At 42.8% G+C, this 144,179-nt stretch overlaps 2 long non-coding RNA genes across 2 annotated transcripts; one reads left to right on the top strand and one right to left on the bottom strand.

The window, feature by feature from the left end:
- Positions 1 to 29,185: 29,185 nt before the first annotated feature.
- Positions 29,186 to 97,639, bottom strand: LOC127483686 (uncharacterized). The gene is made up of 3 exons (XR_011380921.1): positions 97,399 to 97,639; positions 46,259 to 46,376; positions 29,186 to 31,492 (listed from the first exon to the last, which is right to left on the bottom strand). It is a non-coding gene; the product is annotated as an uncharacterized lncRNA (long non-coding RNA).
- LOC103351100 (uncharacterized) lies at positions 53,686 to 66,275 on the top strand. Its single transcript, XR_518890.4, has 3 exons — positions 53,686 to 53,837; positions 63,002 to 63,120; positions 65,250 to 66,275. It is a non-coding gene; the product is annotated as an uncharacterized lncRNA (long non-coding RNA).
- Positions 97,640 to 144,179: the final 46,540 nt, after the last annotated feature.

The raw sequence follows: 144,179 nt of genomic DNA, 5'->3' as shown, positions 1-144,179 counted from the left end.
CTGGTAAGTAAATCTTGGGTTTACATAGAACCTTTTGTCAAGGATTTTCACGTGGTTATGTCACCTGATTTTTGCAGCACATCTGTGGGTTGAAGTGCATCCTCTTGCCTTGCTGAAGTTCTAATGTCCAGGACCTCAAATGTGACCTTGTTGGAGATTACGGTCTTTATAGAGGTAATCAAATTAAAGTCATTAGCATGGCCCCAACCCAATATAACAAATGTCCATATAAAAATTGGAAAATTTGGACTAAGATACACACATAGAGGGAAGTGATTAATTTGTCCTCCATTTCTATAATTTTGTTACATCAAGCATGCTATAAATATAGAATCATACAACTTGCAACCTTTGGGGACTTGCTTTCTTCACTCAGCGTAATTTTCTGGAGATTCATCCAAGTAGTTGTGCATCCCAGTAGTTCATTCTTTTCATTGCAAAGTAATATTCCATAGTGTAGGTTGCTTAACCTTCACCCACTAAAGCATATTGATGTTTCCAGTTTCTGGCTATTAATAACAAGGCTGCTATGAATATTTATGTACAGGTTTTTATATAAATGTAGGTTTTCATTTCTATGTGATAAATGCCCAAGAGTAAAATCAATCGGTGCATGATATTTGCATGTCTAGTTTTTTTTTAAGCAAATTCCCAACTCTTCTTCAGAGTGGCTACACCATCTTACATTCCCACCAGCAATGGACAAGTAAGCCAGTTTCTCCTTAGCCTCCTCAGCATTTTAGTGTTGTCACTATTTTTTATTTTAGCCATTCAGAAAGTATGTAGTATATCTCCTGTGGCTTGAACTGGCATTGTTTCGCCATCTGTATGTCTTCTTCAGTGAAATGCTTCATCATATCTTTTGCCCGCTTCCTAATTGGATTGTTTTTGCTGTTGATTTTGAGATTTTTAAAAACACATTTTGGATACTATTCCTTTATCAGATGTGGTTTGCAAATATTTTCTCCCAGTTTATAGCATTTCCTTTCATTGTCCTAAAAAAAAAAAAAAGGTCTAAATCTAAAAACATGTACAAGACTTGTATGCTGAAAACAAAGTTCTTAAACAGAGAAAATTTCTAAATTTTGATGGAGCCCAATATATTAGTTTTTCCCTTTATGGATTGGGCATTTGGTATCAGCTGTTAGAAATCCTGGGCTTGGATCCAGATCCTAAAGATTTTCTCCTATGTTCATTTCTAAGTTTTATAATTTTACATTTTATGGGTAAGTCTGTGATCCATTTTAAACTAATTTTGTATAAGGTATAAGGTCTAGGTTGGGCCTGTGCCGCGGCTCAATAGGCTAATCCTCCACCTAGCGGCACCGGCACACCTGGTTCTAGTCCTGGTCAGGGCGCTGGATTCTGTCCCGGTTGCCCCTCTTCCAGGCCAGCTCTCTGCTGTGGCCAGGGAGTGCAGTGGAGGATGGCCCAGGTCCTTGGGCCCTGCACCCCATGGGAGACCAGGAGAAGCACCTGGCTCCTGCCTTCGGATCAGCGCGGTGTGCCAGCCGCAGCGCGCCGGCCGCGGCGGCCATTGGAGGGTGAACTAAGGGCAAAAGGAAGACCTTTCTCTCTGTCTCTCTCTCTCTCACTGTCCACTCTGCCTGTCAAAAAAAAAAAAAAAAAAAAAGGTCTGGGTTGAGGGGTGGTTTTCCATTGCTTGGTGTTTTGGGGCCTTAGGATGTCCAGTACCCCAGTACTTACTTGCTGAAAATACTATCCTTACATTGAATTATACTACCATTGAATGGCACCTTGGCATTCTTGCATGTGGTTCTTTCTGGGTTGCATACTGTATTCTGTTGATCCATGTTTCTATACCTCCACCAATACCACATCTTAATTATTGTAACTATGTAAGTCTTAAAATTGTGTAGACTGATTCCTCCCACTTTGTCTTTTCTAAAACTATATTAGCTATTCTAATTTTAAAATTTTTATGTAATTCTTAGAATAATACTCCATACATCTACAAAAATTATTACATTTTGGTAGGCATTGTTAAATGTGTACATAATTAAGGAAGTATGGACATACTATGTGTTGAGTCTTCTATTCTGTGAACATGACCTGTCTCTCCCTTTATTTATATCTTCTTTGGTATTTCTTTTTCTCTTTCCAAATGAGTTTTTAATATTGGTTATTTCATGATTCAGGATCTCAGGAAAAGGTACTCAGATACTCTTTTGCTATTCTGAGAGAAGGGCAGAGCAGAAGGGCCAGTTCAGATCTTCCAGGGAAACATGCCTCTGTCCTGTGGTCAGCACCAGCTGACACAGAAGGATCTGTACACCCGCCAGCGCCATGTGCTCATGGAGACTTTACTGTCTCACAGTGGTAGAATTCCAGGTTGTTATGCCAGCAGTTCCTGGGCAAGCAGCTGTCAAAGGGGCGGCAATTCAGTCATCCCTCAGTTTTGGTCTGCTGTGGTGCTGATCCCTAAAAGTGCCCCTGAAGCTGCCTGAAGCTTGGTACAACCCCCAACCTTCTTTGACATCTTTCACAAAATTTTGTAGTTTTTAGCACAAAAATCGTGCACATGTTTTTAGATTTGTACCTAAATTTTTTATTGTAATTAATATTTTATTTTTAATGTTGATCTCTATACATTTGCTGTTACTGTTATTAAAATACATTTCATTTTTGAATGCCTATTTTGTATCTCACAATTTAGCAAAATTCACACATTAGTTTTAGGATTTTTGGCGGGGATGGACTCCTTGAAAATTTTAATAGGTAACTATGTCAATTACCAATAGAAGCAATTTTGTATGGTTTTGTTTGTATTTTGTCCTTTTTTTTTGCTTTATAACAATGACTATAACAACTAGTACAATGTTGAATAAAAGTTATGAATGCTGACATCTTTGCTTCATTATGATCTTTGGGAAAGAAATCATTTAGACTTTCACCATTAAAAACAATGTACAATATATGTTTTTGTACATGTTCTTTATTTTGTTGAGGAAATTCTCCTCTATTCCTATTTTTCTGGGAGGTTTTCTTTTTTATCATAAGTAATGTTGAATTTTGTGAAAATCTTCTTTTGCACCAGTTGACATTATCATGTATTTTTTCTTCTGTAATATTTTTATAATACATTACACTGATTGATTTTTCTAGTATTGAACCAAACTTGCATTCCTGGAGTAAACACTACTGGGACATGGAATATAATTATTGTTACATAACATTCAGGTCTATTTTCTAAAATTGTATTAAGAATTTTCGCATCCATATTCAAGAAAGATATTGCTTTGTTGTCGCTCCCCGTCTTCGTGGAGGAACGACACAGGACCCTGCGCTGTTCTTTCGTCTGCTCGGCCCTCCCCGGGTTTGCTGCTGGTTCTTCCCGGGTTGGCTACTGACCCTTCCACCTCCGTGGAAGGGCGGTTCCCCCTGCCAGCTTCCCCACTTCCACAGGGGAGCGGCACACCGCCAGCCGGCTCTCTCGGGGGCTGCACAGGTGTTCCCTCAGATGTTCCTCTTAGATGTTCCTCGTGCATGTTGTCTCTCTCCTCCTTTATAATCCTCTTCCACCAATCCCAACTCTGCTACCCACACGCCGAGTACGCTGCTCTCCTCCAATCAGGAGCAGGTCCTACAGTTTATTGGTTGAACTGGAGGCAGCTGTGTAGAAGCTGTTTCTCCCTTCTCAGCGTCATATTGTGGGAGAGCAGATGCATAGAATAAGTCTTAATTCCAGTAACTTAGTCTAGTCCGAGTTGCTCCCCACACTTTGTAGTTTGCCTTTTCTGGAACTGTATTTGGTTTTGTTATCAGGATAACACAGGCTGCATAAAATGAATTAAGTATTATCTCCTCTCTTATTTTTTGGAAGAGATTGTATAAAACTCATGTTTATTCTTCTTTAAACGTTTGATAACATTCTCCAGTGGAACCATGGGGCCCTAGAGATTTCCTTTTTGGGGTAATTTTAATATTATGAATTCAATTTCCTTAATTTCTTAGGGCTATTCAAATTATATGGGTGAATTATGGTAGTGTTAACTTTTCTTAGAATAGGTTAATTTGTCAAATATTGTGTGTAGAGTTGGCTATAGTATTTTATTATCTTTTTTACAGGATTTTTAAATTTATTTGAAAGGCAGAGTTTATAGGGAGGGGGAGAAACACAGAGAGGGAGGGAGGGGGGAGAGAGAGAGAGAATGAATCTTCCATCTGCCAATGGCCACAATGGCAGGGGCTGGCTGGGCCAGGCTAAAGCCAGGAGCAAGAAGCTTCTTCTGGGTCTCCCAACATGAGTGCGGGGCCCAAGCACTTGGACCATCCTCTACGGCTCTCCCAGGCACATTAGCAGGGAGTTGGATCAGAAGTGGAGCAGTTAGGACTCCAACTGGTGCTCATATGGGATGCTGGCATTGCAGGTGGTGGCTTAACTCACTATGCCACAACACCAGCCCTTTACTTTTCAATTGTGTTAACCTAAGCACTCTGGCCTCAGAATCAGCCCTTAAGGCATTCAGATTCTGCTAGAAAGCCCATGAGAGTTTCTCAGGCATGGAAAGCCAAAACACTCTGGCAAAATAAATAAATAAATAAATAAATAAATAAATAAATAAATCCCTAAATGACAGCTCTCTGTGAGTGAGATCCCAGTGGAAAGAATGGGTCATCAAAGAAGGAGGTACCTTTCTCTGAAGGGAGAAGAGAACTTCCACTTTGATTATGGCCTTGTCTAAATAACGTCAGAGTTTGTGAATTCAAGAGGCTTCCATAGCCTTGGCAGCTCATGACAAGAGCCTCAGGTGATGATTGACAACCTAAATAAGAGTGTCAATTGTTAAATCAACAACAGGAATCACTGTACACTTGCTCCCCATGTAGGATCTCTGTCCTTAATGTGTTGTAGTATACAAATTACAGTAAAACTACTACTCAAACAGTGCTTTATACGTTGTGTATCTGTGTGGGTGCAAACTGTTGATCTTCTGTTTATAAAGATAATTGAAAATGAATCTTGATGAAGAATGGGATGGGAGAGGGAGCAGGAGATGGGAGGGTTGCGGGTGGTAAGGAGGTTATGGGGGGAAAACCACTATAATCCAAAAGTTGTACTTTTGAAATTTATATTCATTAAATAAAAGTTAAAAAAATAATTGTGTTAATTTAGTGCTATACATTTCCCCCTCAACACTGCTTTAACTGTATCCCACAAATTGCAACATGTTGCATTTTCATTTTAATTTTGTTCAATATACTTTTTGCAATTTATCTTAACACATCTTCTTTGACCTTAGAAGTGTGTTGGTTAGCATCCAAGGGTTTGGTGATTTTTCTGTTATGTTGCTGTTACTGATTTCACGTTTAATTCTATTGTGGTCAGAGAACATATGATTCTTAATTTTAACACTTAAAATTTTAATTTTAGTTCTTAAAAACTTTATTGTTGAATGATAAACATTGATTAGATCCTGTCAGTGATGGAGTTGTTGCATTTTGCTATATTCTTCCTAATTGTGTGCCTAGTTGTTCTATTAATTGTTGAGAGAATGGTGTTGAAGTATTCAACTATAATTTTGAATTTGTTGATTTCTTCTTTCTGTTCCATCATTTTATAGCCCTATGCTTAATGTACACATACCACTATATGTTCTTGGTGGATTCATGCTTTCATTATTATGTGGTGTCCCACTCTGTGTCTCATAAGTTTCTTTGTTCTGATGTCAACCTTATTTGATATTAAAATAATCACCTCTGCTTTCTTTTGATTAATGGTTGCCTGATACATCTTCCCCATACCTTTTCCTTCAATCTGCCTATATTTTACATGAGCTTCTTATAGATAGTTTGGTCATGTTTTTTAATGCAAACTTTAAAAAAAAAAGATTAGTAAATAGGGGCTGACACTGTGGTGCAGCTGGTTAAGCTCCCACCTGTGATGCTAGCATCCAATAGGAGCAATAGTTCAAATCCTGGCTGCTCCACTTCCAATCCAGCTCCAAGCTAATGCACCTGGGAAAGCAGTGGAAGATGGTTCAAGTGCTTGGGCCTCTGCACCCCTGTTCCTGGGTCCTGGCCTAGCTCCTGACATTATGGCCACTTGGGAGACTGAACCAGCAGATGGAACATCCCTCTTTCTCTTTCTCTTCCTCTGTCTTTCCTTTTCTCTCTAATTCTGCTGCCTTTAAAGAAAAAAGACCATTTACATTTAATATAATGATTGATATGTGAGAGTACTTCAAAATTTCATGGAAATGAAATTAAAGGGTAAGTTCATCTTGGTACCAGAAGTTTTGAAATCCATTCATATTTTTTCATAATGTGTATTTTCTGTGACCTTTTAAGAGCTTTCATATTAAGGTTTAATTATTCTTACTTATGGACTGATATCTCATTTTTTTCTGTTTCCATTTATGTTTTACTTTTTCTGTTTTGTAGCTTTCTTTGATAATTTTTAAGAATTCCTCTTAGAGTTATCTCTAGCAGTTTTAAATTTAAAATTTAAGATTTTAGTTTTATTTTCAGAGAAGGAAAGAGACAGAGAGACTGAGAGAGATCTTCCACCTGCTGATTCACTCCCCAAATGCCCACAACAGCTGGGGCTGGGCTAGGGCCAAAGCCAGGAGCCAGGAACTCAATCTGTGTCTCCTGGATGGGTGACAGAGACCCAACATCTGTTGTTCCCTGGGATGTGAATTAGCAGGAAGCTGTATTGCAATTGAAGCCGGAACTTGAACCAGGCACTCCAGCAGGGGATGCCAACATCCCGAGTGGTAAGTTAACTGCTGTGCCATATGCCTGCCCCTAAAGTGTGTTTTTGATAGCTTTTTCAGTGGCTGCTTTCTGTGTATTTCATACATACTTGTGTGCCACATATGGACATTTCAATCAACAACAGATCACACGTATGATGGTGGCCCCATAAGATTATACTAAAGCTGAAAAATTCTTTTTATATAGCTAAGGTCGTAGCTGTTAGTAATGCTGGAGTGTAACACATTACTCAAGTGTTTGTGATGCTGCTGCTATAACCATCCTACTGTGCTTCCAGTCATATCAGGGTCTGGCATACTCAGGCACAATTAGGTATTACACCTAACACATCCTAATGATAAGAAACTTCTATTACTGGTGTACCTATTTACTACACTATATTTTTATATTATTTTAGAGTGTACTCTTTCTACTTATAAAAAAAAGTTAGCTGTCAAACATCCTCGGGCAGGACCTTCAGGCGGTGTCCAGAGGAGGCATTGTTATCACAGGAGTCGACAGCTCCATGTATGCTTTCAGCTCTGAAGATCTTCCAGTGGAACGAGGTGGAGGTGGAAGACAGTGCTATTGATACTCCCACCCCTGCGTATGCCTGGGCCAATGCCTGGGTCTGTGTCTTAGTTTCTAAGAAAAACAAGTTTAATAAGTGAAAAAAAATTAGATAGAAAAAAGTTTAGAGAATAAGGATATCACGAAAGAAAATATTTTGGTACAGCTGCACAATGTGTTTGGGTTTGAACTAAGTGTTATTACAAAGAAGCCCAAAAGTTTTAAAAAATTAAAAAGTTTATAAAGTAAAAAAAGTTACTGTAAGCTAAAGTTAATTTATTACTGAAGAAAGAATTTTTCTTATAAATGTAGTTTAGTCTAAGTGTACAGTGTTTATAAAGTCTACAGTGGTGTGTAGAAGTGTGCTGGACCTTCATAGTTGCTCACCCCGCACTCATTGACTTCTAGCAACTTCTAGCTCTGCAGGCTTCATTCATGGCAAATGCCCTACACAGGTGTACCATTCTTATCTCTCATAAAGTATTCTTACTGTGCCTTTTCTGTGATTCAAACAGAAATACTTATCATTGTGTTATAGTTGCCTACAATGTTCATTACAGTAGCATGTTGTACAGGTTTGGAGCATAGGGGCAACAGGTCATCCAGTACAGCCCAGCTGTGTAGTAGGCTATCCTTCTAAGTACACTCTTTAATGTTTGCACAACAACAAAATCACCTAATGATGCATTTCCCAGAACATATCCTCTTGTTAAGCAACACATGTCTGAATATGTAATTTATTATAATCTTTTGGTGTCATTGTTTTTGTCAGATTGAGTGAAGTATAGATAGCTTACTTTTCCTAACAACCTTCACTTTTCCCTGATTATAGAATAGACTGAGAATCCCTCATCTGAAAATCCAAAATCTAAAATGTTTCAAGCACCAAGATAACACTAGCGGAGGTGGAAAATTCTACACCTGACCCATGGGACAGGTCACAATCCAAATACAGATGCACAACACAGTCTACCAGGCATGAAAAGACCCTCCAGCCTTCTTCACCTGTGTTACACCTTTTTGGCAAATATCCAGATTCTCCTACACAGACACATCCACAAACAGTAATAAATGGCACTTGTGTAGGCTGGACATGCCAACATTAGGATCCCCAAGGGACTCCACATGAGACCAAGACCTGTTTGCAATGCTCACTCTAGTTCTTGCCTGTCTTCTGTTCTGTGGTGTAAATATGGGACAGAAAATGTCCAAAAGGTCTACAGATACTGTTATGGGTAACAGTAATAGGAGGAAGCATTTATGTTCACAGAAGAGAAAGTCAAACTGTGGGAGAAACTGGACAGCAATGCATGAAACATCTTACAGAAAACGATGATATTGGAGTGACCACCATCCATGGCCTGAAGAAACACAAGGGTAAATGATTGAAGTTCACACTGAAAGTGAGGAACAGAGATTAATGAAAAAACACTGCACAAAACTAGAAATGAAGATCCAAATCATGCATTGAAAAGGTGGATCCCTCAACGTCACAGTGAACCCTTGACAGTTGATGGTACATCAGTCACAGAGCCAGCAAAGCTCTATCATGGTAAACTGAAAATGCAGAGAACTGTGAGTATTCAACAGGCTGGGTAAGGAAAACTTAAAGCACACAGCATCGGATTTTCAAAGATCAATAGTAATAGAGCATCTGCTGATCACAAGCATCTGAGAAATTCACAGAACAAGTTTTCTAAAGTCACTGGTGATGAAAATCTGATGTTAGAACAAGCATCAAGAATCTGGAAAATATCCACTTGAATGGGAAAAAAATGATCAATAAATTCCAACACTGACATGAAAAAGTTATCCCAGCTCACAACTCCACGTTTTTTTCTTCAAAGACAGAAACTTGCGAGAGTAACATAGCAATAAAGCTGAGACCGGTGACCTGGACCAACCCTTACACCCAAGAAACTTGAGTGCTTGGTAACGCAAATGACTTGCTTGAGATCTCACAGACAGAACCCAGAATAAAATTTCAGGGACCCTCCTAACAGGTCTACCAGGGGCCCCCAAATGTGGCTATACAGCAGTATCACTTTAGAACCTTAGAAAAATGCAAATTTGTGATTTTTTCTCTATATTTCCCAAGTCAGAATCCCAGCAGAACACAGTAGTGTGTGTGTGTGTGTGTGTGTGTGTGTGTGTGTGTGGTCTTAGTGTTACTATGCAGCCATCCCACAAAGACAGTGTCTAAGAACCAACACCATGATAAAGGTGCCCTATGCAAGTCAGAGTTTTGCTTTTGCCTCCTTTCATACTGTAGGTCACAGGTTCTCCAACTGGGGTGTGCGACAGAAACACAAAAGGCTTGTGAAGATACGACTTGCTCCATCTCATCCCCAGAATGTCTCTTTCAGAAGGTGCTGTGAGAGACGGGAATCCGCATTTCTAACAAGTGTGCAGGTGACCTGGGTCTGGGGCGCACTCTTTGAAAACGGCTGCTTTCATGTAAATAGGCCTGACTCACATGGCCCTTCCTGCCAGATCCTGAACAGGAGGCCTACGCTTGTGCTGCCCACCATGCAATCACTAGCCACACTGGCTACGTAAATTGTAATTAAGTTAATGAAAATTAAATAAGATTTACAATTACGTACATTAGCCAGGGCAGCCACTTTGCATGTGTTCAGCAGTCGTGTGTGGTCAGTAGCGCTCCTGCTGGACAGCAGACTCAGAACATTTCTATGAACACAGAAATTTCCATCGCACAGCTCAAGTCCAGTCACCCCTGTTCCTTTCTTCAGAAACTGAGAGAAGCCTTTCCATTTAGATCAGCCTTGCTTAGACACGAGATTTCAGGCGACAAAGCAGTTCGATGAGTTTACTCACAGGGCATGATTTTTTTTTTTTTTTTTTTTATGTTCGCTGAGGTGTGGCATTTGGCACAGCACTTGCGATGTTGCTAGGATTGCCCACATCTCATATTGGAGTACCTGCGTTTGAGGCCCCACTTCTGATTCCAGCTTCCTGCTAATGCACACTCTGGGAGGTGGCGGATGATGGCTCACGTACTTGGGTACTTGAAGCCCACAGGAGGCTCAGAATGAATTCCAGGATTCTGGCTTTGCCTTGGTCCAGCCTTGGCTGTGGCAGGCATTTTTGGAGTGAACCACGAGGTAGAAGATCTTTGTCTTGTCTGTCTCCGTAACCCTGTACCTCCACCCCAATTCAAATAAAATGAAAATAAATTTTTAAAATTATAATTTTTGGAGCACCCACTATGCAAAGCTACTAGGCTGCATGAAACGTGAGCCACAAAGGTGAATGAAACAGCATCTTCTTTACCTTCAAGTCAGCCTACGAACAAATTATAAGAAAAGTTGCACGTTTTATACCTGTGGAGATTTACTAGAAAACTCTGCCCATCAATGCCATTATTAAGACAGCCACATATGTAGAGGGCAAAGCTGCCACCTGCAGTGCCGGCACCCCATATGGGCGCAGGTTTGAGTCCCCACTGCTCCATTTTCAATCCAGCTCTCTGCTATGGCCTGGGAGGGCAGTGGAGGATGGCCCAAGCCCTTGGGCCCTTGAACCTGCATGGGGGATCCAGAAGAATCTCCTGGCTCCTGGCTTCGAATGGGCACAGCTCCACCATCTGGGGAGTGAACCAGAGAATGGAAGACTTACTTTTCTCTCTCTCTCTCTCTCTCTCTCTCTCTCTCTCTGCTTCTGCCTCTGCCTCTCTGTAACTCTGCCTTTCAAATAAATAAATTAGTCTTTAAAAAAAAGACAGCCATATGATTCCCAGTCAACTGGAAATGGTTCCAGTCCCAAGCAGAGGGACTGATTATTCCCACAAAATATTGCTCATAGTGGTTAGCATCAACCAAGTGCTCACCATGTGCCTGTGACGGTGCTAAGCCTTTGACGTGAGGAGTTTATTCCTGCCCACAAAGCTGTGAGATTGTGAGATGGGGATTGTTACGACCCGATTCTTTTTTTTTTTTTTTTTTTGACAGGCAGAGTTAGACAGTGAGAGAGAGAGACAGAGAGAAAGAAAGGTCTTCCTTCCATTGGTTCACCCCCCAGATGGCCGCTACAGCCAGCGCACTGTGCTTATCTGAAGCCAGGAGCCAAGTGCTTCTTCCTGGTCTCCCATGCAGGTGCAGGGCTCAAGCACTTGGGCCATCCTCCACTGCAGAGAGCTGGACTGGAAGAGGAGCAACCGGGACAGAATCCGGCACCCCAACCGGGACTAGAACCCAGGGTGCTGGTGCCGCAGGCAGAGATTAACCAAGTGAGCCGTGGCGCCAGCCACGACCTGATTCTATAGATGAGCTCACTGGGATACCAAGAGGGAAACAGCTTGCCCAGAGAGAGTCCCGGGGCAGGTGCCAGTGGTGTGTGGTCTGCCTCCACAGCCCCTGCTCCTAAACACGAAGCTATGGGTTGGATGGCACTCAAACCCTGTAAGGTATTTTGAGCACCTCTTCTGAAACATGACCACCGTATAAGTCTCACAGGGAGAAGCAGAAAATAAAGCAAGGAAGGTCTACATGTTTACTGTCTGTTCTGAGGAGACTTTGAAATGTCCTGACGTTCCTTTGTCAACTTTGCAAAAGCCTTCCCAGTTTCCTCTTAATCAGTCACTCTTTCATGCAGCAACATTCTCTTGATTAGCCTTAGCGTTAGGGATGTGCGGGAGATTAGACAGGCGCACTCCCACGGTGCTCCTACCTCTCTACTTTCTTCTGTCTTAACTGGCTTGGACTTGCTGTCATTCAAAACTAATTACATAAAGGCTAATTTTCAGAATTGGCAGCTCATAAGTAATTTTAGAAAAGTAAAGTTTCACTCCCTCCCCCTTACACCATCCCAATATTCTATGTCAGGGCTTCATATTACAAAACTGCATGCAAGGGTATCCTTGGTTGTGGTCATAGAAACTCAGGGGAGGCAGGCATCAAAGGAACATAAAGACATTAAATCTCTTTCTCACAGACACACACAACAATTTCCTTTGCGAATGCCAAGAGAAGTACTGTAATGAGCTGGATAATTTGAGTACCAAATTCCTGCCCTTGAAGAAAGCGATGGATGGAACATTTTTGTCTGCAAAACGACCACAAGATCAAATGCCCTAGATAACTCCTCTTCAGTTCCCTTGGTCAGGATGTTTTGCCTTTTGAATTGGAAGCCCGAGTTGAGACAGGGTCCACTGGGCCTGGTTAGCCATTGTGATGAGAGACATCTACGGCGGCTGCTAGCAGCTAAGCAAGGCTCACAGCAGCCGGAAGTTTGGGCCAGTTCTCTGCCTGGAACTCTACTTTCCCAGCATGCTGGAGGCGGGCAGGTTCTGGAAGGTGGACCCACACTGATGAACACATGGAGAGAAACCCCAAAGGCAGTGTCTGTGTCTTACTTTCTACAGGAAAATGGTCTGGCGAGCCACCTGCAACTGGTCCTTGGCTCAGCGTGCTCCTTCCTGATAGGTTAAGACATGGGTGGGCCGACGCCGTGGCTCACTTGGCTGATCCTCTGCCTGCGGCGCCAGCACCCCAGGTTCTAGTCCCGGTTGGGGCACCGGGTACTAGTCCCGGTGGCTCCTCTTCCAGACTAGCTCTCTGCTGTGGCCTGGGAAGGCAGTGGAGGATGGCCCAGGTCCTTCTCTCTCTCTCTGTCTCTCTGTCTCACTGTCTAACTCTGCCTGGCAGAAAAAAAGAAAAGAAAAGAAAAAAAAAAGACATGGGTGATGGTGTGGCAAAGTGCAGTATTTCCAAACTCGCAACTTAGTTGTGGAACTGTTTGTTCCAATGACAACTGACCCTGGAATGGCAGATTTTTGACCTACCTGCCTCTGCTTCCCACACCTGTGTTAGAATTTAACTGATCTCAAAACTCACTCACATAGAGCCCAGGCAATGGTCACAGATACATAATGGTCCAAAATATAACATTCCAGATAGCCAACAAAACCGGTATCTTACAGGCGCCATCAGTAAGGGGGACAGCCACGAGTACGACTCCAGGGTTACTATCCGCCTTGATTTCAGTGCTTCGCAACATGGAAACTCTTCAAAAACCTTCCCCTTCCAGCACACACAGAATCGAATGGGAAAAGAGAGTCCAAGGGCTGGAGCGTTGGCACTGTTCAGAATAGTAAGAGAGGGGCCGGTGCTGTGACAAAGCGGGTGAGGCCGCTTCCTGCAGTGCCGGCATCCCATGTGGGCACCGGTTCTAGTCCCGGCTGCTCCTCTTCCAATCCAACTCTCTGCTTTGGCCTGGGAAAGCAGTAGAAGATGGCCCAAGTGCTTGGGCCCCTGCACCCACGTGGGAGACCCAGAAGAAGCTCCAGACTACCAGTTTCGGATCTGTCCAGTTCCAGCCGTTGCGGCCATTTGGGGAACGAACCCAGCGGATGGAAGGCCTCTCTCTCTATCTCTCTGCCTCTCTGTAGCTCTGCTTTTCAAATGAATAAATAAATATATCTTAAAAAAAAAAAAAAAGAATGGTGGGAGAGATGGCTGCAAGGATGAGCCCAGCCCACATGAATCAATGCTACAGACCATCCGATGCGGCGGGTGATTTCTGGAGCTGGTCCTCTGATCCTGTTCATGGTGGGGTTTTAGATGGTTTATTCACAGAGCACAAGTTTTCTATTACCTGGGGAGCAGGCTCCTGGTAGCTATGTACTGAAGCCCCTCTCCTCCTCCTGCTCTTCCCGGGTTTCCAGGGGACACACAGGCAGGGACGACTGCCGGGTCGCTGTATTTCCTGCAAAACAGACAAAAGATACAAGTTGGCTGGAAGTGAGGATTCCTCAATTCCATGTGTCACTCTGGGATTGTGCCCGTGGATGCAATGGACCAGAGCACAGGGCGCACCCATTGCCTCCCAGGCATATCCTGTTAGGCTGTGCCATGTGGCATCCAGACATTTCACATGGCCGCACCTGTGTGTGGGTGGAGAGCATTATTGCTCATGTCTGGACACTAGCCAGATGTTGACACGAACCTGCTCTTTGTCTCCTCACAGGCTAGCTGAGGGCAGTGGGAAAAGACAACAAGAAAAATGTTATAGAACCTGTCGGTTCTCATCATAGCCTTCACCCCAAAGAGTATCAGATGCATGTGTTTTTACAGGTTGTTTGTCTGTTTTCCCAAATAGTATTGGAAATTCTATTTCACAGTATAATTTTACCCATTCTGATTTTTCCAAACCAGATTTAGCAATCAAATTTCACAGTACATCAGAGGCATAAACAGCCGCAGTGAGCTTTATGCAAAGCATCAACTTTCTAGGGTCCAAATAATGCAGCTCTCCTTGGAGTTCTGTCAGTCTCAGTGGGAAGACAGGTGTCTTTTGCGTCATTTCTGCATTGATACTTAAACAAAAATGACATATGTCAAGGCTTAAGTCTGGCATCAGTGTGAAAGCTAATACTACCAACTTTTATTTCTGAAATAGTTGATGGATTTTATCTAACATCAGTTCACCAAACGGACTTCTTGAGCGTTTGAAATTAGCACCTTTCTTTTCTTCCATATCATCTAGTCAGCACTTTAAAAATAGAGAAAAGAGAGGAAGTACCAAGAGAGACAAGATTAAGTCCTTCACTTTAAATAAACGACGCAGCTTTATTACTTCCCATGGTTGTCTCTGTAATAACCTTGAAAGACCAGAAGCTTTTACGGATTCACATTGTACATGCCATATATTACCACCATGGCCATTTTGGTCTCTCAAATGATTGCAGAAAGATGAGTGTATTGATCGATCTCTTTCCTATTTTCAAATATGTCTAAATGAAAATGAGAAAACGCATCCTTTTAGTTAGGAGTAGATTAATGGAGATATCTCTATTCAGCCAAAGGCAGGGCAATGCTATAAAAGACCAGTGATCACATGGAGTGAGATGGTTATATGACTCCTCTATGGCTCTCAGAGGGTTTATGGTGGCCAGCTTCCCAGACTGGTGTGTGTCTCAGTCCACATCTGGTGGTAGTGAGTTTATTGAGAGTCTGGATTTCGTATGTATAAGGCTTCCATTACCTGTTTTAACTAGGTGTTAACTTGATAAAGAACTTCACTGATAGTTAGGATTGTCTTTTTCTCACTTTTACGAACTGCTAAAAATATTTCCAAGAGTCAAAATATGGGAGGTTTTTTTTTTTTTCTTTCTTTCCTTCCTTTACTTTTTAAATTACAGGGCCAGATTTTCTAGGTTCATGTTTTGCAATCTTCTTCAATTGTAATTAGATGTTTAACATATATTAAAACCCTTTAGCAGAAAGAGCAGAAGGCTTGTAATCATGAACCAAATTCTTTTTTACCATACAAGTTCAATTCCAGTTCCATTTCTGTCCTGAACAAACTGTGTTAACTTAAGCAAATCATTGAACTTGAGACAGGTTCCTTGTTTGTAAAGTTTGGATAATAAAAGTCTGCTCTGTCTCCCAAGATTTTTGAGAGGGTCAAGTGAGGTGATTTATGTGAACACCTTTTATAAAATGTTGCTGATATTACTAGACAGTCTCAAGCAACCCAGCCAAGCATTAGTTATTAATTACTATCTTTAGGGTTACTCTTGATACAAGATAGTCATAAACTAATTCTATTTTGCCATATATTTTACCCTGTAAGTTAATAATTTAGGTATCAGTTCGCTATCTCGTTCATATGATCAAACTCTGGTTCCAAGGCCATGAAATACCAGTTACTCAGTTTGACCACTAGAGGGAGCAAAGCCTTTTCGTTTCCTTTCCCTCAAAACAACAGTATTAATTCAGTTAGAGCCATTGGAATATGCTATGGCACTTTCTGAAGCAATAAGCAAATGTGTAGAACTACAAGTAAGATGTTGGTCCATGGTCTGTGTCTCTTTGGAAAATAGCTAAGAGGACATAAAATCTGTCCTTAGGTAATTAAAACTAAATTAAAAGAAATGCATATATATATATATATATATATATGCTTGTTAGTGCTCATACAAATATTTCCTAATTATGTCCACTGTGGAGACCTAGAAGTAATGACACCTCAAAAGCACCAAGCACACGTAGCACCCAGATGTTGGTTTCTAAATACCATTATCCAGTAAAAGAACCAGGACTCCTTGAAAGAGTTGATTCCAGGGCAGGAGCAGGAAAAATACAAGATGAACTTTAAATATCTTATAATTCCATGAAATATGTAGGACCCTAAAAATGACGCTGACATACTGAAAGAGCACAGGAGCCAACACAGGAAACAACTCCCAGTGGTCAAATCTGGTGCAATCTGAGCAATAAAATACTTGACAACAGTAATAAAGTAAAATAAATAATCCTCAATCCAGCCATATAAATAAATGAGTAAATAAAAAGAAAAGTGGCTCTTCTTGTGGCATAACTCAATTTAAAAATAGAGGAGGATTCACAGAAATAGAAAATCACAGTCCGGCGCCACGGCTCACTAGGCTAATCCTCCGCCTTGCGGCGCCGGCACACCGGGTTCTAGTCCCGGCCAGGGCACCGGATTCTGTCCCGGCTGCCCCTCTTCCAGGCCAGCTCTCTGCTGTGGCCCGGGAGTGCAGTGGAGGATGTCCCAAGTGCTTGGGCCCTGCACCCCATGGGAGACCAGGAGAAGCACCTGGCTCCTGCCTTCGGATCAGCACAGTGCGCTGGCCATGGCGGCCATTGGAGGGTGAACCAACGGCAAAGGAAGACCCTTCTCTCTGTCTCTCTCTGTCCACTCTGCCTGTAAAAAAAAAAAAATCACCATTGGGCAAACACCACAGTAACAGACAAGAACCATCAATGGTCACTAAAGTTAATGAGTGAAAAATCTTATAAGAAACAAGATATGTTGTGGCATAGCAGGTAAAGCAATGGCCTACAATGCCAGCATCCCAAATGGACGCTGGTTCACATCCCAATTGCTCCACTTCCAATCCAGCTTCCTGCTAATGGCCTGGAAAAAGCAGCAGAAGATGACCCAAGTGTCTGGGGCCCTGCCATCCACAGAGAAGATTCAGATGAACCTCTTGGTTCCTGGCCCGGCCCTAGCTGCTGCAGCCACCAGGGGAGTGAACCAGAAAATAGAAGATTCTCTCTTTCTCTCTCTTTCTCCCTCCCTCTCTGTAACTCCAACTTTAAAAATAAATGTTAAAAAGCAAAAGAAACAAAATATTTGCAAAATCTCAAAATATCTACCAATATAACCCACATTAATCATAAAAAGGAAAATAGTACCTTTTTAGTGGAAAAGTCTGGATATTATCTTAACCAACTATTCAAAGTTAACAACACCAGTTATAAAATATGTCCTGCTATCGTGTAGTGAGAACTCTGTATGGTTTTGCCCAACAAATAACCTACAGATAACCTTGGTGAGTATTGGGCGCAGCAGATAAGATGCCCAAGTCACGTATCAGAATACCTGTGTTTTATTCCCAGCTCTGGCTTCTTATTCTACCTTCCTGCCAGTGCAGACCCTGGAAGCCAGCAGGTACAGATCAAGTAGGGGAGTACCTGCCACCCAATGGGAGACCAAGATTGAGTTCTTAGTTCATGGCTCCCACCCTATCCCAGACTGGCTGTGGCAGGCACTTGGGAGGTGAACCAACAGATGGGAGCTTTGTCTTTCTATTTGTATCTCTGTCTTTCTGCCTCTCAAATAAGTTTTTAAAAAACAATATTTCTTAAAAATATTCATATTCTCAACCTAAATCTTCAGAAATCACAAAAGTAATCCAAATTGAAGGACACCATGAAAAATAACTGGGTAGTATTCTTCAAGGTGAGGTGAAAGACTAAGGAACTGTTACACATTTGAGATTAAAGAATCATGAACACTAAATGCAATGTCAAATTCTGGATGGAAAGATTGGCATTGTGGTATAGTAAATAAAGCCTCTACCTGTGACACTGGCATCCCATATGGGTAGCAGTCCATGTGCCTGCTGTACCACTTCTGATCCCTCTCCATACTAATAACCTGTGGAAGCAATGGAGGGTGGCCCAAGTGCTTGTGCCCCTGCCATCCATGTGGGAGACACAGAAGAAACTCCTGGCTCCTGGCTTCAGCCGGGCCCAGCCCCTGCCTTTGTGGCCATCTGGAGAGCGAACCAGCAGATGGAAGATCTAGCTCTCCTTCTCTCTCTGTGTCTCTCCCCCTCTCTATAATTCTGCCTTCCAAATAAATAAATAAATAAATAAATCTTTTTAAAAACTCCAGAATGAAACAGAAAAAGACAGTAGTGGGAAAACTGATGAAACATAAGTTATTTGCAGATTATTTGATTGGTTTGTATTAACCAGTATCAGATATTTATTTCCTCTTTTGATTACTATGCTGGGGTTATTAAGATGTTAGCATTAATGACAGCTGAGTGAAAGAAGGGTATACTTGAAGTCTTATTTCAGAATTAAAACTTTCAAAGCTGAATTGCACTTAAGAATTAGGAAACGCTTGAAGAGAACTCATCACAAGCTAGACATTGTTCAAAGTGCTTTATACACTTTACACCCTTTTTGAAGTGTGCTTCAAAAAGTGTGTGGAAAACAGAACTAAAAGAAAAGCTCATATTGGTGCATAACAGTTTTGAAATGCATGTGTATTTTTTCATAATACACATTTCCATGAACTTTGTCCAAGTTCCTCATGTATATGATCTCATTTAACACATGCAATAACTATATGAAAAAGTGCTTATATTATCTGTATTTTTTAGACAAAGAAATTGAGGCGAACAAGGATTAAGTCAATTGCTTGAGATCACATACCACTTAAGTGGTTGAACCAGAACTTGGCCATCAGCATCTGACTGCAGAGTCCTTGTTCTCAAAAGAGCATTGGACTACCCGTCATGTGAGCCTGTGTACACAGCTGTTTAGCAACAAACTATTTGCTGAGCATCTATAAAGTGAAGAATGGTGTGCTAAATCCAGTCTACAAAGATGAATAGGATAATTTCTACTTCTTAAATAGCTTGTAATTTGCAAAGACAGAATATGTTCTGCTCCTCAACATGGCACCGTTTACTAAGATCTATTATGTAGTTTGTATATACAATATTCTGTTTTCAAGGGTGAAAAAAAAAAGAATCTCAGAGATGTTTAATGATTGTTAAGCCACACAACCAGTTCAGTAGCAGAGCCAAGATTTAAATCAAGGTCTGTAATCATTTATTCAACAAATATTTATTGAGTTCCTCTTCATGCCAAGTAGTGTGCTGGGTGGTATGACTGCAGCAGAATAGTGGAGGACAAAGCAGTTGCCCTCATGGAGCACCCACGTCTGTATTCTTCCCACCAACTTTTTATTTTAAAGATTCATTCATTTATTATTCATTTATTTTGAAAGGCAGAGTTACAGAGAGGCAGAGGCAGAGGCAGAAGGAGAGAGGGAGGTCTCCCATCTGCTGGGTCACTCCCCAAATGGCTACAACAGCCAGAGCTGGGCCAGTCTGAAGCCAGGAGCCAGGAGCTTCTTCCAGATCTCCCATGTGGGTACAAGGGCGCAAAGACTTGGATTATCTTCTTATTTTTATTTTTTAAGATAGATTTTATTTCATAAATATAAATTTCATTGGTACAGCTTTAGGACTATTGTGTTTCTTCTCCCCATACTCCCCCTCCCAGCCCCACTCCTGTCCCAACTCCTACCCCCTCTCCCATTCATTCTTCACTAAGATTCATTTTTAATTATCTTTATATATAGAAGATCAACTCTATTATTTTTTTTTTTTGACAGGCAGAGTTAGACAGTTAGAGAGAGAGACAGAGAGAAAGGTCTTCCCTCCGCTAGTTCACTCCACGAATGGCCACTACGGCCGGCGTGCTGCGCCAATCCGAAGCCAGGAGCCAGGTGCTTCCTCCTGGTCTCCCATGCACGTGCAGGGCCCAAGCACTTGGGCCATCCTCCACTGCCTTCCCGGGCCACGGCAGAGAGCTGGACTGGAAGAGGAGTAACTGGGACAGAATCCAGCGCCCCAACCAGGACTAGAACCCCGGGTGCTGGTGCCACAGGCGCTGGCCAAAGACCAACTCTATATTAAGTAAGGATTTTAACAGTTTGCACCTACACAGACACACAAAGTATAAAGTATTGTTTGAAGACAAATTTTACCGTTACTTCTCATAGTACAACTCACTAAGGACAGAGGTCCTATATGGGGAGCAAGTGCACAGTGACTCCTGTTGTTGATTTAACAATTTGACACTTATTTATGATGTCAGTCATCACCCAAGGCTCTTGTCATGAGCTGCCAAGGCTATGGAAGCCTCTTGAGTCCACAAACTCTGACCTTATTTAGTCAAGGCCATAATCAAAGTGGAAGTTCTCTCCTCCCTTCAGAGAAAGGTACCTCCTTCTTTGATGGCCTATTCTTTCTGCTGGGATCTCGCTCACAGAGATCTTTCAATTAGGTCATTTTTGCTACAGTGTTTTGACTTTCCATGCCTTAAATGTTCTCATGGGCTTTTTAGCCAGATCAGAATTCCTTAAGGGCTGATTCTGAGGTCAGGGTACTATTTAGGGCATTTCTCATTCTATGAGTCTGCTATAATGCCCTGCTTCCTATTGTTGGATCATTCTCTCCTTTTTAATTCTATCTATTGCTATTAACAGACACTTGGTCTTATTTATGTGATCCCTTTGACACTTATTCCTATCCACATGATCAGTTACATACTTAAAATGATCACTTAGTAAGATGGTATTAGTACCACCCAGTTTAATGGGATTTGGAGTCCCATGGCAAGTTTTTAGCTTTACCCTTAGGTGTAAGTCCGTGGGAACATGTGCTGAACTGTACATCTCCTCTGTCTCTTATTCCCACTCTTATTTTTTACTGGGATCAATTTTCAATTGGATTTAAACTCCTAAGAATAATTGTGTGTTAATTAAAGAGTTCAACCAATGGTATTAAGTAAAAAAAGAAAATAGTAAAAAAAATAAAATAGTAAGGTGTTCCTCGACAGGACAAGGGCTGATCAAGTCATTGCTTCTCATAGTGTCAGTTTCACTTCTACAGAGTTCCTTTTAGGTGCTCAGTTAGTTGTTACAGATCAGGGAGAACAGATGATATTTATTGGAGCCATCTTCTACTGCTTTCCCAGGCCATAGCAGGGAGCTGGATTGGAAGTAGAGCAGCTGGGATTCGAACCGGTGCTCATATGGGATGCCATCACTGAAGGCGGTGGCTTTACCCACTGCACCACAGCACCTGGCCCCCACCAACTTTTAATAATGCAGCCAGTATCTTACAGTTCAAATCTGAACCTTAACTTCTGAAAACTTAGCTCCACCCACACACTTTTCTCACTGTTCTGTGTTTTCTAAGGTTAGGGTTATCCACAGAAACCAGTAGACAGTATACTCCTTATAATATAGCTTGGTGGCAACCATGCAGCTTTTCTTTCTTTTTTTTTTTTTTTTGAAACATTTATTTATTATTTGAGAGTAAAATTTATTTATTATTCATTGAGTTACAGAGAAAGACAGACAGTCCAGAGAGAGAGAGAGATCTTCCATCCACTGGTTCACTCCCCAGTTGGCCACAACAGCCAGGGATGGGCCAGGCCAAAGCCAGGAGACAGGAGCTTCTTCCAGGCCTCCCATGTGGGTGCTGGGGACCAAGTACTCGGGCCATCTTCTACTGCTTTCCCAGGTGTATTAGCAGGGAGCTGAATCAGAAGTGGAGCAGCTGAGACTCAAAAAACTCACGTCCATATGGGATGCTGGCACTGCAGGCCATGGCTTTACCCACTACGCCACAGTGTTGGCCCCAACCATACAGCTTTTCAAAGCAAAGACTCCTTCTTGCCAAAACCACACGTTGGGGTTGAGTGTAACCTGCTTACTCAGCATGCCTGGCTCACTCCCAATCCACTGACTCCCAATGGGCGATGTATGCACAAAGACTGAAGTTGACCCCGAGCATGAAGATTTGGGAGTAGCCAGAGGAGAGGGCAAGTCCAGCCCAGCATTTCAGATCCCATTCTCTGTTGTTTCTTTCGCACCTGTGGATTCTGTAAGTTGCCACATGTTGTTTTTCAATGTAAGCCTGAACAGTCCAGACAGCTCGGATGCTCACAGGTGTTAGCAAGTCTTGCAGTGTGTCAGGATCCATTCTTTGGCCCAAGCTCCAGAAGTATCCTATTATTGGAGTAGACGTTTTGCTTTTAAACTTCTTTTTTACAAGTACAAATAACTAGCAAATTCTCTTCAATACCTGCACTGAAGCCTTACATTGCACTCTGGAGCCACGTTGCCTGCTGTGAAATCCTACCTGGGACTCTGGGACTAAATGCTTTGCTCCTTGACCTTGGATCCCTGGTGCCTGGTACCTTGTGCTGCCTATACCTTGGCCTGCTGCCTATTGTTAGTGTGCAGTTTATACAGATGCTCCATCTACCTAACTCTCCCACTTCCTGTGGACCACCACTACCAGTCCATCACCAGTAAATATACTGCCATACCCTTCAAGCTCAAATGACTGAGAATAATGACGGTGAAGGAGAAAATAGTGTGGGAATGGTACAACAGCTAAATGCAACAAAGCAAGAAGGGCAAATTCAGAGTGGACTTCTAAATGTGAAGTTCTGATGGAAGCTCTGAGACTGAGTGAGTCCTTCAAGGGACTGTATCTGAAGCCTAGTCCTCAGTTTCTCTGTAAAGAACATGGAACCCCAGTCTATTGGGCCAGTCTAGGCTTGATGCTCCACAGACGTGCCCCTCAACTTGTTTGCAACAGAGTAGAATACAGGATACTCATTCTGATGGACTGTGGGTCTCTCCTTTACCTTTCTTAAAAAATTATGCATTTACTTACTTATGAGAGAGAGAGGGAGAGAAAGAGAGAGTGTTCAGTTTCCGCAAGCCTGCAATTGTTAGGGCTGGGCCAGGGCCAAAGCTAAGAACTGGGAAACACAATCCAGGTCTATTCTTTGGGTGGCAGGAACCCTACTACTTACACTATCCCTGTTGCCTTCTGGAGTCTGTATTAGCAAGAGGCTGGAGTCAGCAACTGGAGCTGGAAATAAAACCCAGGTGATACAGTATATGTCGCAGGCATCTTAACCCCCAAGTTCCTTGCCCACCCCCTGGCTTGACTTCTGTTCTGACTGCTCTATTATCGTGCCTTGATGATTGCTAAATAGTTGATACTTCTGGGTTTAACAAATAGGACATAACAACTGTAAAATCTCAAGGAAATGCTCCTTTAAATGTAGTTCTTCATGGTGAGACCATCTTTTTAATCTGACCATATTAAGAGACTGATGTCATGTGGTCCACAGGTATTTCCAAAACAAGAGGGAGAAGCAGAAATGATCAATTACGAAGAATTGCCTGTCTCTAAATTAAAATAATTTTTAAATTAAAAATAGAATGACTGAGTCCTGAAATAACTCCTACAAATTAGATGACCTTCAAATGTCCTCTTAAATCATGTAAATCATGAACCATTGAGTGTTTCCATAATGTTATTTTGACTGGGATACCAGAGAAACATACTTTTGAAGTGTAATCAAAAATTCCTATTTGATGGAAAATGTTGAGAAATCTGTGATTCTTCAATTAACCTAACACATTCTAAATTGGGCCAGAATATTACTTGAGGTCAGTCTTATGAAAATCAACTCATTCTTGCCCCCCTAGTAACAACATTTGTTAGGAAAGTACTTCTTTTTCTTAAAGATTTATTTTATTTTTTACTTGAAAGTCACAGTTACACAGAGAGAGAAGGAGAGGTAGAGAGAGAGAGAGAAAAGTCTTCCATCTGCTGGTTCATTTCCCAGATGGCCGCAATGGCCGGAGATGTGCTGATCTGAGGCTAGGAGCCAGGAGCTTCTTCCGGGTCTCCCACGCAGGTGCAGGGGCCAAAGGACTTGAGCCATCTCCTACTGCTTTCCCAGGCCATAGCAGAGGGCTGGATCAGAAGTGGAGCAGCCGGGTCTCAAACTGGCACTCATATGGGATGCCGGCACTGCAGGTGGTGGCTTTACCCACTACACCACAGCACCAGCCCAAGAAAGTACTTCTTACAGACTAAATACATAGAAAAAAAGTCATGATTCCCAATAGTTAGCTATAAGAAATATCAGAATTCCCTTCTCTTTTAAAACAATATTTTGGACTACATCTAAATTTCCTAGTCTTTCTTTTTTTTATAATATGCAATGGTTGTTGAATTTTACCAAATTCTTTTTCAGCAGCTATTAAAAGTATCAACTGTTACTATTTTAAAGCATTAATATAATAGATGCTTGAATTTCTGGGATAAAACCTACTTGGTCATGATGTATTATTCTTTTCACATTCTATCAAAAGTTTACTTGGGACTTTTTTCATTGTTCATATGCAAAGTTGTCTCTATGTTCTATTTTGTTTGATATTCATTTTGATATTATGACAGCAGCTCAATGTAAGTTAGCAGCAGTGTAAGTCTACGTTTTAATGGCATCAAACAATTAATTGACTTGGCAGAGACTGGCACTGTGGCACAGCAGAGTCAACAACCACTTACAATCCGCTGCATCCCATATCAGAGTGCTGGTTTGATTATTGGTCTCTTCACATCTGATCCAGCTCCCTGCTAATGCGCCGGGGAAGGTAGAGGAAGATGGCTCAAGTATTTGGGCTCCTGTCACCCATGTGGGTGACTTGGAGTTCCTGGGTCCTAGCTTTGACCTGGCCCAGACCTGGATGTGGCCTTTGCAGCCATTTGCGGAGTGAACCCCTGGGTAGAAGATTCTCTCTCTCTCTCTCTCTCTCTCTCTCTCTCTCTCATTCTCACTCCTGCTGTCTTTTTCTCCATCCCTCCCTCCCTCTCTTCCTCTCAAATAAATGAATATTTTTAAAAACATAAATGATTCAGCAGTCACATACTCTTTAAAAACTTTTCAGAAACTACCCTGAAAACTAAGTCTGTGAACACTGTGGGGCATGGGTCTAGCATTATTTCACTATCTTGTCAAACTGATTTTGGTATTCTTTTCTCATAGAAAATCATTCATCAAGACTTCAAAAACTTGAATGAAAATTATACATATTATCATCTGTTTTTTTTTTTTTTAAATTTTTGACAGGCAGAGTGGACAGTGAGAGAGAGAGAGACAGAGAGAAAGGTCTTCCTTTACCATCGGTTCACCCTCCAATGGCCGCCGCGGCCAGCGCGCTGCGGCCGGCGTACTGCGCTGATCCGATGGCAGGAGCCAGGTGCTTCTCCTGGTCTCCCATGGGGTGCAGGGCCCAAGGACTTGGGCCATCCTCCACTGCACTCCCTGGCCACAGCAGAGAGCTGGCCTGGAAGAGAGACAACCGGGACAGAATCCGGTGCCCCGACTGGGACTGGAACCTGGTGTGCCCGCACCGCAGGCAGAGGATTAGCCTATTGAGCCGCCGAGCCGGCCTATTATCTCTTTTAAAACAACCCTCTGAACCCCTCACTAGCAGTTCTACTTGTTGGTGGGTCCTTGTTATTGCTGCTGTTCATCAACACTGCACTATACTTACTGTAATATTCAGTATTTGCTGATGTTTTCCGTTAATTCTCATTTTATGTTTCCTTTTACCCAACAGTTGTCTAGGGTTTGAAAATTCGAAGATATATCTTTTTTCCATCCATCCTTTTATTGATTTCTGGTTTCACTGCACGGTGGTCAATAGTACCTGTGTTTTCCCTACTCCTGATTTGGATCCTTTCATGCTTCTTTTTGTTTTGTTTTGCCCTCCTCTTCTCCCTTCCTTCTTCTTCTTCTTTTGCCCTTCCTTCCATTTCTGTTTAAAGCTTTCTTTCTAATGGGATTTAGTGTTTTCTCCTTCATCCTTGGAGTTCCGACATCATCATCTCAGAACGTGTATTATTCTCTGTTCCAGAAGGCATCCTTGACTTGATCTTTCAAATTGCATCGTTCTTCAGCAAAACCCACACTAAGCTTTTTACTGAGTCTACGTTGGGTAACGTTTTAATGTTTCCAAATAATTGTATGGCTCTTCTCTGTTCTATAACTATAGCATATGCTCCAGTATCCTCAAAGTAATTATAATTATTTTCCTTTCAAGTTCTGTTCCCTGCATGGCAGAATTCTGGAGGGTCAACTGTTGTCATTTGGTTCTGTGCATATATTGGTTGTCCTCGAATGTCTGATGTCGACCATCTGTAGCCCTCGTAAAAGCTAGGTCTGCTGTGTCCATCCTGCTCTCCTCTCATCAGGCTAAAATCATCACCCTCAGCCAACCCAAAGCACGTAAATCACACTTCTAAAATATTGAATATTTCCTGAAGTTTGATGGGAACCAGAGAAGGGAGTTACATCACAGACTGAATAAAAAAAAAATTTTTTTTTGACAGATAGAGTTAGACAGTGAGAGAGAGAGACAGAGAGAAAGATCTTCCTTCTGTTGGTTCGCTTCCCAAATGGCTGCTACGGCTGGTGTGCTGTGCCAAGCCGAAGCCAGGAGCCAGGTGCTTCTCCTGGTCTCCTATGCAGGTGCAGGGCCCAAGCACTTTGGCCATCCTCCACTGCCCTCCCGGGCCATAGCAGAGAGCTGGACTGGACAGAGGAGCAACTGGGACAGAACCGATGCCCCAACCGGGACTAGAACCCAGGTGCAGGCTCCACAGGCGGAGGATTAGCCAAGTGGTTTCTTAAAAAGTCCTTATCCACATCCCCTAGTTTCTTTTTCCTAGTAGATGCCTATTCTGTGAACACACACACACACACACACACACACACCCCACAGACCTAGACCTCTCGGGTCACCCTGTACTCAGCTTTTCAGTTTTGCTTTACCCTGCTGTCAGGTCAGTTCTGGGAAGCACACCTTCACATTGAACAAGCTCAAAAATGTTCCCATTTAAGGAATTGTTTTTTCCAACGACCTAGCCAACCACTTGGAACAAGAAGAGAGCAAGGGGAGAACTGGAATGAAGGCAGAGTGTGAATGCTTTGTTACTGGAACTTCATATCAGGAACAGCCTTGTTGTTGATGTATAAAGCTGCTGACTCAGCGCTTGTTTCTCTAGGCTTGGCAAAAGGTACCCATACCTGTACAGGAGGTTTGTCTTCTAACTGCTAAGATTTCTTTCCATCTCTTCACTACTGTCTGAAAATTCAATTCCCATCTTCAAACACTATCCACACTTTAATTTTTCTGTCATTTCAAGGGGATTTTAGGAAGAGGGGGAAACTGTGAATTAAGCTTATCATCTTGATCTTTAAGTCTGAGTCCAAGTTTCTAGACAAGCTCATGTCAACTGATTTTACCTCTTTTCTTTTCTTTTTTTCTTATCTCATGCAAAGTGTTCACGTCATTCAAAGGATGTCACCTTTGCCTTCTCTCTTATTTGTACATTACCAAGAAAATGGATTCTCATCTGTGCCAACTATTCTTTTGGTGTGTTAATTTTTCATTAATCCTATCTGGTTCATTCTGTAAACATTTACTGAAGACTTAAGTGACATACACCTTGTTTAAATTAATATTCAGCTGCAAGAGACACAACTTATAATGAAACATATAGTTCCTCCGTTAGCAAACGAGAAAATCCCAAATAACACACAAACTTTGCTACTTGAACACCGTCATCGACACCTAAGGAAATTTTCATGGTAAAATTCTCCCAAAGCCTGTATCACATGAAAGTCACACCTCCGGCAAAATGAAAGGCTCTCACAGGTGATAGGATAGAACTAATTATGAAAACTTGATAGACACAAACAAAGTAGGATTGATTAACACATATTGACAAAAAGTTTCTCCCTGGACAAAGGAAAAAAATATAAATGCTACCTCAATCCTGAAAGGGACCCCAGAAGATAGGTTCCCAAGTGGGCCAGGCAGGAGTAAGATGGGCACATTCCTTTATCTTGGATCTGAATCAATTATCTCTGCACGAAGACAGTAACTGCCACAACAGCAACACTTGTCTCACCTGTGGGAAGCTACGGTTCTTAGACAGAGGAGTCTAAAATTCTGGGGACCCTTTGGGCTTTAGGAAATCTCTCTAAACTCTGAGTAGGGGTGGCCATTTCTGTTTGGTCAGAGGGCCGAAGGCTGAAGGCACTTGGAGGAGGTGCATGGTCAACAGAACTCCCTGGGTAGGAGGAAGGAGGGGCAGTGAAGACAGCTGTGGGGACTGCACCAGAGGAGGAGAAAATGTTTTGAAACCACAAGCATTCTGTTTAACATTTCAAAGACTTCCTTTATGGCAGCGGTATCCATCAGACATGAAGTGGAAGAGCTGAGCACTACAAGATTCAAGTTTCTTACAAATTCAGAATTGATGTCAAGAACAGGGATTCCCTGTCATCCAACATTTAACCTTATTTGACCTGTTCTTCCATATTTCACAAAGCATGAGGTTGGAACTACTATGCCACCATTTATCAAAACCTTAATTATTTTAAATGAATCCTGGCCAAAAAAAAAAAAAAAGGGCTAGGAAATACCAAAAATGTTTGGCCTGACAATGGAAATGGAAAATGTGAACAGCTAAATTTATTGAAATGCTATCCCCTAAAATGAAGTTTTTTTTATGTATTTTTACAAATATTTTGTTGAGACCCAAACAGGGTTGGGCCTGGGGACTTCAATAAGACTACCTTAGGCTCCTTAAATGACATGAGGAATAATGCGTCAATCCCGTGATAGATCCAGCAGGAGCCTCACTTCATCTGTGCGTGTGCAGGACTGGGCAGCTATAATCCCAAGGATTCAGGGCCCAATGTAAAGACTCCAGATGAAACAGAATACCTAGCACGGAAAGGCAACGCTGCTCCGAAGGAAATGATGAAGCGATGAGAGCTTTTCACACCTGAAGAAATCCAGGCATGGGCCCTTCACCCCTTTCCGGCGGGGGAAGGACTGAACCCAGAAAGCTTTAGTGCTCAAATTGAAAGTTTCTCTGCTTAAAAGTCATATAAAATTGTCAATTTACACAAAGAAGGCAATCTTTTTTTTTTCACTATTTCTAATATAGATGTTCCATAAAATGCAGGAAATTTTTAATTTAAAATTGTTGATCATTAGTATTTGGTTATACTTTAAAAAAAATACCAGTATGTTGATAATACCCCAAGGGCAGGGGATATTGAATCTTAGCTGACACAGGGGATAAGAATCAATCACTACTTAAATCTACCTTAACTTCAGAAAGCATTCAAAGTGTATGATGGCTTTGGTATTCCAATAATCTCTGACTTAAAATCCACCCCTTGACTTCTGTGACTGTAATTCATTCAAATCTTATTTGTATTTTGTTTTATTTTCAAATTTTATTTGTTCATTTACAGAGAGAGAGAGAGAGAAACTCCCATCCACTGCTTTTCTCCTCAAATGCCCACCATAGCAGGGGCTGGATCCACCTGAAGCCAGGAGCCCACAACTCCATGTGGGTCTCCCACATGGGTAGCAGGGAATAAAATACTGGAGCCATCACCTGCTGCCTCCCAAGATGTGCATTGGCAGGAAAACTGGAACTGGGACACAAACCCAGGCACTCCAAAAATCATGATTATGAAACTTCTCTCTTTAGCATAGACTTAGGCAAGGTTGATCCTGCCCAGACCTGCTGTTTATAGGGCTTTACAGGGCCTTGCCTTCACTCTTGTCCAGAAACACCCCCTGGACACTGGGCTTGTTTAAGCATCACTTCAGGAACCGGGCTTCCTGGAATTCTCTGCTTCAAATGACTCTGCTTGTAGATATAATCCCAGGCTCAGAATGGCCAAAGGGCAGCTGGATGCTGAAGACATGGACAGAATTGTGCTGTGTGGACTGCCACATCACAAATGTGCACTCAAAGAGCCTTGTGCATTGGGGGATAGAGAGTGAACCTCCAGCCAGCAGCCGCTTCTCCCTGTACCACCTTGTTCCAGTAGAGAACTCCACGAGCTTGAGAGCTGTAAATTCCAGCCTGACCATCCACATTGTTATGAAGTTAGATTTGTCCAGGGGGGAGGACAGAACATATTTTATCTGGCAGTGTGTTGGTTTGATTTATAACTGTGAACTATTTAGACACATGGTGTGTGGGCCCTGCAAATGGGAGGGGCGGAACTGGCTTTCAAAGCAGTGGGGGTGAGGCTGAGGGTGACATCCCCATTCTTCTCACCCTGGGGCTCTCCCTGTTCTCCATCAAAGGGCTGCTGTGGATTGGATGGATTGCAAAGAATGCTGGTTCTCTACAGGGCTCTCCCCACCAGAAAGAATGGTTTCCATTTGCAGAGTATGGCTACAGCATTCGTCCAGACTCCCTGTGTCAGCTGAAGGCAGCTGGCTATGTGTTTCAGCTTGTTTTCCTTGTGTGCTGGGCAAGTGTGCCAAGCCAAAGTTCAGCAGAGCCAGAGCTAGGCAAACCCTCCCAACCCTTGCTATACAGTATAATCGACATTTCTGTATGAAGCCAGTACATGCCTTTTCTGTAAGGCACAAAACTATGCTTGCAAGCTATGGCCTCAGGAATGGCAGAGCAATGGTGTTAGATATGAAATTACATTATAGAGGCCGGCGCTGTGGCATAGCAGGTAAAGCTGCCGCCTGCAGGTCCAGCATCCCATGTGGGCGCCGGGTCGAGTCCCAGCAGCTCCACTTCTGATCCAGCTCTCTGCTGTGGCCTGGGAAACCAATGGAAGACAGTCCAAGTCCTTGGGCTCCTTCACCTGCGTGGGAGACCTGGAGGAAGCTCCTGGCTCCTGGCTTCAGATTGACACAGCTCCGGCTGTTGCAGCCAGTTGGGGAATGAACCAGCGGATGGAAGACCTCTCTCTCTCTCTCTCTCTCTCTCTCTCTCTGATTTTCAAATAAATAAATAAATATTTAAAAATTAAATTATCACACTTTACCCAAGTGGTAGCAGCTTTGGCCTTATGCCTGAATAGGAAGCTTAGCCACTGACTATCCATGTAACTTATTCATGTTAACTAAGTTACTTAGCCCTCTTTGAATTTCTGTTTCCATCTCAAAATGGGAAACAGGAGAGGAAATGGAAAGGAGAATAAAGAAAAAAATGAGCATGGTAAACACTCAAAGTGTAGACTCATCTTTAGGCTCCATCACCCCATCTCTGAAGCTTATCTTCATACATAATGTTTGCCCCTCTGGCTAATAGCCAATGCTATGGGCCCATGTACCCCATTGTTCTCCCTCAAACTTGCCTCTGTAAGATTGGCAGTATTCCATGCCTAGGGCAGTTGACAACATGAGAGTGCTCAGTCCAGCCCAACAGCAAGCAACTTGATTCCAGTTGTTCATCAATTTCCTGCAAAAACAAACACAACAAAACCTCAGCCTTCAATATCTAGATGAAACCACACTTTCAAAGAAAAGTGCTCTTTTGGGACCCACTATCCATGAGAGAGTGAACACAAATGTGGACGAAGCTGAGAACTTCCTTCAAAATTCACAAGCCAACAAAAAGAGAAGATGGGTGTAAAAGTGCCCAGTAGTTCAGGGTGAAAGACCACACAGACTCCAGAACCAGACGGGCTGGGCAGTGTCACTGCACTGGATTCTGTCACTCAGCATGGTGCAATGCTTGGATATGGTTTGACTTGGTCGAAGATTTGTGTGTGAGAAGATGGGTCCCCAGGGTGGTGGGCTTTCAGCAGAGGTGGCGTTCAATGGGAGATCCTTAGATCATGGAGAGTATGCCCTTTGAAGGGATTGTGAGATCCCAGGCCCTTTGGCTTTCTGTCTGGCAATGTGATCTCGCCCTCTCACACACACCCCATCATCTGCCATGAGGCCTGCAGAGCTAAGTTAATGCCAGCATCATGCCCTTGACTTCCAGATCTGTGAGCTAAATAAACCTCTTTTCCTTTTAAAGTTACCCAGTCCCATGTATCTTATTATAGTAATGGGAAACAGACAGATAGAAGGAAACTTCAAAAAGTTCATTGGAAAATGCAATCAAAAGATAATTTTATTTTGGTGCCAAAAATTTTTGAAATCCCCTCATAGTTCTTCATAATATGTATTTTTCATGACAGTTTTGAAGACCTCTAACATGCATGGCTTTCAAATTTTTTTTTCACCAAAATGCATGCATCTTTTAATTCCATCTTTTTAAAAAAGGTTTATTCTATTTGAAAGGCAGACTTATTCAAAGAGAGGGAGAGAGAGAGAGAGAGAGGGAGAGAGAGGGAGAGAGAGAGAGGGAGAGAGATCTTCTACCTGCTGATTCACTCCCCAAATGGCCACAATGACCAAGGCTGGGTCAGGCCAAAGCCAGAACCCAGGGGCTTCTTCTGGGTCTCCCACATGGGTGCAGGGCCCAAGGACTTAGGCCGTTGTCCATAACTTTACCAAGCACATTAGCAGAGAGCTGCATCAGAAGTGGAGAAGTCAGGACTCAAACCTGTGAGCATATGGGATGCTGGCTTTGTAGGTGGTGGCTCAACCCACTACGCCACAGGATTGGCCCCTAATTTCATGTTTAAATGAATTTTTAGAAGTACCCCCATAAACTTAGTATGTGAATTTGGACAATTTCATGTCTCTGGATATTAATTTCACCCTCTGTAAAATGTGACAAAATCCAATTATATTGAAATGACCTAATATAAATCCATAGCGCAGTTTCTGGAAGTTAGTGAGTATTTTGAGGATAGCTGCTTTTATTATAACAATGTTAATGCTACTGATAACTAAAATTACACGGTGAATGGCAATAGTATGAACAAAATGTCACCTAATTGTGCAAGCTTAGTTGTATCTAGGGAAGGCAAAGGGAGGATGTGAGTGATCTGGGCCTTGAAGGGTGAGAACTTTGCCAAGTGGCAGAGAGACAGAAAATGGCACTGCAGGCAAGGGGGGCTCCGTGATGCAGCGCTGTGAGCTACTGTTGGATCCGTGCTCTCTGACTGTAGGAGAAGAGGCTGGAGAGGCCGATTGAGGACACAGCAGCCAGTAGGGCCACACTGAGAGGAGAGGATTCTAAGCTACCTGTACCGCTGTGCTGGCAGCTGTCTTGTAGAACAGAGGCCCCAGCTGTGCGGACTGAAGAGAAGGCCGAGCTTGCGCATGCTAAGCACAGACACTGGAGAAGATTTTGGGAAGTATTTTGTCATTCTAATCAATAGTAATGTCGCCTGTTGTCTCACAAAGCCATAACCCTTGAAAAAACAGTCTTTGGAGGCTCAGCTGGCTACAGAGTACCTGAAGCCAAGAAATTCAATTGTTAATCCTGATTCAAAGGACCCACTCATTTGTAAGAGAATAAATCTCTATGTGGCAAGTGTGTTGGGTGTAATGGTTAAGACTTTCCTTGGAAGACTTGGGGTAGCCACATGCCACATCAGAGCACCCAAGTTGTAGTCTCAACTCTGAACCCAATTCCAGCTGCCTGCTAATGTACATCCTGGGAGACAGCAGGTGATGGCTCAGGTAAATGTGTCCCTGTCACCCACATGGGCAACCTAGATTGAGTTCAGGGTTCCTGGCTTCAGCCCAGCCAAGCTCTGGTTGTTGCAGGCATTTGAGGGTAACACAATGGATGGTTAAATAGAGGTGTCTGTCACTTTTCTCTCTCTGTCTCTCCACCTTTCAAATAAATACAATGTGTAAAGGAAAAATTTTTAGAAGTCAAAGTAATTACTAAATGCTTAACATCAAAATAAATTTTTAAGCTCTCAATGGCTATCAAGACTTCTCAGCATATGTAAGCTTAAATATGTAATGTGCAAGAGCTTTTCAATAAATAAATGAAGAATTTTTCCTAAAAGGTCTTTGGTTGGGGGGGAGTTACATTTTTTTTCTTTTTCTTCTTTTTTTCCTATTTTGCAGCTGCAGCAGAAAAGTTTCTAAAAAAATAAAAAAAGAAAGAAAGAAAAGAAAAAGACACTGTGGCCAGCCAACTTCCTTTCCAAACATTTGGTCCTGAGTAGCTCCTGCAAAGAATAGTCAAGTGTAATAGACGTGGAGGAATGTGGCAATCCATTTGCTTTATTTCTGCAAAATTATTGCAGATTGCAGGTCTGGGGGAGGGGATGCGTGGGAGAAATTGGCTGCTCTGTTTCCTTTGGTGCAGGAATGAGTCTCCAGGGCATTCTACCTTTCTCTGCTGAGCAGTCCACCCAGGACCCTCCTTTTGCCCTGGAGCCTGCTGCTTGGAAGAAACACTCACGGCGTATTTCTGCCCTCGTGTGACAACAGCAGTCATGTATCATGGGCAGCAGGCCAGCAGCTCTTCACCTAGAACAAAAACAGGCCAGCCAGAGGTGGTCCTGCAATCACCGTTTTTTTTTTTTTTTTTTTTTTTTTTTTTTTTTTTTTTTTGGACAGGCAGAGTGGACAGTGAGAGAGAGAGACAGAGAGAGAAAGGTCTTCCTTTGCCGTTGGTTCACCCTCCAATGGCCGCCGCTGCAGCTGGCGCACCGCGCTGATCCGATGGCAGGAGCCAGGATCCAGGTGCTTTTCCTGGTCTCCCATGGGGTGCAGGGCCCAAGCACCTGGGCCATCCTCCACTGCACTCCCTGGCCATAGCAGAGAGCTGGCCTGGAAGAGGGGCAACCGGGACAGAATCCGGCGCCCTGACCGGGACTAGAACCCAGTGTGCCGGCACCGCAAGGTGGAGGATTAGCCTGTTGAGCCACGGCGCCGGCCAATCACCGTTATTTTTTAATCATTTTTTATGAGTGATTCAGAAATTAACCAGTAATGTGCTGAGAAAACATTGTACAAGCTACAAATAAAACGTGCAATGAAAGAACATGGATGACATAATATATACTGACGTAGAAGGATGTCCAAGACAGAATCTGAGACAAGGAAAGTACCAAAAAACAGGTATAGCATGATCCTGATTTTATGATTCATTGGAGAAACAAGGTGTCAATAAGTTTGGTTAGGCAGGGAAAGATGTCTGGAATGATAAATAGTATGTTATAGACCAACTTCTTAATTGTGTTTATTCTAGGAAAGAAGAAGGGAGAGGAAGAAAAGAGAGCGGCTGCTCTTTTTTTTATTCTTTTAATAATTAAAAAAGGAAAAACACAGAGGGCTGGTGTTGCAGCATAATGTGTTAAGCCACTGCCTACAACACTGTCATCCCATGTGGGCAGCAGTATGTGTCCCAGCTGCTGTGCTTCCAATCCAACACCCTGCTAATGGCTTGGGAAAGCAGTGGAGGATGACCCAAGTACTTGGGCCCCTGTACACACATGGGCGACCCGAATGAAATGCGTGGCTCCTGGCTTCAGCCTAGCACAACCCCAGCCATTGCAGTAATCTTAGATGAACCATTGGATGGAAGATCTCTCTCTCTCTCTCTCTCTCTCTCTAATCCTGCCTTTCAGGTGATAGATAAATCTTCTTAAAAAATAAAAAGGAAAAATTCAAGGTGTAAAAATTAATAAATTTCATGATATTTTCATCTAATTTGGGGAGAATCTCTATTTAGTATCTTTAAGCTTATATAAGTTTTCATGGTATCACCCTCCTTAGCCAATAGTCGTATCATTCCACATATTTAATTAGAGCACTTGCCTTGTAATTGCCTTTTGTGCCCAGAACACAAGAAAGAGATTTGAGCTATTTCAGATTGTATTTCTCAGGTCCTTTCATGCTTTGCCAAGTTTGCTTTTCTGAGGCAATGATTTTTCAGTTGGCATTTTTAGTGGATCAACCTGCTCCTAGGGCCTGATGCTTCAAGATCTCTGCAGGCTTACAAAGTCATGCCTGGGTGGGTGGGGGTGCAGATGGTTGGCACAGCAGTTAACATGCCACTTGGGTACCTCCATCCTATATTACAGTGCCTGGTGCAAGTCTCAGCTCTGCTCTCCGTTCTAACTTCCCGGTCTTTCGCACCCTGGAAGGCAGTGGTGATGGGGACTTCTCCCACCAGTGTGGGATCCTGGCTCCCAGCTTTAACTTGGTCCAGCTCTAGCTGTTCAAGTATCTGGGGAGTGAATGGAAGATGGAAGATTTCTATCTTTCTCTGCTTTTCAAATGAATAAATGAACAATTACTGTTTTTCCTTGTGTACTAGACAACTCGTAGTTAGGCGTGGGGTCTGGGCTGGCGTAGTTTTAGTTAGTCCCTTTCAAAATCTCTAGAACCAATCATGAAGTGGTTCACAGATCTGGTATCACTCAAATCTGTACCACCCAGGCATGCGAATAGTAATCTTGAGATATTTTGGTTCTTTCTTTGCAGCCAGTTCTCACTAGTTGCAAGAAGAAAAAACAAAAAAGAAATTGTCCTAATCAGATGCAGCTATTTTGTAACAAATTACCATAAATTGGGTGGCTGAAACAACAAACATTTGTTGCTTACAGTTTGGGAGCCTGAGAAGTTCAGGATCAAGATGCCAACAGACTCCTGACTGAGGAGGAGTCACTTTTGCAGATGGCCACTTTCTTGCTAATTTGTACATAGGGGGTGGAGGTGGGAGGGGGTAGGGAGAAGGAGAGAGAGAGAGAGAACATCTCTCTCATGCAGCCTCTTATAAGGGTAGAAATCTCATTCCTGAGAGCCCCACCCTGAAGACTGAATGACTCCTAAACCTGAGGTATTTCCTGCAAAGAAAGAGGTTATTTAGCTCACAGTTTTGGAGGATGAAAGTCTAAGCAGCATAGCTCAGGCCCTCCCAAAGGCCCTGTGGCAGATCGTGTGCCAACCAGGAAGAAAGAGAGATATCAGAGAGTAACGCTTCAGAGGGCAGGGCCTTCAGTGACTTAAGACCCTCCCACTAGACCCCACCTCTTAAAAGTTCCCACCCCCCAACATCACCCTAGTAAAGAACAAGCTTCCAATACCTGCACCCCCTTGGAGACAAAGCACATGTAAAGCACTCGCATGTTGATTAAGACTTCGGCATAGGAATATTAAGGGCACACAAACATTCACCACCTAGCAGACATTCATTGGAATGGTACAAGAGGAATAAAAATGAGCTGCCAGGCTTTGAACAGGAAAGAAAAAAGTGGAAGTGCACTGAGGATCTAGGTGCTAAATCACAAGGACTAATTCTTCAGGCATGAACTGGCTCCACCATTTGTCACCTTGTGTCAGTCCTGCTGGGATGGAGACCCTGAGCAGGCCAGCTGAGAGTACATGTGCACCCCATGGCTAAAGGAAGACCAAGGTGCTGTCCACAGATGGGAAAGAGGTGGGTTTGGGGCAGACAGACATAAGAAATGTCTCCCAAAGGGGCACAGTTTGTCAGTGACAGGTGTATCCCCAGTGAGGGGAAGAAGGAATCCCCCAAAGACTCATCACCCCTTCGGATACTAGTGTTCTCACCATCTGGAGCGTCGGCTTCTTCAGATAGGGCAGCCTTTAGAATTTAATGCCATGGTAAGGGTGTCTCCAGATATAATGACTTGTCTTCCCTTTGGTTAGCAATGATTTTATACCAGAGTTTCTCAGTCTCAGCGCTGTTGACACTGGGAGCTGCATACTGTGTTTTTTTGAGGAGCTGTCCTATGTACTGTTGGATATCTCGTTGCATCCTTGGGCTCTACCCATCAGCTGCTGGTAGCATTCCCATCCTTACACTGGTCTTTACAATAAACATATCTCCAGGCATTGTCAAGTGCCCCCTTAGGGAACAAAGTTGCCCCTTGTTGAAAACTGCTATTTAACACCAAGATAAGTGGTTCTGTCACACATTGCCAGCCTTGAGGACAAGGAGGTCACACAAAATGCAGAAAGGGCTACCCTGAATTTGTTCTGTCATCTCTTTCTGTGTGATCCTCATTCCTGGGCAATGCATGCCCTTTCCAAGCCTGGAAGATCTGTCTGCTACCGCTCCAGGCCATCTGACCACAAAAACAATCCACCTCCATTGAGATGACAGGCACCTCCACTATCAGAATTCCTGGGTTGTCCTTGAACAGAAGAGAAAGGAAATGACATAATGTAATCAGGGGCTTCAAAGAAACAAGGGTATTGAGACATGTACAGCATCTTTAGAGTCAGAATCTGTTGTGAGAAGTGTTTTTAAAGCCCTGCATCAAGCCTTGTTGCCTTCGTTTGAAGTCATGGATGAAATATGTAAAAGTCTCCTCCTCAAAGCCAAGGTAAAATATTTTCTTCTGTCAAAAGAATAAATCCTTTTTATGTTGAAAAGTATCTGGCACTTGGGGTTTAACAAACGTTTTGAGTTTATAGGGCAGAACCAAACAAAGCATTGGATGGCTGTCCATTGCCTTTGTTTATACCTAGCCATTGTCAAGGAATATTTGCAACAAGGTGTGAACTAGAAAACCCTGTCTACCTCCTCCTTGGTATGGTCTTTTTGATGCATTAAATAACTACAGATGTGACTTGCTTTTGCCTAGGGCTGGGAGTTAGATCAGGGTCAGGCTAAATCTCATCTCACTAGCTTGCACCCAGCTTTCCAGAATGTAACATTTCCCCTGTGGGTGCCCTAGACCCTTTCCATGGGCTCCCTTCCAAAGGTTTGATAAGACTAGTTGAGGGTAGAGCTTAATCCTCTAATTCCCCTGAAAGGATGTTTTCAGTTAGATTTTGTTTTACCCTCACTACATCATTTCCATATGGTCTGCAATAGACAAAAGGAATTTGTTTAAGATGGACAACATTTAAGACTCACTTGCGTAATGTGTGGCTCGCTAATATAATTGCCAGGCAGTGGGGCATTAGCCTTGCTGTTGGGGGAGGGCAGTGTGGAGCATTGCAAGGACTTTGGGTATAGCTTAGAAGTTGATTGACAGCCTTAAGCTTCCAAAGTAAATTTCTAAAACCCAAGTAATTTTTTCGCAGACATGTGAAACTTCAGAATTCCAATGGGAAAAGAAAGCTTTACTTTTAAAATAAACTCTTAAGTTTGAAAACAAAACCAGACAAGCAGTGTAGAAAGAACTGCTCTAAATTGAATTTCAAAGTGTGTCTTTTGGTCAGGGGCCTCCTCTGTACTCTCAGCCACAGCCCTAATTCTGGTCCTCATTTGTGCTGCTCTGATGACCTCATGGTTGGTCCCTCCCCGCCTATCAGTGTTGCTTTCTGTGATCCACTTTCTAAGTTGCTGCCAGTGTCTTCTCTATAAAAACCACTGTGGATCATGGCATCCTTCCACTCAACACCTCCGCTCTCACCACTGCACACGGTATACATTTTTTTATTTGTACAGAAAACAAAGCTCAAACTCCTAGCCACAGCATGCAAGGAACTCGAGAATCCAGTCCAAGTTATTTCTCCAGGTTTTTCCGTTTTTTTGTTTTTTTTTTGTTTTATTTTGTTTTGCCTAAAGTTCATGATAAACAAGATTAAGCATTCCAGGTACTGGGGACACACAGGGAAACTAATCCCTGCCCTGGAGCATGGGAAGGGAGAATTGTATGTAAGGATGCTCCCACTCAATGCCCAGGGTGGGATATACAGCTTCAGTGAACACCTGGTACTGACCATGAACATCCACCTTCCTTGGTCAGTTGAAACACACATGCTGAGAATCAAGTAAAAACAAGGCAAGGTCTGAATGAGATTTGCAGGTGGGCACAATCCCTCATCTCTGCAGTCAAATCCAGGGCAAAAAGTTAACTGATTGACAGACTTCTGGTAAAGAAACTCCTGAACTACACAAAACAATTTAATCAACCATATAGGATTTCTCAAGTTTAGATATCAATATAGATTTTATGGAGAAGACAATAAAGATTGCACTCTTTCAAACAACAATATCCTCTTCATCTACCTCAAATTGAATTATGATTATACATCTTGTGATTTGATTAAATTTATTTGGTAAGCACCAACAAAAGACTGGATAAGAAATTATGGAATACGTACTCTATACCATACTACACAGCGGTAAAAAAAAATGATACCCGGTCATTTGCAACAAAATAGAGGAATCTGGAAAACATGCTGAGTGAAATAAGCCAGTCCCAAAGGGACAAATATCATATGTTCTCCCTGATCTGTGACAACTAACTGAGCACCTAAAAGGAACTCTGTAGAAGTGAAACTGACACTATGAGAAGCAATGACTTGATCAGCCCTTGTCCTGACTGTTGAGGAACAACTTACCATTTTATTCTTTTTAGTTTTTTCTTTTTCTACTTAATACCATTGGTTGAACTCTTTAATTAACACACAGTTATTCTTAGGTGTTTAAAGTTAACTGAAAACTGATCCCTGTTAAATATAAGAGTGAGAATAAAAGAGGGAGGAGATGTACAGTTTGGCACATGCACACTCGGACTTACCCCTAATGGTAGAGCTAAAAACAGCCATGGCACTCCAAATCCCATTAAGTTGGCATGTATTAATGCCATCTTACTAGTCAAAATGATCAGTTTAAGTTCATAATTGATCATAAAGATAGGATTAAGAGTCAAAGGGATTACATAAATAAGACCAGGGTCCACTAATAATAATTGATAGAATTAAAAAGGAGAGAATGATCCAACACGGGAAGTGGGATACACAGTAGACTCATAGAATGGCAAATTCCCTAAACAGCACTCTGGCCTCAGAATCAGCCCTTAAGGCATTTGAATCTGCCCATGAGAGTTTCTCAGGCATGGAAAGCCAAGACACTCTGGCCAAAAAAAAAAAAAAATGACCTAAATGAAAGATCTCTATGAGTGAGATCCCAGTGGAAAGAAGGGGCCATCAAAGAAGGAGGTACCTTTCTCTGAAGGGAGGAGAGAACTTCCACTTTGAATATGGCCTTGTCTAAATAACGTCAGAGTTTGTGAATTCAAGAGGCTTCCATAGCCCTGGCAGCTCATGACAAGAGCCTAGGGTGATTACTGACGTCATAAATAAGAGTTCAATTGCTAAATCAACAACAGGAGTCACGGTCCACTTACTCCTCACGTAGGATCTCTGTCCTTAATGTGTTGTATGTGATAATTAATGGCAAAAATAGTCTTCAAGCAGTACTTTATACTTTGTGTAGTCTGTGTGGGTGCACTCTGTTGAAATCTTTACTTAGTGTATACTAAGTTGATCTTCTGTATATAATGATAATTAAAAATGAATCTTTTTTTTTTATGACATTTGGAGGACTTTCTCCCCTCATTCCAATTCTTTTTTTTTTTTTGAACTTTTATTTAATGAATATAAATTTCCAAAGTACAGCTTATGGATTACAATGGCTTCCCCCCCCCATAACTTCCCTCCCATCCACAACCCTCCCCTTTCATGCTCCCTCTCCCCTTCCATTCACATCAAGATTCATTTTCAATTCTCTTTATATACAGAAGATCAGTTTAGCATATATTAAGTAAAGATTTCAACAGTTTGCACCCACATAGAAACACAAAGTGAAAAATACTGTATGAGTACTAGTTATAGCATTAAATCACAATGTACAGCACATTAAGGACAGAGATCCTACATGAGGAGTAAGTGCACAGTGACTCCTGTTGTTGACTTAACAAATCGACACTCTTGTTTATGGCATCAGTAATCACCCTAGGCTCTTGTCATGAGTTGCCAAGGCCATGGAAGCCTTTTGAGTTCACCGACTCTGATCTTATTTAGACAAGGTCATAGTCAAAGTGGAAGTTCTCTCCTCCCTTCAGAGAAAGGTACCTCCTTCTTTGATGACCTGTTCTTTTCACTGGGATCTCACACACAGAGATCTTTCATTTAGGTCATTTTTTTTTTTTTGGCCAGAGTGTCTTGGCTTTCCATGCCTGAAATACTCTCATGGGCTTTTCAGCTGGATCCGCATGCCTTAAGGGCTGATTCTGAGGCCAGAGTGCTGTTTAGGACATCCGCCATTCTATGAGTCTGTTGTGTATCTCGCTTCCCATGTTGGATTGTTCTCTCCCTTTTTTATTCTATCAGTTAGTATTTGCAGACACTAATCTTGTTTATGTGATCCCTTTGACTCTTAGTCCTATCATTATGATCAATTGTGAATAGAAATTGATCACTGGGACTAGTGAGATGGCATTGGTACATGCCACCTTGATGGGATTGAATTGGAATCCCCTGGTATTTTTCTAACTCTACCGTTTGGGGCAAGTCAGCTTGAGCATGTCCCGAATTGCACATCTCTTCCCTCTCTTATTCCCACTCTTATATTTAACAGAGATCACTTTTCAGTTAAGCTTCAACACTTAAGAATAACTGTGTATTGATTACAGAATTCAACCAAAAGTATTAAGTAGAACAAACAAAAAAATACTAAGAGGGATAACGTTTTAAGTTGTTCATCAACAGTCAGGGCAAGGGCTGATCAAGTCACTGTTTCTCATAGTGTTCATTTCACTTTAACAGGTTTCCTTTTTGGTGCTCAGTTAGTTGTCACCGATCAGGGAGAACATATGATATTTGTCCCTTTGGGACTGGCTTATTTCACTCAGCATAATGTTTTCCAGATTCCTAACAGGGATCACTTTTCAGTTAAAATTTAAACACCTAAGAATAATTGTGTATTAATTACAGAGTTCAACCAATAGTACTAGAATAAAAAAATATTAAAATGGATAATGTATTACATTGTACATCAACAGTCAGGACAAGAGCTGATCAAGTCACTGTTTCTCATAGTGTCCACTTCACTTCAACAGGTTTCCCCTTTGGTGCTCAGTTAGTTGTCGCTGATCAGGGAGAACATATGATATTTGTCCCTTTGGGACTGGCTTAATTCACTCAGCATAATGTTTTCCAGATTCCTCCATCTTGTTGCAAATGACTGGGTTTCATTGTTTTTGACTGCTGTATAGTATTCTATAGAGTACATGTCCCATGATTTCTTTATCCAGTCTACTGTTGATGGGCATTTGGGTTGGTTCCAGGTCTTAGCTATTGTGAATTGAGCTGCAATAAACATTAATGTGCAGACAGCTTGTTTGTCTGCCAATTTCATTTCCTTTGGGTAAATTCCAAGGAGTGGTATGGCTGGGTTGAATGGTAGGGTTATATTCAGGTTTCTGAGGAATCTCCAGACTGACTTCCATAGTGGCTTAACCAGTTTGCATTCCCACCAACAGTGGGTTAGTGTCCCTTATTAAAAATGAATCTTAATGAAGAATGGGATGGGAGAGGGAGTAGAAGATGGGATGGTTTGTGGGTGGGAGGGTGGTTATGGGGGAAAAACCGCTATAATCCAAAAGCTGTACTTTCAAAAATTTTTTTATTAGATAAAAGTTTTCTTTAAAAAATTTTTTAAATTTATTTGATAAAGTGTGAGTTTTATTGGAAAAGGAATGCACTAAACATTCTTTAGATAAAGGTTCTTTATCCGATAAATGTTGCCCTAAAGTGGAGTGGGAAGGATGAAAAGCCCAATAGTTTTTGTTGAATTTGATGACCTGCATTTTGTTGAAGATGCTTATCTCTTTTTTTAAATGCAGAACATTAAGATAATAGGTGTTTCTTCTGCCCTTTAGACTCCTTCTACCTTAGTTGAGTGTATTTGAGCTGAAGGTTCAGCATTTAAGGTACACCTGCAGTCAATTCTTTTGAAGTGGGCAATGCTATGGTTTGATGCTGTTTGTCCCCAGAGGTTCCTGTGTTTGAAAGTTTGTCCCTTGTATGGAGGTGTTGAAAATGGTGAGCCTTTAAGAGGTAGAACCTAGTGACAGATCACTGAAGTTGCTGCCCTTGGATACAACTAAGGTAGCTCTCACAGAACCCTTTAACTATTGAGAGAGTAAGTTGTTACAGGAGCGAGCCTGACCCCTGACTCATTCTCTGGGTTCCTGGTTTGTAATGTAGTCACTCACTCTGGCACATGCTCCTGTTATTGTGGTACTACCCCATGGTCTCCTATCATGAGTACTTTACTAGAGGCAAGCCGATGCCAGTACCATGCCTTTGAACCTCCAGAACCGTGAGCCAAATAAACCTCTCTACTGCCTCCAGTCTTCCGTTATAGTAATGAAAAACAGGCAAAGTGAGACAACAATTATAATTCTCTATGTCTGGATTTTCACTTCTTATCTTTAATAATGTTCTTGACCTTAGCATTATATGGACAATAATAAGGTTCATCTCCATATCACTATATATATTTTGGAGAATTAGAAAGGTTCCCAAATCTGAGGGAGATGAGTTAGTATTACTGATTAAAGGCATGTAGTGTAAAAACAGGTTAGATTCAAACTTTGGCTTTGCTATTATGTGTGTCTCTCACCTATTTGCACCTCAGTTTAACTTGGCTGGTAAAAATGTGTTTATTAACATCTGCCTCAGAAAGTCATTCTGTAGATTATATCAGAAGATGACCTATAAAGAGAACTAAGTTAGAAATGATGTAAATCATGCAAATGGTACAGAAGTCTTCAACATGCTATCGCTGATTTCCATCAGCATTGTCATTTATCTAGGTCTCCACACTCCTTCAACATTCCTTATCACTCTGCCAACCTAACGCAAGGCTACTTACTCATTATCCTGTGGAATCATGAGATGTCTTGAGTACTTATGTAATAGGCACGCATGTCCCACTTCCTGTGGGGAGGTTGGGTTGTATAAAGGGGGCAGACTGGGAAAATATGAACACCCAAAAATCTGTTTAAAAAAAAAAAAGTCCATGGAATAGAAGTGGGAGGATCCTATTTCTTGGGACCATGAGATCTATAGCCATCCACAAATGGGTGTGGTGGCACAGTAGATTAAGACACAGCTTGAGACACCCACATCCCATACCAGAGTGCCAATTCAAGTCCCCACTACTTTGCTTCCAATCCAGCTTCCTGTTAATGCATCCTGGACAGCAGGAGATGATGGCTCAGTGCTTGGCCCTTTCACTCATGTTGGAGACCGAGGTGGAATTCTGGGCTCCTTGGCATCACCCTAGCTCAGCCCTGGCTGTTGTAGGCATTTGAGGAGTGAACTAGCAGATGAAAGATTCTCTCTCTCTCTCTCTCTCTCTCTCCCTCCCTCATAGATGAAAGTAAATAAGCTTTATTTTTTAAAGACACACAGCCATTGCTCAGTTCTGAAAACAAGAAACCTTGGGAGCCGGCGCCGTGGCTCAATAGGCTAATCCTCCACCTTGCGGCGCCGGCACACCGGGTTCTAGTCCCGGTTGGGGTGCCGGATTCTGTCCCGGTTGCCCCTCTTCCAGGCCAGCTCTCTGCTATGGCCAGGGAGTGCAGTGGAGGATGGCCCAGGTGCTTGGGCCCTGCACCCCATGGGAGACCAGGAAAAGCACCTGGATCCTGGCTCCTGCCTTCGGATCAGCACGGTGCGCCGGCTGCAGCGGCGGCCATTGGAGGGTGAACCAACGGCAAAGGAAGACCTTTCTCTCTCTGTCTCTCTCTCACTGTCCACTCTGCCTGTCAAAAATTAAAAAAAAAAAAAAAAAAAAAAAAAACAAGAAACCTTGGGAAATAAGTGAAAGAATTCACATTGAAGCAAGGGAAGCAAGGAAAGAGGAAGGAGTTTTTAAAATAAGAATGAGAATGAGCATTTGGGGGCCGGCACTGTGGCGCAGTGGGTTAAAGCCCTAGCCTGCACCACTGGCATCCCATATGGGCACTGGCTCGAGTCCTTGCTGCTCCTCTTCCAATCCAGCTCTCTGCTATGGCCTGGCCTGGGAAAGCAGTTGAAAACGGCCCAAGTCCTTGGGCCCCTGCACCCACATGGGAGATGTGGAAGAAGCTCCTGGTTCCTGGCTTCACAGTGCAGCTCTGGCCATTGCAGACATTTCGGAAATGAACCAGCAGATGGAAGACCTCTCTCTCTCTCTCCCTCTCTCTCTCTGGCTCTACCTTTCTCTGTAACTCTTTCAAATAAATAAAATAACTCTTAAAAAAAATAAGAATGAGTATTTAGAGGAAGACAAGATAATGCCAAAGGGGACCTCTGGGAGCTTCTATTGACCACTGCCTAACCAGAAATATCTCATATTTCTGTAAGTATTTTTCATCTCGCAATAGAAACATTGTATAGCCACCATAAGAGTGATCTATGACAAAACTGAGTGGTGTGATAATGTTACTTTCCAAGTGTTCCCATACTTTAAGTTTATTTTTACATTTTGGATTAACATATAACACTTGCACATTTTAAAGGATACAGTGCAACCTTTAAATATACATGCACAGCTTAAACCTACTATATTAGGCAACCCGCCTTTCCATTTCCTTACCTTTCCTTTGTATTTGGAGGCTGCCAGTTGCTCTGCTCCAGTTCTTTATAATTCATCATTGTGAGCCATAACTTCTATGCCAGGAACCCCTTCAGCAGTGTGATGAGGCCCAGAGATTCTGTATGAAAATAATAATATTCTTAAATATTTAAAATATGTAATATGAAAAAATCAATTATATTAAAGCACACCCATTAGAATTTTCTTTAAATCTGAAAAAATACAAATCTTAGCATAATTTATGCATCCTTAACACATGAAAAACAGAGGCACCTCAGATAATTACCATAATCTCCAAGAACTAGTGAGCATAAATGTTACTTAGAAATATTTACAAGGGGACTGGCATTGTGGTGTAGCGGGTAAAGCCACCAACTGCAGTGTCAGCATCCTATTTAGCTGCCAATTGGAGTGCTAGCTGCTCCACTTCTGATCCAGCTTCCCGCTAATGTGCCTGGGAAAGCAGTGGAGGATGGCCCAAATGCTTGGGCTCCTGCACCCATGCAGGAGACCTGGAAGAAGCTCCTGGCTCCTGGCTTCTGCCTGGCCCAGCCCCAGCCATTGTGGCCATTTGGCCCTCTCTCTCTCTGTAACTCTGCCTTTGAAATAAATAAAATAAATCTTTAGTATTTTGCCAAGAAGGTAGATTAGGGAGTGACATGATACACTAGACTAGTGAAAGAAAAGGGTGTAGGAAGTGCACTTTCAGGGCAGAATTGGAGAGAAAACCACACTGGAAACCCTACAGGAGCAGGAGGAACCCCGTGGGCCTGTATGGAAGTACAGCCGTACAGAAAGAACACGGGCACAGCCCATGATGGCAGTGGCTGGGAGGCGGAGTGGCGGCAGCTTTGAAATGGAGGTGAGACCCGACTGGAGCAACCCATGGCGATATAACCAGAGGGAGAGCACAGCGTGAGTCCGGACTGGACCTTGGGGACTAGCGGTTGCCCAGGACCCAGTGGGAGTAGAAGGGGCATGTTTGTCTTTCTCCAGCTTCCCCACAACAGCTCCTGCTGCCTGGCAGAGAAAGGGCAGGCACCATTTGGTATGGGCAGCAACTGTGCACACACAGTAACCGGCTGAGACAGGACGCCACCTTTACAGCAGTACTGGTGGCAGTGGTGGAGCAACATTCGGCCAGTGGCTCCTGTGTACCCGTGTGACCCAGTGATCCCAGCAGAGGAAACAATCCCCAGTCCCCACTGACTTCCAGCCTAGCTAGGAGGTGGCTGGGCAACCATGTAGGATGGTCAGGCATCTGCAGCCTCCCAGGATCAAGCCTAGACAGAGCTGTCTTGGGGAACATCAGCCTGTCTGTCTACTGGGCATGCTGGCAGGGCAAACAGAAACCTCAGCACTCAATGACTGTGGGAGCCTCGTGTGCTGAGACCGGGGGTCTCAGTGGTTATGTGAGCAGGTGCAGGGAGTAGCTGGGTCTCTGGGTGATCACCGTGAGTGGCTCCACATGCTCACTGTGCTCACAGTTAGGACTGCAGAGATCATCTGTGCAGTTTTTACAGTGGCACGGAACACACTGGGGGCTCGCACCCAGAGAACTGAGATCAACCATGCCCGATGTCAGTGTTACCCTGGATACTCACCCCACCCTGGAGCACTGACCAGAGCTCCCTGGCCACACCCACCACACACCTCTCAAAATTCACTGAGGGGCCAGCATTGAGGCATAGTGGGTGAAGCTGCCGCATGCAGTGCTGGCATCCCATATGGGCCCCGGTTTGTGTCCCAGCTACTCCACTTCCAATCCACCTTTCTGCTATGACCTGGAAAGCAGTGTAAGATGGCCCAGGACTTTGGGCCCCTGCACCCAAAAGGGAGACCTGGAAAAAGCTCCTGTCTCCTGGCTTTGGATCAGCGCAGCACCGGCTGTTGCAGCCAATTGGAGAGTGAACCAGCAGATGGAAGACTTCTCTCTCTCTCTTTCTCTCTTCCTTTCCTTCTCTCTTTGTGTAACTCTGACTTTCAAATAAATAAATAAATCTTTAAAAAATAAAGAAGAAATTCACTAAAAGTGCAGACATCCTGCTAAGCCACAGAGGCATAGCTCAAAGATAAAAGCCATCAGAGGACAAAAACAAAGAAACAAAAAAATCAACCCCACAAACACCTAAAAACACACGCAGAAATTTAAAAAACAAGAATAATGATAATACCATGACCCTCCCAAAGGAATACAACAACATTTCAATATTAGAATGTGAAGATGAAGAGACTGAGGAAATTCCAGAAAGGGAATTCAAAAAATTAACCATAGGACTACTCAAAAGCAATCAGAAGCAAATCCACAAACTAAAGAAAACCATGATATGAATGACAATTTCTCCCATGAAATTGAATTTTAAAGAGAAATCAAAAGGAAATATTAGAAATGAAGAATTCAATAGATCAAATGAAAAATGCAGTGGAAAGCCGTAACAGCAGACTTGGCGAGGCAGAAGAAAGAATATTGGAACTAGAAGACATCTCTGGAAATCTTACAGTCAAACCAAATAAATAAACAAATAACAACAAGCAAATAGAACACATGAAAACAGTGTTGGAGATATATGGGATACAATCAAATGACCCAACATATGGATTTTAGGAGTTCCTGAAGGTGTAGAAAGAGAGAATGGACTAGAAGGTCTATTTAGTGAAATAATTACAAAAAAATTCCCCAATTTGGAGAAAGAAAGCAATGTCCAAATAAGAAAAGACCTGCACCATGACACATTGTGGTCAAACTTTCCACAGTAAAACATAGAGAAAACATTCTAAAATGTGCATGAGAAAAATGCCAGATTACATTCAAAAGATCTCCAATTGGACTTACAGCTGACTTCTCATCAGAAACCCTACAAGCTAGAAGGGAATGGGGAGATGCAGTCCAAGTCTTGAAAGAAAAAATTGTTAAAGCAGAACACTGTATCCTGCAAACCTCCCTTTTATAGGTGAAGGTGAAATAAAACTTTCCACAACAAAAGGAAATTGAAAGAAGCAGTTGCCACTCTCCCAGTCTTAACAAAGATGCTTAAGGATGTGCTACACACAAAAATATAGCCATAATCGTGGAAGATTGTGAAATCAGAAAACACCCCAGCAAAAGTACAAAAGAAATTCAAAGCAAACAATAGGAATTATTTATGGAAAAAAGGGAGGGCCAAGTCGTTACTTATCAAAAGTCACCTTGAATGTAAATGGCCTCAACTTTCTAGTTAAAAGACTGGCTGAATGGATTAAAAAACAAGACCCATCTATTTGCTGCCTACAAGAAACACATCTCACCAACAAAGATACACACAGACTCACAGTGAAAAGATGGAAAAAGATATTCCTTGCTAATGGAAAGCGAAAAAGGGCAGGTGCTGCCATCCTAATATCAGACAAAACAGACTTTAACATAAAAGCTGTTAAAAGAGACAAAGAAGAGTGCTTTATAATGATTAAGGGATCAATTCAACAGGAAGATGTGACTATAATAAATGTATACATACCCAATTACAGGGCACCTGGCTATGTAAAGAAATGATAATGGATCTAAGGGGAGACATAGACTCCAATACAATAGTAATGGGCCAGTGTTGTGGGGAGAGGCAGGGAGAAGTGCTGTGACATTGTGGGTAAGGCTGCAACCTGCAGTGCCGGCATCCCAAATGGGTGCCGGTTTGAGTCCCAGCTGCCCACTTCCAATTTAACTCTCTGCTGTGGCCTGGGAAAGCAGTGGAAGATGGCCCAAGTCCTTGGGCCCCTGCACCCACGTGGGAGACCCAGAAGAAACTCTTGGCTCCTGGCTTCCAATCAGCACAGCTCCAGCCATTGTGGCCATCTGGGGAGTGAACCAGGGAAGACCTCTCTCTCTGCCTTTCCTTCTTTCTCTGTGTAACTCTGACTTTCAAATAAATAAATAAATCTTTAAAAAATAGTAATGGAGGGCTTGAACACTTACTTTCATCAATGGACAGATCAGTTAAACAGAAAATCAACAAAGAAATAACAGAGTTAATTGATACTATGGACCAAATGGACTTGACCGATATTGGAGGCCTCACAATCCCTGATTTCAAGACATATTACCAGGCAGTTATAATCAGAACAGCCTGGTACTGGCACAAAATCAGACTTATAGACCAATGGAACAAAATAGAAACTCCAGAAATCAAACCATGCAACATATCTTGGACAAAGGAGCTAAAATCAATCCCTGGACCAAGGACATCTCTTTACCAAATGGTGCTGGGGAACCTGGATCTCCATGTGCCAAAGTTTGTAGACCCCTATTTTACACCTTACACAAAAATTCACTCAAAATGGATTAAAGACCTCAATCTATGACCTGATACCATCAAATAACTACAGAACAGTGGGGAAACTCTGCAAGACATTTGGCATAGGCAGACTTCTTGGAAAAGACCTCAGAAGCACAGGCAATCAAAGCCAAAATTGACAAATGAGATTTTATCAAGCTGAGGACATTCTGCAATGCAAAAGCAACACCCGGCGGGGCCGGCTTCGTGGCTCACTTGGTTAATCCTCTACCTGCAGTGCCAGCATCCTATATGGGTGCCAGGTTCTGGTCCTGGTTGCTCCTCTTCCAGTCCAGCTCTCTGCTGTGGCCCGGGAGGGCAGTGGAGGATGGCCCAAGTGCTTGGGCCCTGCACCTGTGTGGAAGACCAGGAGGAAGCACCTGACTCCTAGCTTCGGATTGCCATAGCTCCAGCAGCAGCGGCCATTTGGGGGGTGAACTAACAGGAGGAAGACCTTTCTCTCTGTCTTTCTCTCTCACTGTCTAACTCTGTCAAATAAAAAAAAATAAAGTATGAAGTTCTCCTAATGCAAATGAACTCAGTACTGAATGATTTAAAAAAAAACACTCAGCAAAGTGAAGAGGCAACTGACAGAATGGGAGAACATTTTTGAAACTATGTAACTGATAAAAGGTTAACATCCAGAATTTATAAAATGCTCAAGAAATTCAACAACAAAACAAACAATCCAGTTAAGAAATGGGCAAAAGACTTGAACAGACATTCTTCAAGAAGGGAAATTCAAATGGCCAACAGACACTTGAGAAAATGCTCAGGACTGCTAGCCATCAGGGAAATGCAAATCAAAACCACAGTGAAGTTTCACCTCACTCCAGTTAGAATGGTTCACATACAGAAATCAACAAATGACAAATGCTGGTGAGGATGTGGGGGAAAAGGTACCCATGGCCACTGCTGGTGTGAATGTAAACTGATACTGTGGAAGACAGTATGGAGATAGCTCAGAAATCTGAATACAGACCTAACATATGATCCAGCCATCCAAGTCCTGGAAATTTACCCAAACAAAAGAAATCAGCATATGAAACTGTTTATCTGTACCCCCATGTTCACTGCAGCAAAATTCATAATAGCAAAGTAATGGAATCAACCCATATGCCCATCAACTGTGGTATATATACACTATGGAGTACTACTTAACTGTAAAAAAAAATGAAATCCTATCTTTTGCAACAAATGGATGCAACCAGAAACCATTATACTTAAATAAGCCAGTCCTGGGGGCCGGCGCCGTGGCTCACTTGGTTAATCCTCCACCTGTGGCACCGGCATCCCATATGGGTGCCAGTTCTAGTCCCAACTGCCCCTCTTCCAGTCCAGCTCTCTGCTGTGGCCTGGGAAGGCAGTGGAGGATGGCCCAAGTGCTTGGGCCCTGCACCTGCATGGGAGACCAGGAAGAAGCACCGCGCTCTTGGCTTTGGATCAGAGCAGCACCAGCCGTGGCGGCCATTTTGGGGGGTGAACCAACAGAAGGAAGACCTTTCTCTCTGTCTTTCTCTCTCACTGTCTATAACTCTGTCAAATAAAAAAAATTTTTAAAAAAAGCCAGTCCCAGAAGACAGCTATCACATGTTTTCCTTGATCCAAGGTAACTAATAGAGTACCTGAAATATAATGTATTGGACTGAAATAGACATTGTGAGATTCAAGGATTGTTACAGCCCTTGTGTCTTCCACTGAAGAACAGTGTTTTGTTTTGTTTTTTCTTTTCTTGTTTCTTCATAGTATTTGTTGAAATCTTTTACTTAGTGTAGGGTTAACTATATGATTATTAAGTAAAGAGAACATAAATCTCTTTGTAAATATAAATATAAAAGAGAAGGAACGTGAGAGGGAGGAGGAAAAAGTGTTGGAGCATCGGTGGGACGGAAGGGGGGGAATGTCACTATGTTCCTAAATCTTTATATATGAAATTTGAATAACTTAAATAAAATTAATATATATAAATAAATAAAAAAGAAAGTTGATCTTGCCAAAAAATGAAATAAAATAAATCTTTAAAAAATGTACACTGGAACCATCTATAAGAGTATCAGTGATTTTGATGGTGAAAAAGCCATTTTTACTATTCCTATTGCTGTGACTGGTTACCCAGATTCATACAAATCCAAAGTGATTATTTGTAGGATAGGTTAATGCAAATAATGATGGATTTTTCTCTCAGTTGAGTTCATGGATCCCAGGTCAAGAAGCCTTGCTTTGGACAGATTGAGTCAGAGGCAAGAAGGAGCAACTCCTTGCCGTATGCTTGTCCATCATGTCTTCTCTGCCCTCCATGTGGGCAGCGCTTCTCATTAATATCCATGGTTTTCCCTCAGCCCCTCTGGGCTTTGAGGACAACAACAAAACCAGCATCATCCCCACGCCAGCATGAAGGAACACAGACCTCCCAGCAGCTGCCACAATTTCTCCAGAGCCAGTATCCAATATGTTTCTACTGTTTTGCCTGATCATGAACCACAGATGTCAAGCTGGTCCAATCTGACCAAGTATGGCCAGGGGACATATTTGGGGTGTCCCCTGGTAGTTGACTTTCTCCTAGTACCATACTGCATGTCCTGGGCCTCCAGGACTCATCTCTTAACCCTCACCAAAGCATTTAGGTCCCAAATGCAGGCAACTGTTGAGTCCTGACAAGACTTCTTGTACCCAGGCAAAAGTTCCATGCTATCTGCTGACCAGTACTTTCAAGATATAGCTGATACACCAGACAAGATAAGGTAGATGGTCATTCCCTGTTCATGACTTCTCTCCTCACACTGGGTATGTAGAGAAAATGCCTCTGTTTGGATGCTTTACTTAAAGAAGTCACACAAGTGGAAACATAAAAGGGTAGGCTGGGGGTTGACAAGAGGAAAAGGAAAAGACCATGCGTGGCCTTTAATTAAAGATAATCATGTAATTTATAATCCAAATCAGAAGGACTTCGAGAATGAAAAGTGGCACTATTGATTTTCCAGGCCAACAGCCATACAACAAGGTTCATGGTGACCTTACCCTTAGGAAGTGCTGACATGCAAATTTTATGCATTCTTGAAAGTTTTTCTGGAGAAGATGTTTCATAACTTCCATCATATCCAAATAAAACTATGACACATAAAGGCTAACAGCCAGCAGTGTATACACATTTAGAGGCAGGAGGCAGAATGGAACTGGAAGAGGGACTACATTTTAATTCCAGAATTTAAAGTGACTTGCCTGTTCAGGCTGCTATCTACTCACCTATGGAAATGAAGACAATACCTACTTTGCAGGTACATTAAAGGTCTTTATCTTCAATTGATGCTTAAATTTGTGTGTAATTAATGCATAAAGACTATTTTCCCCTTTGCTCCCTTTTCTCTAATACTTCTCCCCTTCTATTTTTGCCCACTGTTAAAACAATTACACATAATTATTATATATAATATATATTATATGAAGCAATTATGTTAATTATTCTATAATATATATAATTAGATAACATATCATCTAATTTATGATTTATAGTATATAATTTATATATTATGTAATTTGATTATATATGTAATTGTTATATAATTATATATACAATTACATAAAGGAAATGAATCTATAATTTCACCATCCTAGCACATTTTTTTCCTTCCTAGTCTCTGTTTCCTAATGTCATCAGTTGTCTACATACAGTTTTGCCTTCTGCATTTATTCTGCACTCAAGATGGAAACCACACATCTTCCTTAGTTTTATAGCATCCCAAGAGTCCATGGGGTTGATGTATCATGATGTGTCTTGTTCTCTACAGTATTTTCAAGATTAACACTTTAATTAAAACTGCAATGGACGTCTTTTTTCTATCTTTTCCTTTTTGAATACTTTCTTCAGAAGCATTTCCCAAGTGAGATTAGGCTTTTCAAAGGCTGTGGACATTATTAGAGCTTTTAATGTTTGGAATCAAATTGCTTTTAAAAAACTATTGCATCAGTTTACGATGCTCCAACTTTTTATATGTATGATTATTTCCACTCTAACCTCCTCAACACTGGAAATTAGTTTAAGTTTTCAGTTCACTTTTAGCCATGAATCGGCACCTTAACTTAGATTTCTTTATGAACAACATTTAATATGGTACAATGTTAACTTTTCTTTATGTAAATTATTTTGTCATTTTCCTATTTACCTATTAATTGTCATGCTTTTATAAATATGGGTTTTCCACAATATTTAGTCATTAGTCTTTCTCTTGTTTCTTTTCCTTTTCTCCCTGTCTTTATCTCTGTTCATAAACTAATACTAATAATATTTGTTATAAAAACAAATACTGGTGTTAAAATAATCTAATATAGAAAAAAGCCTGCTACTTGTCACTACCTAAATTTTAGCATATTTCTGTCTCTTCTTTGTTTTCTAACATCAATAAATGCGTTAAAAATTATTTTTATCTGTTTGCAAAAGTAAAGGACAAGGAGTTTTCAAAAAATTTACAGAAAACACTATACATAGATTTCAAAATATTTGTCCACCAACATATACTTATTTTTAATTGTATTTTTCCAAGAACTTTCTGAAGTCCCCTCTTATTTGTCCCACACTCTCCCACTATAAGGATGGATCTTACAGACCTGTTCATCTGTTTCTCTATTGCTAGACATGTAGGTCAGTTCCAATCTTGTATAGCATTCATACTACCCTTAGATGTAAATCCTTGTCTTCCTGTTGGGAAAGAATAGTCTTAGAACTGGGATTATGTGTCAGAGAAAAAATATTTTAAGATACTGGGTATATGTTGCCAATTCGCTTTCCAGAAAGATAAGGATCAACTACAGACCCATCAACGTTTGGCTGTCTCACAGAGCTCCTTCCCCTCACCCCCTCACCCGCTTCAGTGAGGGCCGTGTTTTTGGGTTTTTTACCTTGCCAATCAATAAATTAGAAATAGCGATCTCATAGAAGTTAAAAGTATAATGGTTAATAGAGGCTAAGGAGGGAAGGGGACTGGAAAGGGTAGGGAAAGTTTGATTAACAGTTACTATGTTACAATTAGATAGGAGGAAAAAATTCCAGGATTCTGCAACACAGAAAGGTGATTATAATATTAATGTACTGCACGCACACACACACACACACACACAAATCTTGAAGAAATGCTTTCACTATAATGAAATGTTAAACATTTGAGGAGATAGATATGTTAACCCTGATTGGACAGCACAATCTATTCATATAGCAAAACACCATATGGTATACCATAAATATAATTTTCATGTGTCTCTTAAGATTTTTAATAAAAATTTTCATTCATGATCTTTTTTTGCACACTGTTTTATGTCTGTCCGTCGTTTTCATTTTGTGACCTCAATTTTTTATTTTAATAGCCTTTTATGAGCTACAAATATTAATCTTTTGTTATTTGCTGCAAATGTTTTCTTACTAATCTTCTTTTTCTTAGACTAAAATTACACCTTTATAAACTCACTTAACACCTAGTAAAGCAAACTCCATTGTTATTTTTTGAACATGATTTTTTAAACTTTTTAAAAATCCATTTATTCAAGGCTGGCGCCACGGCTCAATAGGCTAATCCTCCGCCTGCGGCACCGACACCCCGAGTTCTAATCCTGGTCGGAGCGCCGGATTCTGTCCTGGTTGCTCCTCTTCCACTCCATCTCTCTGCTGTGGCCAGGGAGTGCAGTGGAGGATGGCCCAAGTCCTTGGGCCCTGCACCCTCATGGGAGACCAGGAGAGGCACCTGGCTCCTGGCTTCGGATCAGCGCAGTGCACCGGCTGCAACAGCCATTGCAGGGTGAACCAACGGCAAAGGAAGACCTTTCTCTCTGTCTCTCTCTCTCTCTGTCCACTCTGCCTGTCAAAAAAAATCCATTTATTCAAATTTGAGATTACTTTCTTAGGATTTTACTTTTCAACCCCTTCTCTCTTTTTTTGTTTAAGCTTTATTTTTTTTATTTGACAGGCAGAGTTACAGAGAGAGGTAGAGACAGAGAGAGAGGTCTACCATCCGCTGGTTCACTCTCCAGATGGCCACAATGGCCGGAGCTGCGCTGATCTGAAGCCAGGAGCCAGGAACCTCCTCCGGGTCTCCCATGCGGGTGCAGGGACCAAGGACTTGGGCCATCCTCCACTGCTTTCCCAGGCCATAGCACAGAATTGGATTGGAAGTGGAGCAACCGGGTCTCAAACAGGCACTCATATGGTATTAATACCATAGGTATTAACCCACTGCACCACAGCATAGGCCCAGCCCCTTCTTTCGAAATCCTCCTCTGGTACAGTGTGGAACTGCCCTGTATTTATAAACATTCTATGTCTCTTAACTTATTTAAACTTTCTGCTATGTCTCCTAGTAAAATATTATAATTTACATTGCACAAATATTACACTTTTCTTAGTAATATACTTCTTGGGTATTTTTACATTTGTCACTCTTATAAATGAGATTTTTTTTTCTGTTCTTATTTTCTAACTACTTATTTGTAGGGTAGGAAACCTACTTTTGTACAACGACCTTGAATCTAGTTGATGTACTGAGCTCACTTATTAATTATAAAGTGATTATCATATTTGTCTGCACATTAGAATCCCCTAGGGATTTTGAAAAATTCCAAAGTCCAGGACACACCCCAGACCAGTTAAGTTGCAGCTTCTGGACGAGACACAAGCACCAAAATCCTTGTGACATTCCTTAGGTACATTTTAAGACAGAGAGAAATTTGGGAACCACTATTCCAAAGGATTTTCAGATGATTCTCCAGGATTTTTTAGAAGTATCATCCTTTGCAAATAAGTATAGCTTATCTTTCCATTTACAATCATTATGTATTTTATTTTTATTGTATTACCCAGAATTTTAAAAACAATATTAAATGATGATAAAAGCAAACATCCACATTTTTGTTTTATTTAAGTGGGAAAAACTAATACCTTAAAAGCAGGCATATTTCCCTAAATGGCGCATATGTTCAAATAAATTTTCTTTATTTTTTAAAGAAAGATCCTCTATTATTACATCAAGAATATATTTAAAGGATCTATTTTTGTGGTATTTGATTGAAGCTCTTAGGTTATCTATAAGGAATTTGCAGTTATTGCCTTTCAAACTTATTTCATTACTTCAAAACTTAGAAAGCTGATATTTTCCCCATCTGTGATCATTCTCTTTTACCATTAGTCTTTTATTTTTTGACTCTTTAATCAATTCATCTATAACAAGACTATAAAGACTAAGATTATAAAGAGTAAGTCCTGGTCATATCATTTACATGTCTGTGATGATTAGTTGTGATGTTAAACTATAAGATCACACGATTGCTCATCTTGTAGGCAGTCGCTAGTCTCATGCCAGTGGAAATATCCTCAGATGTGTACCAGTCCCCTCGGAATCTCACTGATCTCTTCATGGCAACGCCTGTCTGCCTGGCTCACTACTGATCCTGTGGGAATTGGCAGGTGATGACTGTGGCTAGTGGTTCGGTCAAAAGGTGGTGACCTATGGACAGACCTATGTCCTTCATACAGCTCCTCCCCACGAGGGACCCCTAGTTCTCAACTCCTCTCCCTTCCTTCCAGTTTTTTCCCTAAAGGATCAGCTTCTGGAACTGCTCAGTTCATGTGGGAGGCTGAGGGAGAGCTCAGCGCCCTCTCTGGGACAATGCTGGGCCACAGCGTTGTCAGTGTCATGCTAACCTGTGTCTCTCTTGTTCCAGGTTTCAAAGCTCCAGGAGGAGCTTGGAATATGTCTCTTATCTTGCATCCTTTGATGCTCTCTTCTCTTTTCCTTCTCTTTTCCTTCTTCCTTCCAAACCTTTGGGCTGGAAACAGTAAGCTCTTATTTTTCCTTGGTCATAGCCTCCTTCCGGCAAGGAACATCAGTTTCATGACCAAGATGCCAATCTGTGGGGAAACCCTGGCAACATTCAGGCTGGATACCTCTCTGCCTGGTTGCTGCTAATTCTGTGGATATTGACAGGTGATGGTGTGGGTGGTGTTTCTGGTGGTTTTCTCTCGAAAAAAAAAAAAAAGACTTTGGAACCCATAGCTTCTATAGAAGTCAAGTTTAGGAGGTGGAGAGCTACCTGAGGAATAAATTCAAAGGGGAGTAGAATTAATTAATTTAATATTTTCAAAAATATTTGCTCTACATCTAATAGAATGTTGATTAGTTCTTTGGAATACATATTCTTTATCTTCTTAGGGAAACGAGTAAATGGGCTTTTAGTCCTACTGAAACTATTTTGAATCTTGAATAATATTTAATTTAAATCAATTAAGGAGCATAGTTAAAAATTAAAATGCTATATTATTATTTTTGGGAATATTCCTATATTTCTGGTGCAACTTAACTAGATTATGATATGTCCCTCTCCTAATGCATTATTGTTGATTTCGGAAGGGTTGGTCTTTAATTGTCCTTGTCCTTATTGGCTTTCTGTTTTATTCACCATCTTTACCTGATTTGGAATTGGGCCTGAGAAATTTGGTAATTCTTCATATTTCTGTTCTCTGGAAGGTTTTATGTAACACAGGAATTATCTTTTGATTAAAGGTCTGGAAGGAGTGTCTGGAAGTATTCAGCTGTGAACCCTTTATCTGAATTCCTTTTGGTGAAGGTTCTTCGACATCCTCGATTATTTCCACAGTTATCCTTTCTTTGGAATTTCTACTTTTGGATAATATATTTTCTGGAAAATCATTGTATTGAAGTATTTACATTTAATAAAATTATATATGATGTTTTATTAAATCATTTATAGAATTTTATATTTTAAAAGAATCATTAGCTTTTTTTAAAAAAAAGTTTTATTCATTTGTTTGTTTGAAAGGCAGTAACAGAACACGACAGAGTTCTTCCATTCACTGGCTTACTCCTCAAATGCCTGAAATACCCAGGGCTGGGCCAGGTAGAAGCCAGGAGTAAGGAGCTCCATCCTGATCCTCCCTGATGGGAGACAGGACTCCAGTAGTAGTGCCATCGTGTGCTTCTCCTGGGCACACTAGCAGGAAACTGAACCGGAAGCAGAGGCGGGACTCAACCCTAGGCACTCCAATATGGGACACAGGCATCCAAAGTGCAGCTTCACCTGTTGTGACACAATGTCCGCCCCAGAATTTTATACTCTTTAGGTGATTTGGTCTTTTTCCAATTTTATGAGTGTTTTATGTGCGTGTTTACTTCTGAGATTTCCTAGAGGCTCCTTTGGCTAGAGTTGCCAAATGAGCAAATCTGTTATTTAATTATCAATTTTATTGTTTTGGTTTCTAGTTCAGTTTTACATTTGCTTCATATAACTTTCTCTTTTTTCCCTGTGATGCTTGCTCCTTTTCTAAGCTGAATACTTTCTCTTATGTCTTAAACATCAATATATTCTTCAGCTTCCTGAAATGATTAGAATGAAATAGTACAACTCCATCTGTTGCCAACCAGGTGAGAGTCTAAGACTTGAATTAAAATTGATAATTAGTGGATGATTTGGGCAGGCATACACAAAGAATGGGAAAGCGTGGGGAGCAGATGGATGCAAATACAGAGCTAAGGAGAGAAAGCGATGGGCGCACCTGCCCAAGTATTTGTATTAAATGATAAGCTTCTGCAGGTGGCCCGTCTTTTTGGATTTCTTTCAGGAAAATGATTGGAGTACCAATTCAGTGAACATTCTTATTTAATAGACCATTAGTTAATAATATCAATAGAGTATTAATAGTCTACCAAACATAATGAGTCTAGTAAATTATAGCTGTGGAAAATCTTTTAATCCTGTTGTAAGATACATATATGGTTAAGACTGAGGTGGGAAGTGATCCTGAGCAAAATGTATAGCGAAAAGGAGACTGAACTTAAATCTACAAGACCCAGTTCTGTCACTGGGTACTTTTGTAATCCCTAGCAATTTTCCTCATATCTCTTGGCTTGTTTCTTCCTTAGAAAGTCAGGTCGGTCAGGTCGCTGTGGTGCAGTGGGTTAAAGCCCTGGCCTGAAGTGCCGGCATCCCATGTGGGTACCAGTTCAAGTCCCGGCTGCTCCTCTTCTTATCCAGCTCTATGCTAGTGAGCCTGGGAAAGCAATAGAAGATGGCCCGAGTCATTGGGCCCCTGCACCCGTGTGGGAAACCTGGAAGAAGCTCCTGGCTCCTCCCTTCAGATCAGCGCAGCTCCAGCCGTTGAGGCCAATTGGGGAGTGAACCATCGGATGGAAGACCTCTCTCTCTCTGCCTCTCTGCGTAATTCTGACTTTTGAATAAATAAATAAATCTTTAAAAAAAAGTTATGTGACTCCAAGGCCTGTCTTCCTTTCCTCATCCCATCACCTCTTCACACCAGATTTGCAGGACCTGGGGTGGTGGGTACCATCCTCACTGATTGATCGTATTCCCCCGGCATGGTCTTCTTGTGTTTTTCTCTCAGTCTATTACGCAAGCATCTTGTGGACATAAACCACAGCATGTTTATCATTGCATCTTCCACTGTGTTTAGCATTATGAGATGACAAGTTATTGGCAATAGTTGGATGAATGAATAAATTTGCTGGGGATAGGGCTACAAGATAACTGCCTCAGTCTATCTTTTTTCAGCAAAATTAGTAAAAGGTGTCTTGATATCTATATGGACCAAATGGAGAAATAGTTTACTGGATTTAAGGGCAATTAGGAAAATCCATAAAGGGTTAAATATCTATAGAATATAGATAGATATCAAACTTGGAAATGTTGTATGTTTTGTTAATGTTTGAAATCAACGACTAGCATAAAGATACAGAAGAAATAGATTTGCAGATCCCACAAGATTGAGACACAAACAAATAGAATAGACAGTAGCAATAAGTTGTTGACAAACAGATCTTGATAGGCTATAAGGAGAAGCAAATGTAAAGTGAGGTTTTTCTAGAGTTATATGTGAAGTTCTAGCTATATGTGGGTCCAAAAAACAAGTGGCCTAAGGTCAGGATAAAGGAACCATAGCTTAGAGTAATCATCTATGAAATGCCTGTGGTTTTATTGTTAAATCAGTTCAAAATTAGTCACATTATTTATACTGCTGGTCAAACAGCACCTCAACTATCACATTTCACTTTGTGTGCAATATTTTCATTAAGACATAGACAAACTGGTGAAACACAAATGAGCAATTGGAAAGTTGGAGAGAGAATCTGAAACTATCAAACTTAAAAAGGTATAAAGGCTGGTAACAACTGGCCTGGGATAAGGAGGTTCTGACAAAACAAAACAGTTGCCTGCCAATAGAGTATTGAATGTTGTCTCATATAAAAAGAACTTATACTATCTTTGAGGGGGTACCAAAAAGTAAAGCCGATAGTTAAAAAGCATAGGAAATTTGATTTGGGTAAATAGTCATGTAATATGGTAGGACTCAGGCAAACTGGGTTTGAATCCCAGTGCTGTAAGAAACTTTCTATAAGACCATACCTAAGACACTCAACCCTTTCTGTGTCTCAAATTCCTCCTCTGTAAACTAGAAATAGTATTTGCTATCATGTGAGGTGGCTCCTTACTTGTAAAACACTGAGCACAACACCAAGCGTGGAGAATTTTACAGTAAAGGCTGTGATTTATCAGTCATTAAAGGATAGAAAAAAGGATGCAGTGAACTCCCTGTCCCTGGGTCTGGTAATGAGGAGCAGGGTGACAAGACTGCATGTTGGCCAGGGGAGGCCTGTGGAAGAACAGGCAGAAGGGATTCAAAACTGGGTGGAATCTTGACTCAATATATATTAAGCTACCTTCTAACACCAGCTTATCTTAAAGGTCAAGGTCTTTTTTTTTTTTTTTTTTTTTTTGACAGGCAGAGTGGACAGTGAGAGAGAGAGACAGAGAGAAAGGTCTTCCTTTGCCGTTGGTTCACCCTCCAATGGCCCCCGCGGCCGGCCTGCTGCGGCCGGCGCACCGCGCCTATCCGAAGGCAGGAGCCAGGAGCCAGGAGCCAGTTGCTTCTCCTGGTCTCCCAGGGGTGCAGGGCCCAAGCACTTGGGCCATCCTCCACTGCACTCCCGGGCCACAGCAGAGAGCTGGCCTGGAAGAGGGGCAACCTGGACAGAATCCGGCGCCCCGACCGGGACTAGAACCCGGTGTGCCGGCGCCACTAGGTGGAGGATTAGCCTAGTGAGCCGCGGCGCCGGCCAATCTTAAAGGTCCCTTAATATAACAAAAGAGCAAAGCATTTGTAGTTGGTTTCCTCTGACTCTTGCATGAATTAAATGTGAGCTCTTGAACATAATAATTCATTTCTCTGAACCCTGGCATCATTAACTCCAAAAAGTTTGGCACCAAATGAGGAAGCATAGTTTGTACCATATTCAGCTCAGAACATTGGTTGTGAGTTAAATACAATATCACTATGAAAGCATTTTTGAAAACTCTAAATTCTGTGTGTATAAGGGTTTATAATTTTTATAATAATTATAAATCTACTTTTTCTATCTTTTCCCACCAGGAAATTGGACTTTGAGCCAATACTGGACGTAAGCAGGAAATCAAACTTAGAGAAGCATTGTGTATTCTACAAAGACATCCTAAATCTTCAAAGTGCTCACATTTTCCTCTCTTCTCCAGGTATGACTAATATCATAACACATTTTCTAGAATCTTCTTAGGACTCTGCTTTGGTTGACTATGGGAGAAGATACTGGTGTAGGGGATAGGGTCGGAGTTGGTGGCAACTGGGAGACAATTCTTGGACTAAGTCTTGAAGGACAAAAGAAGTGTTAATCAAGGAGCCAAAAGAGAGAGATGGAGAGCAGTTGCACCCGGTTGGAGGTGCATATTAGAGGGTAGCTCATTGGTGAACACTCAGTGGGCAAGTAGGAACTTGAGAGATGGAGGCTCTTGTCACTGGTGACAAATATATACTTTATCCTAAAGGCAAAGAAATATATAAAAAGATTTCTTTAGAAATATGTTTAGGAGCAGGTGGTCAGTCTAGCAGTTAAGATTCTTGTATTTCATATCAGAGTGCCTAGATTCTAGTCTTGGCTCCATCTCCTAACTCCAGCCTCCTGCTAATGCAGACCTTGGAAGGCAGTGATGAGGGCTCAAGTAATCGGGTTCCTGTCACCCACATGGGGACCCAGATTGAGTTCCTGACTCCCAAGTCCAGCCTCAGCCCAGTGCTGTCCCCTGCAGGCATCTGAAAAGTATGCCCGCAAATGGGAACTCTTTCTGCCACTGTCTCTCTCTGTGTTTCAAATCTAAAAGGAAAATAATTTCATGTAAAGTATCCTTTCAGAACACTTGTTTTTGTAGACAATATGAAAAAAAAAACATAGAAAAGCAGAAAGATGAATTTTCTAAACAGGATTTCTGTTATCATTCTACCTCCTTGAGAGATTTTAACCAAGGTCACAATGTCTTGTGTCCAGTAGCAATGTGGAGAATTGACCGAAGAAGAATTGAGCATAAAACAATTATTGCAAACAAAATCTTAATGTTGAATGTGTGAGCAACTGCTCATTATCAACAAAATTCATGGCTGAACGCTTTCTAAATTTCTAAAACATCAGTCCCTTTATCTCCTACAAACGTGTTCCATCTCAATCTCCGCAATTAATCACAACCATCAAACCACACCTCAGAAACAATCCAGGCCTCTGCGCTGTGTCCCCAGATATCATTCCCATCCCTCCCCAAGCAGCTGAACCAACATCTCTTGAGGGGACCAAATGGTGGACACATCACTGGCAAACCCGGTGTCCCCACTTGGGTTTCAGCAACATTCTCCTGACAGATTGCTTCGGAACATCCACGTAGGCGCCTTCATTCACATGCTGGCCTGAAAGACTGCCAGGTGAGAAGCCCACCACCCACCTAGGAGACCAGATGGAGGACCAGCACAGGTGTTCTTGACCCTCTTCTACAATCCAGACTGCCAAAGGCCTGGGGAGAGCATCCAGTGTGGCTTTGGCCAGCCCCACTCCTAGATGGGGAAAGGTTCAGCCTCCCAAAGTGACCTGGGATGGTAACTTACTTTCACATAAGGAAAATGACTTTCATGTAGATTCAATGAACTTAGAACTTTGAGAAGATGGAAAATGTTATCAATATGGAGAAAACTTCTTTAGTCCTAGCAGTAAAGTAGCTGTAAAAATGTAATTTATGTGCACTATATGAGTATCCCCAGACATTGGACCATAAGACACACATGAATAGATGATATAACTATATAGATAGATAATAGATAATAGAAGATATAGATAACTGATAGCTAGATTTATATATATGTTTCTCTCTGTAAATAATATGCATTTATCTATATCCATAATTACATTTAAAATCCTAACTTGGGGTAGCAAAATCCACTCCTTTAACTCCAAGCATGCCTGTTCCTTTACCTCTTTAAAGTAATATAGTCTATCCTCACCCATTTCGCACACTCTGTGGTTGATCTCTTAGCTTTCTGGGTGGTATTTCTTTGGTGGTGGTGGCTGGTGGGGAGGGGGTGAGATGGAAGAAGGTCCTTGAATCAGTACTCGAATAAACAATAACAGAGGGGTTAGAGAGACTTTATCCAAACATAGGACCCCTTGGGACTCTGAGGCGGGCCATTTGGTGGCTAGCATATGCAACATCCATTCCAAATTCCATGAGTGACCTTATTAGCAAGGGGGGTGGTATTTGGGGAGGCGTCACCTGCATCAATTGCATAACAAAATATTTGACCAAAGTTTCTTGTCTCAAATTTCCAGTTTTTTCTTCCAGACAGTACATCTTCTCCAGAAGAAAAAGGCTTTTAGATTCAATACCTGATACACACCATCTTCTGTACACCAACAATTTGGGCCCAGTATTTGTGTGGATGGGAGTAGGGATGAGTGTGGGGGAAGTATGCAGTATTTCCTAATTAGCAGGATTCAGGATGCTAGGAATCGAAGATAACAAAATAAAAGTCACAGCCTTCTGGTGATGCTGTAGCATTGTTGAAAAATGCTTTTTTGAGTGTCAATGAGCCAGCTGAATGCTCTTAGAATTCATCTAGATCTTAGAGTTCAGTTTGTAAGTCCTACCTATTTCTGGGTTCTATATTCAAAATATTTCTCAGAAAATGTTGGGTTTTTAAAACTATTCAGCTTGTTTAAAGAAATTGTTTGGCAGGACCTAGTATGAGGCAGGTGGAGAAGAGCAACTGAGAAAACCTGCCAGGGATGATACTGCTTAATTAAGGAAGATTCGGGATTTTGACTCAGATCTTGTGACTCTGAGTTCTGCCTGCATCATCTTGGCAAGCAGCAGCCCACTGCAGAACACGAATTCCTGACGACAGAAATTCAAGAAACTCGAAATTAACTCAGGATCTGATTCGGATTTCTCTCTTAGCCTGGGGCCTATCTGATCTCGGAGAAATGCTCCTGCCACAGGGACAGTTGAAAAGAAAGCAGGGCCCCAGCTCACGCATTTCCGTCACAGCCATTTGTTTTGTTAACCTCATGTGAACGTTACAAATGTGTGATGGAGCAGAGGCCACATCCTTCTATAGATTAGCAATTTCTTGAGTCAACACGGACCTTTTACCTTGACCTTCAAAGGAAACGCTTCAAAGGAAAAAGCCAAGGTCCTCTTCAGATGGTGGGAACTCTGAGGTGGCTCCTACTTTGAACTCAGAGTGGCTTGGGTGTCACTGCCAACTGGTTCATCTCACTGTGTGTGAGCATCTCTGGGAGCGGGTGGCTGAGTGTCTCCCTCTCGCTCTCTAAAGATATTATGTGTTGTTGGCATCCTTCTTTCAAATTATTCTTACAGTGAAAAGGCCTATGGAACAAGGTTATACGAGCGAGTTTCCCGCCGATAAGTTTAAACAAATGAACTTCCGTTTTCATACAGCCTGACCGTGTGATCTCAGAGAACCATGTTTTAAACAATAACATCCAAGAAAAGAGCCTAAACCTTGGTACTTTAAAGAAATCTGAGTTTGGAAATACAAACATTTCCATTTCTCCATTTTTAAGATCAACAAACACGTCCACCTTGCGGTGCCGGCACCCCGGGTTCTAGTCCTGGTCAGGGTGCCGGATTCTGTCCCGGTTGCCCCTCTTCCAGGCCAGCTCTCTGCTGTGGCCAGGGAATGCAGTGGAGGATGGCCTGGGTCCTTGGGCCCTGCACCCGCATGGGAGACCAGGAGAAGCACCTGGCTCCTGCTATCGGATCAGCGCAGTGCGCTCCTGCCTTCGGATAGGCGTGGTGCGCCGGCTGCAGCAGGCCGGCCGCGGGGGCCATTGGAGGGTGAACCAACGGCAAAGGAAGACCTTTCTCTCTGTCTCTCTCTCTCACTGTCCACTCTGCCTGTCCAAAAAAAAAAAAAAATCAACAAACACGGCCAACATTGGTCAAAATGCAACATACCCTCGCACCTCAAAGTCCAATTCACTCATAGCAGTTCTCACAGATTCGTCACCAGCCATCTGGAGTGAGAGTTGTGCCTCCTTTTTCCAATACGTGTACTAGAATTTCTTTTAAAAGTTAAAAGCACAAGGGGCCAGCACTGTGGTGTAGCAGAGTAAGCTGCTGTCTGCAATGCTAGCATCCCATGTGAGCACCAGTTCAAGTCGTGGCTGCTCTATTTATGATTAAGCTCCCTGCTAATGTGCCTGGGAAGGAGGCAGAAGATGGCCCAAGAATTTAGACCCCTGCCACCCACATGGGAGACCCAGAAGAAGCTCCTGGCTCCTGACTTCAGCCAGGCCCAGCGCTAGCCATTGCAGCCACCTAGGGAGTGAACCAGCAGATGGAAGAGCGATCTCTCTCTTTCTCTCCCTCTCTCCCTCTCTCTCTTTCTCCACCCCCTTTTCTCTCTGTAACTCTGCCTTTCAAATAAATACATCTGTTTTAAAAAGTTAAAAGCACAATAAAAATATTCCTATTTTCATCACATGAAACAAGCTATGGGAAGCAATTAACCCCAATCATAGCATAGTGAGTTACTGTTGGGAAAGCAAAGCCTTGTGAAAAATAATAGTGCTTATTAGTTAATTCATTAATTAAATTCTTATTTAATTAAAATTGGGGAATTAAGTGGTTACCGCAAACTTGAGTTCCACCAGATTTCATCAGCTGGTTCTCAGACCTTTTTCCCCAATGGCTCGTGTGTGTAGAAGAGGAGCATGGCTCAGAGTAGAAGGGAATATTTTCAGTTTTGCTCAGCTATTACTTTACCTATTATTGCTTTTTGAAAATTGGATGGAGGGTGTTCTCTCCTTCCTTTTCTTTTTTGAGGACGTTCATTGATATGCTCACTTATTCATTCTTCCAGAAAACTTGTGGAATCATTTAGGCTAATTCCAAGAAAATTCCCATTGGCACTGCATTTCATTAGTGCACTATTTCGGAAAGAACTAATAGCTTCATGGAATATATATCACTGCTGTTTAAGAGTCAGACGAATCTCTCGATTTATTCAAAATAGTCACAACTCCAGGTAATGTTTCTGTAATTTTTTCATATGTATCACACATGTATGGACACATGTGTAAATATGGATACATGTGTAAATATTCAGTACCCCTTTGGAATTATTGGTAGATGACAGTGTGGAGAAAATAGCACCCTCTCCATAACTGGTAGAAGTAGAAATTTGGGGAACTTTTTTCTAGAAATTTAACCTAAATTAGCCACAAGGGCTATGAAAACATGCTTAGGGATTCAGCTCCCAGCTAATGTGCTCGGGAAGGCAGTGGAAAAGGGCCCAAGTACTCAGGCCCCTACCACCCAGGTAGAAGACCCGGATGGGGATCTGGGCTCCTGGTTTCAGCTATATTATGTAAATAGATTTGCTTGTAGTGATCCCTTCTTGCATTTCTGATTAGTTAAAGTTACATGAACTTATGCAAGTTATTCACACTCTATTCCTCAGTTTCTTCATCTGTGAAATGGTACCTTACAGGGTTTTTGTTAGGAGAATTAAATGGGTTGTTGAATGGAAAGCATTCAGTGGCTGGCAAATAGATATCTGTTAGTGTTAGCTATTATAATTACTATTATTATCATTTATTTATTCAATAACTTCTTATATTTTATTTTCTTGTATTTTATTAAAGATCAATATTCCAAAGTAAGCTTGATCTCTTGGTTTTTATCTTGTTTTTTTAATGATATCTTGATCAGTTGTGGGTACCAAGGTTACGTTTGCTTTATATAATAAATTGGGCAGTTGCCCATCTTTTGCTTTGTTCTGGAACCTTTTACATCACTTGCATTTACTTCAAAAAAAGAAACACAACCAGTCAATTATTCAAAATGTTTAGCATGCCAAGTTATAGAACATGATACAGCTGCTAATCATACCAGCATTCCCAGGTATATTACAATTTAGGCCCAATAAATGTAAGTCATTTAATTATATTACTTTCAATTTAATTTCATAAACATTTATAAGATATATTATTCAAGTAGAAAAATAACTTACAGAACAGCCTGTGCAATATGATCCAGTTTTTTTTTTACAATTCACAAATATTTTATACACACACACATGTGTGACTGTGTGCATATGTATGTGTGTGTTTGTGTTTGTATCACTCCAAAGGCTAAATGCTAATTTTGAAAGAAGACTAGTAATTAAGGTGATTTTAAAAACTGTTTTCTCTCTTTTTGCTCACCTGGTTTTTCTTACACAGAATATATGTATGATCTATATAATCAAAAACAAATGACATTTAAAACCCCTGTGCACATTTAGGGTTATCTACTCAGTACAGACAATATTCTTGACCTTGGTTGGGGGTGGGGAATGAAAAAGATCCGTGTGATCCTGTCCCTGTTCCAGAAAGTCTGTTATCCAAAACTAGAAAAAAGTGGAAATACAGATAGCTATGTAGTGCCTGTGCCAAGGTACAAGAAAAATGTTGGAGATAGGAGGGGCATGGGGTCTGCAGATTAATTCATACATGTGGTGGAATTGGGGTGTGTGTGTGTGTGTGTGTGTGCAGCATGCCTGCACATGCATGTATGTCCATGCCTGTGTCTGTGCATGTATGGACAACCTTTTTGGTTTCCTCAGGAAGGATGGTTTTCCTGGGGCTAGGACATTTTTTTAAAGATTTATTTATTTATTTGAAAATCAGAGTTACACAAAGAGAGGAGAGGCAGAGAGAGAGAGGTCTTCCATCCAATGGTTCACTCCCCAATTGGCTGCAACAGCCAGAACTGTGCCAATCCAAAGGCAGGAGCCAGGAGCTTCTTCCAGGTCTCCCACATGGGTGCAGGGGCCCAAGGACTTGGGCCATCTTCTGCTGCTTTCCCAGGCCATAGCAGAGAGCTGGATCAGAAGAGGAGCAGCTAGGTCTCGAAGCAGCGCCCATATGGGATGCCAGCGCTTCAGGCCAGGGCATTAACCCGCTGTGCCACAGTGCCAGCCCCTGGGACATTTCAGTGCTAAAACTAGGACAGTCTCAGGCAAACTGGAGCAGTTGATCACCTTTTGCAATGGCAAAGCAAAATGCAATGCTGACGAAATGTCCATATACTTCCTTGCATTTCCCAGCCTTCCCTGTGGCTTGCTGGGAACACTGTGATTGCGCCTTCAACAATGGGAATGTGAGAACACATGATGGGCTGCTTCTGGCTTGAGGCCGTAAAGAGCGAGCACACATCCTCCAGGCCTCCCCTCTCCGCCACACTGCTGCAATGGACAATTCTGGGACGGCAGATGAGATAGATGAAACCGACCCGGAATCCTGAGTCACCTTCAGATACCTAACCAAGGAGAGCTTCTTGACGCGTATCAGACTGTGATGAGAATGGGAAATAACTGAACCCCTGAGATTTCAGGATTTACCCGTGAAGGCAGCGGGACGTGATGATATCCAGACTAAGATGCAGCTTAAAGGTGAGAGGTCAGGGACGCCTTCCCGGGAGAAGTGACATTGACAGTGAGCATGAAGATTAGGTAAGAGCTCTACATAAAGCAGTGAAGTGGTGGGGAAGGGGAGTTCAGGTGGAAGCAGAGCCAGGTAGGCAGGAAATAGTAGCAGTACAAGAAGTGGTCATGTGTTGAGAGAGAAGGCTGGAAAGAAGGTTGGTGGTCCAGGTTGAGTAGGGCCCCAAACTCTTCTTCACAGTTTTGACTTCATTCCAGTTGCAAGAGTCAACAATTGTATATTTTAAGCAACGTCGTACCAAGGAAAGAGTTCTGGGGGAGATGAGGAGGCAGTGGAGTGGGGTCAGGGCGGGGCCCGATTTAGGGGTAGTGATCGTCACCAGGACTCCAGGCGGGAATGCAAGCAAAATGGAATGAGGCGGGAATGCAAGCAAGATGGAATGAACTAGAACAAGAGTTAGAAGTGTGGAGCAACATTTAGGAAGCAGAGTTACTGGACTTGGCTGCTACCAGTTAGCAGCTCTCATAAATGGAGACAGAGGTCAAGGACCCTGTGATTTTTCAGCCCTCGTGTCACAGAGGGTACTGATACAGTGCACAGAAACAGGGATCTAAGGAAGAGAAGCAAGCGTAAGAGAGAAAAATGACAGAATTTGAGATCCGTTAAGGAAGGGAAAGGAAGAGAAGAGAGCGAAGAAGTTTAAGAGAAGTCACAGAGGTTGGGCAAGAACCAGGAGAGTACCACATTCCAGAAACCAAAGGAGGAGAGAATTGTAAGGGATGGAAAATGGAACAAGTGTGTCACAGACGTCAGTGAGGTTGAGGAGTCCAAGGCTGAGAAGGGAGCAATGGCTCCCTGAGTCAGGAAGGAATGGGCAAGAGCATCTCCTAGGGTGGCAGGTAAAAAAGAGTTTGGGGCATGAGTGATGGGAGTGTAATAGATAGCAGGAATCCAACAGTTTATGTTCAAGGTAGAAGCAGCTGATGTAGGCTGTTCATTTAACCCAACAGCTGTTTATTGAGCTCCAACTATTTGCTGGGTCCAACAAGTGGGGGAAATAGTCAAGGTGTGCTCTGTCCCTCAAGGAGCTTACAGTCCAGTGCAGAATGAAACAGAGACGTGAACAAGCAGCTTTAGTGCCGTGAGATGAGAGTGAAGACGGCGTGAACAATGTACACCAAGGGAACACAGAGAGGTTCTGTTTTGGATCTGGGGAGTCAGGAAGGGTTTCTGGAAGGGGTGTTTTGAAAGTTGTTCTGTCAGGATGTGAGATAGGAAGTATGGGTGTCAACAGGCCAGGTGGAGAGGAGCAGGGAGAGGCCATATTTCAGGAAATGGAGATGGCAGTTTCAGAAAACAGAGTCTAACTTTCAGAGAACTACAAACGGTTGGGTTTGGCTGGAGTGCAGTGGCAGGAAATGTAGAGATGAGGATAGCCAAGTGATAAGGGTCAGGTCACTAAGGGCCTTGTCAGCACCTCTCTCAAACCACCACTTAAAGAAAAGAGAGGGATGGGCGGCAGGAAGAAGGGACACCGATTTGGGGAGGAGTAACTTGAGCCGGAATGTGATGAGCTGATCAAGAGGAGGCATTGGGAAGGGGTAAAGGGGATGAATGTATGTATTGAGCTGGTCAGAAGATAGGGATCAGCCTTCGTTTTTGACAACCCAGAGAAGGGAGAAGTGGTGAGGGAAATGGGGTGTGTCAGGTGTGGGGTGGGGAACTGAGGACTCCCGGTGGGAGAAGACGCAGATAACTAACCTGAGGCTCAGAAGATCACTCAGGGTATGGTGGGGCGCGGATGAAAGGTAAGAAATGGTTTGAAATAGCAGCTGTGGGATCCTGTAGCAGAAAAGGGGGCATTTAAAAAACAGAGGCAGGAGTAGGCATTTAGCTAGTGCGAAGGCGGCTCTTTTCCACATCACAGTGCCTGGGTTTGATTCCCAGCTCTAAATCCTATCTACAACCTTCTGCCAGTTCAGACCTTAAGAGGCAGCAGTGATGACCCAACCAATTGAGTTCCTGCAACTCACACGCAAGACCTGGACTGAGTTCTTGGCGCCCAGCTTTTAGTTGGCCCAGCCTTACCATTGTGAACATTTGAGTTTGGAGAAGTGGAGAAGTGATGGGAGATCTCTCTCTCTCTCTCTCTCTCTCTCTCTCAAAATCCCTCTCTCTTTCTGCTTCCTAGACTTCTTTAAGATTGCATTCCATTAGCTTTTCATTAGGCCTGCATTAAACTATTTGGGTTTTAGCCTCCCAAACTGTTAGCTAAATAGATCTTTTTTTCTATATAAGTAGCTTCTCTCAGGCATTTCACTATAGCAACAAAATACTGACTAGCACAAATATGGACTGGAATGGGAACTAGGTCAGCAGTGGAGAATACCCCAGGCTTGGCTGCACTGTCCACTCTGCCCTTGATGGCTTCCTTTTCTCTGCATGCTGGCTTCCTCTGACCACTTGGTCCTGGGTCTCCTCTCACAACCTTGGATGTGGCCTCCAGCTCCTGTGACCTCTCCTGCAGTGCAGGACACACTTCCAGCTGTTACACCTGATGCTGACTGTTCAGCCTCTGTACTTCCTGCCTCTGGAAGATTCTTTCAATAAACAGTCTCTTGGCTGGCGCCGCGGCTCACTAGGCTAATCCCCCGCCTTGCGGCGCCGGCACACAGGGTTCTAGTCCCGGTCAGGGCACCGGATTCTGTCCCGGTTGCCCCTCTTCCAGGCCAGCTCTCTGCTGTGGCCCGGGAGTGCAGTGGAGGATGGCCCAAGTGCTTGGGCCCTGCACCCCATGGGAGACCAGGAGAAGCACCTGGCTCCTGCCATCGGATCAGCAGGGTGTGCCGAACCAACGGCAAAAGGAAGACCTTTCTCTCTCTCTCTCTCTCTCTCTCTCACTGTCCACTCTGCCTGTCCAGAAAAAAAAAAGTCTCTCATTTTAATTTATGTCTTTATGTTTTACAGAAGATCATTTATAGAAAAGTACAATGAATAGCACAACACATCCATTCTCCTACCATAATGAATAAACGGCCATTGGTATTTTGCCATATTTGCTCTCTTTTTCCCATGTGTATGATTTTTCAGAAATTACGCAATATATGCTTAAAGACTCCTTGGAAAAATAAAACACTACAATGTTCGCTTGGACCAAATTCTATTTGCTCACTGTCTTTTTTTAAAAAAGATTATTTATTTATTTATTTATTTCAGAGTTAGAGTTACAGACAGTGAGAGGGAGAGACAGAGAGAAAGGTCTTCCTTCCATTGGTTCACTCCCCAAATGGCTGCAATGGCCAGAGCTGCGCCAATCTGAAGCCAGGAGCCAGGTGCTTCCTCCTGGTCTCCCATGCGGGTGCAGGGCCCAAGCACTTAGGCCATCCTCCACTGCCTTCCCAGGGCACAGCAGAGAGCTGGACTGGAAGAGGAGCACCAGGACTAGAACCGGTGCCCATACTGGATGCTGGCACAGCAGGTGGAGGATTAACCATGGCGCTGGGCCCATCTCTCTCTCTCCTGAATGTAATCACCATTACAGTTTTGATATAAAGTCTTAATAGTTTCTCTCATAAACACATTCCCAAACTGTATATGGTATTTTTCACCTTTATGTGTGTGTTGTCACTTAAAAAATATTATCACATGGTATGACTTTTTTATATTAAACATAATAACTTATATGTGTGCATATGTTTCCATATCCATACATATACATCTAGGAGCCAGTGCTGTGGCATAGCGAGTAAAGCCGCCACCTGCAGTGCTGGCATCCACAGGGGTGCCGGTTTGAGTCCTGGCTGCTCCACTTCCAATCCAGCTCTATGCTTATGGCCTGGGAAAGCAGCAGAAGATACCCAAGTCCTTGGGCCCCTGCACCCATGTGGGAGACCCAGAGAAAGCTCCTGGCTCCTGGCTCCTGGCTCCTGGTGTCACATCGGCGCAGCTCCAGCCATTGTGGCCAACTGAGGAGTAAACCAGCAGATGTGTCCCATCTGCACATGTGGGGGAATTTTCTGTTGGGTATTTGACTGAAAGTCTTGCTAAATTCAGTCTCTCTGTGTCTGAGAGATGATTTAATGGGCCCTGCTGCTATGTGCAAGTTAAAAATTCAGAGAAGTCTTCCCAAAAAATCAGTCCTCTTCTCTATTCAGGTTCTGAATAAGCTGGGAAATAAAACAAAGAACTGTTGGAAGCCACTGGGTCATTCTGATTGCTGATAGAATCCAGGTTAGAGGCTGAATCATGGGAGAGCCATGTGGACCCATGTTTGGACCCAGACAGCTAGGGACTGTCAGGCCCCCCTCACCTCTGTCCTCTGAGCCACCCAGGGCCAACCCCTGCAGAAGCAGCAGAACACATGCCCCTGGAGCCAGCCAACTCAGAAGTGGACCAGAAGAATCACTGCCTGTGGCAGAAGAAAGCCAGGAGAGTTTTTTGAGAATAACAGAAGCAGGATCAAAAAATAAAAACAGTTTCCACCTAACATCATCACATGCTGTTTGTCAGCCATAGTGCATATAATGGCAAGAGCACATCCTGGTCTAATCTGATGTGGTCAAGGAAGGGAGACTCTCCTGAGATAATATTTGTGACCTTTGCCTACAGCAGGAGTGGTGGGTGAGGTAGGGACTGGGACCAGGAGGTTCTACCATAGGTACGCTACCACATATAAATTGTACATCTGATTTGTACATCTCAGGGACAAGCTACAAGAAATGTTTGTTCTCTCTCTCTCTCTCTCTCTCTCTCTCTCATTGTCTAACTCTGCCTGTCAAAAAAAGAAAAAAGAAAGAAATGTGCTTTCTTGAAGTTATTTAGAAATTATCCAGGTGTGGGCAAAGGAGAAATTCACCCCTACCCTCCTGGCGTCCTTCCTCTTCATTTCCTAACTCAGAAACAAAGCAGGAAAAGTGAATGAGAGTCTATATGTTGACATCTGAAGAGTGAGTACGAGAATGATAACAACTTCCGTTTATTTAGCATCTGCTCTGTGGCAAGTATCATTCTAAATGTTTTATGCAAAGCAATCCTGTGGAGAAGGCATCACTCACCCCTGTTTGCAGGTAAGGAAGTTAATACTTAGGTAACTTTCCAAGGAACAGGAGTAGTGGGCAAAGGGAAAGACCAGAGTAGAATAGGAGGTTAGGATGGGAATGGCCTGAGGAGTAGACGCTGGACACAACACCTGAGAAGCAGCACTGGGACTGAGACAAGCCGGGTGCCTCTGGACCAGGCGGCATTCCTCCACGGCAGAACCTCTGCTCACATCGTTTTAGCTACATTTGGAACAAATCTGTCATAATCCAGTTTTCCCAAAGTACTTCAGTTATCATTCTGACTCCTTTCTGAGTAATTATTTCACACTTAATTTGGACAGGCAAAAAATAGGGACTCTCACTGGGCTGGAAATGAAGTAAAAAAAAAATAGAGATTTTTCTGTGATCTGCATGGTTTTTTTTTTTTTAAGATTTATTTATTTATTTGAAAGACAGAGTTACAGAAAGAGAGGGAGAGACAGAGAGATCTTCCATCCACTGGTTCACTCCCCAAATGGCAACAAAAGCCAGGGTTGGGCCAGGCTGAAGCCAGGAGCTTCTTCTGGGTCTCCCAGGTGGATGCAGGGGTCCAAGGACTTGGGCCATCTTCTGCTGACTTCCCAGGCACATTATCAAGGAGCTGGATTGGAGGTGGAGCAGCCAGGACTTGAACCAGTGCCCATATGGGATACTGGCATTGCAGGCAGTGGCTTAACCCATTGAGCCACAGCGCTGGCCCCTGGATTTTTTTTTTTTTTTTTGACAGGCAGAGTGGACAGTGAGAGAGAGACAGAGAGAAAGGTCTTCCTTTGCCGTTGGTTTACCCTCCAGTGGCCACCGCAGCCAGCGCGCTGCGGCCGGCGCACCGCGCTGATCCGATGGCAGGAGCCAGGTGCTTCTCCTGGTCTCCCATGCGGGTGCAGGGCCCAAGCACTTGAGCCATCCTCCACTGCACTCCCAGGCCACAGCAGAGAGCTGTCCTGGAAGAGGGGCAACTGGGACAGAATCCGGCGCCCTGACCGGGACTAGAACCCGGTGTGCCGGCACCACAAGGCGGAGGATTAGCCTAGCGAGCCACGGCGCCGGCTTGGATTTTTTTTTTTTAATTACTTATTTTATTTGAAAGGCACAGAGACAGAAATCTCCCATCCACTGATTTATTTCCCAAATGCCTGCCACAGCTGGGACTGAGCCAGATCAAAGCCAGGAGCTGGGAACTCAGTTCAGATCTCCCACTCCCAGTCTCCTATGTGGGTGGCAGGGACGCAACTACTTGAACCATCATTTGCCACTTCCCAGGGTACAGTTTAATAGGAAGCTGGAACTGACAGCAGAGCCAGGACTCAAACCCAGATACTCTGATATAGGATACCGGCATCCCAAGTGGCATCTTAACCTCTGTGCCAAATGCCCACCCATGGTGGTTTTGAAACAAACCTGGTTTCAGAAACAAATCAGTATCAGGCCAACTTAAAAAACTAGGGTCACTCAACATTTAATGAAAGATTATACTTAATGTTACTTAGAGATGTTAAAAGATTTATATAGATATAACAATACATGTTATTAAGCAAATTTTGAAAAATATATAAATGTATGAAGGAGAAAATAGCAATTATTGCTAAGACCATAACCAGGAGAGGACTCCTTCTAAAGTTCTAGTGTGCTTCCTTCCTGCTGTGTGCATCTGTGTGTGTTTTAATAAAATCGTATTGACTATACATTTTTGAATCTTCCTACTTTCCCCTAAAAATATGCTCATGAATAACTTGAGTAATAAAAATAGCAATGGCTACCATTTGTTGAGTGCTTACTTTTCTCTTTATTTATCTCACTTAATCCTGACAGAACCCTGAGTGGTTGGTTCCACAAGAATTCCAGTTTCCTAGTCGGAACACTGCAAGTCAGTCAGGTCATTCCACTTCTAAGCTGTCCTTGTTACTGAGGTTTAATATTTTACATGTTAAATAATCACTTCCACCTCATTTCTATTTTTCAATTGCAGAATTTACATTTTTCTCATTGATGATAAACACTTTTACATACTTAGGATCTGAATCTTGACTGTCATATTTAAAACATCTTCTTCCTTTTGACATTTGCCTTTTTATTTTCTTTGGCTAATTTTGACATAATTAATCTTTATTGATGTCTTCTTTTTTATATTTAGAAAGACCTTTCCTATCAAAATATTAAGCTATTTATCTATAATGACTATAGTATATATTACTATATAAGGTAGGTATATTCTAGTAAATACAAATGTTTTTAGGGTTTTGGTTTTTACATATACTTCCATGTAGTACATCTGGAATTAATTTTATTGTGTAATGTGAAGGTAAAGATATAACCAAAATCTTTGGTTATAGCTCTGTTAATTGACTGTAATTTCCTCACTGATTTGCAATGCCATATTTATCACATAATAAATTCTGACATATGCTGAGGTCTGTTTCTGAACTTGCCCATCTGGTGCTATGGCAGACTTTGCAGGCTGTTCACTAAGCCCCTTTTTTAATTCCTTCTAGGCACAGGACTGGACTACATTTCCCAGGCTCTCTTATAGTTTGTTACAGTTCTATGACTGAGAGAGCATAAGGGAAAGTGATGTGTGCCACCTCCAGCGTGGTCTCTGAAAACAAACACTCACATAAGCAATTCTCCATGTTCTTCCCTTTTCTGCTGTCGAGAACTGAGAGGATCCCAAAGACAACCTTGAAAGCCAGGTGGTGACATGGAGGCTGTAGAAGAGAGAAGCAGCCTGGGTCTTTGCACCTCCCTTTAAAAAGAGTTGCTTGCCCATCTGAAACATTATCTTGGACTTTATGTAAATAAGAAATAAAAATTTCAGTAATGTCTGCATTCTATGTTGAAGGGTCTATTTATCTGCTAGTCAATTCTTTTTTACAGTTCTTAAACATTAATTTATGAATCATTTTGATTTCCTCCCAAATTACAATTTTTTATTGAAATTGCATTAAATTTACAAAATACTATGGGAAGGATTGCCATTTGTCTGACACTCAGTACATACTATGTTCTACATTTACTTATATATTCTTTTATACTCTTCACTAAAATTGGGTGATTTTCTTTGTGTAGAGCTTGTCTCTTATGTATGTCCAAATGTGTTATTTTTTGTAAAGTTTTGAATATTATATAACTTAGTGTTGGTTTAGTATAAAGCTATACTTGGTAGATTTTACATTTTGACACCTGACTGGTTTCTTTAACTGCTTTCTTGTGGTATGCTAGATGAGTGGTCCTGTAAAAAGCCAGATAGTAAATATTTAAGACTTTATGAGCCACGAGGTTGCTGTCACAACTATTAAACTCTGCCACAGTAGTGGGAAAACAGCCACAGATAATATAGAAGCCAAAGGCAGGACTGCATTCCAATGAACCTTTATTTATAAAAGTCATCCACTGAGTCTAGTCCTTGATGCACTGTTCACCTACCTCTGATCGAGATTAACCATCAAATTATTTGTGAGTAACACAGCCTGCTCTTTCCTGTTTCAAGATACACATCGTTGTCCAGGATTTTCATATTATATTATGAATATAAAAATAATGGTGATAATATCCTCCTATTTCTCTTGTAAAGAAATTGCCCTTAATGTCTCATGACTAAGAATGATGCTGCAGAGCTATTGGCTTATGTGTGTGTATAATTTTTCAGGTATAGTATGTATCATTTTATACCAAGTTAATTGAAAGTTTTAAACATGAAAGATATTGGGTCTTATGCATTTTGATCATATATTGAGATAATATTTTATACATTCCTGGATTTCCCATTTATGAACTATCCCTAAACTCCTGCACAACACAATAAATATTTTAGCATATTAATACTTCTGAGTAGGATTTTTGCAAGTTTATTAACATGTGATATTGAGCCAGAGGTTTTATCAATGTTATTTTTGTCAAGTGTTGTTCTTAGGTTTTTGTTCATTTAAAATAAATTCTCAAACATTTTGATATTTCCTTTTCTCTATAATAATGTTATAAGGGGTTTTTCTGATCCTTAGAAATTTAAGAAATTGGGTCTGACACACGTTAGGGTTATAATTATTATACAATATCATTCTATTTCCCTCACAATTTTTGATATATTTAAGTTCTCTACTCATGGACTACAGGAATACTTTGAAAGACAGTTATCAGCATGCAAATGCTAAGCTGAAAAAAGAGTAAAATAACAAATATTTTTAAGATGCTTAACTATGGACACTTTCTATGAATGCAAAAGTAAGAAACTAGTATCTTCTTGCAAAAAATTGTTATCTTAATTTTGTTGTTCTCAAATCAGGGCCATTACAATTTCATTTGTTTAGGATGGTCTTAAGTAATCCTTATTTGTTAAAGGGACAGTTTCCATAAATAGTCACATGAATTAAGGTGGATCATTAGAGACTGGCACTGTGACTGTGGGTAAAGCTGCTGCTTGCAGTGCCGGCATCCCTTAAGGGTGCCCGTTCGAGTCCTGGCTGCTCCACTTCCAATGCAGCTCCTTGCCAATGTGCATAGGGAAGCAGCAGAAGATGGCCCAAGCTCTGGGGTCACTGCACTCCCATGTGGGAGAGCTGGAAGAAGCTCCTGGCTCCTGACTTCAGACTGGTTCTGTCCGGCCATTGCAGCCATCTGGAGAGTGAATCAACGGATGAAAGATCTCTCTCTCTCTCTCTCTCTCTCTCAGTAACTCTGCCTTTCAGATAAATAAATAAATCTTAAAAAGAAAAAAAGAAACAGAAATGTTCTTTTAAAAAAATATATCATTATAAAACCACTCCATTTTATTGGCAAAAAGACCAAACTCCAAGGATGAGCTCAGTTGGAATTTCTTCCTTCAAGCAAGAGTTTAAGCACCATGCCCTGCCCTGAGCGTACCTTGCTCTCCATGCATTGAGTTTCTATGTCTGAATTCCTCCTCTATCAACTACTTGTGTTGCACAATGCACTGTTTCCTCAACTTCCCATAAGAAGACAAAAAGGTAATTTCTGCTCTTCTGACTTTCCTAACTATGTGGCAATAGGTAACCTCACAGCCTTGTATTAGCTGTACTTTTGTCAATGGCTAAATGAAGATCTCAAATAGATTCTGATCTTTCATTTCCTTGGTTAAACTAATTTCTAAGGACTTCATTCTTTAGAGGCTATTATAATTGGCATTGTTTTCTTCATTTCTTTGGTAGACAATCCACTGTATAGAATTATAACTGATGTTTTGTATATTGGCGTTGTATTCTACAACTGTACTAAACTTTTCTATTAGCTCTGAGAGATTTTAGTGGAGTCTTTAGGGTTTTCTAAATATAAGATCATGTCATCTGCAAACAGAGACAGTTTAACTTCTTCCTTTCTCATTTATAGGTCTTTTATTTCTTTTTTGCATAACTGCTCTGGCTAGGACTTCTAGTACTTTGTTGAACAGACATGGCAAGCGCATGTCTTATTTCTGATCTTAGAGGAAAAGCTTTGAGCTTTTCATCATTAAATAATATGTTAGCTCTAGGCTTACACATATGGTTTTCATTGAGGTGCATTCAATCTATACCTAATTTGTCACGTGGTTTCATTATGGAAATGATGTTGAATTTTGTTCAATATTTTTTCTGCATCTATTAAATGATGCATGTGATTTTTACCCTTCATTCAGTATCACATTCAGTGGTTTGCATATCCACCTGATCATGGTGTTTGATGCTCCTATTGAATCCAGTTTGCTGGTATTTTGTCAAGTATTTTTGCATTTATGTTCATTAGAAATATTAGCCTGTAATTCTCTTGTAGTATCCTTATCTTGCTTTGTTATGGGGGTAATGAAGGCCCCAGAAATTTAATTTGGAAGTATTTTTTCCTCCTCAAAATTAGAGAAAGATTGGAATAAATTATTCTTTAAATTCTTGGTAGAATTCACCTGTGAAATCATCAGGTCCTGGGATTTTCTCTGGAGTCTTTTTTTTTTTTTTTTTTTTTTTTTTTTTTTGACAGGCAGAGTGGACAGTGAGAGAGAGAGAAAGAGAGAAAGGTCTTCCTTTGCCATTGGTTCACCCTCCAATGGCCGCCACGGCCGGCGCGCTGCGGCCGGCGCACCGCGCTGTTTGAAGGTTTTTGATTACTGATTTGATCTCATATTCGATACAGAATATTATTCATATTTTCTATTTCTTCATGATTCAGTCTTGATGGACTGTAAGCTCCTAGGAATTTATCCATTTCTCCTAGATTATCCAGCTTGTTGGCATATAATTGTTCATAAAAGTCTCTTATGATCCTTCATATTTCCATGATATCAAAAAGAATAAACTATTTAAGAATAAATTTAACCAAGGAAGTGAAATGCCTATGCATTGAAAATGAAAAGATGCTGATAAAAGAAAGTTAAGACACAAGTAAGTAGGACAAGAGCTCATGTTCATGGGTTGGAATAATTAATATTGTTAATTTTTCTATACTTCTCAAAAGCAATCTAAATTCATGACAATCCCTATTAAAATTCACACAGTACTGGGGCCGGCGCTGTGGCACAGTGGGTAAAGCCGCCGTCTGGGTGCTGGTTCAAGTCCCCACTGCTCCACTTCCCATACAGCTCTCTGCTAGGGCCTGAGAAAGCCGTAGAAGATGGCCCAAGTCCTTGGGACACTGCACTGGCTTCGGATCGGCACAGCTAGGGCCATTGCAGCCAATTGGGGAGTGAACCAGTAGATGGAAGACCTCTCTCTCTCTCTCTCTCTCTCTCTGCCTCTCCTTCTCTCTGTGTAACTCTGACTTTCAAATAAAAATAAATCTTAAAAAAAATTCATATACACTTTTCACAGAAATTTTTAAAAATTCTAAAATTTCTATGAAGCCACAAAGATCCCTCAAACAACCATAGAAACCTGGAGAGAGAATAACAATGCTTGAGGTTTTAAACTCTTTGATTTCAGATTATAATACAAAGCTATGGTAATCAAACAGTATGGTACTGACAGAAAAAAAAAAATACAGACACACAGACCAATGGAACATCATTGATAGTCCAGGAAAAAAAATGCATATATGCCTAACCAATCTTTGACAATGGTTTCAAAATATACCATGGAAAAATAATATTTCCAATTGGTGGTACTGGAAAAACGAAATATATACATGCAAAAGAATAAAATTGGAACCCTGGCTTACACTATTATAAAACTTAAAATGTATTAGACTGAGATATAAGACCTGAAACCATGAAACTCCTAAAAGAAAGCTTAGAGAAAAAAATCCCTTGACGTTGCTCTTACCAATTTTTTAAAATTTGACACCAAAAGCATAGGAAAGAAAAGCAAAAATAAACAAGTGGGACTGCAGCCAACTCAATGTTTCTTCACAGCTAAGGAGACAATCAACCAATATTAAAAGGCAACCTACAGAATGGGAGAAAATACTTGTAAACCAAATATATGATAAGGTGTTAATAAAAATATAAATGAATCTTACATAATTCAATACTAAAAAATAAATAAAACCCAATTAAAAATGAGCACAAGAACTGAAAAGACATTTTTCCCAATGAGACATACAATGGCCAACAGTTTATGAACAGGGGCTCAACATCACCTATCACGAGGGAAAGACAAATCAGAACTACTGTGGTTATCACCCCACATCTATCTGGCTATTACCAAAAAGACAAGTTCTAACTAGCATTGGTGAGGTTGTAGAGAAAAAGGAACCCTTCCCTACACAGTGTTGGTAGGAACGTTAAATCAGCACAGCCATCATGGAAAACAGTATGGAGTTTTCTCAAGAAAAGAAAGAAAGAAAGAAAGAAAGAAAGAAAGAAAGAAAGAAAGAAAGAAAGAAAGAAAGAAAGAAAGAAAGAGAGAGAGAGAGAGAGAGAGAGAGAGAGAGAGAGAGAGAGAGAGAAAGAAAGAGAAAGAAAGATAGATAGATAGATAGAACTACCACATGATCCAGCAGTCCCACTCTGCATATATATATATATATTTTTTTTTTTTTTTGACAGGCAGAATGGACAGTGAGAGAGAGAGAGAGAGAGAGAGAGAAAGGTCTTCCTTTGCCGTTGGTTCACCCTCCAATGGCCGCCGCGGCCGGCCTGCTGCAGCCGGCGCACCGCGCTGATCCAATGGCAGGAGCCAGGTACTTATTTATCCTGGTCTCCCATGGGGTGCAGGGCCCAAGCACCTGGGCCATCCTACACTGCACTCCCGGGCCACAGCAGAGAGCTGGCCTGGAAGAGGGGCAACCAGGACAGAATCCGGCGCCCCGACCGGGACTAGAACCCGGTATGCCGGCACTGCAAGGCGGAGGATTAGCCAGCGTAGTGAGCCGCAGCGCCGGCCTGCTTATATATTCTATATTATTAAGAATATATTATTGGGGCCGGCTCCGTGGCTCACTTGGTTAATCTTCTGCCTGTGGTGCCAGCATCCCATATGGGCACCAGGTTCTAGTCCTGGTTGCTCCTCTCCCAGTCCAGCTCTCTCTGTGGCCCGGGAGGGCAGTGGAGGATGGCCCAAGTGCTTGGGCGCCTGTACCCGTATGGGAGACCAGGAAGAAGCACCTGGCTCCTGGCTTCGGATCGGTGTAGCTCTGGCCATAGCGTCCATTGGGGGGGTGAACCAATGGAAGGAAGACCTTTCTCTCTGTCTCTCTCTCTCTCACTGTCTAACTCTATCTGTCAAATAAAAAAAGAATATATTATTAAGAATATATTGTTATTATATGCAATATATTAATATTGTATATTCTTATGCATTCAAAAGAAGTGAAACCAGTATCTTTAAAAGATTTCTGCACTGTTGGCCGGCGCCGCGGCTCACTAGGCTAATCCTCCGCCTTGCGGCGCCGGCACACCGGGTTCTAGTCCCGGTCGGGGTGCCGGATTCTGTCCCGGTTGCCCCTCTTCCAGGCCAGCTCTCTGCTGTGGCCAGGGAGTGCAGTGGAGGATGGCCCAGGTGCTTGGGCCCTGCACCCAATGGGAGACCAGGAAAAGCACCTGGCTCCTAGCTCCTGCCATCGGATCAGCGCGGTGTGCTGGCCGCAGCGCGCCGGCCGCGGCGGCCATTGGAGGGTGAACCAACGGCGAAAGGAAGACCTTTCTCTCTGTCTCTCTCTCTCACTGTCCACTCTGCCTGTCAAAAAATAAAATAAAAAAATAAAATAAAAAGATTTCTGCACTGCTATGTTCATTGCAGTATTGTTCACATCAGCCAACTAATGGAAACAACTTAAGTATCCATCAAAAGAAGAACGGAAAAGGAAACTGGGATTATATATATATATATATATATGTATACACACACATATAATGCAATGTTATTCAGTCATACAAAAAAGTAGGTCTTATTACTTGCTACAACATGGATGAATTTGGAGGACATCATGCTAAGTGAAATAAACGAAATAAACCAGACACATGAAGACAAATACTATATTCTCTCACTTACATTTAGAACCTTAAAAAGTTGAACTCACAGAAGCAGAGAGTAGAATCGTGGCTGCCAACGGCTGGAAGGTGGTGGGGAGGAATGAGGAGATGTTGTCAAAGGGTTCTGACCCTGCTTTATTTGTAAGAGGAAGAAGTTCTGGGAGACTAATATACAGCAAGGTCACTATAGTTAATTTGTTGTATAGTTTACTTGAAATTTGATAAGAGCACCTGAGTACATACACACATGGTAACTATGGCTGGTGCTGGTTAAGTTAATTGATTTGATTGTGGTAATTGTTATACAGTCTATATGTGTATCAAATCATCACACTGTGTACCTTGAATATCCACAATTTTTATTTATTTGTCAATTAAACTTGAATGTATCTGGGGGGAAAAAAATCTGAAACTGGTAGAAAGCCAAAACAAGATGGAAAACTCCAGAATTTAACTATAGAATTCAAGGTGTTTGGTCAAATGAAGATGAATTTTCTTGCAGATAAACATAAAGATTTATGTATAAAATATTCATCACTTCATTGTTAAAGTTTAAAAAGATGGAGACAACCTAGGAGTGTAACAAAAAGGATTTGGTCAAATATTTATGGGAAATTCATGAGGTCAAATATTATGCAGCCATTAAAAATCAGGATTTGAAAATACATATTGACAAGGAATCTAAGCCCAGTATATTAGGTGAAAACAATCAGCATTCAAAATGATGTTATGTGCCAAAACAATCACAGCAGAAAGCTGGCTGAATTTTCTTCTCTGTTTTCCTGTGTTTTGAATGCTTAAAAACATAAGGAAACATCTGCTATTTAACATTCAGGAAAAAAATTAGCACATTTTCTTATTCACATGGATAAGCAGTTGCTTGAGGAGACCAGCAAATCTAGCAGCCTGGTGGTCTTTAAAAGCAGTGCAAACTCGACAGTAAAAGGGATTTTCATGGTAAGCTTGTTGCATGTCCAGTGGAAGATGTTAAATGACTTTGTCCATACTTCGTAGCTTTTCCTCTCTAGATTCATTTGAATTGGTGCCACTGCCAACCTGGGCATATTGAAATCAGTGGATGAAGAGAAGGGAATTGCTGAAGTGCTGACTTGTTGATGGAGATACTGAAAGTTGCTACGAAAGCAACATCCAAGCCCCATCTTCCTTGATCACTGCCACTGAAGTGTTTCAGATGTCTACAGGACCATCTGCTCAATTCGATAGGCATTTGCTCTAATGCCTATGTGCGCAGTTTCATAAGCACCCAAGCACATTATTCTAAGCCAGTGGACATTAGACTCCAGAGATGAAATAGAACTATTACAAGAAGGAGATATGAAGCCCTACACAAAATCATATCTTGAACATTGACTGGTTGAGCTCTTTGCTTTGCACCTTTTTTGTACTGTTTTCCAAATGCATGTAAATATTGCTATGATGAAAATGACAACATAACATTTTTTAAAGATTTACTTATTTGAAATTCAGAGTTACAGAGAGAGAGGAAGAGATATATATAATTATATATATAGAGAGAGAGATCTTCCATGTACTGGTTCACTCTCCAAACGACTGTAATGGCTGGGGATGGGCCAGGCTGAAGCCAGGAACCTAGAACTCCATCCAAGTCTTCCATGTGGGTGGCAGGGGCCCAAGTTTTGGGGCCATCTTCCACTGCTTTCCAATGCACATTAGCAGGCAGGTGGACCAGAAATGGAACTCAAACTGTTGCTCATATGGGATATTGGCATCGTAGGCACCATGATGTCAGGCCACAAACATAATTTTTAATGTAAATTTTCATAGTAGTTTTTTCAGTAGGTACTTCTCAGTTAGTGGATTCTAAACATTAATGTTCAGCGGGTCTAAACATTTGGGTCTCTTTATGCTACAGTATGTTGGGAACCAGTGCTATCTCAATTACTTGCATTTTCAAATCAAACTCCAGGTTCTTCTGAAAGTTCTATCTGATGAGTTCAGTTGGCAATGATCATCTCTTCTCTGAATTTCCTTCTATTGAAACACCGTTCTGTTCTAACTCGTTTTTTTATTGTCTCAACTGGGACCTTCTCTTCTAAGGAGAGGAGAAGCTTCCTGAGGGCAGGGACTTGTCTTCTGGTTTTTCCTTTCTCCTACAATACTCAACCCAGAGGAGACTTGATAAGTAGTGATCAGTTGCCATTTCTGGAGGCTCCTTCCAATCACACCATTAAGGTAGCTAATCTTACAGAAAGTTTCCACTCTAGACTTTTAGGATTTTTCCTAAGGTGATTTTTCCAACTCCAAAATTAGAGCATTTTTAAAAATCCATTTGAGTAATTTGCTCATTTACAAGCAACTGTAAATTCCATCTGTTGTTTTGGGCACAATTGCCATATTTTTCTCTAACTTAAGGTTTTTTTCTTTACCATGAAAGTTGGTAACTTTGTGAATAGAGGACATTCTGTATACTGTACACCTTGGCCAGACAGTAGGCAAATGCCCTTGTCTACGTTTTGCTTTGTGTCCAAATCAAGACTGTGCTTTCACTATTTTCACTCTGAACTACTTTCTCCTGCCACATGCTCTCTGGAAATTATTTTTCTTAATGTTCATAAATTCCAAGTTTGTTTACTCTAGAATACAGGAAAAGCAAAAATAGAATGTTGGGCTGTGAGGGGCAGCGTCTGCCTGAGCTGAGTTTTTTCTGGGGAGTGATAAATGATGCTGGGTTCCCCGTGGGTTAGAGGGCACCCAACTTCAAATAACTACAACATCCGATAACAAAGTTTTTCTCCATCATTTGCAATCCAAACACTAGGAACACAGCCCTGCGGACCCCTCATCCTTCATGTTCAATTGTAAATCCTGATTAAATAGCTTGCAGGTGTCAGGATTAAAGTATATGCAGTGGGAGCCTAAACAGAGGGCCAGCTGGGTTCCTCATTTGCCAGTCGCAGTTTCTTCTTTGTTTTGAAACTGTTGACAGTACAACTAAAAATGTTCCTTAGGGCCCAGACTGAGTTAAATAACAAGCAGGATGAGTAAGGGAACAGCTGTAGATATTTTTCTGTGTTTAACATACCTGCCTTGTTGATTTATAGGAAGACCCCCATATAATGTACATTTTGTAATCCAAAACATTTAACCTTTGCAGCCAAGTCTGTGATACAGACATCAGAAACAGGAAAGGTCTTCATGGGTTTTGAGCTCCAAACACTTTTCCCCCTCAAAGGAACAGTGGAATGATGCAAGAACTTGATTTTATTATTCAAATAGCCATACTGATAATTTCTAGACCCCTCTAATACTCATAGTTAATCAGTGGGCAAGTGAAGCCATAGAACCCAGAAAGGACTGCTCAGAGTGGTGCGTCTTGAGAATTCCCCTCACTCTGCATGAGTCAGGCTGAGGAAGCCAGCTCTGCACTACTCATCTGTCCTGCCTTCAGGGAGGAATGCGAACAAGAGCCTCAGTGGACCTGCCAAACCACAGATCCAGGCCACTCCCCAGTTCCTGCTTTTGTGATACAGCCCCAAGAGGCACCACTAGCTTAGAGACACGCTGGCATCCTTGTAGCTTGACCGTGCTTGTGCTGAGCTAGACTAAGGTGTTAGGGAACCTCCAAGCAGCAGATTTAAACAGGTTTCAATGACAGAGATGACAGAACCTAAATCTTTTTTGGGCATCGCTGTCAACTTTGTACTAAAGACCTACAGCATCCATAGCACTGGGGTGGTCACCAACTGGAATCTACAAGTTTAAAATAGTGCCTATGTCTACTGGAGTAGGGATGGCTTCCCAGCCCAACATCCACTCTTCCCCAAATGACTCATTCAGGCTGATTATGCTCATCCCATTCCCCTTGCTGAAGACTGATTTGGGGATGGGGATAGGATAGAAAACTGGCTAATAAAATCTGAGAGGTAGAGTGCCAGCTGCTCCTGGATAAAAATACAGACACAAAGAAGGCATTGTCTTTTGCTCCCTCTGGACATTGTCTGGTCTAGATGTGGAGAGCTAGCATGCAGGCAAAGCTAACACACAGAGGATGCTGCAGCTCAGAGGCCCTGAGAACTGGGATGCTCAATGACGTCACTGAGCAGCTGAATCAGCACTGCAGCCCACCCTATTTCTGAGCTTCCTGTTACATGACATAGTGAATTTCCTAATTGTTTGGGCCAGTGGTACATTAAACTTTTCAGTGAGTCACAATCAAAATCTAACCAGTATAATTTCCTTCTAAACATGCTACCCTCTAAAAACAATGAAGTATATTTTTCAGTGGAGGGGAGGCAAAAAGATAATAAAATTGAAAACTTGATGCTATTAAAAAAAAAAAAAAACCTGCTTCATTTATTTCAAATGCAGAACAACTGAATGGACACATTTGCATGTGAGGCATGCTTTTAATTAATTGGACCCCTAGAGGCATCCCAGATGTCTGAGCCCTGATGAAATGGATAAAGGCTCTTGCTCAGTTCCTGGACAGCCCAAGCACAACTTGGACAGGAAGAGCCACAGAGACCAGAACTGACTGCAGAAATTAGGAAAAGGCAACATCTGCGAGAACCCTTTTGGAATCAGGACCTTGGCTTCTGCTGGGTGATATTCTACTGTACCCAAGAAATGGTGGAGGACTCACTTCACACTCAAGGACAGGCCTGGGACACCTGGCCAGACAGCCTTCTTCACATGCGTCTTGGCAATGTTGTGGGACACTAAACAATGGGACTCTCATAACACTGTGACATGAGAGGGGGATGTGACTTTTATTTCCACTAAGGTACTTAATTTGTACTAAGTACTCTCAACCATTCAATTGACTAGAAGTATTGTATTTTTCTGGCAGGTACTATGAAATACAAACTGAAAAAAACATAGAGGTGGTCAACTAGGGTCCTAGAACTTCCAAAAACCACATTCATAGGCCTACTGATGTAGTGTGCCGAATGGCTCAGAGTTAGCTAACCTAATGCTTAGGCTCCCTGTGCTCCAAGTGAGCTTCTGCCAGCCCACTCCATCTTTGGAAATGTCTGAAGGCTAAAAAGAATCATAGCTAATGTACATTTCTAGGTCTCCTACTTGAGGAACACTTTGTAGAGACTATCTGATTTGGTACAACAATCCCATGATATATATATATATATATATTATTATCATTTCCAATTGACAGGTGAGGAAGTCACTCAAAGATCACATGGATCACATGGATTCGGCTTATGTTGAAGCCAAATGTGGCTTTAACTACTTCTCCCTCCTGCCAAGACCCATAAAGAACATAAGCCCGTCAGAGGGCAGGGCTCGGAACGGAGCACTCCTGACTCACTGTGAATGAAGCTGCAGCATGGCTGCCAGACTACTGCCCCAGAGCTGGACCAACCTGCAGTGTTTCACCCAAAACATCTTGACTCTAGACTTCAGAAACTCTATAAGGCATAGGAAGAACGGGTGAAAAAGTGTTTTTACTTACTTGGGTACATTATTCAGTTGTGATGTGATACAGTTGAAAGGGCAAGACTTGAGTATACATGACTATAAAGACCCTGTGCCGACCAGCTAACTTCTCTGCATCTCAGTTACTCCTGCTACACAATGGGAGCTGGCTGCTTTCAGGAGCACTTGGAAAGCAGGGGCCTGAACTGGTACATGTGAGACACTCACATCACATTAACACAAAATAGGAGCTCAGTACTACTTGATTTTTCTGTTCTACTTGGAAACTATGGCCTGATTAATTCCATTTCTGGATAATTTCAAAAGAATTTCCTCTCAATGATATTTGGAAATTAGCCAATTAGTATGTGCGCAATTACTATTGTGTCTGCCCTTTGATGTGAGGACAAGGCCTGTGTCTTGTTCATCCTATAATCTCAGCCCCTTGCACAATGCTGGGCACATGATATGCTTAGAATGACTACTGTGCTAAGGAAGCATAGGAGCAGCACCAGAAAGAAGTGTAAGCCAATGCTATTCGGAACAGGGTCTGCACGTGTCTCACCTAGGAGAGCGAAACTGCTGAATGCCTTGCCTTGATCACACATTATAGAAGCTGAGAATTTCCTTCATAGCTGAACATGTTGCTAATGAGTTGAAGCTTGACATCTTTAGTGTACAGAATAAGAATCACTGAGTGGAGTAACAACATTCTAGGTAAAACCCAAACAACAAGAAAAAATTTTATGCATTTATTTTATTACGACTTGCCTCTTTTCTCAAAAAATATACAAACCCTGAGGCCAAGAAAATAAATCTGATGAGTCAACATCCATGTTAAATTAAAATACAGTTGGAAGCCAGGCCATTTTCATGGGGATTAACCAATCAGGAAAAGGGCTTCCATGTTCACTTCCTGCAACTTTCAGCTTAGATTTTGTTGTTTTTGCTATTATCCCAGACTGTCAGACAAAAGACAGAGAGATGTAGAAACATAATAGCTTGCAGATTAAAATGCTGTGCCACAATGAATCCTCCAGCCTCGGCAGTAAAAATTTTAATCCACATTTTACAAATGAGGAAACTGAAGCTCCAGGTTTCATGCGGCGGAGCCAGCAGTCAAGCTTAGCCCCTCTTCCCTTCCTTCCTTTCTGTTCTTTTTTCCTTTCCTCTTTCCTTCCTCTATTCAATAAGCATACATTTATTTAGCCCCAGCAGAATGACAGCGACATTATTAAGTAGCAGGGACACTAAGTCAAATTAAACAGAGTCCTTATACCAACCCTAACTCCAAACCCTTGGCATTATACCAGAGCTGCCTCCCATCCCAGCTAAGGCTTTGAACTTCTATGGCTTTGTCTCCAACACAGCCTCTGGATCTGAGGAATACACCTGGATCACCCTGGAGCTACTTTAGGAAACCTTGCCTGTGAGTCATGTCCTTCACTTCATCCAGTGTGGAACATGGGTTTTCTATGGAGAAAAAATGGAACATTATGTCTGGGAAAAGCCTGTACCCTCCTCAGCAATGGCCTTGGAAGTCCTAGTCCAAGGGCAACCAGTTCCCTCCTGTGGCATCCTCCACGAGCCAGCCCAGCCTTGCCAATCTCAAGAGCAGTGCTGCTGTGCAGATGGAGAGCTAACCCTAGAGGCAGCATGCACAGCTATCATCTCATCTAACTCTCCCAGCCACCGGGGAAGCAGGTGATATCCTCACAGATAAGGAAAGTAAAGGGACCAACACGCACCCAAAGTCCACAGTTATCAGTGACCAAGCTAGGACTGAACGTAGATTGCCAGAGCTCAAAATCCCAGCTCTAAGCAAATGGTATAGTTATCTGAAGAAAAACGGAATCAGGAAATCCTTTCAACGTGAGGAATACATGACAACATTTCCAGGACCGCCTCTTGGAACCCACTACTTCTGAAAACTTAATTTCAAACACTTGAGTTGGATGGTAACTTCTAGGACACATAGTCCAAAGCTCTCATTTTCCAGGGAGGGATGTAATTTGGCCAGTCACCCAGCCAAGTGGTGACAAAGTCCAGAGCTCACTCCCAGTCTCCTGACTCCCAGCTAAGCGCTCTGCTCAGCGAGTCAAGCAGCCCCAACTCACCTGAACCTAAGTGATTTAAATCCTCAGTTTAAGCACAGACAAAACTTCACTTTCTTGGTGGAATATTTGCTTCTTTACATCAACACCCTTGCCAAGGCTTAGCTCATGAGACCTCCCCACTTCTCAGTGTCGCCCGCCTGAGATCCTCTGGGGTTGCAACAGGCCTATGGAGTCACCAGGATTGCTGAAAGTCCCCATCTTGGTGCCCTGGGTGCCAAGGACTGTATTCCAGGTGCCCAGATGGAGGTCCTGGCAAGGCCTCGTGCCGTGGAACTCACCGTCCTTTCTGACCGGCATTCCCAGAGTCACTTTACAGCAGGGGCCAAAGATCAAAAATTTTATGGGCGCTTGGGGAATGATTCCGCCCCAGCTCATCTGCCCTTTCATCTGCACACCCACTGCCCCAGAATAGCAAACAGCTCATCGCTCCTAAGCTGTTTCTCGCAAGACTTCACAGCAGGAAAACAGAGGCTAGAGATATTTCAAAAGCTTGGCCACAGCTGTCTGCAGGAGCCCATTTGAAAGACTTTGTGCAGAAAATCTCCTTCTTTCTTTAAAGCACCGGCCACTGGTTTCGCTCTGCTCAGAAAAATTGCAGTGTCATTGTCAGCCTTCAGGCCTCCCACCTGCCTGGGTCTGTCCAAGGCGATGTCCAAGCACCGTGCTTCACGGCAGAGGAGCAGAAACTTCTGGAGCTCCATGGTCAAGCATACTTGATGTGAAAGTGACTCTCGCCCCCACACGGAGAAGGACCTTACCTATTGCATTTCGTCCTGTGACTCCCCTTAGGGGTCATGTGGCTTCACTCTCACCCACGGCATTTCCGGGGCTTCCGTTGCTCGTATGCAGCCTCCCAGGGTAAACGCTGTAGAAGCAGACTCATGAAGTGGAGGGAGGGATGTCTTTCTTATCTGATCCCTAGAAGGATAAATCTCTAAGTGAAAGTATAAAGCCAGAGCCGTACTGTCCTTGGAGCTGGGCAGGAAAGGCCCCTGCCCTGGGTCTACTCTTGCCCTCGTCTAACCATTCTTCTCCCTGTAAAATGATGAGTATGCAGGATGGAGTCCATACTTCCCTTTCTGGACTATGCCCTTGTATGCAGGACCCCGGAAATCCTTGCCTCAAAGTCTCTGAGCTGCTTCCATACCTGTGTGGGTCTCATCTTTGGCCTGGCCCTCCTAAGGACAGGTAAGACTTTCTTTTTTTTTTAATTTTTTTTTTTTTTTTTGACAGGCAGAGTGGACAGTGAGAGAGAGAGACAGAGAGAAAGGTCTTCCTTTTGCCGTTGGTTCACCCTCCAATGGCCACCGCGGCCTGCGCGCTGCGGCCGGCGCACCGCGCTGATCCGATGGCAGGAGCCAGGAGCCAGGTGCTTTTCCTGGTCTCCCATGGGGTGCAGGGCCCAAGCACCTGGGCCATCCTCCACTGCACTCCCGGGCCACAGCAGAGAGCTGGCCTGGAAGAGGGGCAGCCGGGACAGAATCCGGCGCCCCAACCGGGACTAGAACCCCGTGTGCCGGCGCCGCTAGGCGGAGGATTAGCCTAGTGAGCCGCGGCGCCGGCCCCTCCTAAGAACAGGCAAGACTTTCAAAATGCAAACCCCTAGGGTCAAGGGAGAACCAATGCAGGACCAAGGGTAGTGTTTTGTGGGGTGCTGTGGCCACAGTTAAGATATGTGAGGCCGCTCAAGGAATGAGGCACAGCCAGGGGAAGAAGGGAAGTGAGCAGGCCCAGGGCTGAAGGTCTACAGTGAACCTTTCCTGAGCCACTTTCTGACAAAGTCCCAGTAGTAAAGACATCTTAGTCAAGGTAGAAAGAAAACAAAAAGTAGAACAATTATTTAACTTCCTTGGTAACTTGAAATATTCAGACACCTGCTATGTTAGACTTCTTTCTACTTTTGCACGAGGCCTCACAAGTGTTAGGGATGGGTATGAGTCACGATTCATCCTAGGGTAAATGAGGATCAAGTTCATTTATCTATTCATTCATTCAACAATAACTTACTTAACTCCTGGCATGTGCGAGGGACCAGGTAGACCATGGAGAGGAGACAGCCGACATCCAGTGCAGAGGTGGCACAAGGGCTGTTGGTCTGTGCATTGAAGGAGACTGTATGAGGAAGGCTTGGTTTTTGACTGTGTGGTCTGAACCTGACTCTTCATCTTCAGATCAATTTCAACTAATAATAACTTTTACAGTCTTATGCCTAGCAAATTAAATTAATTCAAAAACATTCATCGTCTGTTTAGCCTGGCACTTTACTAAGCTTTACAAGACCAGAGATGCAGGCCCTTGCTGCATGTAGAATAGCCCATGAACATGCATAAAGCTACCTCAGGGTCAAGACAGAAGCCAACAGTAGCAGTTCAAGATAGGGGTCATGGGAACACAGAGGGAGATGTGATTAATTCCTTCTAGGTGGTCAGAGATGGCTTCATGCCAGAGCTAATATTTCAACTGAGTTCTTCAAGATAAAGTAGAGCTTACAAAGAACACAGAAACATGGTATTCCTGGGCGAGGGAAGGACTTGTGCAAAGGCACTGAGGTAGACCACTGCATTGAGAACTTGAGAATGAGTAGCCCTCCCCCCACCACCCTTGCCATGTGGCCTTAACATTGCATACGTGAGAATGTCAGGAGCAAGTTACAAAGGCAGGACCAGACTTTGGCAGGCTTTGCCCACCGGGCTAAGGAGGCTGAGGATTCTGAAGAAGTAAAGAAATAGTTTAGAATAATAATCCTGACTGTAGTGCCTGGAGACACTGTGAGAAACTGAAGGCAAAGAGAACAAAGGAAGTCTATTTCAATAGTTTAGACAAGAGTATCTAAGTTAGAAAAATAAGATTTATACATAAGAATTCAAAATTTTAATCTAAATTGCAAAGGCAATCATTTATATAAAACCACTTCTTCCTGGTCCTTAGTCAAGGATCATTGGCTGCAAGCAACAGACGCCAACATTGGCAAACCTAAGCAGAGTTGGCGTCCATCCAATAGCTATGCAGCAGCTCACAGAATTTATGGGAGGACTGAGGGCGCTGCCTTGAAAGACAGTAGTTCTGAGGTTCCAGGTCGCAACCACAAGAGGAGATTTCTCTGCAGAATGTGGATGAATCTACTCCAACTATGTTTCCCCCAGTATTTTTTGTCACTCCTCATGATTCAAATTTCAGGGAGAGTACATCTGATGATCTAGCTTCAGTCACTTTTCCTGGCCCATTGATGGAGTATGGCAAGTCGCTCTCATAAACAATCTTAAGGAACTCTCCAATTGGTAAGCATAGTGTTCCCAGAGCAATGGGTGTGTGCCTCTTGAGAGCAGGGAGGCAGGCTGGTTATTTTTTTCCCTAAATATCCATGATGCCTGGAATCTGTGTGCACAGTAATTATCCACTGACTGCAGGAGGTCATGGAGCAATGGTGACAAGTGTCCATACCACCTTCACCAAACTCCTCTGGCACATTGGTGACATCTCTACCCTCTGAGGATCCTGGTAGAGTGTTAGGATACTGAGAACAACTCCAGATGTTTGGGAAACTTGTCAATCCATCCTTAGCTCCTCCTCAGCCCAACTGATGTCCTTGTGCCAATTTTTTCAACTGTCCCAGGGTACTCTCCCTGGAATTTCTTAAAGCTGATCATCATTTCCTGTTGGATGGGATTTTTGGCTTTATTTTTCTTTAAATCCTGTTTCTATTTAAAATGTGAGTTTATTTCTTCCGGAAGTTATTTTTCATCATCTTTTTCTCTCCCCAGGTTCTGGCACCATGGGCTTCCTGCCTTCCTGTTGTTGGTCCTCTGAGTACTATGCTGCTGGAGAGTTGCTGGGGAAGTGGAGATTACTTAACTTGTTGGTGGGTTTTGCAAGCTTCTCCCATCCAGGGCACTCTGCAAGGCATCCACAATGGACTGTCTTCCCTCCAACATGAAATGCCTTCCTAGAGGTCTGTGTCAGATGAATCTGCCCCAGATTTCAAGACATGACCTCAAAAGGACATGTGGAGCTTTTCCAAGGGAGAGCCAGCTCCTTTCCTGGAAGCCATGGATTTAAATATACTTGCAAAAATAAGAAAGGAAGGAAGGAAGTGAGAGAGAGAAGGAGGAGGAGGAGAAAATATTACCTGCTTGACATGAAGGTACTACTTTTTTGTTATTTTTCATCTTATTTATTTGAGAGGCACAGAGACAGACAGATAAAACTCTTATCCATTAGTTTACTCCCCTAATGCCCACAACAGCCAGAGCTCGGTGGGCTGAAACCAGGAGCTAGGAATTCAATTCTGGTCTCTCCTGTGGGTGATAAGACCCCACCACTAGAGCCATCACTGCTCCCAGAAACCCAGGTATTCAGATGTGGGACACAAGCACCCTAACTAGCAGCCTAATTGTTGGCCCTGTGCTACCTTTCTACTCATACTGATCCAGCTCTACTCATGGCTCATCGTAAGAGAAACACTGAAGAATGTATTCACTCTATAACTCCTAAAATATGTTAACTAGGTTTTTTCCATATGGGTAAGCAGAAATATTTTTGCAGAGGAGATAGTCTGGGGCAGGCCATTGTGCTGGGCAGCCATGAGAGAATGCTCTCCAAATTTCTCTGTGAGTTTTGAGTTATTTGGAGTCTCCACTGTAGAACCACCCTTCCAAGCTGAGCCAAAAACTCTACAGATTCTCATTGCTGTTGGAATACAATCCAGCCTCTGGACCATGGCCTTCAAGCCTCCTCTCCACTTGGCCACTGCGGCCCTCTCCACACAAACCTCACCCACTGTGCTCAGCCACGCTGACCCGCCCTTCTCCAAGCTCTGTCCAGCAGGGGGCACCTGCACTTGCAGTCCCCTGCCCAGCTTGTTCTCCCTTATTCTCTCCTCTGGGGTTTCTCTCTCTCCTTTTAGTTCAGAACTCATGCACCACTTCCCCAAACACCCACTCAGTTTGCCCAGTTACCCCCGACACCACTGTCTCTTTTGTTGCCCTCATGGGATTTACCACAACCTAAAAATGTCGCACTTGTACGCTTACTTTTATGTTTATTCCCCGCCTCCTCAGCAGTAAGGGAGCGTCATAAAGGAGCCAAAGAGCCACCTAGCCCGTCTGCTTCCTGCTGCATCTCAGGGCCTCCCCCGATGCTTGCCAGCTCAGTGGAAGTATTTTGACCAAGACGGCTTACTGCTCATAGAGAGAAATTCCATTTGCTTGGTTCTGCTGCTTGGCTTTTTAGCTCCAGTGCACTGGGTGTCTTTAACGCCAGGTCCCCCTGTTTCTGCAAAGATGACAGAGACGGACAACTGTGACTTCACTCCCCAGCTCTGTGATCCAGTCCACCCTAGAGCCACATTTCCCCCCTCTCTCAAAAAGGAAGTGGTATTACTTCTCTAGTAAAGGCGTGATGCAGGGAGACGGCCTCACACAGCACTGGTCTGTAGTGAGTGCTCACTGAATTCCCAATTCCTTTGTTTCCTCCCACCCACTTTGTGAGAAGTATCAAAGGCTTCAAGTTCTTTATGGAGGGAGAGGAAACCACCAAGAGAGAAAGACTCAAGAGACCTCAAGGGAAAGCTACAGCTGTCAGTGGGGCCAATCTCCTGGGTACACTGCTGAGTATGGTGTCAACCACAGCTTGGAGAGCAGTCCCTTAGGGTTTCCAAGGAATGGAATAGAGGAGAGCTGGAGGGGACCCTGCATGACCGCATAGGAGGCCACTTCAAATAGTGTGTGGGACATGGAATTAAAAGACAAGTCTATTTTAACACAAAAATGTTTGAGGGGCTGGCGCCATGGTGCACTAGGTCAATCCTCCTCCTGAGGTGCCGGCATCCCATATGGGCGCCGGGTTCTAGTCCTGGTTGCTCCTCGTCCAGTCCAGCTGTCTGCTGTGACCTGGGAAAGCAGTAGAAGATGGCCCAAGTCCTTGGGCCCCTGCACCTGCTTGGGAGACCAGGAAGAAACTCCTGGCTCCTGGTTTCGGATCGGTGTAGCTCCAGCCATTGCGGCCACTTAGCGAGTGAACCAATGGAAGGAAGACCTTTCTCTCTGTCTCTCTCTCTCACTGTCTATAAACTCTACCTGTCAAATAAATTTTAAAAAAAGTTTGAAATCCATGCATACAATAAGTCTTCAAAAGTTCATGAAAATATGCATTATTTAAAAATACATGTATTTTCAAATTTGTTTTGCACCAAAATAAATTTTTAAATTTTTTTACAAGCTTTTTAAAGTGCCTGTGTGTTAACTCAATGCTCTAAACAAGTCACGTTGGCCGGCGCTGCGGCTCAATAGGCTAATCCTCCACCTAGTGGCACCAGCACACCGGGTTCTAGTCCTGGTCGGGGCGCTGGATTCTGTCCCGGTTGCCCCTCTTCCAGGCCAGCTCTCTGCTGTGGCCAGGGAGTGCAGTGGAGGATGGCCCAAGTGCTTGGGCTCTGCACCCCATGGGAGACCAAGAGAAGCACCTGGCTCCTGGCTTCGGATCAACACGGTGCACCAGCCGTAGCGCGCTGGCGGTGGCCATTGGAGGGAGAACCAACGGAATAAAGGAAGACCTTTCTCTCTGTATCTCTCTCTCTCACTGTCCACTCTGCCTGTCAAAAAATAAATAAAAATAAAAATAAACAAGTCATGTCAACTCCTGAGTGCCAGCTGTTTCATCTGTAATGGAGTACAATATTACAGCCCTACCAATGTTGCAGTGCTTTTGTAAGTCACGCATGAGATCAGTATTTGAAGATGATCTGATCATCTCTGTGAAGAGATACAGAGTGCAGAGACTGTGGTTAGGAGTGGAAGAGCTAACCCTCTGCTTCATAGCATAACTGTGTCCTCTAAAACTCATCTCCAAGTGCACGGTAGAGTAGAAACGCAATACTTTAGAGCAAAAGGGCCCTTAGCAGTCATCTAAAGAGGACATGCTTTCAGCCTTTTTTCATTTTCATTTTTAACTATAGTAAAACACATGGAACAGAATTCACCGTGTTAAATTTTAAGTGTACAGTTGAGTGGCATTAAGCACATTCACATTGTTGTGCAACCAACGCCACCACCCATTTCCAGAACACTTTTCATTTGGCAAAACTAAAACTCTTTATTGATTGAACAGCCAGACCCTGTTCTCCTTCCCTAGGGTCACCATTCTACTTTCCTGTTTGTATGGTATGGATTTCGCTTCCCTAGGTAACGTATATATATGGAACCATTTAGTATGTGTATATATGTGACTGGCTTATTTTACCTAGCACAATGTTTTCAAGGTTCATCCATGTTGCATCATGTCTCAGAATTTCTTTCCTAAGGCTGAATAATATTCCATTGTATGTATGTGCCACATTTTGTTTCTCCATTAATCTCTTAATGAATATTAAGGTTATTGCCACCTTTTGACTGTTGTGAACAATGCTGTTATGAATCTGGGTGTGCAAATCCCTCTGTGAGACCTTGCTTTCAATTCCTTTTAGTATACCTAGAAATTGAATTTCTGGATCATATAAAAATTCTATTTTTACATTTGGAGGGATTGTCTGTTTTCCAAAGCAACTAACCATTTTACATTCCCACTAACAGGGCACAATGGTTCTAGTTTCTCACAACCTTGTGGTTATCTAGTTGCTATTTGCTCTATTAATAGGAGCCATCCTAAAGGTTTTGATTGAGCATGCTTTCATGTGCTTTCTAGACATTTGTAAAGCTTTTCTGGAAAAACATCTAAATATTTATCCAAGTCTTTTGCCCATTTTTTAAATCTTTTTTGGGGCTAGGGGGTTGAGTTTTTTTCCCTTGTTGAGTTGTAGGAGTTCTTTGCATATTCTAGATATTAATAACTTATCAGATATATAATTTTCAAATACTGCTTCCATCTCATGGATTATCTTTTCACTCTATTGATTGTGTCCTCTGATACATAGAAATTTTTAACTTTGATGAATTTCAATGTATTGATTATCTCTCTTATTGCCTATGCCTCTGGTATCATAGCTAATGTCACAAAGACTTTCCCTCTGCTTTTTCCGAAGAGTTTTATAGTTTCAGCACTTATATTTAAGCATTTGATCAATTTACAGTAAAGTTTTGTATATAGTGTAAGTTAATGATCCAACTTAATTCTTTTGTGTTTGGTAAAGATGACCCTGGGTAGACTACAGGATAGTAGATTACTCAAGGTAAGGCAGCTATTAGAGCAGGAGACAACACCAAAGTTCCCTGTGTCTTAGTCCAACATCCTTTGAATTCTTCTAGGAGAGAGACAACTTAGGAGTAAGCAGCTCTGGTGTTCACTACTGTGTCTCATCAGAAACTACTGGAAAAGGAAAATGAGATATTGAAGCTGATGGTTTTTCTTCTAGATGGAATCAGTCAGCCCTGAATCCAGACTGCTCTGACAAAACCATGTGATAGCCTTGTTTTCCCTTAGATAAAAGGGTCATTCTTCAGGACACCTGTGAACACCATATAAAACTATATCCAGAGAAAAGAAATTGCAAAGGAACTGGCTCTGATTTCAGTCACATTGGCATTTTGGAGTAAAGGTAGCTTTTATTCATTTATGGGAGGAGAAAAATGCTAGGTGCCTTATATGTGCGCAGCTCTGTGTCCAGTGCCCAGTAAACTAGAGAAGGCTCATGCTTCAAAGCATTATCTTGGAAAATGAAAGGAAGGCACAAGGGCTTTGATAAAACTGTTAGACTAAGGCAAGTGCTAGCAAACCTCAGGTACTTGTTAAATTACGTTTTATTGCCAGATACCATGCTTGCTTACATGTTCACGGTGGCGACTTTTTCCCTTCAGTGGCAAAGTTGAGTAATTAGGCAAGGGGCACATGGGCCACAACATCTAAATTATTCTCTATCTGACCTCTACAAACCACAGTTGGTCAACTCTTTGACAAGGATGACAAGAGGAAGTTGAATGGGCACGACAGTCAAAGCCCCGTCCTGAAAAGCAAGCCCAACTCTTAAGGATTTTATAGCCCTTTGGGCTGGGAGATATGACTTTAGCTACATGGGGGGTTGGACTAGTGGCAACTTAAGGAATGTTCTAGCTATTCTGTGCTTTCATACTACATCCCTCGACCCAAGTCCAGAATAGATTGTATTTCTAAGCTCTTGTCGTTGTGAAGTCAATGAAGGAAGAGAAATGAGAAAGATCTCAGCCCCTCCCAGGTTATTTAGCCTCCATTCGGTTTACTATTTTTTCCCAGAGAAAAGTTTTATTTAATGAGTACAAGTTTCATAAGTGCAACTTTAGGAATATAGTGATTCTTCCCACAATACCTGCCCTCCCACCCCTCCTCCTCCTCCCTCTCCCATTCCCAGACCCATTCTCCATTAAGATTCATTTTCAATTAACTTTATACACAGAAGACCAACTCTATACTAAGTAAAGATTTCTACAATTTGCACACATACACACACTCACACAAAAAAAACTGTTTGAGAACAAGTTTTACAGCTAATTCTCATAATACAACTCATTGAGGACAGAAGTCCTACATGGGAAATAAGCACACAGTGACTTCTGTGGCTAATTTAACAATTAACACTCTTATGTATGATCTCCACAATCACCCAAGGCTCTAGACATGAGATGCCAAGGCTGTGGAAGCCATATGAATCTACAATCCCCGTCAGTATTTAGACAAGACCATAAGCAAAGTGAAAGTTCTCTCCTCCCTTCAGATGATGATGCACACTTCTTTCCACTGGGGTCTCTGTCACAGAGATCCTTCATGTAGGACATTTTTTTGCCACAGTGTCTTGGCTTTCCATGCCTGAAATGTAGCCACACTCTTAAACACATGACAAGAATTTATTCCAAAGGCAAGGTGGTAACTTAGAATTAAGTGTCCCACATATTGGATGGAGCATGAGTTGGTGCCCCACATTTTTATCATTATTTCCAGCTTTCTTACACATTCTTAATAACTCATCACTCCCAGATACTTATTAGCTTTTTCTTCATTGGGGATAATAGGTAACTCTTAAGCTTTTCAGCCTGGTCTGATAGAAAGTACCAGAAAGGCAAGGAACCAAATGGCAGATGTCCTAAACAGCACTCTGGCCTCAGAATCAGCTCTTAAGGCACACGGATCTGGCTGAAAAGCCCATGAGAATATTACAGGCATGGAAAGCCAAAACACTGCGGGGAAAAAAAAAAAAAAAACTAAATGAAAGATCTCCGCGAGTGAGATCCCAGTGGAAAGAAGGAGGTACCTTTCTCTGAAGGGAGGAGAGAACGTCCACTTTGACTACGACCTTGTCTAAATATGATCAGAGTCGGTGAACTCAAAAGGCTTCCATAGCCTTTGCAACTCATGACAAGAGCCTAGGGTGATTACTGATGCCATAAACAAGAGTGTCAATTTGTTATTTGTTATGTCAACAACAGGAGTCACTGTGCACTTACTCCTCATGTAGGATCTCTGTCCTTAATGTGCTGTACATTGTGATTTAATGCTATAACTAATACTCAAACAGTATTTTTCACTTTGTGTTTCTATGTGGGTGCAAACTGTTGAAATCTTTACCTAATATATACTAAACTGATCTTCTGTATATAAAGAGAATTGAAAATGAATCTTGATGTGAATGGAAGGGGGGAGGGAGAGGGAAAGGGGAGGGTTGCGGGTGGGAGGGTAGTTATGGGGGAGAAGCCATTGTAATCCATAAGCTGTACTTTGGAAATTTATATTCATTAAATAAAAGTTAAAAAATTTAAAAAAAAAAAGAAAGGCAAGGAACCAAATAAATATCAGCTCTGCCCTGTGAACTGGCCTCTAAAGAGTGATCTGATATTGCTTACTTCTTTTTCTTCATCTGTAAACAGAATGACTCCAAGGGTTGTAGTGAAATTCAGTATGAGAATGGGCACAACACTGCCAGAACATTCTAAACCACTGACAGCACTGTCTCCTAGAGATGAAAATCCTCTGAAGTCTGCCTTTTCTGGTCTCCCCCTACCTCCTCCACATCCCTTAACTCCCTGATGGCTCCACACAGACAACAGGCTCCACTAGCCTCCAAACAAGAATAAACAATTGTGTTAACATTTAAGAAATTCTCAAGGCATAACTACAGTAATTTTGTTCTTTGGGCAAAATGTCTACGCTTTTGGAAGATGCTGTAGATTTAGCCCTTTGGAGATAAACAGTTCCAGGAAATATGTTCTAGTTTTAGGTCATTCCTACTCCAAAGGATCCCTAGAGATAAGGTCAGTTCCAACACCAATCAGCTGCTCTCCACACTGACTCAAATTTAGTTTGGTTTCAGAACTAACTCTGTTTTCCCAAGGTTCACAGACAGGATCTGGGAGCTCCAGGATGCCACAGCGCTCAGCTTTTGTTTTCTAATCCACCCTCACTGGCCACAGCCATTTCTGAAAGTTCAGATTCTGGAGCCTCTGGTGAGTTACTGAAGATATTCACCAAGCTGATGTTTATTATAGCAAAATATTGGCCATCAAGACACAGAGGCAACTGGATAATTGATCATGCCACTCTGCAGCCATTAAAATGTATAATAGAATGTATGATAATGAATAATAGATTGTAATGAATGTGTAACAGATTGCATTCATTGAAATGAAAATGTTTGTCAGGCCGGCCCGCGGCTCACTAGGCTAATCCTCTGCTTTGTGGCACCAGCACACCGGGTTCTAGTCCCGGTCGGGGTGCCGGATTCTGTCCCGGTTGCCCCTCTTCCAGGCCAGCTCTCTGCTGTGGCCAGGGAGTGCAGTGGAGGATGGCCCAGGTGCTTGGGCCCTGCACCCCATGGGAGACCAGGAGAAGTACCTGGCTCCTGTCATCGGATCAGCGTGGTGCGCCGGCCGCAGCGCGCTGGCCGTGGCGGCCATTGGAGGGTGAACCAACGGCAAAGGAAGACCTTTCTCTCTGTCTCTCTCTCTCACTGTCCACTCTGCCTGTCAAATAAAAATTAATTAATTAAAAAAAATGTTTGTCACATATTTAACTAAGAACAGCAAACTTCAAAATCGGGTGAATAAAATCATCAAGTTTATGTTTTTTTTTTGTTTTTTTGTTTTTTTGTTTTTGACAGGAAGAGTGGACAGTGAGAGAGAGAGAGACAGAGAGAAATGTTTTCCTTTATTCCATTGGTTCACCCCTCAATGGCCGCTGCGGCTGGCGTGCTGCAGCCGACGCTCCGCACTGATCCGAAGCCAGCAGCCAGGTGCTTCTCCTGGTTTCCCATGCCCGTGCAGGGCCCGAGCACTTGGGCCATCCTCCACTGCACTCCTGGGCCACAGCAGAGAGCTGGCCTGGAAGAGGAGCAACTGGCACAGAATCTGGCGCCCTGACCGGGACTAGAACCTGGTGTGCCGGCGCCGCAAGGCAGAGGATTAGCCTAGTGAGCCGCGGCGCCGGCTATGTTTAGTTTTATAAATCATAAATATTGACTTACCAATCTGTATATGCATAGGAGAAAGTATGAAAATGTAAGAAATTAGTAGTAGTTTCCTTTGATGATATTTCAGATGGATTTTTGTTTCCTTTCTATTTGTGAATTTTCTGAAGGAAGTATTGCTTATATTTCAGAATTTCCTTTATAATTAAAAACATGAATTACACTAGTTCCCTTTTAAGGAACAAACAAAAAGAAAAAGAAGAGAGATCCCTTTCTTCAACACAAACATGTAAATAAAGACGGGGGAAAACAGACCTTGTCCTCTACTGGGTCCTCTCTGTCACACTAACTGGGTGACAGCAATAGAGTTGGGAAACGAAACTCCCAAGTCCTGGTTCTTTCTTTTCATTATGTCAGAAAACTGTGAGTTTATAGACTTATGTGATAAGGAAGCTAGAAGGCCTGGCAGAGACCAAGTAACACTCATGTTTCCCAAGTGTAGGGGAGTCGTGTAACTGGCTGAGGTCTGAGAGCCAGCCTGGGGCCCTTCCTGTGGTTCTTGGTTACGTCTCTAGCTGTGTTCCTCCAATCTTTATCTCTACAGAGCTCTGACTTTGACCCAACCTTTTGTCATCCTCATCTCCTTTTTGGCCAGTCTCCTACAACCATCCATCATCCTGGGGTGACAAATGTAAGAGTGGATATTGGACTACAGGAAACCTCTTGTTACCAAATGTAAAGGACCCCTGATGGGACTTAGAAGACCCATGCTTTCCTTTGTGGTCTGAGCCCTGAGTGATACTTGTTCACAACAGCAATTAACATCCAACCTGATAAGACTACAGCAAGGGTACAACCAAATGACATCATTGTGCTTCACACACACACACAATCATTATATGATTGTTAGGTGCATTGACAGTGGTTATTTAATGGATCTTCTGCTAAAAATGGTCCATCATACTGACTTTATTATGAAAAACTGGCCCCACAATTCAGATGCCAATGCTGTGAGAAGAGCAATGTGTTTTAGGTGTAGAAAGTGTAACTGCCAGAAAGAAAAACAATCATGGTACAAATTCTACAGCATCTTACACCTGCAAACATCTTAAGAACAACTTTTTCTTGATGATATCCATGTAAACAATTTTTTTTTACATGAACTACTTTCTTCAGAGCTTATCTACAGTGGCTTCTCTGGGTCTCTGTTAGACCCTCATCAATTTCTCTCTTATGTTGTAGTGATGTAGTGCAAAACTGTGTCCAAGCCCCAGTGCCTTCTCTCTAGTGAGGAAGCAGTAAGTAAGCAGACAATTCCAGTGCAGACATCTATCAGTAAGCATAAGCAAAGGCTGCTGTGGAAGCCCACAGTGAAGAAACTGAAGTAGAATTGGGTGGTCAAGGAGGACTTTTGGGAAGTAGTGTCTAATCTGAGGCCCAAATCACAGACTACACTGGGCCTTACCACGAAGAGAATTTAAAGAACTTAGCTATTCCACTATTCAAACGGAAGTTTCCTGAAAACCAAAAGTTTGGAATAAATTCTAGAGGCAAAAAGCAGCCTAAATTATAATCTGCAAACCCCGCTCCCCTTTTGAGGCCTGTGCTTTATGGGTTTTTCCTCCACAACAGCCTTCATTTGAGATCCTTGCTGACCTAAGCCTTGCCTCACTTTTAAGATCAGTGTGAACTAGAATAACATGGGAGCACTTTTTCCCACACAAACAAGAATTGCAGCTCAGGTGATGGCACACACACTTAGTCCCTTGCCAAACCCCTGGAAGGAGTCATCTTTCCTGGATACAGAAAAAGCCCCCAAAGGGGCTCCACATGCCACCTGATGAACGGATGTGTCAGAGGGTGTGACGGCGTAGTTGACAGGGGCTAACGTTCCAGGTTTCCCCACATGGCTGGAGCTGGCACCTCCAGCCCTCCGCTCCCTCCCACTTCTGAGCCCCAGTAGGGAAACATATCAGCCAGAGCCCATCCATCACAGGGCATTTGTCCCAAATCAAAGCTCCGCTGCCCTTGGTGAATGTTGCACTGGGCATTCCTAGATTGTCAGGGACCTGTTAGTAGATCAGAGCCAGGGGAGGGGCAGACACCCCTGGGGAGGAGGTGTCACCCAGGAGGAATGCCATTTTCATGAATCTCAAATGGTGAGATACAACTGCCAGGCCGGCAAGAGAGCACTCCTGTTCTTAGTCCACCCCCACCACATACAAGGACCCACTCGAAAGAAAGCAAAGGGGCAAAGGGAGCTAAGGAATGGAATGGACATTCCCCAACAAAAGCTGTCTTGATGGCACCGATGACTGTGGCCTCAGCAACTCCTTCAATGGACGTCAGTGGTATATGAACGGCAGGGAAGGAAGAATGGTATTTTGAGCCAGGAAATGCAGGGCTGGAGCCCTGCTTAACAACTCAGCTAAGCCTCAGTTTCCTCAGTTTCAAAATGAGAGAAATAATACTTACCTCAAGGGATTGTCAAGAGGTCCAAGTCAGATAAGGCATAGAAGACCACCTAACCCAGTATCTGCACAGCAAAGCCTGCCACATATGGGAGTTATTATTATTCTCATAAAAATCATGCATTGCTAGGGAATTCTGCCAATAAATTATTGGCTACTAAGATTATGGATTTCTTAAGTCAGAGTTCTACCTTCTGGTCTTTAAAACCACCTTTGATGTAAATAGGAATTCTTGCAATTTAGAAGCTCAGGTACATAGTTAAATCAGGAACAGATGCATTTGCCCACATCCAGGCTTTGTTTTGTTTTGAAGTCCTCCCAAACAAAAAACAACAAAAGCAATAAACCTCTCTTCCTGAGCTACTATTAAGTCCTATGTCAAAAATAAAACATGAAATCTTTTTATTAAAAGATTCGTTTTCCTTTCAGGTCGCAGAGTGCCCCAGCTAGCATCACTGCAAGAGATTGCATTTGCAGTAACTGAAATGACAGATGCTGTCAGTGAAACTGAAGAGGCCTCCGGAGTATTGTTGTGGTTTGGCTAAATGATGATCAGATGAAATATCGTTGGTTGAGTCTTACTGAGGATGTCTTCACATTAGAGCTATTTGCAAAAAAAAAAAAAAAAAAAAAAAAAAAAAAAAAAAAAAGTGACATGAAGTCAGCCTGGGCTTGCTGTTTTTCTTGTGTATGTTTTTCATTTTGATATTATATCATGAACAGCTGTAAGGATAATGTTAATCGTCCCTTCTGGAAACATTAATCACAAGGGTTTATTTATTATTTGGTTTAAGTATTTAAAAGTTAAAGCATTTCCAAGCTGTCACCATTGAAATATTTCTAATATTGCAAAACAGCAATTATTTTGGAGAAGCTGTTCTTAAGATTTCCACTTAGGAAAGAAAATAATAACCAATGTTCTATGGGTTTGGTTAATGAGACTGAAAGGTGCAGTGGAAATGATTCTTGCTGCATTGAGAAACAGAAATGTTGGCATGTAGAAATGGAGCTGGAATTTTGGAGAATGTATGGATGGTTGGCTTGGAGTTAAGTGATATGATAAAAATACTGCTGGTTCTGCAACATTAAAATAATAACACTTTATAGTCACATAGGATTTTACAAAGTGCTCTCTGTTTTCTCAACCTCATAATTGTGCTGTAAATGAAGCATTTTTTAATACTGCAAATTAATTGATGAAGAAACTGACTATTTTTATGGCTTGCACATAGTGATGTATACTGCTCTGTTAGGCAGACCTTCCACTAAACCTGTCTGTATGAGTCAGGAAAGAGAAGGGAGGCTTGGGTGTATTGGCTTGCGAGCAAGAGTGGGCTACAATTTAGCAGTCTTGCCCCATCTGCCACACAGCTCTCAGAAGGTCCCAGCCCACCCTGCCACACAAGAAGACTCCAGTGCTAGGACTTGGGGACACAGCAAAGAAACCAGAAGGGCATAGTGTTAGCCCTCAGCCACTGATAATCACCCAGCTAGCAAAGGTCACAAACAACACAGACATAACATTTTTGGCTGCCATGGCCAAAGCACTCTTTCCTGCATGATGCTTTATATTCTAATTACGTATTGACATTTGAACTTCTCATTTACAGTTCAATTAATGAAACCCAAACTAGACTGTGCACGAACAGCAACCTCACTACCACTGCCCAGCCTCTTCTCTGTAATCAGTGCCAAGCATTGCCTTTGTGAGTTGAAAATGCACTATAAAACTCGACTCCACGTTTCTCAGGTCCAAAGGAATCCTCATCAAATTTTTGTTGCCTCTATAGTAAACTATGACGTGCAGAAAGCATGGAAAAACAACCTACCCGTCCCATGCTGACTTAAAAAAAAAACCATTGAACTCAAATCTTAAAGAAGATGCAGGAAAACTTCTGATGGTGAAATTTGTCACTCTAGAGCAGTACTTTTAGAAAATGAATTTTTTTAAAAGTTTTGAATGGACTTTGTCATTGTATCCTGGAAACCAGAATCTCTTTGGGTGCTGGAAGGTTAGTATTGTCCACAGGGATACGATAATAAGGAAGTGTAAGGATGCCGGAGGAATTTGAAGCATGGTTTTGTGGGAACTGGGTTGGGATGGTCCCAAAGAAACAATAAAGGCTGCTCTGGTCCTCAGTGGCCATGCCTCTCCCGGTTTGGATCGCTTTGAAGTTCAAGTGGGAGCTGTCCTTGGCAGAGCTCCGCACCGGTGCCATTTCCATCCCCTCTCCTCCCAGATCACAATGAGGAAGTTATCTTCTCCCTGGCATCCTAGCAAGCAAGGCATCCCTCCTCAAACAGTACCCCAGAGCTCTGATCTGGAACAAGGTCAGAGGTGTCCTTTCACGAGACCAGATGGCCAGCAATACTGGGTTTCTGAACTCAGAGACTCCAACGTCAAAGGCATCCCCAAGCTCCTTTCACCAGGAGCTCCTTCCATTTGCCTGCGCTGGATGCCTTCTCTGTCCCACAGCTGACCATGCAGCAAAACCAAGAGATGGGTGTGAATGCGGCTACCAAGTCTGATGCAAATACGCTCACCTGTGCAAAAATTGTTCGCTCCTCCAATGGGCCCAGAGACAGGCTAGAGGATAGCAAGGTGACTAAACTGCCAGAGTCAAAACGCTGGACAAGACAAAACCCTGGATCCTTGGTTTCCTCACCTGTAGAAGAGAGAGGATAACATCTGCTTTTCCAACAAAGCAGAGAGTAGCAGCAACAAAGTCTGCCCTGCATGGTTCTTACAAAGCAAAAAATAAATAAATAAATAAAAATAAATCATGATGTCAGGTCCCAGCCCTTTTGGGGTTCAACAGGGAGTAATTATGATGGTCATTATCTCAGCTCTTGCTCGGGGATTTTTCTGGCAATTTTTCTCGGAGTCAGGGCTGGTTTCTATCATGAAACAAAGGATTTCCTGTCCACCACTTCATTCTCACCCCGAGGGCCCCCTCCTCAGACAGGAGGAGCCCTTTGTTGGAAGCAAGGCCCTTTCTCAGCCTCCTGTGCCCCACTCCCGTGGTGTCAGACAGTGCAAGGGCTATCTCAGAGGGCAGTGTCCGGGGCACAACAGAACAAGCAGACGCACAGTGGTGGACACGGAAGAGGGGCAAGGGGACTCATTTGCCCACTCTTCTTTGTTTTCTTCCTCCAGGTCTCCTTGATGTGAACAACATCCCACCCAGAGCCTTTTTTTTTTTTTTTAAGTTTTGCTTTGTTTTTCTTTGTTTTTTTTCTGTTTTTGGTTCTAGGGGGTTTTGTTTTGCTTGTGCTTGTTTTTCTGAAGAGATGTGTGTGGCCATGGGGAAGGTTTGTTAGGGTATCCGTGCCGTGAGGTTGCCCCGGCTGGTCACGGTCTGCCCCATCAGCCTGAGACCCTGTGCAGGGGCTAAGCACAGCCATGCAAGAGCTGAAGTTCGCTCCAGACCAGCGGCTCCCCCACAGCTGTCTCCATCCCCTGTGAGCTGGGTCTAAGCACCTTCTCTGGGATCCTAGGTCTCTCTCTCTGTCCTGCACCTTGGCTCAAGAAGGCTTGACCTGCTGGGTTCTTTCTTGTTTAATTTCCTCACAGCTCTTCACCCTTGAATGTCTTTTGGGTCTTTTTTTTTTCTGGGTGGTGAGAAGCGGATAGAAATCCAGAGAAATTAGGGGGCCCCTTGGCTATCTGAGAAAGCATCATTGGTTCAGCTAAAAACAGGCCTTGGTCTCCTGGCTCCCCCCGCTCCCACCCCCTCTCCCCCACCAGCTCTATCAATTAGAAGCAATGCTGAGTTAAATACCCTTGTTCAGGGGACAAGCCTTTCTAACTGGAAATCATTAGCTTTTTTACTTTTTTTCTTTTTAATAAATCATAGTCTAAATAACCAAATAATGAATCTCTCACTAAGCAGCATAATCAATCTTCATAACCCACGGAAATACACTCTGGAAAGATTGCATTTTACTGCTGTTGAAAACCTCAGTTTCATCAAATAAAGGAACAAATTGCCATTCAGGAAATTATTCTTGGGCTAAAATATGCAATCAACACTTAGCTTCCCACCTGCACAGTCCTAGAATGCACGTGGGGTAATGACATTTGACATGGGGCTTGTTACACTCCTGACCCAGGAGAAGGGTTTTCATATTTCCAATTTGTAATGGCTGGCAAGATTCCCAAAGTAATTTTCAATTAAAGTCCCTGGTACTTGTCAAACATGAAGACATTGCACAAAAGATGGAATAACTTCATTAGAAGGAAACATACTCACTTCGTCAAGTATTTCAGCTAAGTGTGCAAACACTATGCTTTTTTCTTGTCCAAACACTGTGCCTGAACAAAAGAAAGGCATTTTCTGCATCCTAGCCTCTAGCTCATCATAAATTCAGGACTCATAACCTATAAGTGCTATGGCTCTCATCTTTGGGGGGGTGCGATCTACTCTTTCTTCTCCATTTTTGCCATGTTTGTTTATTCCCTTAACTGACTCTACTTCCTCAGAGCCCCCTTTAGGGGCTGGCACTAAATGCAAATTCAGTCAATCATGGTTTCAGACCACACTGGGAGATAGGCTCTTAGCTTCTTGTCTTGTTGCTATTAATATTGGTCCAGAGCTTCTCTGGGAGGCAATCAATGGGCAGGAAAAGGCTGTTATGTAGAGAAGTCCTAGGCCAGAATTCAGAATACAGCAAGCACTCTCAGAACATATGAAACCCTAGTTCTACTGCCCAGAAAGCCAGCGCTTGCCCTGCTTCATAAGCCAATACTTGCCTCTTGTGTGACTTAACTGTAAGCATATAGAATTTCTATACTTGCTACCACAAGAGTTCTAGTTAATAAAGAAGTAATGAGAAAATGATATGTCTGCAGAATAAAAAAATTTAAAACTTATTTCCTAGGTATTTTTCATGATTTTATTGATTCAACCAATGAATAACATTTGCCATAGGCAAAGATAGTGATAGCATATTAAGTTTGCTGTGCACCAGACCTTTAGGGTACAAAGGCAGTAGAATATGGCTAGAGAACTCAAGGGGTGTACAGACTGCAAAGGTAGACAAAAATATGCACAAGCCCATTGTTATAGAGGTTTATAGAATCACGCAAAATGCCATGAGAGCGATTAGCTGTACTTAAGGCATTCAGACAGCCTTCATGGAGAAGACAGCATTTTTCTAAATCTTGAAAAGTGAGTGCAACTGTAAGAGGTAGAAAAAGGGGGTGCTCTGCATGCATAGAGCATGTGCTGGGTATCAGGGGCCCAAACAGGTGTGGCAATTCTCAGAAACATCCAATAGTTCATGATGGATACAGCCCTGACCCATGGAAGGAAGGGGAAAAGTTTTAACACATGGACCAGTTAGATTAATGCCAAATGGTAAAAGTTACAACTTCATCCCTTCACAAGAAGACAAAACCAGGAAAGTGTTTTAAAATTTTTACAACAGTCAAGCAAGTGAATGGATTGTATGAATAAATGATTTGAAACAAGCCAACAAAGGGGTTCTCATTATGATGCAATCAGGCATTGAGAAGGACATGAAGTAGGGCTATGGACATGGGAATGAATGGGATAGAACACGTTTGTAAGAGATCTCTAGGGCAGAATTACCAGAATGTGTTCATGACAGGAAGTGCTTATAGGCAAGTAAGGAGCGGCAAGGAGAACCTCCACATTTCTAACTCAGATGGCTGGGCAGGAAGTGGTGCTGTGAATTGGAATGAGAAACACAGGAAGGAAAAGAACTGAAAGTTGAGAAATTAGGTCTAATCTCAGCTATTCCATCAACCAAGAATCAGACCTTGGAGTTATTTGCTTAACTCAAGTTTTTTTCAACTATACACCGGAAGGGCTAGAAAATTTCAACACTAAGTTCTTTCCCAACTTAAACGATTTGTATTTCAAAAGACAAAACATGGGGCTGGTGTTTAGCCTACAGGTTAAGAAGCTGGTTAAGCCACCTGTGTCCCATACTGGCATGCTTGTTTTCAACACCTGACTCCAGATTCCTGCAATGCAGACAATGCAGACACTGAGAGGCAGTGATAACAGCTCAAGTAACTGGGTTCTCGCCACCCTATGGGAGATTGGAACTGAATGCCTGGTTCCTGGCTTCAGTCAGGCCCAGCCCAGTCCCAGCCATTTAGATATTTGGGAGTTAATTAACAGATGGCAGCACTCACGTTCTTTCTCTCTCTCTCCATTGCTCTTTCTCTGTATCTGTCTCTCTGCCTCTCAAATTAAAAACAAAAATAAAATCAGAATATGAGCAAGATAGGGAGTCTGATAGTCTAGAAGTCAAAAGAACAAGTTAAGCAGGTGACCTGAGTGCTCTGGAAACTCAAGAATGAACAGTCCCCTTGATCTTGCTGCATACAGAGGCACTGCCTTTAGAGATAAGGTCATCTAGGGAGGAAAGGGTTTGGGGCGATTACACTAGATCTTCCTAGGAGCACTCCTCGCAGAGGTTAGTCTTGGATGTCTCTATAGGTAGAGGTTTGTAAAGAACCACTCTCCTATGTATATTTGGTATATGACAAAGTTGGCACTGCAAAGCACTAGGGAAAGAAGACGCTACTCAGTAAATGATGATAGGACACTTGACGATCCATGTGGGGAAAACACAGAATTAAACCCATACCTTACGCCAAACACAAAATCAATTCCAGATGGACCAAGGACCTAAATATGAAAAGCAAAACTTTCAGAATCAACTATAGAAGAATATATTTATAACCTTAGGACAGGGATGGCTTCTGAAAAAAACTATTGTGAAATAATTTTAGATTTACAGAGAAGTTTAGCTGCAAAAAATGGCATAAAGAATTCCTTTATACCTCATCTAGCTTCTGTAAAGTTAGCATTTTACATAACCATCATACAGTGATCAAAACTAAGAAATTAACAATGGTATAATACTATTAGCTAAACTACAGACTTCATTTGGATGTGTGTCTTTTAAGAGACATTAAAAAAAATCCTCCAAACATAAAAATTGATCAAATCAATCATATTGAAATTAAGAATTTCCATCCAGCAAAGGACACCATAAAAATGCCAAAGAGAGTAATAAAATTGAATGCCAATATTTGCAACACATATAACCAATGGAAGGTTTGAATCAGGGCACTGAAGGGGAAGAAGAGATGCCACAAGTTAATAAGAGGAAGGCATTCAAGCTAAAAGAAAAATGGTCAAAAGATACAAATAGGCTTTTCACAGAAGAAACAATGCACATGCATGGCCAATCAGCAAAATAAGGTCACTTAACTTCATCAACAGATAGATGCAAATCAAGATCTCAAGACCACCACCAACAAGGAAGGCCTTGAGAAGGTATCTATCAAAAACCCTATCTGGGAACATCGATCAGTATAGCCATTTCAGAAGACTAAGTGTCGCTCCCCCTCTTCGTGGAGGAACGACACAGGACCCTGCGCTGTTCTTTCGTCTGCTCGGCCCTCCCCGGGTTTGCTGCTGGTTCTTCCCGGGTTGGCTACTATCCCTTCCACCTCCGTGGAAGGGCAGTTCCCCCTGGCCACATTCCCCACTTCCGCAGGGGAGCGGCACACCGCCGGCCGGCTTTCTCGGGGGGGCTGCACAGGTGTTCCTTCAGCTAGATGTTCCCCTTAGATGTTCCTGGTGCATGCCGTCTCTCTCCTCCTTTATAGTCCTCCTCCGCCAATCCTAACTCGGCTGCCCACACGCCGAGTACGCTGCTCTCCTCCAATCAGGAGCAAGTCCTACAGTTTATTAGTTGAACTGGAGGCAGCTGTGCGGAAGCTGCTCACCTCTCTCCCAGCGCCATACTGTGGGAGAGCAGATGCACAGAACAAGTCTCAACTCCAGCAACTCAGTCCAGTCCGGGCCGCTCCCCACAGATCCCCCTTTCTTTTTATTTTTGGCGTTGATACGCGCCTGTCTTCGGTGTCCCGCGGCACACACTCTGCTCTACTTGCTAGAGTTGCCACAGGCTCTTACAAGTCCTATCAATCAGGCAAACCGAATCCGGGTCCTCTCTTCGCCATGTTGTGAGGAGGTTTTTAGGCGCTGATGCGTGCCTGTGTTCGGTGACCTGCGGCTCATACTTTGGTCGAGCCGCCTGCTGGCGCTTACCGCCTTAATTAGGCAGACCGAATCCAAGCCTCCTAATTGTTGTATTGTGGGGGAAGCCTTACTGATGTTAATTCGTGCCTGTCTTCGGTGACCTGCGGCGCATAAGCTGCTAGCCGCCGCAGGTGCTCATCGCCTCACTTAATCAGGCAGACCGAATCCAAGCTTTCTTATTGCCATGTTGAGGGGAGGCCTTTCTATTTCTCTATTTCTCTATCTCCGGGCATTCCTATTTCTCCCATTCCACTTCTATCTTCCAGCATTCCTATTTCTCTCACTTTACTTCTAAAACTTCTGTTTCTCTTATCCCCGCAGCTTCCCTGCTGCGCCCGCCCCGAGGCTGCTTCTCCGCGGCTTTCCGGCTGAGCCGCTTCAGCCCGCTTTGCGCGCACACTCCGCAGTCTCGCACTTAACCCTTTCGCGTCTGAACCACGGCCTCGCGCCAGCCCCATTCCCTATCTATTCACGCCCCGTGCTCTCTCTGCACGCGGCGGCTTCCGCGAGTCACACAGCGTAGCTTACGTGTCCGCCACTAGCATTCAATCTAAGTTCCCTGGGCTAGCCTGGCGAATTCAACCCAGCTTACGTCTCCGCCCCACGGTTTGGCTTCCCGTCCTTTGCTCCCCGGGCTAATCAGACGGATCCCAATCTGGCTTACGTTTCAGCTTCTGGTTTCAACTTTTCGCCCCCTATTCCCGGGCTAACTTGAGAATCCCAAAGTGGCTTTCGTGTCCGCCTTGGCCTGCCCCCCACGGCTTCAATTTCCCTAACATTTTTCTCTACCCGGTATGTTTCCCTAAGTTTTCTTCCAACAATATTCCTCCCTCATTTCTCCTGGCCTCTCCCCACAGTCCGCGTCCGAGTCTGTTTGTTCTAGCTTTCACTTTCGCTTTCGACCTTAGAGATTTCTCCCAGCTTCCCCCCGTAGTCCGTATCCGAGTCTATGCCTAGGCTTTCAATAGCTTCTTCCGGCACCTTTTTCGTCCGGCTTTTCCCTAGGCTGTTTGCTAGTCTCTCTCTCCGATATTTTCCTAGTTCTTCCCGTTTCTTCCCTCCTAAGTTTGCTATCCGACCTAGGTTTCCTAATCCGAGTCATTTCTTCCCTCCTAAGTTTCCTATCCGAGTCACGGCACCATTATGTCGCTCCCCCTCTTCGTGGAGGAACGACACAGGACCCTGCGCTGTTCTTTCGTCTGCTCGGCCCTCCCCGGGTTTGCTGCTGGTTCTTCCCGGGTTGGCTACTATCCCTTCCACCTCCGTGGAAGGGCAGTTCCCCCTGGCCACATTCCCCACTTCCGCAAGGGAGCGGCACACCGCCGGCCGGCTTTCTCGGGGGGGCTGCACAGGTGTTCCTTCAGCTAGATGTTCCCCTTAGATGTTCCTGGTGCATGCCGTCTCTCTCCTCCTTTATAGTCCTCCTCCGCCAATCCTAACTCGGCTGCCCACACGCCGAGTACGCTGCTCTCCTCCAATCAGGAGCAAGTCCTACAGTTTATTAGTTGAACTGGAGGCAGCTGTGCGGAAGCTGCTCACCTCTCTCCCAGCGCCATACTGTGGGAGAGCAGATGCACAGAACAAGTCTCAACTCCAGCAACTCAGTCCAGTCCGGGCCACTCCCCACACTAAGTAGCTACATGGGGTAAGGGTGACCAGTCATTTACAAGAGCCATGGGTAAGGCTGGCCAATCAGATGCTTGCCACCAAAAGTGTGTCCACAGAGTATTGGCACCACTTTCAGGCCTCCTCCCAAAGATATAGAAGTAGAATCCGTAGTTTGACAAGATTCCCTGGGTGATCCCTATGTCCATTAAACTTTGAGAAGCCTTGATTCAGAAAATGCTTGCGGGGCCGGCGCCGTGGCTCACTTGGTTAATCCTCTGCCTGCGGCACCGGCATCCCATATGGGCGCCAGGTTCTAGTCCTGGTTGCTCCTCTTCCAGTCCAGCTCTCTGCTGTAGCCCAAGTCCTTGGGCCCTGCACCCGCATGGAAGACCGGGAGGAGGCACTTGGCTCCTGGCTTCAGATGGGTGCAGCGCCGGCCGTGGCGGCCGTTTGGGGAGTGAGCCAGCGGAAGGAGGACCTTTCTCTCTGTCTCTCTCACTGTCTATAACTCTACTTGTCAAATAAAAAAATAAAGAAAAGAAAATGCTAGGTCACATCCTGCAGAAGTATAAGAGAATGTTTATAGCCTTGTTCACAATAACAAAAAAGCAAATGCCAGTCAACAATACAGTAGATAAGTAAACTACGTATATTTACACAATGGAATATTAAGCAGCTTTGAAAATGAGTTAAATTATCTTATTTGCCTAAAGGATGAAACTTGCAACAATGTATAAAGAAAAAAAAACACAAAGGATTATTCATAGTATGCTACCATTGCAGTATAGCTCAAAAACAAACTAAACCAAATATTATCTAGAAACACACACACATCTCTGAGAATTTTTCTTTTATTTCCCAAAGGGAAAGCAAAAATAAAATTGGAGATGGCCCAGCACAGGAAGGGAGAGCAGTCATATGCACCAAGGAGGGGCAATCATTGAGCTCTTGGGCTCGGGGATTACAAGCTCACAAGTCTTCATTTGATTATTGTGCTTTTTAATATCTGTATTACTTGCATCCTTTTTATATATTACTTAATTTAAAAATCATTTTTGTGAAAACCTTCCAATGTCCCAGCATTCACAAAAGCCAGATTCATTGATTTGAGCTTTAAAGGATTTGAGTCCATGGCAAGAGGACGATGCATGGTGGAAGAAGTAGAGATGGAAGAGAGAGAGATAGTAAGAGGCATGGAGCCAACATACAAAGATTGAGAGCTAGAGTGATGCTCCAAATGATGACTATATATACAGGATTATCAAGGACTAACCCACAGCCTCTGAAGGGCTAGCAGCATCTTACCAATCATTAGTAAAAATAGGTGATGGTTAGCGAAGGACATACAGTACATATAAATATGTAGCTCATTAGTAATACACACCTATATACTGAAGCTATTGTCGAACAACTAATACCTGAAATGGGTTCGTTGAAGCAACCTTCCAATGTCGCCAGCCTGGCACTTGGGCTGGCCTAGCACAGCTGAGGCTGTCAGGCCCTGCTCTACAACTGCAGCAGAGTGAAGAATTCACCTGACGACACGCACTAGGAGAGGAAGGTTTCTGAAGAGCAACAGTTCTCAGACTCGGCTGAACAATGGAATCACTTAGGCAATTTTTTAAAATTCTACCACCAGAAAGTCTATAATTTAATTGACATAGGTCAAAGCTGATTCATTAGGAATTTTAAAGACTCCCAGAGGATTCCTTTTTTTTTTTTTTTTTTTTTTTTTTTTTTTTTTTTTTTGACAGGCAGAGTGGACAGTGAGAGAGAGAGAGAGAAAGAAAGGTCTTCCTTTGCCGTTGGTTCACCCCCCAATGGCTGCTGCAGCCGGTGCGCTGTGGCTGGCGCACCGCGCTGATCCGATAGCAGGAGCCAGGTGCTTCTCCTGGTCTCCCATGGGGTGCAGGGCCCAAGTACCCGGGCCATCCTCCACTGCACTCCCGGGCCACAGCAGAGAGCTGGCCTGGAAGAGGGGCAACCAGGACAGAATCCGGCGCCCCGACCGGGACTAGAACCTGGTGTGCTGGTGCTACAAAGCAGAGGATTAGCCTAGTGAGCTGCGGCGCTGGCCGGATTCTTTTTTTTAACTCTTATTTAATAAATATAAATTTCGAAAGTACAACTTTTGGATTATAGCGGTTTTCCCCCCATAACTACCCTCCCACCCGCAAACCATCCAATCTCCTACTTCCTCTTCCATCCCATTCTTCATTAAGATTCATTTTTAATTATATACAGAAGATCAACTTAGTTATATACTAAGTAAAGATTTCAACATATTGCACCCACACAGACACACAAAGTATAAAGTATTGTTTGAATATTAGTTTTACCATTAATTTGCATAGTATAACACATTAAAGACAAAGATCCTACTTGGGGAGTAAGTTCACAGTGACTCCCGTTGTTGATTTAACAATTGACACTCTTATTTATGACATCAATGAGTCCCAGTGGATTCTAATGTGCAGCAAATTTATGTATGTATGAATGTATTTAGAAAGACAGAGTTACAGAGAGGGAGAGACAGAGCAAGAGAGATTTTCCATCTGCTGGTTCATTACCCAGATGGCAGCACAGCCAGTGCTGGGCCAGTCCAAAGCCTGGAGCCTGGAGCTTCATCTGAGTCTCCCAAATGGGAGGTAGGGCGCACGCACTTGGGCATCTTCCACTGCTTTTCTCAGGCCATTACCAGGGAGCTGGATCCAAAGTGAAGTAGCTAGGACTCAAATCAGCACCCCTATGGGATGCCGGCATTGTGGCAACAGTTAACCTGCCATTCTACAATGCTGTCCCCAACTTCATTATTATTATTATTATATTATTACTACTATTATTCCAATAGAGCTAATTTCCTTTCAAAAGCACCTATGTGTGATCACAGTCACTAGAACATAATGCTTAGGCTAAAAATAAGAGTATCAATCCTAGGGTGTGGGCCATGAGCAGAGCATTTTGCATGAGAATACACAAATACATAGAATGGATATAAGGAAAGCATGCAATCGTTAGCATGTACCCAGGAAAAAATCTCTCCCCTTCTCAGCAGTGGGTTTTTTTATTATTATTATTATTATTATTATTATTATTTGAAAGACAGAGTTACAGAGAGAGGTAGAGTCAGAGAGAGAAAGGTCTTCCATTCTGCTGGTTCACTCCCCAAATGACTGCAACCACCAGAGCTGAGCCGATCCGAAGCCAGGAGCCAGGCGCCTCCTCCAGGTCTCCCACGAGGGTGCAGGGGCCCAAGGACTTGGGCCATCTTCCACTGCTTTCCCAGGCCATTAGCAGTGAACTGGATCAGAAGAGGAGCAGCCAGGACTCGACCGGCACCCATATGGGATGCCAGCACTGCAGGCTGGGGCTTTAACCCACTGCGCCACAGCGCGGCCAAGCAGTGGGTTTTTATATCAGGGTTTCTTGACAGTGGCATATTGACATTTTGGGCCAGATAATCATTTGTTGTGCAGGACTCTCTTGTGCATAGTAGGATTTTTGGCCTCTGTACACCAGATACCTAGAGTAACTTTCCAGTTGTGGCAACCAAAAGAGTCCCCAGACACTGACAAATGATTTCTAGTGAACAAATGTGTTGACCAAGCAAACGTTCAACTGGATACCTGGATACCAGTCTCCCCTCGCAGAGCAGAGCTAATCTTCAGACACTGTTTTCTTGTGGCCCCTCACACTTTGTTCTGGGGGCCAGGAGAGCAGGGAAAGGTGGTGAACACCATAGCAGGCAATTAAGCTGGTTGGTCCCAATTTCGAAGTGATTCCTCCATTCTCCTCCCCATCTCTGTCTGGGGGTTGGGTGAGAAGAGGGTGGTTGATTGTGAAGGGCTTGTCCTGGCCCTGCTTGGTCAGTCCTGGTGGGCAGTTTGATCCTAGACTGTGGACTTTCTTTGAAATGAGAACTAGTCATGTCTCTTCACCCCCAGTTTGGGGCCCTGGTGACCATTTTCTAAAGAAACAAGAAAAGTGCCTCTCAGCATCCTGTTACCAAGGTAATTTTTAAAGCTGTGCTCAAGGTCCTTGCAGCAGGCCTGCCTGAGTAGGGCTGTTGCACAAGTTTAGGCTGATAGATTAACCTGTCTGCAGGGGAGCCTGTATGCCTCTAATTGTTGTAAAATAAACACAGGGCCCAGAGCCCAGGGCAGGCTGGGCTTTGTCAGGATCCAGGCTGAGCTAGCCCACGTTGCCCTCACTTCTGAAAAATGAGCGAGAGATCCTAAATATGAAACACTGCCTTCAGTAGGAAAAAAAAAAACCATAGTAATATTTGAATTTGAGGAACTTTTCCAAATTCAGTAACAAAACTACATATTGAATGTGTTGCCTGGGAATGGGGAATAGCACAGAAGCCAGGACCCTGGCCTTGAACAGCTTCCACATGCTCACACATGCACAGATAGTGATTCCCATAAATAGATAGACCTGGGTGAGGGAAAACATGAAGGACAAGTCCAGAAGAAATACGCATGGGCACAGAGGGAGGGCAAGGCCAAGGAGCCTGAACATCCAGGAAAGGAACTCTGAGGCAGAAGTCAGAGTCGGGCCCTGCAGACTGAGAGTTGGGAGTGGGGGAGATTTGGGGGCTCTCTGTTGCAAACCTCAATCGTTCCAGAAATGTCCACTGAAGGTTACTGGGTTTTTGTTTTGTGTGTGTGTGTGTGTGTGCAAGATCCAATTAAAAACTTTGTATTTAGTTCTTGCACTTCCTAATTCTTTAATCTAGAACAATGTCTCCATCTGGCAGGTGTTTTAAACAGGATTTTAAATTAATCTGTAGGAATCTGGCCCCATTGGATGATTAGCTTTAAAAGACAACCAGTTACATGGAGCTCTTTAGATATGCTTGGAACATATCTGAACATGGACAGGCACTAAATCAGCACCCACCTTGCCAAAGACTTTTTAGAATCCACGGAACAAAGAAAGAGCTTGTAAACTAATTGATCTAACTTCCTAATTTTACAGAAGAGTTGCCTGAATAAGTTATATGACAAAATGGGAAATCAATCCTTTACAGATAAGAAAACTAAGGTTCATGAAGTCAACAAGATTTACATATTGTCACTCCCCTCCACTCACCAAAAAAAGGAAGGCAGAGCCTTTAAAAAAAAAATTTCCCCCACAGAAACCTTTTATTTAAGGAATACAGACTTCATGCATTTCATAAGTACAACTTTAGGAATATAGTGAATCTTCCCACCATATCCATCCACACTCCCACCCCACCTCGTCCTCCCTCTCCCATCCCCAGTCCCATTCTCCACTAAGATTCATTTTCAATTAACTTTATACACAGAAGACCAACTCTATACTAAGTAAAGAGCTCAACAATTTGCATGGAAAAAAAAAAAACTAAAAACAAAACAAACAAAAAAAATTATTCCTCAACAATAGAGACAAGGGCTATTCAAAGTCATTGCATGTTAAAGTTAATTTCACGTTTTAAAAAAAACTTAATTAACTTTAAAAAGCACCCAAGAATGATACATCTTTTGTGAGCACTTAGACAAAATTATAATACAACTCATTGAGGACACAGGTCCTGCATGGGAAGTTAGTGCACAGTAATTCTTGTTAACTTAACAATTAACACTCTTATGTATGACATCAGTTATCACCCAAGGTTCTTGACATGAGCTGCCTAGGCTATGGAAGGCTTTTTTTTTTTTTTTAAGGGAAAGTATTTATTGGAGGAAACCTGACAGACCAAAGGGAAGGGGCGAAGAAGGAAAAGAAGCAGGAGAACGTAGGAGAGACCAAGAGATAGATAGACAGAAAGAGAGATCAGGAGATGGAGAGAAGGAGAGAGAGAGAGACGTGTTCAGGAACAGGTCCTTTTAAAACTTTGCCGGGGGGTGGGGGGGTGGGTAGGGAAGCAGGAGCAGCAAATTCCAATAGGGTGGGGGTGGAGCTTGACACCAGTGGTTGGGCCATTTGGCCACCTGGCTTCCAGCAAGGGTGGCAGGGGCTAGAGCCTAGGATGGTGTCAGGATGTAGATCTTGCCATAGATAAGACTGCATCATTTTACTAACATTCCCCACTTTCGTTTTTTATAAAGCAGGAGTTGTATGCTATTACATCAGTCCCAAAAGTCCAGGAGGGGTAGAGGGACAATGATCTGTCTTTAGAGCTGCTTCCTGCTGTCCTGGGGCAAGGAGGTACTCTTCGCTGGCATGGGGCTGCTCTCTCCTGGGTGGGGAGCCAAGTATATCTCTGTAGCAGCATTTGGCCTTGGTTTGTTCTATTATCAACTCCTATAAACACTTAAGCAGACACAGTAGTATAAAGGACAGGGCAAGAATATATACCAATGATCCTAAGAGTGGTATTAACTGGGTAATGAGAGGATTTCATAGAGGAGAGGAAATGAGGGAGGTCTCTGGACCCTTGTGAGGACTGTTTGATGGACGTGGTTTAAAGCTGATCCCAACCAAGACCAGGATAAAGGCCACTCAACTTTTGCAGGTAGAGGAGTTTGTAGAGAAATTCTGAACAATCATACATTAAGTGGGGGAGAGGACCATCAATACATACAGGTTGGGAGTAGAGCCATTGATGTTAGAGTAGAGGCTGTGATTATAAAGGAATGAGGCCCCAAGTGGGCTAGACAGGGTCTAACATAAATGACAGTCATTATTAGCAGACCTAAGAAAGGTGCTGTCTAAACACGGATGTTTTCTGATTGGGAGGCAAATAGAAACTAACAAAAAGGGCTTGACAATAATCAGGTGGGCTCCAAGACCTTGCCAGTTATGAGGCCCAAACCCGTCTATTTCTCCTTGTGGGGTACATCATGAGGGAGGTGTGAACCTCTTGGGGAAGGCACCCTGTTGACTTCCATTACCTAGCTGGCCTGGGAGGAGAACTGGCCAGGTAAAGGCAGGTGGCATCTCTAACAGGAAATTTACAGTTCTGCTTGCAATGTTACCGATCCTACTTAGCCGTCCCCTCAGCAGCAGTGGTCACTTTGGAAGCTGGGCCAAGTGAAGGGCTTTTCAGCTTGGAGCCAGCAAGATTTGTGGCTCTGACCTGGGCGTCCTTCGACTCCAGGGCAGGTCCATTTCCAGTGATTCAACACTTGGATGGCAGAGCTGCCAGGGCTCTTCATAAGCTGACTTCTGCTGAAGCCCAAGCTTACCACCTTGAAAGCAACTGCAGTGGACTATGGAAGCCTTTTGAATCCACAAACTCCATCAGTATTTAAATGAGGCCATAAGCAAAATGGTTGTTCTCTCCTCCCTTCAAAGAAAAGTACTTCCTTCTTTGATGACCACTTATTTCCACTGGGGTCTCACCCACCAAGGTCCTTCATGTAGTACAATTTTTACCACAGTGTCTTGGCTTTCCATGCCTGAAATGTTCTCATGGGCTTTTCAGCCAGACCAGAATGCCTATGGGCTGATTCTGAGGTTGGAGTGCTATTTAAAGCATTTGTCACTCTATAAATCTGCTGTGTGGACTGTTTCCCATATTGGAATATTCACTCCTTTTTAATTCTATCTATTATTATTACCAGAAGCTTAATCCTATGAACATGATCACTTTAAGACTTAAGATGGTATTTTTACCACCCAGCTTAAGAGGACTTGGGGTCCCATGCAAGTTTTTAAATTGTACCCTTAGGAGTAAGTCCGTACGAATGTATGCAGAACTATACAGCTTTAGAAACTGCATATACTTCATAATTACAATTTCAGGAAGATGGTGATTCTTCCTACCATGCCTACCCTCCCACCAATACTCCCAATCCTTCTTCCTCCTCCCTCTCTTATTCCCAGTCTTTTTTACTGAGACCTATTTTTAATTGAGTTTATACACATATGTTTAACTCTATGTTAAGCAAAGAGTTCAACAAATAGTATCAAAAAAAAAAAAAAAACACTGTTCCTCAACAGTCAAGACAAGAGCTGTTCAAGTCATTGCTGAAAGTTAGGTATTGAAGTCCCCCCATACTACTGTTTTGGAGTCTATGTCTCCCTTTAGATCTTTAACATTTCTTTTAAATAGCCAGGTGCCCTATAATTAGGTGCATATATGTTTATAAGTTACATCTTCCTATTGAATTGACCCTGTAATCATTACATTGTGCCCTTGTCTCTTTTAACAGTGTTTGTTAAAGTCTATTTTGTCTTATATTAGGATGGCTATACCAGCTCTTTTTTGTTTCTGTTAGCATGGAATATATTTTTCCATCCTTTCACTTTCGGTCTGCGGATATCTTTGTTTGTAAGACATGTTTCTTGTAGGCAGCAAATAGATGGATTTTGTTTTTATTTATTTTTTTAAAGATTTATTTATTTATTTGGAAGTCAGAGTTGCAAAGAGAGAGAAGGAGAGTCAGAGAGAGAGAGAGAGAGGTCTTCCACCTGCTGGTTCACTCCCATAATGGCCACAACTGTTGGAGCTGGGCTAGTCCAAAGCCAGGAGCCTGGAGCTTCTTCCAGATCTCCCACATGGGTGCAGAGGCCCAGGGACTTGGGCCATCTTCTACTGCTTTCCCAGGCCATAGCAGAGAGCCGGATTGGAAGTGGAGAAGCTGAGGCTCGAACTGGTGCCCAAATGGGATGTCAGCACTGCAGATAGCAGCTCCACCCACAACACCACAGAGCCAGCCCCGAGTTTTTTTTTTTTTTTTTTATCCATTCAGCCAGTCTGTGTCTTTTAAATGGAGAGTTGAGGCCATTTACATTCAAAGTAACTATTGATAAGTAATGACTTTGCCCTGCCATTTTTCCATAAATATTTCTATTTTTTACTTTGGATTTCCTTTGTACTTTTACTGGGAGATTTTCTTTCCTTACCTTTTTTTTGAAATGATGACCATGTTTCTGTATGCAGCACATCCTTAAGCATCTTTTGCAAGGCTGGATGGGTAGTGACAAATTCTTTCAATTTCTGTTTGTTATGTAGGTCTTTATTTCACCTTAATTTTAAATAAGAGCTTCACAGGGCACAGTATTCTGGGTTGAGTTTTTTTCTCTTAAGATTTGGAATATATCTCACCATTTTCTCCTAGCCTGTAGGGTTTCTGATAAAAAGTCCTCTGTTAAGTCTAATTGGAGATCCTCTGAAAGTAATTTGGCATGTCTCTCATGCACGTTTTAGATTATTTTCTTTATGTTTTACTGTGGTGAGTTTGATAACAATGTTTCATGGTGAAGATCTATTCTGGTCATGCCTATTAGGAGTTCTATGTGCCTCCTTTTTGGATGTCCCTTTCTTTCTCCAAATTGGGGGAAATGTTTGTTATTATTTCACTAAAAAGGCCTTCTAATCCTTTCTCTTTAGGAACTCCTAGTACCAATATGTTGGATATTGGATAGTATCTTATAGATTCTCAACAGTGTTTTTTAGTTTTTTAATTTCATCTTCTTGTTTTTTGTCTGACTGTATAATTTCCTGCACTTTGTCTTCCAAGTCGGATATTCTTTCTTCTGCTTCACTGATCTGTTGTTAAGGCTTTCCACTGCATTAAGATTTGTTCTATTGAATTCTTCATTTCCAAGATTTCATTTGTTTCTCTTTAATTCTCAACTTCATGGGAGAAATTTTCTTTTTTCTTTTTTTTTTTTTTTTTTTTTTTGACAGGCAGAGTGGACAGTGAGAGAGAGAGACAGAGAGAAAGGTCTTCCTTTTTGCCATTGGTTCACCCTCCAATGGCCGCTGCGGCCAGCGCTCTGTGGCCGGCGCACCACGCCTATCCAAAGGCAGGAGCCAGGTGCTTCTCCTGGTCTCCCATGGGGTGCAGGGCCCAAGCACTTGGGCCATCCTCCACTGCACTCCCGGCCACAGCAGAGAGCTGGACTGGAAGAGGAGCAACCGGGACAGAATCCGGCACCTCAACCAGGACTAGAACCCGGTGTGCCGGCACCGCAAGGCGGAGGATTAGCCTGTTGAGCCACGGCACCGGCCCTTCTATGTAATCTTATGATCAATTTTTTGAATTCCATTTCTGGCATTTCTTCAAACTTTTCATCTCACAATCTAGTATTGAAGTGTTGTATTCTTTTGAGGGTGTCATGTTGTGTTCCTTATTCTTATTTCTTGAACTGGTGCATTTATTATTAGGCATTTTGGAGATACTCATTGTTTTTTGTTGTTGTTGTTGTTGTTGTTTTTGCTGTGGTGGTTTTTATCTTTGGACTATGCCCATGTTGACTAGCAGAGTGCCTGCCTTCAGGGACTACCTAGAGGCTTGTGGTGTGGCCAGGGAGCTCTATGATCAGAGGGAGAGAAACATGCCCCCCACCTTTTTTTTTCACCTCTAGTTTGGCAGGTGCACTATCCTCCACAGGGCTCCAAGCCAGATTCCCTCCAGGCTTTTCCTGCAGCTTTATTGCCAGTGGCTTGGGCTGCTGCAGTCTGGTCTCACCTCTCTCCAAAGCTGGCGCAGAGGCTCCAGGCTCCTGGGGTCCTGATCAGTGCATGTCCACACCCTCCACATAGGTCCGCCATGTCCTTCTAATTTGCATTCACTTCCTCTGCTGTTTTCTCCTAACTTTTCCCTGAGATTGCACTCTCTCCATTTTTTTTTTAAACTATCTTCTCCTAGACTAGAGTGGTAGGCTCCCTCCCTACTCCACCATCTTAATCCAAAAAAAAAAAAAAAAAAAAGGCAGAGCCTATATTAAAATCAACATCCCCTCAGCCAGCACAGGGGTCCTTTGACCCCATAGGTTGGATTCAGATGCCATGTGGGGGATGAAGGGATAGTGTCCTAGCCACAGCTTCATAGCGTGACTGAGATGGCTGGCACTGACTCAGAAGGAACACTCATTTCAGAGCCAAGACTGGGGTGGACAGCAGTTGAGGGGGCTCTTGCAGCTGCCTGAAGTCTCCCCTGAGGGTAGAGGGAAGAGCAGGGAAAGCTGTCGGCACAGTCCCACATACCAGGCCATGTACAAACGGCCTGCAGTTCCCATTGGCAGCTGCACGCCTGCAAATCTCACATAATTGCCTTTGGAGAGAGATGTACATGGATCCTTTCCCTACCCTGAAAGCAAGATGAACTCCCGTCAGCTGCAGCCCATACAATTCCTCCTGGACGCTTCTCAGAAATGTCCATCTCAGGGGCGCCAGGCCACAGCAATGTTGCAAGTACCCTGCTAGGCTCTCTCTGGTACCTTCGTCTTTATGTAGTCTCCCTACATGTGTACTCTCTCTCCAAGGCAATGTCAAAGATAGGAAATGATCCTTTGTTTTTCTCCCATAAGGCTCCTATTTGTCCAATTTTCTACTCTCTCTGAATTATTTCAGAGAGAAGTCTCATGAACTAATCAGGTGTGAATGACTGGTAGGTGATTGTATCCATGTGATGTGTCTAGAATAGGCAAATCTATAGACACAGAAGCAGGTCGGCAATTGTCAGAGACTGGGGGAATGGGGAATTAAGAATGACTGGAAGTGGGCACAGGGTTGCTTTTAAGGGTGTTGGAAACTTTTGGAATTAGATAGTAGCAATGAGTGAACAACGTTGTTTCTAGACTAAAAAATGTTAAATTGCATGCTTTTAAAGGATGAGTTTTATAGTATAGGAATTATAACTTAATTAAAAATTTTAGTGACCTCACCCAATCTTTTTAACTTTTCAGCTGTGAAAACTGGAGTCTTAAAAGGGTGAAGAGGCCGGTGCCATGGCTCACTAGGCTAATCCTCCACCTTGCGGCGCCGGCACACCGGGTTCTAGTCCCGGTCGGGGCGCCGGATTCTGTCCCAATTACCCCTCTTCCAGGCCAGTTCTCTGCTGTGGCCAGGGAGTGCAGTGGAGGATGGCCCAAGTGCTTGGGCCCTGCACCCCATGGGAGACCAGGAGAAGCACCTGGCTCCTGGCTTCCGATCAGCGCGATGCGCCGGCCGCGGCGGCCATTGGAGGATGAACCAACGGTAAAGGAAGACCTTTCTCTCTGTCTCTCTCTCTCACTGTCCACTCTGCCTGTCAAAAAAAAAAAAAAAAAAAAAAAGGGTGAAGAGGCCTCTGTAAGACCTGCATACTCAAAAGGGGCTAAGCCCAAAGTGAATCCTTTATCAAATCCCAGGCTTCAGGAAGGGAATTGCAAACAGAAAAGGAAGATTCTTATGTTCCTCAAGTCACATGAAAAAAACCAATAACCTGTGTTGCCTATGCAGAAGTCAGATCCAAACAACAGGAACAATATCTCTACCTTAGGTCCCTCACTCTCTGATTTTACTCACATAATGGGAGGATATTGCTGTAGAAGGGAAGAGAGCAGACTCACACGCAGACGGCCTGGATTAGAACAGAACCACCCGTGTAACAGTGAAGGTTTGTGCACAGACAGGAGAGCAAGCGGGGCCCGTGCTCCACTCACTCAGTCTTGACCTAACTGCAGAACCAGAGCCATGTCTATCTGACTTTCACCAGCTCTTGTTCCAGCATTTTTGCATATCAATGAGTAAATCTCTTCATCCCACAGCTGGGCTCCTCACCTATAAAATGCAGCTAGTAGTAACAATAATGCCTTCAGAAGGCTGAATAAGTTAACAGGTATCAAAGTATAACACAGGCATTATTTTTATTACCATGTGAAAATGCTCAAAGGGGCCTCAGCGTCCAAGGTCTGAGTGTGCCTATCAGAATGAGCTTCCAAAGTCGACTATCTGTAGGCTGCCAATGGAAGCCGCAGGCCATTTGTATGTGGCTTGGTGTGGGGGGCGTCTGAGAGCTCTCCTGGCTCATCCTCCATCCTCAGAGAAGGCTCCGGGCACCCATCACTTTAGAAATACTCCAGATCCATGACTGACAGAGAGGATTGGGAAGGGGAGAACTTTCATAAAAGAATACGATTTGCTTCAAGATATAAAAGAGCTATCTTTTTTCAACATACAATCAAACAGAATCTCTCTTCTTTATCTTTCTGTCTTAAATTTCAGGGCTGACAAAAGGGCTAAGGGGTAAGGCCAAGCCTGACAAACCACATTCCACAAATGACTCTGAAGGACAGTTTGCTGATGAGGATATCTTGAATCCAATCCTATCCTGTTCCCCCGACAACACATGGGAACCCTGGTGCTGAGCAAGAAGCCCGGATCAGAACAAGCACCCAGAGAATGGAGCATGCTGGACCAGGCCAAGATAGTACTGCTGTGAGGCTCAACTGGGAAGTCCTGGGACCCCAGAGACTTTTATAGAGTGGTCAGATAGCCACGATGACCTCTTCAGGGCAATAGAAATCAGACTGTAGAGTGGATCCCAGAGCAACAGAGGCGAGCAGTGATTGGCACCCTTTACTGATACAAGGAGACATGTGAATGAAGTGCTGCCTAAAATACTGAGAAACATGCCACAAGATAATGGGGGATGTTACAAGAAATTGGACTTTTTTCCATAAGCCAGTAGGGGCCAGGAGTTAACTCTGAGTATTCATGTTGATGGAACTGCTTCCATATATTCACCTCCTGGAAAGACCTGGTGATACTGTGGTTACCTGTTGCTATGTTTGAATGATCCCCCCCACAAAGTTCATGTGTTGGAAACATAATTGCCATTAATGATTAATGTCATAATTGCAGGGTCAACTTAGTTATTATAGAAGTGGGCTCCTGATCAAAGGATAGCTTCCTCTCCCTTTCTCCCTCCATGTTGTTTGCTAACTTGCTTTTCTGCTTTCTGCCATTGGATGATGCAGCATGAAGATCTTCATCAGATAGATGCTGGCACCATTCTCTTGGACAAAAAAATATCCAGCCTATGGTGTTCAGTTAAATGAATGAACACATCTGTCATTTACATTGTGGTTTGAACTGAGAGGGATGAATCAAGTAGGAGAAACCAGATGGTGGGAAGAATGGAGAATGTACAATTAAGGGAGTAGTTCAAGAAGGTTGTGACACTTGAGCTGGTTTTGAAAAGCAGGAAGACACTTTGAACAAATAAACGTGTAGAAGAAAGACCAAGAGGTGGCAAATTCCTAGTGTGGGCAACAATGGGTACTGTTTGCTTGGACAGAGTGAAGAGAGGGGCTGGGCTCTTGAACTGGCTGATGGTAATGAGAAGAAACAGAGGAACTTGACTTTCCCCTCACCAGCTCCAGGACCCATGCTCTGAACTGTCTTCCCAGATACAACAGGGAGTGATGGAGAAGCAGATGCCTCTGCTAAATTCTTACCCAAATCCCCCAGAAACTTGCCCTGAAAGGAAGAAAATGACCCCCATCCAGATTCAACATGGTTTTAATCTATAATTCTAGAAATCAGTTGAATGGAAACATTTATATCACAATGAGATAGCTAGTAAGAATCCATTAATTTTAAGAAATGTTCCCTAAGGAAATGAGGCTATAGCTCCAAGACCTCGATTCATAGGATGCATAAAGGAATTAATTTTCGGGAGTGGCCCACACGTTCAAGCTCCTCACAATCTAATTTTCTCGTGAATGTGAACAGGGGATGAAAGAAAGGACTAGAGCATTTTCAGGCATTGTATACATATTTTTTTTTGCATAAACAAAGAGAAGAAATCAGGCTCAGACTCAACTGGCACCCATGCACCATGGATTATGAAACCTCTCTCTAGGAACCACTTGTATTGTGACATAAAATATGCCACTAGGGCCTTCATTGGCTGCCAAAAGAAGTCTCTTATGAAATAAAACCCGGGCTTCCTATTTGGAAGCTGAGGATGTGGCAAATATGCCCAGCCACACAGCTGTCATTTAGTGAGCTCCAGTATTTAGGAGGGGTTTTTTTTACACTCTTGCATTTATACTTTATATTTACAAAAATAAGCTATCAATTTGCTACATAAAAAAATTTTTTTTGACAGGCAGAATGGACAGTGAGAGAGAGAGAGACAGAGAGAAAGGTCTTCCTTTTGCCGTTGGTTCACCCTCCAATGGCAGCTGCGACCGGCGCATCGCGCTGATCCGATGGCAGGAGCCAGGTGCTTTTCCTGGTCTCCCATGCGGGTGCAAGGCCCAAGGACTTGGGCCATCCTCCACTGCACTCCCGGGCCATAGCAGAGAGCTGGCCTGGAAGAGGGGCAACCGGGACAGAATCCGGTGCCCCGACTGGGACTAGAACCCGGTGTGCCAGTGCCGCAAGGCGGAGGATTAGCCTATTGAGCCATGGCGCCAGCCTACATAAATTCTGTGATACAGCAACCCATGAAGTTCCCAAAGGTAAATGTTTCTCTCAGCTTAGAGGAGAGAGAGAAACTACAGAGGTTTCCCAGACTGATAAGGGTGGGGCTTCCCCTTTCCATGTTAGCCAATGTCAAAGTCACTGCCTAGAAGGGACAATAAACTGCAGCTCAAACCCCTTGAGGATGAGAACTGTGTCCTTCCATTGTGGTTGGACCCCCAGTGCCTAGCAATTGCCTGACCTATAAAAGGCACTCAACAAATCATCACTAAACTCACTAGTAAGCACAAGGTTATAGTGCAGTGTTATTTTCAGATGCATATACATGTTCATAAGAAATATCACAGGTATGTTCTAACATATATAGATAAATCAAACATATTTGATATCCTGAATTTGTTGGATATATAACATTCTTGGAGTACATAAATAGTGGTATGTGTACCTCTGCCTGGGGAGAAGGCAAATCAATCTCTTATGTATTCACAATATCAGACTGACTACTTCAACATGGAGTTAATCACTTGGAGCCATAGAGATTCAGAACTCCAAGCACCTGCCTGTGAAATTAGGTAACAATGGACAGAAATCTATACCTTACCAAAGATTCACTTGAGATGCTGTCTATCTCAGACAGAGACAATCCAAAGACAGGGGAACAAGATCTTGTTACTATCCCCAAATTCTACCTCTGTGGTGAGTTAGATCTACACTATCTACTAGAGTAGCCAGTGGTTTTATGTGTAGCTATGAGCACTTGAAATATGTCTAGCCCAAATGGAGATGTGCTATAAAGTACACACTAGATAGCAAAGACTTTGTATGAGGAAAGGAATGTAAAGTGTTTTATCCATAAATGTTTTCAATTTATTATATGTTGAAGTGATAAAATTCTGAGTATATTAAATTAAATAACACGTTTTTAAAAGTAATTTCATCTTTTTTAACTCTTTAAGCATGGCTACTAGAAAACTAAAAATTAAAAACATGATTCCCAGTAGCCAAAAGGCAGAAGCAACCAAAATATGCATTGACAGATGAATGAATTAAAAAACTATAATATATGTGACCATGTATAGAATATTATGGAACCTAGGCCAGCGCCGTGGCTCACTTGGCTAATCCTCCGCCTGTGGCGCCGGCACCCCAGGTTCTAGTCCTGGTTGGGGCGCTGGATTCTGTCCCGGTTGCTCCTCTTCCAGTCCAGCTCTCTGCTGTGGTCCAGGAAGGCAGTGGAGGATGGCCCAAGAGCTTGGGCCCTGCACCCCATGGGAGACCTGGCTCCTGGCTTCGGATCGGTGCAGCGCGCTGGCCATAGCGGCCATTTGGGGGGTGAACCAACAGAAAAGGAAGACCTTTCTCTCTGTCTCTCTCTCTCTCTCACTGTCTAACTCTGCCTATCAAAAAAAAAAAAAAAAAGAATATTATGGAACCTAAACAGTAAATCTGACATAAGTTGTGATATAATGAACTTTGAAGACACTATGGTAAGTGAAATAATTCACTCACAAAGGTCACATGCTGTATGATTTCACTTATATGAGATACTTAGGATAGTCAAATTCATAGAAAGAAAAAATATTGGTGATTGTCAATAGCTAGAGGGAAGGGGACAATTGAAAGTTATTGTTTAATAGGTGCAAAGTTTCAGTTTGGAAAGATGAAGAAAATCCTGGAGATGGATGGCGTGAAGGCTGTACAACAATGCAAATGCAGTTACTGCCACTGAACTGTACACTTTAAAATAGTTAAAATGGTGAATTTTATGTATATTGTACCACAATACAATAAAAAGGAAAAGAATACAATTAACTTAAAGGATTTTCAGTGACTTCCATCAATAAAGAAATGGTCAGTTTATTAGATTGTTGGTTTCCAAGTCAATATTAATTCATCTTTTCTCAAGAATGTCTCCAGATTGAAGGGACTCTCTTACTGATGATATACAGAATTTTCCAGGTGAGACACATGACTGACAAGATTGGCTGTTGGTGGTCCCAGGGCCAGGTGTTCCTGGGTGTGCCTGGGCATGAACTGATGTGAGTGCAGAGGGCAGATTGGGGGTCGAGGATGGAGGATAGTGCTGTTGTTTGCAGGTTATGTGAAGCAAAAGGACAGAGAGGAGAGCAAGGAAGCTTGTCTCATGGGCCCATTCCCTATCTATTGTTGGGATTCCAGAGGGAGAAAGTCCAAAGAGAAAAAAGGCTGCTGCCAAGAGGAATGGGGAGAGACTTAGCAAAAGAAGGGCCGCCAGGGATCCAGGTGGCAAATGAGAACTCAACAGAGGAGGGTCTCTCCTCCCTCCACATGAGCACAGAAGCCCCTCTGAGTAGGGGCCAGCATTGTGACACAGCAGGTAAAGCCACTGCCTGCAATGCCATCATCCCATATGAACATTGGTTTGTGTCCCAGATGCTCTACTTCCAATCCAGCTCCCTGCTAATGCCCTGGGAGAAGCAGGGGAAATGGCTCAAGTATTTGGGCACCTGCGTCCATCTGGGGGACCTGGATGAAGCTCCTGGCTTTGCCTTGGCTCAGTCCTGACTGTGGCATCCATCTGGGGAGTGAATCAGTGAATGAAAGATCTGTGTGTCTGTGTGTGTGTGTGTGTGTGCATGCATATAAATCTTTCTAAATAAATAAATCTTTTAAAAAAAAAGAAAGAAAACCCTATAGCAACTGTAGGAGCAGAATTTACTCTGGGCACAGAGGCTGGCATTGCCACCAGCAGAGATTGAGTAAGGCATCGGGGAGGGAAGAACATGATGAGAACCCTGTGAAGACTGGCAGGCCAATTAGGGGCTCTGAGGAAGTGTTCTCTTCACAAACTCACAAGAATATTTGGAGAGGCTTTGTGGGAGTATGGAAGACTATTATTGGTACATGGATGAGTGTGAACATGAACTCAGAGCTATGGACATAACATATAGTCATGTGTACTCAGACTGCTGATGTCCAGGGGAGGGGTTATATCACATGTGTGCCCAAAGGGTGCCTCAGCATGGCGCTAGAGGGAAAAGTACCCCCACACATGCCAGAGAATGGTTTGGTAAAATGAATTTAAGTTTCTTGAACAAACAAAAGTTCAAGTGCAGGATGATTTCATTCAGCTTGAAAGGACTGAAGTAACAAGGAGGCAGTCACAGTTCAGAGGGGATTCTCCTAAGAAATGCCTCCAGGGCATGGAGCCACTCTCAGGACTTCTCCTGGGAAGAGAACCATTGAGAGAGAACACGGTGAAGTCTATGTTTTCTAAAGTAGTTGCCTGCGATCCCTCAGCCATAGCCAATGGAACCAAAGACACTCGTCACATCCAGCACTTTGGCCAAACAAACTCAGTGACTGTGACCCATCTGGAGAAACCGTCAAGAGCAGTAACATCACAAATAAAAAATAAGTCTCTCATCAGAGGAGTTAAAGCAAAAAATACACATTAGGAGTCTCAAGATTGTGAAAGAAAGTGAAACCTCTTTGTCCCTCTTCCCAGATTTCCCCCACTCTTATCCAAGAGAAGATATGAATCTGCCTGAACCTGACCCCAGGACACTGATTGGGCTATGACTACCATGAGACCACATCCCTGTGTGTCAGAAAATCCTGGACTTCATGCAGTCTAGCTTCTCTTGATCCCAGGTAAAGTTCCCAGCACAGGGAGAGGCCTGTTTCATCTTTCTCTTCTCCATTTGGAATATGACCACCCTTTTGATCTCAATCCATGTTCTGAAAAACCCATAAATATTAATGTATGCAGATCCTTCTGAGTTATGAAAAGCAATAAATAAATACAAGATTTGATGGCTATTACTGTTCTTAGTGATTTTTATCTCTTTTATGATTAGCATTATGGTCTCTCTAACAGAAATATACTAAAAGTCCCCAAATGGAATTTTTGCTTCTTGAGTTATTTCCATTAAAGACAACACCAAGATGATCAGAAGACTTGGGACATTCTGTTCTTTCTAGAGAAGGGTGAAAGCCAAGACTTCTATATATCATCAGTGCCCACTGGTGCCGATTATGTTGATCCTGCAAAATCTTGAAGGCCTTCTGAGTCACCAGAGAAGGTTTAGATGTGTCCATCTGCTCTGTGAATTCGGGTCTTAGTAAATCCATGATCTGCCTGTGGGGACTTGGGTATTTAATTAATAGAATGTTCACTCCATTAGCCAATCAAGTCAGATACCCTTGGATTCTCAGATCACCTGAGCTTTCATGTCTTTCCAAAGTCCTCTCTGTGCCTGTCCTTTCCAGCCCCTCACATAAGATTCAAGGGTGGGTCCTCCTAATAGCTTTTCTCAACTCATAAATTAAATCAGAGCAGAACTACTCCCACATATCATTTTTATGTAAATCAAAGTTTTTTAAGAAAACCAGAGCAAAGCACATGGGGTTCTCCAGGTGGGGTTCATGGTCAGCTGCCACAGACCCTCCCAGAGGCCTATACCTGAGCACCTGCCTAGGTTCACCCCAACGCTCAGGAGAAGCACACAACTACATGCGTCCCTTACTGGAGTCTTTTCTTTTAAATTACTCTTCTGTTTTTTGATTTTTTCAGATTAAAATAATTTCAGACTTAGAAGAAGGTTGTAAAGTTAATGCAAAGAACTTCGACCTACCTTTCAATCAGAGGCTGCAAAGGTTAATATCTGACATAATCCAGGTGCAATAATCATCATCAGCAAAGGAACATGGCTACCAGGCTTCTTATCGAAAATACAGACTTGGTTTAAATTCCATCAATTGTTCCATTAATTGTCTTTTCCCAGTCCAGGATCCAATCCTGGGTCAGATTTTCATTAAGATGTCATGTTTCCTTAAGTTTGGTAAGGCCCATGTCGGTTCACCTCCTTGACTACTCGCCTTTCTGCCCCAAGGAAAGTGAAGGTCTGTCTGCCTCAGGGCCATCTGCTGAGCTAGAGAGGGTCTGTTCTTAGTACTGAACAGGCAGAGCCAGCACTTGGCAACCAATGAAGATTCAGGACGTGCCCCCTTGCAAGGCAGAAAGACAGCTTGTTTCCCCTCCCTGCTCTTCCTCACCTCAACACACCAGCAGCAAAACACCCAGGGGGCTCTGTGGAGTGTATCACATGGGACAAGAGACATCAGGGCATTCATTCTCCTTCCAGAGATCTCACAGCCTACATTATTGCTTACTCTTTTTGTCAAATAAATCAGATTTTCCACAGAGAAGACAAGGCTCTGGGGTTCTTCATCTAAGTATGCTTCCTCACCTTAACTTGTAGAGTGGTAGCACTTTTTATTGATGCTATTTTAGAAATTTCCCTCTTCTTAGGAGTTTGAAGCTCAGAAGATGTGATAAACAAAGTAATATACCCTGAAGATGTCCACATATAATCCATAGACCTTATATGAAAAAAAAAAACTTAGCAGATATGATTAAATTAAGGGTCCTTTAAAATATTTGTTTATTTATTTGAAAGTTAGAATTACAGAGAGAAGGAGAGAGAGATTGTCCATCTGTTGATTCACTTCCCAGGTGGCTGCAATGGCTGGGGCTGGGCCAGGCCAAAACTAGGAGCCAGGAGCTTCAACCAGGACTCCCACATGGGTGCAGGGGTCCAAGCACTTGGGCCTTCTGCTGCTGCTTTCCTGGGCTATTAGCAAGGGGATGGATTGGAAGCGGAGCAGCCAGGACATAAACTGGTGCCCATATGAGATCCCAGCATCACAGGCAGAGGTGTTATCCACAAAGCCACAACACTGATCCCAAAATTAAGGATCTTGACATGCAGAGATGTGATGAATTGAGTTATGCTCCCTGCAAAATTTCTATGTAGAAGCTCAAATCCCTCATGTAAGTGTTTTTGAAACAGGACCATTAAGCTTAAATGTCATCACAAGAGTAGGGTCCTAACCCAATAGAACTGGTATCTTTCTAAGAAGAGGAAGAGAAACCAAGGGTGTGTGGAAATTTTAGAGAAAAGGTCATGCGAGGACAAAGCCAGGAGGCCATCTTCAAGTTAAGTTGAAAGGCCTCAGGAGAATCAACCCTGCCAGAACCCTGGTCTTCAACTTCCAGACTTCCAGCACTGTGAGAAAGCAAATTGTTGTTGTGTGTTTCTAGTGTGTGATATTTTGTTATGGCAGCCCTAACAGACTAAGACAGAATTATCTGGATTATTTTAGTGGTCCAGCCCAATGTAATCACAGGGCCCTTATAAGATGGAGGCATGAGGGCCGGATCAGAGTAGCTGAGAGATTTAGAGATGCTACTCAGAAAGGAAGTAGGAGGAAAGATGGGAGGGAGGATGGAGTGGGAAGTGTCGTTATGTTCTTAAAACTGTATGTATGAGGGCCGGCGCCGCGGCTCAATAGGTTAATCCTCCGCCTGTGGCACCGGCACACCGGGTTCTAGTCCCGGTTGGGGCGCTGGATTCTGTCCCAGTTGCCCGTCTTCCAGGCCAGCTCTCTGTTGTGGCCAGGGAGTGCAGTGGAGGATGGCCCAAGTGCTTGGGCCCTGCACCCCATGGGAGACCAGGAGAAGAACCTGGCTCCTGGCTTCAGATCAGCGCGGTGCACCAGCTGCAGCGCGCCGGGCCACAGCAGCCATTGGAGGGTGAACCAACGGCAAAGGAAGACCTTTCTCTCTCTCTCTCACTGTCCACTCTGCCTGTAAATAAATAAATAAATAAATAAACTGTATGTATGATATACATGAAATTTGTTCCATTTATATAAATAAAAAATTTAATAAAAAGAGGCGGCACAAGAGAGAGAATGTTGGTGGCCTGCAGAGACTGAGCAAGTCAAAGAACAATCTCCCTCTGAGAGCATGCAGATGGAACATAGTCAATACCTGATGCTAACCTTATAAGACACATTTTTGGACTTCCAATGTCCAGAACTGAAATGTAAGAAACATGGGTCGTTTTAAGCCACTAACTTTGTCATAATTTACTATGGTAACAGTAGTAAACCAATTTAGCAAAATAGTAACCAGACCTGGATCCCACAGGTACAGCCAAATAGAAATACAGGTTATCAGAAGTCATTTACAGAAATAAAATGAGTGTTATATATAGCAGCAGGTAGGGAATAATAGCTCACATGCTAGCCGTATTTCATTTTCTACTCCTCTTTCACAGTTACCTAATTAATTCTGAGCCTATATTCTCATCCTCTAGCAATACTGTTTAACTAATGAAGATACCGTTTCTTCTGTGTTTTTTATAACCACAATCTAAATATAATCATATATCAAAGTTATACTCACCCCTGCCCCCAAACACACATGCACACTCTTCCGGATGCATTAACAAGTTTTTGTTATTGTTAGCTGGCAATATGACATAGTAGCTAAATGCCACATTCTGGAATCAGATGGCCTGAGTTGAAATCATGACTCTGTTCCCTATGCTTCAGTTCTCATCTATAAAATGGGAATACTAGCATTAATCATATTTGTCTGTAAATGTTGGTAAAGCACTCCTGTGACATAGTTAAATACATTTAGATAGAGGCCAGTGCTGATGCATAGTACGCTAGGCTCCGCCTGCAACACCAGAATCCAGTATGGGCGCTGGTTCATGTCCTGGTTGCTTCTCTTCTGATCCAACTATCTGCTGTGGTCTGGGAAAGCAGAGGAAGATGGCCCAAGTCCTTGGGCCCCTGCACCCACATGGGAGACACAGAGAAGCTCCTGGCTTCGGATCGGCCCAGCTCTGGCCATTGCGGCCATTTGGGGAGTAAACCAGCAGAAGGAATGCCTTTTACTGTCTCTTCCTCTCTCTGTAACTCCACTTCTCAAATAAATAAATAAAATATTTTAAAAATTTAAAAAATACTTTTAGACAAAGATACCAATGGCAATACTTTAATTAATTAGTACCCTTCATATTAACACATCATGGGATATAAATAATCCTAAAATGTAAATTGATCACATGCGTCCATTTTAAACTCTGTGGTCACTAACAGTGATCTAAAACTGGTAATCTCTGGTAGAATCCGGTTTACAGATGTGAGTGATGTGTCTGTTTTGTATGCACGTTTTTTCATTTGTTGTTGAGCCAACATATAAAATGACAGACTTAACAGAAAGTGAATTTCTGACATTTCTTAAAAATTCAGTCCTACCCACACAGGGCTAACTTTTCCCAGGACCACCCATCTTAACTGGAGCCAAACAGTGTCAGCCCCCACTACTCACTATGGGCTCCCTGACCTGCAGTGAGAATGAATTGCTACAGGTGATCCTGTGCGCACATTTTTCCCATAGTACAGAAATATTTTTCTTTGCCTCTGTTAAGAGTGGAAAAATTAAAGAGTTGATGGGAACCACATTTAAAGACATGTGAAAATGCATTGTTCTTTGTAGATTTGAAATCTTTTCTCATACATTTTATCAACAAATTATATCTGATTTGTAAAAGCACAACCCAAGATGTCATTTCTTATGCAGGACTTCTTTGTTGCCTGTTACCTCACTCATTCGGCCTGGTCTCAGTCGGTATTTGAGTGTGTGAGCCCAGTGCATAGGATAAAATGTCGATAATTGGCATAGGATTTCAAACCCTTCCTGACCTCATCCCTGTAGACTCTGTCAAATTTACTTCCCACTGCCGTCTCCTACACACACACACACACACACACACACATCCTATGTTCAAGACTTTTGAACTATTTTTGGTAATTTAATTCCATATCTTTAATTTTTCATTTCTTATGAATAGAACATTTAGTTACAAAATAGAAATTTTAGCCTGATACTCAATCTTAAATCACCAATATTCATCAGCTTATACATTCCAAAATGTGCATAAAAAAAGAGATAACATTTGGTTTAATCATGTAACCAAAGTAATTTTGATGATAAATCAAAGCTAGGCCATCAAGAACAAAAAAAAAAATAGTCTACAAATCTTCAAGTATAATTCATCCTGACTACAATACTGTAAGAAACATGCATAAGGAGTATAAATACAATCCCATGTGCCACACAGTGATTTAATAAACTGACACATGCTATTACAAATTGGAAAATATGTGACAGTACGTATTTTGAACTGTATTAGTAACATGCCAACATTTCCTCCTGGAGGTTCAGATTATGTATATATTCCAGAATCATCTTAGCCCAAACAAAATTGATCCTGGTTTAGGAAAGATCTTGACTTGGTTGAGAGTTCAGAGTAAATGGAAAGGGTGCTGAAAAGAATTTTCTATTTAATGAATATCTGTGGGAACAAGAAGATGGTAACTAACAGTGTTCTACACATGTCAGGTCCTTCAGGCAATGAAAGAGGCCCTGGACTGAGGATGGAGGGAGGTCTTATCCTGACGGCTGGTAGCTTAGGGCAATGATGGAGGAAGAAAAGAGTGAATCTTTGATAGGTCCCCAAAAGACATAAGATGTGGGAAAACTTTATTCAAATACACACAACTTTTGATGTACATACATCACTTTTTTTTTTTTTTGGACAGGCAGAGTGGACAGTGTGAGAGAAAGAGAGAGAGAGAAAGGTCTTCCTTCCGTTGGTTCACCCCCGCAATGGCCGCTACAACTAGCACTCTGCAGCCAGTGCACCGAGCTGATCTGAAGCCAGGAGCCAGGTGCCTCTCCTGTTCTCCCATGTGGGTGTAGGGCCCAAGGACCTGGGCCATCCTCCACTACACTCCCGGACCACAGCAGAGAGCTGGACTGGAAGAGGAGCAACTGGGACAGAATCAGGCGCCCCAACTGGGACTAGAACCCAAGCTGCCGGTACCACTGGTGGAGGATTAGCCTATTGAGCCACGGCGTCTGCCTATACATCACTTATAAGCTCTCCATTTTCTAGATAAGAAACTGGTTTCCTGACAGTTTGACTTTCCCAAGAATGCAGTTAAAAAGAGCTCAGATATTTGAATTTTGATAATAGTTCTTATTCTATTACACTGTAATAAAAGGGGGCTCTTCAAGGGTTCAATATTTTACTAATATTTTTCCCATTTTAACAACTATTTCAGGGGCTAGCACTGTGGTGCAGTGGGCTAAGCCTCTGCCTGTGATGCCAGTATTCCATATGGGTACCAGTTCGTGTCCTGGATTCTCCTCTTCCAATCTAGGTCTCTACTATGGATGGCCTGGGAAAGCAGTGGAGGATGACCCAAGTGCTTGGGCCCTTGCACCCACGTGGGAGACCTAGAAGAAGCTCCTGGCTCTGGGCTTTGGATCAGCCCAGCTCCAGCTGTTGCTGCCACTTGGGAAGTGAACCAGCAGATGGAAGACTTTTCTGTCTCTCCCTCCATCTGTTTGTAACTCAACCTCTCAAATAAATAAATCTTTAAAACAAAACTATTTAACTGTTAATAGTCACATTCTCTCATCCCTGAATAACAAATGATACACAAAACTTGAGGCAGTCCATTTGTAATCAGTAATGACACAACTGTCATATGTAAATAATTACTTCTATCCATTGAGCACTTGCTATATGCCAGGCACATGTCATCTCATTTAATTCTCACAATAATCTTATGAAGTGAGACAGGTAGTGCAATTCCCAATTTACAGACAAGAAAACAGAGGTTCAGGATGGAAAGATAACTTGCTCGTGGTGACCTAATTCATAATTGATTAAGCCAGGATTTTTCAGGTTTGTCTGGCTATAAAACATGTGTTCTTGGGCCGGCGCCGCGGCTCACTAGGCTAATCCTCCGCCTAGCGGCGCCGGCACACCGGGTTCTAGTCCCGGTCGGGGTACCGGATTCTGTCCCGGTTGCCCCTCTTCCAGGCCAGCTCTCTGCTGTGGCCAGGGAGTGCAGTGGAGGATGGCCCAGGTGCTTGGGCCCTGCACCCCATGGGAGACCAGGAAAAGCACCTGGCTCCTGGCTCCTGCCATCGGATCAGCGCGGTGCGCTGGCCGCAGCACGCCGACTGCGGCGGCCATTGGAGGGTGACCTTTCTCTCTGTCTCTCTCTCTCACTGTCCACTCTGCCTGTCAAAAAAATTTAAAAAAATTAAAATTAAAATTAAAAAAAAATAAAAAACATGTGTTCTTTTGATTACGTTAAACTGTCTCCCCAAATAATATAGCATGATAATTGTGATTCTTGATTTACACTTCCAGGGCATGTCCCAGACCAGACAGCTGCCTTACGTAGGCCCTCAGATCATTGTTGCTATGAGCTACCCTTGCGTGTTTATGGACCAGGCCTTCTCACAGAGCCCTGTATTTGAATGAGGTTCTTTCAGGACACAGCCCAGGCTTCATTCTTGAAAGGACCACAGGTTTGGAGGCAAATTCTAAATATAGTGAGCAAATAATCTAGGCAAGTGGTTAGCAAACTCTCCTGCACTGAGAATCGGCTGGACAGATTTTTAAAAGTCCTCTGCCCATATTGTTTAATGGGTATTTGGGGGTGGGGGGATGCTGAATAGTTCTGAAAATGGATGGTCGTGATGGTTGTACAGTAAGGTGAATGTACTCAGTACTCCTGAACGGTACATTTAAAAATGGTTAAAATGCTAAGTTTTATGTTACCATGCCACAATCAACAATTTCTGGGGCCCTTACCACCAGCAATAGGAATGGCACCTAGGTATCTGTTGAGTCCAATGTGCAGCCAAGTTTGAGAACGGATGATTTAGCAAAGGGCTCCTCAAATTTAAATGTGCTCATCAGTCATGTGGGGATTTGTAAAACACAGTCTGATTCAGGAACTGTGAGGTGGGCCTTGTAATTCCGTATCTCTGACCGGCTCCCAAGTAATGCCCATGCTGCTAGTCCGTGCCAGCAAATCCTCAACCTGCACATGAGAATCACCTGGAGATGTGCTTGGGCTTCTGCTTCCCTGAGATGCTAGTAGTTCCATGTGAGGCAGGGGAAAGACTCTACAGATAAAAAGTGACATTAAGCTAAGGAGGCATCTTCAGAGATACCTTAGTGGGCTCTACTCATCCTGTCAAGCGCCAAGGGGAGACAGCTGGGGTGCATGTTCCCAGACACATTCGGCCCTGCAGTCTTTTCTGAGCGGAGCAATGCTGAGGTGGGTACTGGCTGTCCTGTAGCGCTTTGCAGTGGGAGAGGCTGACAGCTCCACTGAGAGCTTCTGATTCAGGCATGCTGGGCCTTATGCTGACAGCCCACGAAGGAGGCCAAAGGGAAGGTAAGCAGATCCCGCCCAACTCCAGGCACTCACTTCAGCCTGTGTGAGGCAGGAG

The sequence above is a fragment of the Oryctolagus cuniculus genome, chromosome 12 (assembly GCF_964237555.1).
Source record: "Oryctolagus cuniculus chromosome 12, mOryCun1.1, whole genome shotgun sequence".
NCBI classification, from domain to species: Eukaryota; Metazoa; Chordata; class Mammalia; order Lagomorpha; family Leporidae; genus Oryctolagus; species Oryctolagus cuniculus.
This window is presented reverse-complemented; position numbering and strand designations above follow the sequence as displayed.